A 130,000-nucleotide genomic window follows, 5' to 3' on the forward strand; every position below is an offset into this window, starting at 1 on the left:
CCTTTCCCTTAGGTAATCTTATCACTTTTTCTTAATCTCTTTTCTTCTGTTAACTCCCTATCATTTTTTTCTTTAATCATGTCTATTTTTTGCATGAAATTTTCCCTTGATAGCTTTAATTTTCTTGACAAGATCTCATCTTTCACCATCTATTTTTTCCCTTTTTCTTTGCATTGCTCATTTAGAAAACCCTCTTATTGCTCTTCTTTTCTGAAATTCTGCATTCAGTGAGGTCTATCTTTCCTTTTCCCCTTTATCTTTTGCTTCCGTCCTTTCCTCAGCTATTTGTACAGACTCGTCAAACAGCCATTTTGCTTTTCTCTTCTTTTTCTTTGAAATGATTTTTGTTGTTGTTGCTACCTCCTTTATAGTATTGTGAACCTCCGTCTATAGTTCTTCAGGCACTCTATCTACTAGATCTAATCCCTTAAATCTCTTCATTGATTCCACTTCATATTCATGGAAGGATGTTATTTTGGTCATACTTATATGTTCTGATGGCTTTCCCTGACTTTTACAAGAAGAAACTCTAGATCTAATTCAGAGTCAGCTCCAGGTCTTGTTTTAGTTCATGTATAGAGCTTCTTTACCTTTGGCTGCAAAGTATATAATCAATCTAATTTCTAGATTGGCCATCTGGTGATGTCCATGTGTAGAGTCACCTTTGGGGTTGTTGAAAAGAAAGTGTTTACTATGATAGTGAGTTAGCTTGACAAAATTCTTTAACTCTCAGCTGTAGACTCTCTCTCCCCCCAAAAAAATTTATTCCTGGCAGAGACTGGTCCCTAAAAAGAAGAGTCAAGCTCAGTTTCTCAAGCTGTTTGGCTTTTTGCACTTCAACTTGTGAGTTTCCAGTTCAAATTTGGTTCATTTTTATGGTCTTCCCCCAAAGAGGCAGAAGGTACTTAATATCCGCTATACATCAGGTATAGGATGTATTTATTTTCTTCACACAAAGGAAATGGAAAAAACCACAGAAGCATGCATTAAGAAAACTTAAATCTTAAGCTATGACATGATGACCATTCTAGTCTCCCAATTGAGACTTAAAGCACATACACATACACACAAAATGAAGCAATTTACAGGACTATTGAGCCAGCATTTCCCCTTTGACTTGCCCCTACAGGTCTCCCATAATGTCTAAACTAAGCTAAGCCAGAGCTTGGTCAGTCCAGGACCTTCTCCTGCTTCCAGGCAGCCCCAGGGAGGAACTAAATGCTCCAGAGCTGCCCAGTTACCAGGGTTACCTCCTAAGCTGGAAATGGCCATCTCCGGGTAAATCTTTGGTCACCTTAAATGAGGAAAGAAACAAAAAACAAAGGAGACACACAAAGGCACAAGCTTAGGCTTGTATGCGCAGGACATCCGTCCAGTACCAGGATTTGGGAGATAATATTTTTGTCTGGTAGGGTCTCCCTGACCACTCATGGGAGTTTTACATGCCACCCATTCTGAAGAGAGGAAGAACAAATGAAAACAGCCTGATATCTGCCCAGAAATGAATGAGTCAGCATCTTGCTGGGAGTGACTGGCAAGCAGAGAGAACTACTCCCTCTTGGCCTTTTCTCACCCACTTATGGGGCTGCCATTTTTTCCCCTAGCTCCTTCCTACCCGTATGACTCTCTCCTGACAGGTCTGTCCACTTTGGGAGATGACTGATGACAGCTGGTTAGGTTGGTTGTTCTTAAGAAAATGTCTTTCTGGTATTTGCTCATCTCTCCCCTGGCTGCATTATTCTGGGGCTTTCCCCTCCTTTCAGGAAACTGATCATTGAGAAAATCTATATCCTTGGTCCTCCCCCTCATCCCTGGCCTCCACCTCTCCAACTGGAGGCTGGGGCCCTGAACTCCAAACCTCTTTTTTTTTTTTTTTAAATTTTTATTTAATAATTACTTTTTATTGACAGAACCCATGCCAGGGTAATTTTTTTTACAACATTATCCCTTGCACTCGTTTCTGTTCCGATTTTTCCCCACCCTCCCTCCACCCCCTCCCCTAGATGGCAAGCAGTCCTATATATGTTGGATCAAACCTCCTTTTTAGGAGAGGGCTCAGGCCCCCCTGCCAAAGAACAGCCTTTCTTTTTTCATATTTGTAGCATCAGTACTTAGCCCAGTGCCTGACACACAGTAGGTGGTTAATAAATATTGATTGATCCCTTTATCAGAAATGCTCCGGATCGGAGGTTTTACTTTATTTTGTGATTTCAGTGAAAGAGTCCATTAGGCAGAGGGAGCTGAAATAGTCTTTTTGATAGTCTCAGACCCTTCCTGTGCTACATCCGATGATGTCTTTGTCTCAGTCTCTCAATCCTTACCCTTCTTTTTCATCACTTCTCCCCCTCCCTCTTTTTTATCTTCCCCCTCTTTTTATCCTCCCTTTTTTCTATTTCCTTCTTTTTTATATCTCCCCCCTCACTCTCCTTTCCTTTCCTTTCCTTTTCTTTTCCATTATTTATGTCTCCCCATCCCTCCCCTCCTTCTGTTATCTATTTTTTATATCTCCCCATTTTTCCCTCGTCTGCCATACCCGGTATCTTTCCAACACGGCAAGAAGCTGTCATCTCCCCAAAACTTCCCGAGCTGTCCTGGAACCCAGAGGGTGATTTTGGTACGAGCCATGCAGGGGGTCTTCTACTAACACCAGTATCATGGTCATTCACCTGGAGCTGGAAGATGTTCTGAGGCTCTTTAATCCAATATCCTTAGGTTACAAGTGACTGACCTAAGGTCTTCTGCTGATGATTTTCAGCAAGTGGCCCTCCCTCTCCAGGCTGCCAAGGCTGCCTTGTGCTCCAGCGGACAGTGGAAAGTCCAGAGCGCAGCTAAAAAGCCGCTAGTACTGCCCCATTCCATGTGTTTTTATAACTTTTACTAAGCTGTCGCCCTGCTCCCATTCCCTGAGAAAATTAAGGCAAACAAAAGCTCTGAAAATTCAAAAAAATATTAAAACAAATAAATACACACATAATTCAGCAAAATAAATTCCCATGTTGGCCATCTTAATTCATCACTTCTCTCCATCAGGAGATGGGTATTAGTGTTGATCAGAATTCTAAAGTCTTTCCAAGATGTTTTTCTCTATAACGTTGTAATTGTATAAATTACATTAAAAAATACATTACAATTATATAAATGTAGAACGAACAAGGAGGGGCCCTAGTTCTGTCTGCTGTCTGTGTTCTACATGAGTTCACAACTTCTGAAATCATCCATTTCATCATTTCTTACTGCACAACAACAGTCCATTATGTTCATATACCACAATTTGTTTAGCCATTCCCCTAAAGAGGACAGACAGTTTCATGAAAAGAGCGCTTATATTTTTGTAGTCAATTTGTTGAGCGTGTACTACATGTCAGACATACGAAATGTAGGGCTTCAAAAAAAGAGACAAATGGCAGCTCCTGCCTTCAAGGCATTACAATCTAACGGGGGAGACGGCTTTCTTTAATAGTTAGCGTTTTTTATAACCACTCAAGGATAATATAGGCTTAGTCGTAGCCAGCCAGGATATACACAGCTAAATAACTTTTTGGGAGCAGGCTTAGAGAATGGTGGCTCTTTTAGGCTTCGGTGGGCTAATGGATACTAAATCTAGCACCTATATTAGCTCCCAAGAGCAAGGGGACCACCATACTGCCCAAGGAGGGGCAAACTCCCACTTGAAAAAAATAGAACTCTGTTTTTGAAGTGGTAAGAATTGGGAACAAGCCCTTGATTGGCTTCTATACTGAGAGTCTGGATGAGATAAGGAGATCCACCCTCAAAAAAAATTTCCTTCCAGAATGGCAGGAGTTCTACATGAGTTCTCCCCCAACTAAAATTCCCTTGTGTTTCTTTTGTGTATATTGTATTTTCCCTCAGTCAAATGTAGGCTCTCTGAGAGCAGGGACTTTTATATTTTTTCCCTCAATATCCTCAGGCAATTCAAGAAGACTAGGAATTGCAGCTGCTACAATCTACATTAGTAGAGGGAGTTTCTTCATTAGAAATTTCCTATTCCTAGGAAATCAGTTCTTGTTGCAGCTCAGCTTTCTCTCCTGGTTCTAGCATAGGGATGGGTATAGTGGGCACTTAATATCTGTTGATCTCCAATTGACAAATAGTCAAAGGATATGAATGGACAGTTTTCGGGTGAAGAAATTAAAACCATCTATAGTCATATGAAAAAATGTTCTTAATCATTATTGATCAGAGAAATGCAAATTAAGACAACTCTGAGGTACCGGTTCATACCTCTCAGATTGGCTAAGATGATAGGAAAAGATGATAAATTTTGGAGGGGATGTGGGAAAACTGGGACACTGATGCATTGTTGGTAGAGTTGTAAACTGATCCAGCCATTCTGGAGAGCAATTTGAAACTATGCCCAAAGGGTTCTCAAACTGTGCACACCCTTTGATCCAGCAGTGTTACTACTTGGCTTATATCCTAAAGAGATCTTAAAGGAGGGAAAGGGACCCACATGTGCAAAAAAATGTTTGTGGCAGCCCCTTTTGTGTCAAGAAACTGGAAACTGGGTGGATGCCCATCGGCTGGGAAATGGCTGAATAAATTATGGCATAGGAAAGTAATGGAATATTATTGTTCTATAAAAAATGAGAAGCAGGATGATTTCAGAAAGGCTTGAAATGATCTATATGAACTGATGCTGAGTGAAGTGACCAGAACCAAGAGAACGTTGTACAGAATAACAAGCTCATGGGATGATCAAATGTGATGGACTTGGCTCTTCTCAACAATGAGGGGGTGGAACTTTGGATGGAAAACTGACTGAATCCAGAGAGAGAACTATGGAAACTGAATGAGGATCAACACATGCTATTTTCCCCTTTTTCCCCCCCTCGTGGTTTTTCCTTTTTTGAAGGATTTTTTCTCTCCTAACATGATTTATATGGAAATATGTAAAAAACTGAATGTATATGTATAATAATAAATGTTTTTACTTGTAATAAAGTTAACAATTAAAAAAACACGTCTGTTGAACTTAGACGAACAAATATAGTGAGACTAATCGGGCCATAAGGCGAGGTAAACGTAAAAGGCAAAAGATTAAAAACAAAGTCATTATCTCGTGGGAGAAAGCCTCCGAATTCTTTTCCCACAGGCACTCGGGAAGAACGTGGCTCAGAATTCGAACCAGAACTTTTAAAATAAGTATCTGCTGAATTATTTTTTTCCAGCTTCCAAACGAATATATTTACTAAGTTTTTAAGAAAGTCCCTCTCTGGGCGCCCGAAGAATTGGAAAGGAAACCCACGAAGTGAGGGGCAGCTCCGGGAGAGCTGAGTCCTCCGCGACCACAGAGAGCGCGGAGTCCGCGCTTGGCTTTCGGCTTGGCGGAGTCGCTTGTCTCTCTAGTTCCGGGGCGTGGACGTCGCTCTAGCTTGCTACCCGGGCCCGTCTCGTTGGCTCCGACCCTCATAGGACCAGATGTTATGTTGACCGGATTCTGTTTCAGTTTCCCCTCCTCCCCCCCGCCCCTCCTTGGGGCTGCCCCCGGGGTAGCCTGAAAGTATTTGCGACACTCCACGCTCACCGAACTCTGAGTCCCCAGGAACCCTGAAGGCCCGTAGAAGGAGGGCATTTTTTGGGGGGGTTACGGCGCGAATTTGAGTACTTTAAGACTAGGAGGAGGAGGGTAGCGATGCGAAATAAACAACTGCAGCTGCGCAGACCCAGCCGCAACTACTTCCTTCGGCCTTTCCCGGCGTCCTCGCGTCGCCAAGGCGACGGGGGCGGGGCCTGTGGAAGGCGCGGGAAGTCTGCGGAGCTAGTGTCCTCGCGGGCCCGGGCGACTCCCTCCCACTCTCCCCCCCTCCATTCCTCCCCTCATCACCGCCTGGGCCGACTCCTTGTCTCTGCAGTGGCGGCCCTCACGGTGCTTTCGGCTGGAGGACATCGGGCCCAGCATCGGCCTCAGACCCAGCTCCCAACCCTAGCCCTCGGTAGGAGAAGAGGGAGACCTCCCCCCACTCAGAGCCCCGCCTTCCCCCGAACCTCCCCTCAGATCTGTGCGGGGGGGAGGGGCACGTGCGCCTGCGCGGGCTTTGGCGCCTGCGCCCTGGGCCCGCCACACCGGGTGGACGACCGGAACGGGTGGCTTGTCCCCTCTGGACCCTGATTGGCCGTTGGCCAGAGAGCTTGGAGGAGGGGTGGGACGGCGGACCGGGTTCGAATTGTAGCGCGGGCCAGTGCTTTTTGTAGGAATTTAGAAATTTGGGGTGGTCTGCCCGGCAAAGACAGCCTGGTGTTTTGAGTTCACTTGGGGGCTGGAGTCCTGGGTTCAGATTTTACCTCCGTGTGACCCTGGATAAGTCACTTGTCCCTTTGGTGCCTCAGTTTCCCCATCTGTAAAATAAGGTGCAATTATGCAATACCTTAAAGTAGGCAAAAGGCTTCGTGCATTTTTGCCCGTTTGATTACTCAGAGCGCCCTGGCAGGGGGGGCTGACCCTGGTGCACAGATGACGGAGAGATGACCTCGCTGCCTGGGCCCTTGTCTTGGGGAGTGTGGTTACGCCCTCTCCGGGTCTCCGCCGCCCCCTCCCCCCGCCGTGTGGGGCTACTTCAGCTCGTTCCCCTTTTCCCGCGTCCCCTCCCTGTGGGGGGCTTCCAGTCCCCCTGCTCCCCTTTCCGCCCGGCTGTGCTTGTGTGTGGAATCGCTTGTTCTGTGTGCGAGGCTGCGCGGTGGGGGACGGACAGCCCGGGACGAGAGAGCTCAGTAGCATCAGGGGCTGGAGACGGGCCTCCGAGGGCCGAGGTGACCCCCCACCCCTTCCTTTCTGCAGGTCCCGGACGCCATGGCGAGCTCCCTGGGAGCGGCCGCGGGGAGGGGCGGCCGAGCGGATTTCAGCCAGAGAGGAAGCAGAGTGACCCTGGGGAGCAAGGCCAGGTAGGAGCAGTGAGTCTCCGGCCCCGGCCTCGCAGCCAAGGGTTGTGCCCATTAAGTAGATTGGAAAGTTTTGTGACCCGCCCTCCCCCATGGGAGCTGGGGTCCCCGCCTCCAATGAGTGGCCGCCCTCCTGACGGTTCCGCCTCGCTGTGCGCTGGCCTCTCCTTGTTTCCCCAGAGCAGCGGGAGGACTTTCTTCGGGCCCTGGCTCCCCCTGCGGTAGTCCGCCAGCGCCCGCCTGGCTCCCGAGGGGGCGCCCGGGGGTGGGAGCAGCCTGGCCCGAGCTGGCTTGGGACTCAGTCATTGTTTGGTCCAAGGGAGAGAAAGGCTCTGTATGAAAAAGCCCTGGCGGCCCCTGTTGTTGCTCAGTGTTTTTTCAGGCTTGTCCGACTCTTTGTGTCCCCACGGGGTTTTCTTGGCAGAGAGAGGGAGGAGGTCGCCATTTCTTCCTTCCGATCATTTTACGGAAACGGAGGCAGACAGGGTTAGGGACTTGTCCAGGCTGACACAGCCAGGAGGTGTCGGAGGCCGGATGGGGTCTCCCTGCCCCAGGCCCAGCACTTCACACCCGGGCTTCCTCCCGGGCACCCAGGTCCTCTAAGGGAGCGAGAAACCCAAGGGGAGGGGGCTCTCTCCTGCCTCGGGCAGCCTCTGCCACAGGCCCAGTTCCACTTCTGGGTTAGGGGCTTCCCAACAAACGAGGAGCCCAGGGCCCCCGGGGGAAGCTCCGGGGATTGCTCCGGCAGAAGCCAGGCTGATGGGCCCGGGGCTGCGCAGGGTGGGGGCCGGTCTGCAGCCCCCTCCAGCAGGAATTGCGGGGGACTCCTGGAGGTGAATTAACCCTATGATAGCGGAGGAGGGAGAGCGCCGCTCCCTGTAGGAGCTGGTCAGGCTGGGGATGGCACCCAGGGCAGGCAGAGACTCCAGGAAGCCGAGTCCCAACATAAGGGAGGGCTGGCGCTGTGCCGCTCTGGGCCGGTCCTCACCGGCCTTTGGGACAGGGGCCTGGCGGGCGCGCAGGGCTGGGCGTCGCCCGAGGCTGCCTTTGTGCCCGCCTCCCCCCTGCTTGGGGAGCTCCTGCGGACTTGGTTAGGAAATGAGGTGTTGGATGGCTTCAGCAGCCTGTACATTTAGTAAGCACCTGCTGTGTGCAAGGCACCGGGCTGGGGGCTGACATTTAGTGGGCACCTGCTGTGTGCAAGGCACCGGGCTGGGGGCTGGCATTTAGTGGGCGCCTGCTGTGTACAAAACACCGGGATGGGGGCTGGCATTTAGTGGGCGCCTGCTGTGTACAAAACACCGGGATGGGGGCTGGCATTTAGTGGGCGCCTGCTGTGTACAAAACACCGGGATGGGGGCTGACATTTAGTGGGCGCCTGCTGTGTGCAAGGCACTAGATTGGAGGCAGAAGTATGAAGAATGGAACACTTCCTGTTCTCAAGCAGCTAATTTTTTACCAGGAAAAATCCCTGTGCACTCACATGTATGTGCACATAAAGCTACACACATGTATCTGCAGGTACACACAAACACACACGTGTGTATGCGAACATATGTGTGGAGACAGAATCATGCAGGTGCTTGTGTGTGTCTAGAATCAGCTGAAGAAGCGGTTGCGGCTGTTTAACGGAGGGTCACTGGGAGGGGGCGGGGTAAAACAAGTTGAGAGTCAGGGGCAGTGAGGGGTCCTCGGAGAAGGGCGGCCCTTCCGGGCCTCGGGCCCAGCTGATGCAGAGGTTCGGCCATGGGTGGAGGAGCAGAGAGAGCTGGAGGAGGGTCCGGGGGCGGCTCTGTGCAGGCTGAGAGGCTGAGAGTGAGGAGGGAGATGAGCGTGGGGTGCTGGGGGGGAAGCACCCGGAACCAGGTGACTCTCCGGGGAGGAGGGTCTTGCACTGACGTGGGGGGTCCGGCAGAGCGGGATCTCGGGGACGTGTGTCTGAAATGTCCTGAGGGCAGTGATGAGGCGCCGGGAGTCCTGCAGAGATGATGGAGGGGCCCCTGGCAGAGCTTTTGGGAAGGACCAATGGGGAGGCTGGGAAGGGCCGATTGCACGGGTGGGGGGGATGGGGAGAGAGCAGGAGGTGGCCGGGGGGCTGGGTAGGCCGTGCGGGGGGGAGGGGAGGCTGCACAAGCTCGCTGGTCACCCCATTGTGCGTTGGAGGCGGGAGCTGGACGGGGACCAGAGAGAGGTCAAGGTCGATTGCAGGGAGGCTTTTTGAGGTTGCTCTGTCCTTCTCTCTGTCTGTCTCTGCTTCTGGACCTGTATTGGAAGTTTTCCCAGCATGACGAGCGCGGCCAGAATGAAAACGCCCCTTTGAGAGCTCAGGGTCCTCTTCTGGCCGTGACCTCCGAGCAGCACGTTCAGCAACCTCGCAGATTCCCTCATAAGATCGAGGGCCCGCCATTAAATGACAGGGACCGACCAGTGCGGAGTTAGGGCTGCACGAGGGACCGGGGCTCCGGGGTCTGCCGTGCTGATGGTGCTTCCCCCTCAGGTCCTCCAGCGCGCCCCAGGCTCCGAAGGGGCCCAGGAGCAGAGGGCCCTCCGGCCCTGGGCGGCCGACGCCGGGTCAGCTCGCCCGCGCCTGGAACCGCGGGGGCCGCTTAAGAGAACTGCGGGCCAGGTGAGGGGGGCCGGGCTGGCTGACGTCACTACGACCGAGGGACGGTTCGGGACCCTTTTTGCCCCAGTTAAAAGCTCGGCACCCATTGGCTTTCCCAGGGCCCATCCAGCCTAGCAAAGTAAACTGAGAAGCGCTAAGTGTCTGGGGCTGGACTTGAACCCAGGTCCTCCTGACTCCAGGGCCAGGGCTCTGTCCACTGGCCTTCAAGCTGCCCCAAGGCATGGAGGGCTCGAGGGGGAGCCGCCCGTCTGGGGGCTGGCCCACACTGCCAGGAGGCTACAGGGAGCCGGGGAGACACAGGGAAGGCCGGGTGGCTGTCCCTGCCTGGGCCCCGGGGCCGCGCTTTCCGTTCCAGGGCCAATCCCTGTCATGTTCTCTCTGCTTCCAGATGTCTGGCCAGAAAGTTCTTCCTTTTGTGGGCGCAGCGGACCTTCGGGAGAGTCTCCCCCTTCAGAGCCAGGTAGGAGAAATGGGGAGCCAGACATGTGGGGATGGGGCTCTGGCAGGGGGCCTCCGGGCATGAGGCGTCCCACCGGGAACTGCCCAGGTCCCTTCTGAGGCGGAAGGGCCGGGGGCAGAGAAACCTGCCTTCCAGCCCCGGCCCGCTCTCCCCGGCCGCTCTCCCCGGCCCGCTCTCCCCGGCCCGCCCCCAGCTCTCCTTTGCTGAGAAGAAGAATCAGTCGGACTCTTTCCTGGAACGTCTGCTTCCCTTTTGTTTGAGGCAGACCTCGCGGTGCGTCCTACACGGGCTAAATTGTGCACGATCGGAGCGCGAATCACATCTTGTGTGTGTTCTGCTTGTTGCGGCGGCTCTTTTAAGGGCCTTTTGTTGAGCAGAAACTTCTTTTCCAAAGTGAATTAACTTCCCCTTTGGGGAATCCTTTCCTGAAAAAACAATGAAAAAAGGCCTGTTCTGCCTCCTCCTGGCGGTGTCCCGGCTGTCCCTGCCCCGAGGGTTGGGGATTCCTCCGGAGAAGGGCCGTTCTGTGGCACGAGGTCACCCCCAGACCGAAAAGATGAGCTGCCGCGGGATCAGTGTCGGTTAATGGCGCGGACGCCTGCTGTGCCCGCTCGCGGCTCCCGCTGACCCCGGGAGGAGGCCGGTCCCACGGCCCCACCTTCCTGAGCTGCTGAGGAGGAACCGACCGTGGCTTCCGCGGGATCACCATCACTGAGGGTCACAGGCAGGATTCGAATCCAGGGCTCCTCTCCCGAGGGCTGACTGCAGTTCCTTAAACATGGGGTTACTTGTGTTTGTGTCGGGCTCCGGATCCGTGCGATCCATTTGTCTCAGCCTCTGTTTCCTCATCTCTAAAGTGGGGACGATGTAAGCTTTCTTCCCTTCCATACTGTCCTCAGAGGGCGCCGTCCTGCTGGGAACTCCCCCCGCGGATGCAGATTGCAGCCCCTCTCTCACCGAGGACTTTGGGAGCTGCTGGGGCGGGTCATCCCTGGTCTCTCCCTCCCTGCCCAGAGAAGCTGCTGCCCGGCCTAGACCCGACGGGGAGAGCGGGGCCCCGTGGGCCGGGCCGGGGGATGCCACGTGGGCCGCTCTCGCGGTCCCTGCGGCCCCAGGAAATCCCTGCCTCGGCCCGTGGCCCGTCGGCCTGTGCTCGCGCTGCCGGCGCCTCCCCAGGCCGTGTGAGCCGGACGGACGGCGGGCTCTGCCCTGATGGTCCGCTCTGCCCCTGCCCAGGAACCACTATGAGAGGAGGCTCCTGCAGAAGACCTTCGGGGAGTGGCGGGAGGAGTGGTGGCTGTGCCGGCGAGAGTGGAAGCTCCGGGTCCGAGCCGACTGCCACTACAGGTCAGGAGGTCACCTTCCTTGCCCCCTGTCCCTGTAGAGCTTCTGAAACCGTTCTTGTCCCCCCGGGGGGGGGGGCGGTGCTGTGTGGGACCGAAGCGAGGGGGCTGCCCCCGGGGGAGGAGGGGCTGGTCCGCCTTGTGACGCCCCTACGTGTGGCCCCCTCGCCAGCTTCCGTCCCACCTCGTCTACTTGTGCCCCTTTGGGGGCTGCCTTATCCGTCTCCCGACAGACCTCGGTGCTGCCTTGGGGAGGCCCTTGATCCTTTGGGGAGCGCCCCCCCTGCGGGCCGGGCGGCCAGGCTCGGGTCAGGGGCTGGAACGGGGCGGGAGCCCGGATTTGGGTCGGGGGCTGCTTGGCAAGCAGGGTGGGGGGCTCCGGGGGGAGGGGCGCGGAGGCGGCCGCAGCTTTCTGACAGACGCCTCTTGGTGATTAGGTACTCCTTGTACAATGTGACCTTCCAAGCCTGGCGCACGTACGTCCGGCGGCGCCGAGACCAGAGGCTCAAGCAGCGCAGAGCCGAGGCCCACGGTAAGGGCCGGAGCAGGCGCGGGCCTCCGAGGGCCAGGCGTGGGCCGGGGCGGGTCCCGGCCGGCAGTGAGGGGAGCTGGGCCCGGGGCTCTGCTCCCGGGAGGTTGGACAGGCCCGGGGCTCCCTTGTAGCCCAGATCAGAGCCCGTGAGAGGCGGCCGGGGTGTGACCGCTGATGCAGGAGTATTCCCCCCCAAACTCTCCGGACTTCAGGGGCCTTTTCCCTTTAAAATCTGCCTTCGCTTTCCAACGACCAACATGGCCTCCCTCTCTGACTCCGGAGGAACCAAACCGAACAAGCCCTTGGAGCGTGGGCGCGTGTCGGAGCAAAAGAGGCCCCCCTTTGGCAGCTCGCTCTGCTGGGAGCCACCCCCGGCCCGTTGCCGCCGTTCTGGGCGCGCTCGGGGAGGTTTAGGACTGGTCCCTGAGGCGCCTTGCCATGCGCTAGGAACGGGCAGCATCCACGGGCCCGGCAGAGCCGAGCCTCCCTGCCCCCGGGCCCAGTGCCCTGTGGCGCCCCCAGGGGTGCGGCTTGGGGAAGAAGTGGGGCCCAGGGGCTCTGGCTGGGCCCCCCAGGCCGGTCCTGTAGGTGACCGCTGCCACCCGGGCAGTCGTCCAGCCGCATCCTCAGGGCCTCTCTTCTCTTCCTTCCCCGTCCGGGGCTCAGCGGCCAGGCAGACCCTGCGGCCGGCCTGGAAGCACTGGCTCATCTACGTGGACGTCCGTCGCACCAAAAGGGAGATGCGCGCCGCGGCGCAGGGATTCCGGCAGCAGAGCCTCCTGCGGTGAGAGTCGCGCGCCCGCCGCAGCTTCCGGGGGGGGGAGGGGGTCTCTGGGAGCGGGGAAGGGTCCCCACCGTGTGTGTGTCTGTGCGGCAGCCTCGCCGGGCCCTCCCGGAGCCCCCTCCCTCCCCTTTCTCCGCGGCTCACGGGTCACCCTCGGGCCTTCCCTGTAACGCAGCGTGCCTTGGGGAGCGTGGCAGCGGCGGGTGCGGAGACGCCGGGAGGACCGCGCCATGGACGCCTTGGCCCTGCAGCACTGGAGCATCAGCCTGCAGTTCTGGGTGAGCCGCCCTCCGTGCCAGGAGGGGTCGGGGCAGCCACTGGCCACCTTCCCTTCCGTCTCGGCCCTCGGGCACCCACCAGCCTCCCCCCGGCCGCCTTCCCTTCCGTCCTCTCCTTTGTCTCCCCTCCTCCCTCATGGCTCGTTTCCCCAGAGCCCCCGAGGGGCCGTTCAGCATTCCAGGCCTGCGGGTTCCTGTGACCCCTGCGTGGTCCCGGGCACCGCGGGCAGCCAGAGCCAGTGTGGGGCATCGGCCCCGGGCCAGACGGTGGCGGGAGAGAAGGGACAGCGCTCTTCCCCCCGGGCCCAGGCTCTGGCGGCTCCCCTGGGCCACCCACAGCAGGGCAGGGCGCGGATGCCAGCCTGGTGCCCTTCTCCCCCAGCTCTCCCCCTCGGGGTCAGGCCGGTGCCCCTGTGCCACATCCCTCCTCACTCTCACCCTGCGGTCTCCCGGTAACAAGGGGCTGTCTCCCGGCCTTTCCTTCCTTGTCCGTCCCCAGCTCCTCCCCTGTGTTCTCCACCAGGTGGCGCTGTGGCTCCAGCATCCCCAGAGCCCTCAGACCCCCTGGGGTGAGCGGGCCTTAAAGCCCTGTGAGGTCAGGGAGCCCCCTGCCAGAGCCTGGCACGTAGTAGGTGCTTATTAACAGGAGACGCTCATGGTCTTGGCTTGTTCCTTGTCTCAGAGATCCAAGTGCCAGAGCCTCAGGCCCCCTCCCCCCCAACTTTCTGAGTCGGGGGCCGCAGTCCCCGGCCCGTGGGGGCCCAGACCGCCCTTCTCTGGGCCCTCTCCCCCCGCACTGATCTCTGGCCTCTCCCTTTGCTCCGGCTTTTCCCTCTGCTTCCAGGCTTGGTCTCAGTGGCAGCAGCAACTCCTGCGTGTCCAGATCATCCAGAGGAAGGAGACGGAGGCCGTCAGGCACTGCCAAGGCCGAGAACGGCACAGGGCCCTGAGAGCCTGGAGGAGCTACGTGCGGGGCCGCCGGGAGAAGCAGCACCGGGCCCGTGAGTGGGGGGCGCTGGGTCAGCCTGGCCCGGAGAACCGGGGCTCGGCCCGCGTGGCGGGGTGGTGGGCAGGGGCCCGCTCTGGGGCCATCCCCGATGATGAGGGGGCCCCTGTGGCCCCTGTGTGCACACGTACCCTCAGTATTATTGTTCCTCAGAGTACGTGAAGGGCAGGAAGGGGAAGGGTCTCCCGGCCAAACGGGGGTGACCGGTGCCTGGAGGTGATTGAGAGGCGCGTGGGAGCCTAGGAGGAAGGCCGTTCCTGGGGCGGGGGAGGGCGCCTGAGTGGCCGTGTCTGAGCAGACACGTGGCGGGGAGGCCGCGGGCGCCCCGTGCTCCTGCCCGATGCATCCTCTCCGCCGGCCCCGGCATAAAGAACTCCCCAAGGGGCGGAGACTAAGGAGAGCGGGCCCTAAATCCCAAGAGGAGTCAGCAAAGGGGTTTTAGCAGTTAAGGGAAGGACGAGTGCCCCGAGGACTCACAATTAACCAGGAGGAAGACGCCATTAAGGGGAGGACGTCATGGACTCCTCAGTTTGTAGGGAAGTGGCTGTGACAGGGGGTACCCCAGCAGGCGGCTGTTTGGCTACAGGCCCAGAAAGGTTCTTCCTGCCCCGTCAGCATTTCACTGCCCTGGCCCTAGTGTCGGTGTCCTGTCCTCGGGGAGGACCACAGAGACCCCCGTGAAAGAGCAGAACCGGATGTTTGCCCGTCGGGAGCCGTAACGGGCCCCTGCCAGCCTCCGGCTTCCAAGCCGCTGACACTTTCCCTTGCTGCGTGTCCAGGCGACCCTGATTAAGGCTTGGAGCGCGGGGGGCTCTTGGTCTCCCCCTCGTCCCCAGAGCCCGCCGGGCAGACAGAATCCTCATGTGTGCTTCTCTCTAGAGCTGGCCGGACAGTTCCGCTGCGCCACCGTGGTCCGGGCGGGCTTCTTGGTCTGGCGGGCGGCCTGGGAGCAGAGGAAGCGCCTCCGTGCGCATCAGGCGCAGATTGAGGCGCTGGCGGTCCGCACGGCCCTGCGGCACGCCTTCGAGCGCTGGAAACACTGTATCCTTCTGGCCCAGGCCACCCCAAGTCAGTGCCGCAGCCCCAACCCCTTCGCCCCGTGTCCCTGCGCTGCGCCCGTTGGGTGGTTGGGAGCCCCCCAGTGGAAGGCGGAGCTCGGGGGTGTTTTGGGCTTGTCGGGAGCCCAGGCCAGGCAGGCATCGGGCAGCAGTGTTGGGCACAAGGTTGCTGCCATGTCTCGGATTCAGCGTAAGGACTCGGTGCCCAGTGAAACCAGGCCCGGCAGTTCTGGCGCCCGTGAGCTCGGAGAACGCTCCATAAATTGGCGGCATCTTGTCATCCCCGGTGTCTGCTTCCCCCCTCTCTGCAGACACGAGCCCCAGGGAACCAAGTCACAGGGTGGAGGGGAGAGGGGAGGGGGGCGGGGGCCACTTCAGAAAAAGCGTCTTTAACCTCAGGACAGACATGCTGGTCTCTGCCGAGGAAGCCGCCTCCTGGGTCGCGGCAGAGGAGCATCATCGGCACCGGCTGATGGTAAGAGCTCTCCCTGCCGCCCTGGGCTCCTGGGGGGGCTGAGGACCCTCTCCTGGGCAGCCTTCCTCACTCTTGTCAGCGAGGGCAGGATTTGCAGCCTTTGAGCTGTCACTGGGGCGATGGGGGGGAGCGGGGGGGGGGGGGGGCCTTCCACCTTCAGGCCATTTCTCAATTGAAAAACACCAGAACTCTTTGCTGCTGCCGAACACTGTGTGCTTTAGTGGCCCAGCGAGGCCCCAGGACGGGGTGTGCTGTGCAGGGTGAGGGCGGAGGAACCCCGCGAGCCTCTCGGGCCGCTGCTTGACTCCAAGGAATGACTCTGGGGAGAGGGACGGGCTTGTGTTTGCAAAGGAAAGGGACATAAAGCTGCGCAGCAGCACGGCCGGGCCAAAAGCCTGGAACTGAGCATCAGCGCGGCCAGCTGGACGTGCTCAGGACGAAGGAAAACGCACCAGTTTCTGGCTTTTGTCTTTGCCTCCCCCACGCTTTCTGGGATGTCCTTGTCCCCCCCTCCCAGAGGCCCTGGACAAGACAGGCCAAAAACCCGTTCTTCCAAACTAACCCGGTCCCTTCTGGGCCTGGCACGTGGGGCGCGTCCGTGTGCGGCCCCTCCCCCTCTGGGACAGGGCGGCTCATCTTGGGCCCAGCAAGGTTACTGGCCTCGGCTTCTGCGTTCTTCGTTACTTTCTGGAAACCATTTTTAGGAACGATTCTCATTTTTAAATCCTGTGGCCCCAGGACGTTCAGTGGCCACCCTGCTCCTGCCTTCAGTACCCTTAGTTCCCATTTCATCCGCCTTTTGCCATCCCCTGGCTTGCTTCCTGCACTCCCTGGGCCGGGATTGGCCAGCTCAGAGAGTTCCACTTCGTGATCGGGAAAGCAGAACCCCGTGGCCTGGCCCCCGTCACCTGTCCTTCCTCCCCCTGTGCCTCCCACCTCCTGATGCTGTTCTTCATCTCATCCCCATCCCTCCATCTCCTGGGTCCTTGGCTGGGGGACCACCCCTCCTCCCCCCCCCCCCCGCTCTGTTCCCGAGCTTCCCTTCCTCGCACTCCGGCTCCTGCCTGGGCTCGTCCACTCCTGGTTGTGCCACGTGGATCTGATCCCACCCCAGCCTCCCCTCGCTCCTCCCTCGCTGATGCTCGAGTGCGCCGTCTGCAGGGATCCCCATAGGCCTCCCACGGACGGCAGAAAGCACCTTCCGACCTGATCTTTGCTCCGTTGTCACTTATTTGTTGTGCTGGATCTTCCCCGGGCCCCCTTCCATCTGCTTCCTGGCCCTTAGACGGGTGTTTGACATATTCCGTCAGCAGCAGCTGTTCCAAAATGAGCTTCCCTAGTGAGCCTCTCATCTCTCCCCCCCTCCATCTTCTCTCTTCTCTCCATCGCCTGCCTTGGTTTCCCTATTTGTAACCCCGAGGATAAGAACAACCCACAAGTTTGGATTGAGGATCCAGCGCATTGAGGAAAGCGGGGGTGAACATAGAGCATCATGGGATACGGCAAACACCCGTCTAAGGGGCCAGGAACCAGATGGAGCAACAACTGGGCAGCCTGGGCGGGAGAAGCTCATGTCTGCCCCAGCCCTTCATTTAGTCAGTGATTTATTCTGACAGCGCGCTGTAAATGCTAAGGATGGCTCCCGAGGCCTGCGGTGGGCTTTTGCCGGCTACATCGGATTCTGTTCTAACCCTGACCCTCCATGAAAGTTAAGGACATTGTTGGCCAGTGGAGAGTCCCCCCCAGCAGTACAATGGAAGGGCCAGAGCCCTCCCGCCCCAGTGGTTTGCTAAAGGCCCGGGCAGATTCCTCCGTCCCTTCCCCCGACTTCTCCGTGGTGTTCGTGCGCCCGCTTTATTTCACCTTCCGGCTGGTGTCGGGCGCCGGTTGCTGATGGAATCTTTGAAGAGGAAGTTCTTGTTTTCTCAGCCACATTTTGGGGTTTCTCCAGTCCGGCCTCCTTCCTGGTGACTCCAGCGGATTTCTGTTCCTTCCATGGCTTCCACCCCCGCAGTTTGCTCTTGGTGGGTTGGGAGCCCCCAGCCTCATTTCCCCCCAAGCCTTACAGTGGTTGTGGGCCGGGGTCAGGCTGAGCTGTGAAGCGGGGAGACTGACAAAGGGATTTGTATTCCTGCCGAGCACCGGCCAGAGAATGGTGCTCGTTGCTCTCTGAGATTTCTGGGATCTCCGGGTCTGGGGCCACGGGGTTCCCTGCTCCATCGAGTTTGGGGCTCTTTAAGGGCCTCAGTGAAGAAGCAGAGCGATCCATGCCATCATGAAGCGGGCCGCCATCTTGATTCCGTTCTCTCTCTTTTCCCTTTGAATTTCCCCTTCATACTGTTCCCAGGTGAATGGGCTCTCTAGTGGGTTTTTAGAGATGCCCCTTGGCCTGCCCTTTCCTGGGGCCTCCTTTTCCTGCCCCACTTCCCATCCTGGGTTTCAGCTAGTCACTTCCCCTAGCACGTGGCCCATCCTCCCCGGCCTCAGTTCCTCCAGTTGTTCCCGACACCTGACACACACTCCTCACCCTCCTGGCCTCCTTCGGCCCCTCGCCAGGCCCGCCTCAGCAGCTCTGGCCCCGAGACGGCCTTTCTTCCTTCTCCTTGGAGGGCCCATTGTCCCTTTCCTGTGTGGAGATTTAGAGCTGGGCAGCAGGTTAGCTTTCCTCCTGGCCGGCCCCCTTGTTCGACGGCTGAGGGGCTTCCTAAGGTTTCCAAGGATGTGTGGAGCCGGGACTCAGGCGCAGGGGCCGGCCCGGCATCACCAGCGGGGCTTGTCTGTGACTTAGGGGTTGTGTCTGAGTTCTATTTGTGTGGCGTGTCCTCCTCAGGCAGAGGCTAGCCTCCCTGTGCTGTGCCTCCAGTGTGAGCAGCCCCCCGTGAGGCACTGACCCGGGCCCCGAGCTGGAGTCTGACCAGGGGCCTCCTGGGGCAAAGGACTTGACCAGGCCTTGAGGCTCCACCCTGAGCCCGCTCGCTCTCCCTCTTTCCTCAGCTCAGCGGCTTCCGGGCCCTGAAGGAGAACGTGGCGAGGTCCCGACTGCACCGCTTGAGGAAGAACCTGGCTCACGGGCAGTACCAGGCCATGGTGAGGCTCCCCTGCCCGGCTGCCCTTGTGGGGCTCTCCTGCAGGCAGATCCGTACATGGTGATTTTCTGTGTTCTTAGTGTGACCCAGAAAGTTGGGGTTCCCCCTCCCCAAGGTGGCCGTCTGGAAAGCCAAGCCCCCCGAGGCAGCCCCCTCCACCGTAGCAGCTGGGGCTCGTCTGACCGAGTGGGCCTGGTTACTTCAGATGGCCACACTTAGCAGGGGGACAAGTTCTCCCGACGGGATTGTTCCTGGATGCCCAGAAGGAAGAAAATAGGCCCCGGGCCTGCAGGCCTTGGCTCAGTCCTTTTGCTGGGTCTTGTGAGAAGCCGAGGGCAGGATGTGGCAGAAGGAAGACCCTTCCATGGGAAGTCTGCTTTCTAAAGCCAAAGGGAATGGTCAAAGTGTAATGGCCTTGGTGCAGCCCAGGCCGTTTCTGGTGGGAAGGGTCCCCCTCTGTTGGCCCTTTGGGGAGGGGTCCGGAGCCTGGCTTCCCACACATCTTAGCCCAGGCCCCTTGATGCCTCAGCTTGCTCACCTGTAAGCTGGGGTGATCCCTGCCCTGGTGGCCTGCGGGCTGGAAGGAGTTAGGACCCCTTCTGTGTGAGCTTTTAAGCCCTGCTTGGCCCCGACAAGAGGGCCCCCTCCCCTCAAGCAGTCCGTCTTGCCCGTCTCCAGCTTCTGCAGAGGTTCTGGCACATCTGGTGTGCTCGAGTGGAACAGAGGGAGGATGCGAAGCAGCTGCCCCAGCTCCTGCGCGCCCTCAGCCACCACAGGTACTGCGGCCCTTCCGGGGGCCTCCCCTCCATCAGCCGGGGGGCCCGGCCGTGGCGCTCACTAGCCCGGCCTCGCGGGCTCCTCGTCAGGTCACTGTGGGGGTCGCTGCTTCTTGGCTCTGCTGGCTACAAGCAGCCGTCGGGCTTCTTACCAGGGGAGGTTCTCAGTGGGGCCTTGCTTTTGGGGGACTGTGGATTGGTGCCCTGGAGGAATTCCACCGTGGGAGAGAAGCAGACGTGCCAAGGGGTCCCCTGTGCCCATCAGGAGAGAGGCGTACTGGAGCGGGCACAGAGTGGGGCTGGCTCTCCACGTGGCCCTCCACGGCCTTGCTGGCTCCCATCCTCCAGGGTTTCTGGGGGCCTCCTGGGAACACTGGGGGGAGCATGGTGAGCCCCCCTTTCTGCTCACACTGCTGGGCAGGTGCTGGCCTGGAGGCAGTGTCGGGGATGGCTAGAGCACCCAAGACATAAGGCCGGATCCTACCTTAGATGCTGTGCTTTGCAACACCTGGAGAGTCACTCAGCCACTTTTGCCTTAGTTCATCTGCAAAGTGAGGGAGTCAGGCCAGTGACCTCTGAGGACTTTCCAGCCCTAAACTCTGTGTGTGTGTGTGTGTGTGTGTGTGTGTGTGTGTGTGTGTGTGTGGTCAGGAGGTGTCATTAGCTCTTTCTCTCTCTCTCTCTCTCTCTCTCTCTCTCTCTCTCTCTCTCTCTCTCTCTCTCCCTCTCTCCTTTTTTATTTTTTGCTGAAGCAATTGGGGTTAAGTGACTTGCTCAGGGTCACACAGCCAGGAAGTGTTAAGTGTCTGAGGCCAGATTTGAACTCAGGTCCTCTTGACTTCAGGGCTAGGGCTCTCTCCACCCCCACAGGATTTCTCACAGCCCAGTACTGGTCCATCACAATCCCAGACCACGGCGTGTCCAGCCATTCCCCAGTAGATGGGCATCCCCTTGATTTCCAATTCCTTGCTGCCACAGATGGCACAAATATGTCCTTTCCCCCTTCCTTTGATCTCTTTGGGATACAGAGCAGTAGAGGCAATGCCGGCTCGGAGCGTGTGCAGTTTTATGGCCCTTTGGGCCAAGTCCCCACTTGCTCTCCAGAATAAATCCCATCTGCTGACGCCTTTCTCTCAGATACTGGGAGGACCCCCTGCCCCATGGGCACATGGGCCACCCCGATACCTGCCCCCTTCATTTTTTGACCTCCCTAGGTGATATGTGCCATTCCCCCCTCCCCCCCCCTTGGCAGGAATAGGGGCAGCTGTTGATCTCATCTGTCAGTGATCCCTAATCAGAGCTGGGAGGGAGCTTTGAGATGGGAAGGCTTGGGGGCTGAGGCTCCTTTCCCCCTGCTGTGCAGCTGAGGATCACCCCCACCCCCATCCCAATTCTTCTGGCCTCCAGAAGCTCCTTTTGCCTTTCCCATTCCTTTCCTCCTAACACTGAAGCCGAGCGTGGTCCCCCTCTTCCTGTGGGCACATTAGCCCCTCTCAGTTGTGTTTTCTTAAGGGAAGTCGGATGTGTGTGGCGAGGCAGTGTCGGGACGCCCTCACTGGCTTGGTGTCTCTCACAAGGCCGATCCTGTCCCTGGATGACATTCGCTGGGCTCATGGTTAGGGGGGCGATTGAGCCTGGGAACCCGCAGTCCCAGTACATATCTACATTTCTTAGGGGCTCCCTTCTTGTTTTCCAGGGAAGTCCTGTTGCACAAGTGCCTCCGGCTGTGGTCCCGGAATGCCCAGGACATCCGACATGAGAAGGTAGGGAGTTGATGGAGATCCAGTGGGATCGTGGGCCAGCTGCTTCATGGCGCCCTGAAACCAACGTGGGGCGGGAGGGGGAAGGAGAGGGTCGGGGCTGCCGAAGGGCTCCGGGTTCCTGTCATCTTAGCCAATCTGAGAGGTGTACAGTGCTGTCTCAGAATTGTCTTAATTTGCATTTCTCCACTCAATCGTGATTTAGAGCATTTTTTCACATGATTAGAAATGGCTTTAATTTCTTCAACTGAAAATTGTTTGTCCATGTCTTTTGCCCATTTATCAATTGGGGAATGGCTTAAATTCTCATAAATTTGAGTCCGTTTTCTCTATGTTTTAGAAGTGAGACCTTTATCAGAAACATTAGCTGCAAATCCCCTCCCTCCCCCCCAAAAAAATTCTGCTTCTAATCTTGGCTGCATTGATTTTGTTTGTGCAAAATCTTTTTAATTTAATGTAATTGCATTTTCATGTCTCTAATTCTTCTTTGGCCATCAATTCCTCCTTTCTCCACAGTCTGAGAAGTAGACCATCCCTTGCTCTTCTAACTTGCTTAGAATGTCACTCTTAATGTTTAACTCACAAACCCAATCCGACCTTATCTTATGTGTTAGATGTTGCCAAGTGCCTAGTTTGTGCCGTGCTCTTTTCCAGTTTTCTCAGAAGTTTTTGCCAAAAAGTGAATTCTTATCCCAGAAGCTGGAATCTTTGGGTTTATCCAACACTATGTTACTGGTTGTTGACTCTTGTGTCTTGTTTTTTTTCCCTCTCTCTTTTTAATTTTTTCTAGCTGTTCTTTTGTTCTCTGATGTGTACTTTTTAAAAATTTTATTCTTCTTTTCCTTTCATCCTTACTCCCCCAAGCAGACTAGTTAAGCATGGATATATTTGATAGATATATACATACATCCACATATATACCCACACTCATATATATATATATATATATATATAAAATTTGTGTGTATGTACACGTATATGTGTGTATATACATATACACAAATGTGTACACATAGATCCACATTTATCCACTTGCACATATTTACATACGCACATAGAGTGACATGCATACATATCTACATATATTCAGATACACACACATACACATGCATTTACCCATATGTAAACATACATCTAAAGTAATAGTATGAGGGGGGCAGCTAGGTGGCGCAGTGAGTTCACATCTGCCCTCAGACACTTAACACTTCCTAGCTGTGTGACCCCGGGTGAGTCACTTAACTCCAGTTACCTCAGCCAAAAAAAAAAAAAAGTATGGCTGACACATAATATAGATTTCTCTCTTGATTGGATCTTTAAGTTTGACTTTGTCTAAGATCAATGATTACTAACTGTACTTTTTTTCCTAATAAATTTGACACCTGATCAAAGAGTAGTGTTTGTGTATCTTTCTTTTTTCCTATCCTTGCTAACCCTTCTACATTAATTCTGCTCCTTAACTCGCCTTGCTTCCTTATCTTTTCCCCACCCTTTGCTTTCCCCTCCACTCATTCCTCCCCTTTATTTCTTTATAGATTTTAGAGAGTGCTGTCCCCTGCATGGGATCTATGTTTTCTTGCCTATTTCATCCATTTCCGATGCAAGTAGGCTTTCAGAACTCTGAGCCCTCATTTTCCTCAGAGCCTCTGTGTCTGTTCTTCCTCTACACCTCATTTACATAAATCTTTCTTTTGAGCTATTATTACTGATAGTTAATTACTATTAATTATTGACTACTGTAATTACTGATATAATTACGGATGTCAGTTTCCTTAAAATTAATCTTGGATATTGGCTCTTATATGTTAAATTTTCTATTGAGTTTGGCTTTGGTTGGAAATCCTGAAAATCTGCAAGTTTGTTGAAAGTCCTTTTATTTTTTCATTCGATATTATGGATAATTTTGCTAGATAGGATATATTTAGCTGCGGGTCTAGTTCTTTTGCTAATATATATGATTCCAGGATCTCTGGTCTTTTATGGTGACTGCTGATAAATCCTGTGCAATTCTAATTGTAGCTCTTGCATATTTAAATTGTTTTTTTCTTGTTTCTTGCAAAATTTTTTCTTTCGACCTCAGGATTTCAAAATTTGACAATAATATTCCTATGTGTTTTCCACAAAGGATCTCTTTGAGCTAGCGATCAGTGGATTTTTTTCTGTTTCTGCTTTCCCCTCATATTCTGTCATCCCATGACAATTTATTATTTTTTGCATCATTGTGTCAAGGCTCTTTTTTCTGGTCACAGTTTTCAGGTACTGTTAATTATTCTTTTTTTTTTTTTTCATTTTGCTTTGAATTTTGTTTGTTTTTTTTTATTATTGTAGCTTTTTTTTTTATACAAGATATATGCATGGGTAATTTTTCAGTATCGACAATTGCAAAACCTTTTGTTTCAACTTTTCCCCTCCTTCCCCCAAACCTTTCCCCTAGATGGTATGTTAAATATGTTAAACGTGTAAGTTAAATACAAGATATGTATACATGTCCGAACAGTTATTTTACTGTACAAAACTCGTAATTATTCTTATAGCTTATCTTGATCTGTTGTTTTTCTAAAAAGATGTTTCACATTCAGTTCTGGTTTTTTTTCAGTCTTTATAATAAGGTTATTTCTTTATCTCTCATAACTTCACCAGCTTCTTGCTCAATTCTAATTTTCAAAGTTATTTTCATCTTTAAGATTGTTGGATTTCTTATTGGCTAACATTTTTTTTCATAATCTTGTTTTTCTTGGATGGTTTTTATATTTTTAAAAAAAAATTTCCTCAATGTCTCATTTTTTTGAGGGGTGGGGGTGGCATTTGGGGTTAAATGACTTACCCAGGGTCACACAGCTAGTAAGTGTTAAGTGTCTGAGGTAGGATCTGAACTCAGATCCTCCAGATTGCAGGGCTGGTGCTCTATCCACTGCGCCATTTAGCTGCCCCTCCCACTTAAAATTTTTTTTTTAATTTTTTGAATTCTATGATTTTTATTTTATGTATTGTGTGATTCTTTTCTGAATTCTTTCATAAATTCTCTTTGGGCCGGGAGCCATTTCATGTTAGTCTTTGGAGTAGAAGAAGCTCTTTTCACTTCTATGTCCTCCTCTGAAGATGACCCCTGACTTTCCCTATTCCCATACTAATTTTCTTTTATTATTATTATTATAGCTTTTTATTTACAAGTTACATGCATGGGTAATTTTTTCAGCATTGACAATTGCCAAACCTTTTGTTCCAACTTTTCCCCTCCCTCCCCCTCTCCCCTCCCCCAGATGGCAGGTTGACTAATACATGTTAAATATGTTAAAGTATACATTAAATACAATATACGTATACATATTCTCCCATACTAATTTTCAATGGTTGGGTTCTTTCTTCATTTAAAAATTTTTTTAGTAGTGTAAGCTCCTCTAAACATGGTGGGGAGAAGAATGGCACCTCTAGCTTCACTCCAGCTCCCCCCTCTAACTTGGAACCCCCCCTTTCCTGCAAGTGTCCGCAGCCAGCATCCCTGCCCCCGCCTCTGCCCTCCCAGCGTATTGGCTCCTTCTCATCCAGGGCCTTGTCCCTACAATGGAGCTGGGCCTGGTGCTCCCGATCAGCCGAGCTTCCCTCAGTCCTCCTGCACTCAGACCCCGACCCCACACCCGTGGTTCCTGCTGAGGCTTCGGGCAACCCGGCCAGCCCCAGGGATCCCCACTTGGCGTTTCTGGGGAACTGGCCCAGAGGAGTTCTCACTTCACACGCGTTGCTCCCTGGCCTGGGTCTTTCAGGGTCTTCTCGGGTTGGACCTGGAGGACCCCTGTTCTGCCCTAAGTCGGTTTGATTTTTCACCAGTCCCAGTTTGCCCCGAGGCATAAATGTGTTCCAGGGGAAGCCTGGAGAGCTTGGAACTTAGTGATCCATTCCTACAGCTTCCCAGAGTCCTCCCCGAGCTCTTGTGCCCCGTGCTCCCAACCCAGGCCCCTGATGGACTGCTCTTTCTCAGCCGGCACCAAATGGTTCTGGGAGCGCCGCTTCCTCTTGGGTCTGGCTCACTGGGGCAGATTTTTCACTAATTCCCTTGAAGTTCTCGACCTTTTGTTCTTCCAGGTGAATGTTGTCCCCTTTTCTAACTAAAGTAATTTCTTGGCAGTTTGCTCGGGGTAGCACTGAGTAAGGAGGGCACTTTGGCAGAATTAGCTCGGCCTACCCACGAACCCTTGTTGTTATTCCAATTGTTTAGATCTGACTTTATGAAAGAATAAAAAAAAAATGAGAAGCGATGGACAGATGCCAGTGAAAGTGATCCATCTGTTGGAAAGCTCTTGGTTGGGGGCCCCGCCCACCTTGGATCCCGACCTCTGCCAAGCGCGGGCTCCTGCAGCCTTTGGCGGGTTTATTTTGGGGGCCTCCTGCTGACCCTTCAGTGACTCCCTTGGATAAGCCTGGTTCTACTCAATCTCTATTGGCCCCTGTCCGAGGGCTCCTGGAGGTCACACTGATGGCATCTGTTTGGCCCCAGGGCCGTGTTGTCCCCGGCTCCTCCAGGCCCTGGAATTCTCCCCCCTGGGCAGCTTCAGACCTGGCTCCCTCTTCTTCCCCTGCAGCTTCCAGAAGACGGCTTCCCCTCGGGGCCCCCGGGCCTCCCCTCGGAGCCTCCGGGCCTCTCCTTGGGGCCCCCAGGCTTCCTCTCAGAGCCCCTGGGCCTCTCCCTGGGGCCCCCAGGCTTCCTCTCAGAACCCCTGGGCCTTTCCCGGGGCTCCCCGGCCTCCCCTTTGAACCCCCAAGCCTCTCCCCGGGGTCCTGGGGTCCCCGGGCCTCCCTTCGGAGCCCTTGGGCCTCTCCCTGGGGCTCCTGGACCTTCCCTTGGGGCCCCCTGGCCTCCCTTGGGGCTGAAGGGGGCTCTTGGATGAGGGTGTCGTGGCCCCTCGACAGTCTTGGGTCGGGCTCTCGGCTCAGTGCCCTTGGTCCCCGCCTCCAGTGCGCGAGGCCTTGGGCAGAGCTGCAGTAAGTGCAGACGGGCCTCTGGAGGCTTCCCCCACCTCAGCAGAATCACAGGATGCGAGAACTTGTCGCCATCTCAAAGATCTTGGCGCCGAGTCAGGGCCAGAGGCTGCTGAGGTGCCCCCAGAGGCCTGGCATCCCCACCGCGGCTGCTCAGAGGCCCAGGAGGCTGGGGGCACCCCGAGGCCGCCTTTCCCTGAACCCCTGCTCCAGGTCAGGGCAAGTTGAAAAGCGTTATTAAGCACTCTGGGTGCTAGAGCTGGGCTAGACGGGCAAAAGCAGCGCCTTTCCCTCTGCTGCCCACGTGCCCCAGGCTGGCACCATTCGTGGAGGCTGGGCACTGGTCAGGAACCAGGCTAGGCGCGCCTGCGGGGCAGCTTGCAGGGGAATCTGCCCTTTCCACATGCATTTTGGATGCGAGGGTGGGTACTTTTGGCCCCGAGTCCTTGGGTTCTGTGGTAGAGAGAGGTACTGGGTCTAACCCCATAGGTCACGTGTGGCCCCCTGGGCTCCTCCAAGAGGAGGAAGGTGGGTTTCCCCATGAGGGGCAGCACGGGCCCTGGCCTCCCCCTGAGCCGCCCCCTCCTCCTGCCTCGGCCTTCCCTTCCTCCCCAAGGGCTGTTCCTGCAAGTCCTCCTGGGTCTCGGGCTTCTTCCCGTTTGTTTGCAGCCCTCTCACAGCATTCATGACCCCCCCCCCTCCCCAGGAGCCGGCCCTTGCTCAGGGGGCACCCCCTTGGGCATGATGAGGTGCCCACCGTGGGCAAGGCCCTGGGGCTCCAGGGACAAAGAAACCCCATCGTCCCCGTCACAGGGAGCTTCCAGTTCATGTGGGAGAAGAGACACCCGGAAGCACTTGTAGAATAAAGTGGAGAAACGGAGGCAGCTGGAGAGGGAGGGCCGGGCTCGGGGAAGCTCCTGAAGGATTCCGCCTGGCAGAGGACGGAGAGGGGCATTGCGGGCACCAGGGCAGCCCGCGCACAGGTCTTGAGGCAGGAGATGATGTCTCTGGGTGGGAGGTCCCTGAGGCCGGGGGGCGGCTCATGGAGGGTTGTATTGACGGGGGCGGGGGTGCCATGGGGCGCCTTCAGACCCACATTGGAGAAGGGCAGGGCCGGGAGCGAGGCAGCCTCCTGGGCAGCAGGGGACGGTCACCTTGCTGGGAGAGGGCCCCCGGCGGGGGAGGGAAGATGCCAGTTAGTGAAGGATGGCAGGAGGGGGGTGGGAGGGGACCGACTTCTGCTTTGGAGGGAGAGACTGGGGCTGGCGCAGGAGCACCCGGGCCGAGATCTCTCCCCTCCAGGTCACCCCCCCATCGCCCTTCCTGCCCGCGTGTGGCTGAGGGGCATTTTCCATGTCTCTCCTCCTGTCTGTGATTTGGGCGGGGATTCCCACGGCGCTTGGTGATGGGCAGTTCTGGGTAACTTTCCTTCTCTTCCCTTTCTCTCGCGGCCCCTGCTTTTGCTCAGGCGCAGTCCGCCAAGGCCGAACACTTCTATCGGACCAGAAGCCTGTCCGTCCTCTTTGGAGCCTGGAAAAGCTTCAGCTGCCAGCGGCGGGCACAGCGGGCATGGGGGGCAGAGGCTGCGAGCTTTCACAGGTAGGTGAACTCGAGTGGGCACCAAGGTTCACGGCTTGCCAGCTGCAGAGAGGGCAGTCATCGGTGCCCTCGGGCCCTTTGTGGTAGAGGAGGGTCCGAAGCGTGCTGGAGGAGGGCTCACTTTTCTGGAAGCTTCCTCCGCAGCCGCCATCTCTAGCGCTTTAGCTTTGGATCAGTTGGCGGCTCCCAGAAGGTGCCGTGGCATTGCCCGGCACTGTAGGGGGGCAGGGTCCCCATCTTGGACCTCTGTGTGCCCCAGTGAGTCTAGCCCAGGGCCCCGCTCACCTCGGGAATGTGCGCCCTGAAAGTCTGGGGGCTCCTGCCGTGGGCTGGGCCCGGGGAGCAGGCCGGTCCAGGCTGCCGAGGCGCCTTCCCTTTATGGGAATGAGCGTGCCGGCCAGAGCGGGACCGGGGGAGCAGCAGGGAGCATGGCGTCGACCCCCTGCCAGCTCTGCCCTCGCTTTGGAGACGTGGGCGAGACTGACGGCTGAGGAGCCCTCAGGGACGTTTCCCAGCAAGTTTGCCGGCCCCAAAACTCGGGCTTTCCCGGCTTTTCTCTTAAAACTGCGTGGCTCTGGTGCCGGCACGGGGTGGAGCCCTGGGATGCTCGTCTCGGGCTGGTAGAGCTCTGTAGGGTACAGGAATCGAGGAAGGGCCCGAGGGCATCGATGATTGCCCTCTCTGCAGCGTGAGCCCCGTGCCAGGCACTGGACCAGCGTCTCTTCGGGGGCTTGGGAGTCTGATCAGACAGGACTCGGGCTTTCGGAGGCCCGGGAGATGAGGCTGGGGGGGGGGCAGTGATTGGCGCCTGGCAGAGAGGATGCTCGAGAAGCGGCAGTCAAGGCCCGTCGTGGCCACGGACTGCGGAGGATTCGGACGCGCGCCGAGGGGCTTGGCCCTGAGGAGCCAGGGGAGAGTCGGGTCCTGTGGGGGATGGGCCAGGGAGGGTGACTGCTGCCCCTGGGACTTCTGGGATGTCACAGAGCACAGGACGGGGCTGCCAGGCATCCCTTTGAACCTCGGGGAGCAGCCCCGTCCCCGGAGGCCGACCTCTGCCACCCTTTGTTTTTAGAACTTATGTGTCTTTGCAATTCCCTCCCTTCCGCCACCCTCACTGCCAAGCAAGCGACCTGAAAAGTCCGGCCTTCAGGTGGAGGCCCACCTCGGCCTCGCCACTCGGCCAGCCCCCGGGCTGGGGACTCCGGCCGGATCTCTCAGGTCGTCCAAAGTTACGTTCTCTCCTGCTGCGGGTCCTGCTTTTGTCTATGGGCCGGGCACGACAGCCCTGGGAGGTGGGCGCTGTCATACCCCCATTTTACAGAGGAGGAAACTGAGACAGACTTGTCCAGGATCACACAGCCGGGACTGCAGCAGCAGCCAACAGCTTAGCCTGAGCCGTTTGGGGCCATTGTGGGTCTGAGTCCCTTCCTGGGATTTAGATTCCTCTTGTTAGTTCTCTGTCTGTCTCTGTCTCCTCTCTTCTCTCTCTGTCTCTTTGTCTCTGTTTCCTTTCTTCTCTCTCTCTCTCTCCTTCTCTGTCTCCTTTCTTCTCTGTGTCTTGTCTCTTTCTGTCTTTTCTTCTCTCTCTCTGTCTCTATCTCTATCTTTTTCTCTCTGTCTGTCTCTATTGCTTCAGAAAAAATTGGTTTGCTGTTCACAGTCACAGCTACCGCAGCAAATGTCGGGCCTGGATTGTTTTCCTCCTTAAAATATTTTCTGAAAAGACTTCTCAGGTCCCAATTCTCCCCCTCCTTTTCCCCACCTTTGAGAAAGGAAGAAACACACCCATTATACATATGAAGTTGTGCAAAAGCTATTTTCATATCAGCATGTTGAAACAAAAGAAATCCAAGAAAAGCAAAGTGAGAAGGCCCGCTCCGGCGTGCCCTCCGAGCCCCCCGCTCCGGCGTGCCCTCCGAGCCCCCCTCTCCAGCGTGCCCTCCGAGCTCCTCGCTCGTGTCTCTTTAGTTGTCCTGGGGTCATCGTCTTGGTCGGGGCAGCCGAGTCATTCCCAGGCTCTCGCCATCACGGTAGACTGGCCCGGTTCCGCTCGCTTGGATTTGGCTCATACAAGCTGTCCCAGGGTTTCCCGCAGGCCTCCGGCACCGTGTCTAGAGCAGTAGTCTTCCACCAGAGCTTGTTCAGCCATCCCCGGGGGTGACAACCTTTTCAGGCCCCGGGTTTCCAGCCCCCATCTTGTGACCCTCTTACCACCTTAGGCCAGGGCTCTGTCCTGAGCTGACCACATCTGGAGCATCATGACCAACTCCAGGGACCCCATCTTGGGCAAGACATGGACAAGCCCTTACCCGGCTGAGGGGGGCAGCCAGGATGGCAGGGGAGCTTAAACTGGGCCACATAGGGATCACCACAGGGAACGTTTTGCTCAGAAAAGGGAACATTTCTTGGCGAAATCACGGTGCATACATGTCTAACCGGCCGCCAAATGAGGAGACTGCACCCAAAAGGCAGGAATTGGACTGACCGAAGTTGGAGGGGGGCAGGTTTTGGCTTCCTAACAATTAGAGGCATCCGGGCGTAGAGCAGGGCGGGTAGTGGGCGCCCCGCTGCTGGAAGGCTCTGGTTGAAGGCTGGAATGTAGGGAATTAGTCCAGCATTGTAAGAAACAGATGTTACTGTGGAGAAGCTTGGGAAGTCTTCTGTGAATGAATCCAAAGTCTCTAATGCGACCAGGGAAACAGTAGGCGCACTGACTACAAAGTGGAAACAGTAGCACCACAGATTGGACCTGAAATGGTGCCCAAACAACCTCAAAGAAAAATGTAAGAAAGCCCTTCCCCTGCTGTTTTAAGGGGGTGACGTACTGCAAATAATGTCAGGCATTTTTGATATGTTGATTAATTTTGCTGACTTGCATTAGGAGAAGGGGAAAGGGAGATGCTGGCAAAAAATGAAATATATCAGTACAGTTTTCTTTAAAAAAAAATTAAAATGGGGCAGCTAGGTGGCGCAGTGGAAAGAGCACCAGCCCTGAAAGGCAGGAGGACCTGAGTTCAAATGTGGCCTCATATAATTACAACCACTGTCTAGCTGTGTGACCCTGGGCAAGTCACTTAACCTCAACTGCCTCAGCAAAAAGAAAAAAAATCTAAAACAAAACTTATGAAAAAAACACTTTCAAAATCAGTTCAAAATAAAGTAAAACAAATGTGTGTGTATATACATACATACATACACACACACACACACACACACACACACACACACACACACATCTGTTTAAAGCCAACAAAGCAAACTAAACCTAGAGATTTTTAAAAAGCCTATAAATTGATCCAAAATAGTTAATATTTTCATTGGATTTGGCTTCCTGACTTGAACAGATGTCATTGAGAAAATACTGGGAGTAGAGGCTCCGAGTTTGAATTCTGACACTGACATTTTCTAGCAGAGTGTGGAGAGTGAAATTTCAGAGTCGTTTTGTTTGGATTTGATTTGATTCTCTTGTTATTTGTGGTTTAATTTCTTTTGTTTTCACTTCTTTTGGGAGTAATTCATTTTCATGTCCTTTGACCCTTTACCTACTGGAAAAAGACTGTTGGTCTTAATATATTTTCAGTGGAGTTCTTATATATTTTGGCTCTTAGAGATAGCTTCCCCCAGTTGAACACTTCCCTTGCTTGTCAAGTTGCATTAATTTTGTTCATGCCAACGATTTTCAATTTCCAATTCCACTGGTTCCAATGGTCGATTCTTCTCTTTTCTAAGACTTTATCCCTTGATTTGGGGAAGAATTCAAACCCGATCTAAAACAGAGAAGGGTCCTCTCATACCCTTTGAAATGTTTTATGACAGCTTCTTTCATTTTCCAGTCTCTTTGATTTTTATCGTGTAAGATATTCATCCATACCTAATTTCTGTTCGACTACTTTTCAGTTTATCCAGCATCTCTTGTTAAGTCAGGTGTGCTTTTGTATTTTAGGGTTTATTAATAACTGAGTTATTTTTATTCTTTATTCTTCCTTACCCTAGACTTCCATCGATCTGCTTCTCTATTTTTTAGCCATTAACAAGTGGTTTTGAGGATTTACTTCCCAATTTGTGGTCTGGAAGTACCGTCTCCTCATTATTTCTGTCTTTTGAAAGTTCATTATTTCTCTTGGCATTTAGGCCCTTTGTTCCTTTATGTGATTTCTACTGTTATTTTATCTACCTTCCTAAAGTATCCTTATTATATATTAATTAGTAAAACACCAAATCTGGAAATTAATTTCTGCAGCATTGTCATTTTTATTATGTTAGCATGGCCCAGCCATGAGCACTGAATTTTCTTCCAGTTATTTAAACTTCAGGAAGGATCTTGTAATTGCGCTGAGTATGTTTTAATAACATGATTCCCAATTATCCTCAGGACCATTGTAGTTATTTTGAGTGGATCATCCCTTTCTTTTATTTCCTCTTGGATTTTGTTCTTACTCTGTAGAAATGCTCTTGATTTTTGTGAGCGTCTTAGTCCATTGTTTAAAATTCACAAACAACTTAAAATAAAAACCATGTGTTGAATTTAGAATTCAGATAGTAGGTGCTTTTGCTGAAGTTGGTCCTACTTTGGGGGTCAGGCATGGTTATCCTAAAGCTAGAAAAACAAAAACAAAACAAAACAAAACAAAACAAAAACAGAAGAAAAGAAAATGGCTACCTCCTCTTTGTTGTTTACATTTTTCTTTCTTTCTTTTCTTTCTTTTTTTTTTTTTTAAGGCATTTAGGATTAAGTAACTTGCCCAGGAACTTACAATTAGTTTAAGTGTCTGAAGCCAAATTCCCTGTGTTGTCAAAACTTCTTTCTTTCTTTCTTTCTTTTTTTTTTTTTTAACAGTTTTTTCATTTTATTTTTTAAATAATAGCTTTTTCTTTTCCAAATCCACGCAAACATAGTTTTCAACATTCACCCTTGCAAAACCTTGTGTTCCAAATTTTTCTCCCTCTCTTCCCCTGGACAAGAAGTATCCAATATATATTAAACTTGTTCAGTTCTTCTAAACCTATTTCCACATTTATTACACTTCACAAGAAAAATTCAGATCAAAAAGAGTCTTCTAAATTTCTTTTAGTATGTGTGTGTGTGTGTGTGTGTGTGTGTGTGTGTGTGTATAGTGTATGTATATTTAGTAATATTTTATTTTTCCAGATACACACAAAGAGAGTTTTCAGCATTCACTTTTGCAAAACCTTGTTCCAATTTTTTTTCCTGTCCTCCCCTTCCCTCCTCCCCAAGACAGCAAGCGATCTGATATAGTATTCTTCTAAATATATTTCCACATTTGTCATCCTGTGCAAAAAAAAAAAAAAAATCAAAAGAAAAGAAAAAACTTATAAAAGGGGGAGGGAGGCAAACAAACAACAAAAAGAATGAAAACTCTATGTTATGATCTGCACTCAGTCCCCACAGTCTCTCTCTGGGGCAGACGGCTCTCTCTGTCCCGAGTCTATTGGGACTGGCCTGAATCATCTCTTTGTTGAAGAGAGCCACGTCCATCAGAATTGATCATCGTATAGTCTCGTTGTTGTCGTGTGCAGTGATCTCCCGGTTCTGCTCCTTTCCCTCAGCGTCAGTTCCTGTCAGTCTCTCCAGGCCTCTCTGAAACCCTCCTGCTGGTTGTTTCTTACAGAACAATGATATTCCATCACATTCATATACCATAAGTTATCCAGCCGTTCCCCCGCTGACGGCATCCCCTCAGTTCCCCCACAAATGTGTTTGCTCGTGAGGTCCCTTTCGCTTTCTCATGGGGATCATCCGTTTTATGACTTCTCTGGGATACAGACATTAGGTTGTCTATATTTCTTAAGAAGCTTTGGGAAGTGTCTTTGGGGCTTGAAGCCAGATGGACGGCAGCATCACGCTCGGGTTCGGGGATGGCCGGGCCTTCGGAGCCTTGAGCCTGGCTGGTCAGAGCAGGGAAGGAGCTGTCGGGGGCCGGAGATCAGCCAGTCCTGCCCCTATTTCCTAGATGAGTCGCCTGAAGTCCTTGTCCAGGAGGGGCCCAGGTCTCCTGCTTCTCTCCCATCCTCCATCCCTCGGCTCGTAGCGAGATGTTTTCTTGTCCTACACGACTCGCCAGATGCATCCAGGGAAACCGCTGGAAGCGCGTCCTGCTTCCCTTCCCCAGTGTCTCTGGTGAGACTGCCCCGCGGCCCCTCCTGGGCTGCCCAGGATTGTAGTTGGGGCAAGGAGGGCCGGAGGGGCCGATGGGGCCAGATGCTGGCGGCCGCCCCGCTGGGGCTCCCAGGGGCCAGTGCATTCTGTGTCCCGGGGCTCAGTGGCTGGGCGATGGTCAGTCGAGTTTCTGAGGTAGCGTTGGCCCCTTCTGGCCTTATGTGAACCTAATAGAGTATCTCCCTGAAGGGCTCCCAGCCCCTGAGGGTCCTACTGAGCGCTCCCCTCCAGCAGGCCGGGAGGCCCTTCTCACCGGTCTCATCGGTCCCAGAGGGGGAGACCCCCCCGGGAGCTTGGCTAGCTGGGACCCTGGGGCCGGTCCCTTGACCTCTCTGGCTCTCAGAGGCATCTGGCCCCCAACCTCCTCTTTGGTGGAGGAGAAAGTGGAGCCCCACAGAGGGAGGCTGGGGATCCCTGAGGTCTGTCCTCCCGCAGGCAGGGCAGAGTCCACTTGTTGGCGGTGACTGGTTTTCTAGATGTCCTGAAAGGTTCGTGACCTGGCAGAAAGAGCTCCTTTGGGTGAAGGGGCTGGGGGAGAGACTGGGGGGGGCAGATGTGACCGAGGGCTCCGGTGGCAGAACCTCGGGACAGGAAGCTGAGCAACCCCATCCTCCGTGCCTTCCCTAAGACCTAGTGTTTGGTTTGGGGCACCAAGGGACAGGGAGTGCTGAAAGGGGGCCCTGGGGGTGACTGGAAAGGAGCCAGGGGAGGCTGGAGGTCAGGAACCCCCGATCCCAGTGAGAAGAAGGGGCTGGGCTCCCTCCTCTGACTCGGCTGGAAGTGGGTCCCCGGGATGCTGGGGTCTCCCGGAGAGTCTTCCCCCTCCCTCACCCCTGGCGGGGTGCGGCCCACAGCTGGCGAGGGCTCCGACCTAAAGTGCCTGGGTGAACTTCGGCCCTTTTCGCCCTTCTTCTTTGTCCCAGGGAATCGGTGACGAGATGGGCCTTTGATACGTGGTGGCAGAAGATGTGCCTTCAGCGAGAAGTGCGATTGTCCCAGAGAATGGTAGGTAGCCTCCTGTGGCAGGGGCAGTAGGCCCAGCTTGCCCATCGGCCCCTGCCGCACCCACACTGCCCTCTGTGCCCGGGGGAAGGGGGCACCACACTGTTCTCTGTGCCAGGCCAAGGAGGTTCCCACATTGCCCTCTGTGCCAGGAGGAGGGTGGGCACTCATTGCCCTCTGTGCCGGCAGATGCCCACAGTGCCCTCTGTGCCAGCGGGTGCCCAGTGCCCTCTGAGGCTGTGTGGCAGAGCAGAGTGCGGCCCTGCTGCTGAGCTGGAGCCGAATCGCCTTCCGGCCTTCTCTCTTTAGCTCGTTCGCATGCCCGCTCAGCAGGTAGGGAGGCTGGGCTTCCCTCACCCTGCAGGGCCACCTGGAGAGTGTGGTCCAGACCACACTCAGAGGACGTGGGCCTGGGGCCAGGATTTGAACTCGGGTCCCCCAGCTCCCCCTGCAGCTCCGTCTGAGCACCCGGGATGTGCTGGGGACGAAGGAGACGTGGCTGGAGCTGCCATGGGGTCGGGCTGGGAGACGGACCATTGGGCAGGGGCCGGAAGGAGAGCTGCAGGCCCTGCCCTCAAGGTGCTCTTGGGCAGACCCCCAGTGCCTCCCTCTGCTAGTGGGGCAAATGAGGGCGCTGGACCGGGGGCTCTGAGGGCTGTTGGTCTCTCCCAGCCTGGGGTCCCAAGGCCTCCCTGGGCCTCTGTTTCTTTTCCTGCCTGGTCTGGGCCCAGGGTGGGGGTGGGGGGTGTTAGTTGGGGTGGGGGGCCCAGCAGGGCTCGGGCTGGCTTTCCCTCCTTGGGGCCCCCTCACTTGCCCCGGGTCCCTCTCCGTGCCAGGCCATCCTCCACGCCGAGCGGCGGGTGCTCCGGAGCGTCTGGTTCACGTGGCGCCGGCGGGCGGCCGAGCTTTCCATGGAGAGGAGGGGCCAGGCCGCGGCTTGTGCCCATCACCGCCTCGGGCAGCTGCGGAAGGCGTTCCGGATCTGGAAGGAGAACCTTCGCACCCTCCAAGACCAGCAAGTACCTCTCGGTCCCTTGGGCAGCCTGGGCCAACGAGCCTTCCGGGGCTGGGGAGCTGGGGCTGCTGGGACGGCCCTCGGGGGTCAGAGTCAGCTTAAAGCTCACGAGGGAGAATGGACGTGGGGCGAAAGCCCCAAACCAGTGACCAGGCCCGAGGCGGGGCCAGAGCAGGAAGGACCGAGGACGGGGGAGCTGGTGCCCGCGGGCGCCCCCCTTTGGAGGAGGTCAGGGAGCGAGCCGGTGCCCAGGAGGTGGGGAGCGCCCGACCCCGCCAAGGGCTGCCTGAGGAAGGGGCTCGGCCCCGAGGGCAGAGTTGGGGCCTGGGAGCACAGCCGGAGCAGGCCGGAATGCCAGGGAGGGGGAATGTGGCTCCTCCGCAGGGAGGCTGGGGCAGCCCCGGGCTTGGTACCGGGCCAGGTCCTCCTGACTCTCCGAGAGTCTGAGAGGCAAACAACCTCTTTGGAGCCCCCAGGCTCGGCCCATCCCCCCCCTCCTGCCCTGTGGCAGCCGACACAGAAGCGGCCTTCAGGCCAGAGGTCCCGGGTAACCTCTGCGTGGCATTCAAAGCCCTGCCCAGACCCGGCCCGATCTGCGGCTGCCTCCCCGCCCTCCCTCCCAATCTCCCTGTTCTGGCTTTCTCCTGCTCTGTCTCCCGACCCTGGCACTGACCCCTCGCCTCTGGTCTTGACTCCTCGACACTGGCCTTCTCCTGTCCTACTGAGAGTGACGTCTGTCAGGCTTTCGAGGTCCCGGCAACCCAAAGCCGGGCCCTGCAGGACCCCCAGACTCTGTCTGGCGCCATGAGGGGCACAGCCAAGGAGGGAGGGCACAAGGTGAGCCGGTGGTCTGTGCCCAGGCTGCCAGTTCGAGCTAAGGTCTGCCCCGTTTCCCTCCGGCAGGCGCACCGGGGCGCTGAGAGCGGAAGCGTTCCACGCGGGGCTGCTGCTGCGCCTGTCCTGGAGCAGGTGGCGGGAGGTGAGAAGGGCCCGGCTTGGGGGGGGGGCACCTGAGGGCCACGCCCGCGGCTGCCGGGCCCCTCCCACTCACGGCCCCTCTCCTCCCCGCGTCCCTCTAGTACGTCGCCAGGCAGAATGCCAAGTGGGAGAAGGCGGTCCGCGCCCATCGCCACTACCGCCGGACGCTGCTGCGCAAGGCCTTGGCCGCGTGGATGGTAGGGGCTTTCCTCCCTCTGGCTCTGGGGCCCCTGCCACGGGCCTGCCCTCCGCCAGGCAGCTGGAGCAGGCGGGGGGTGAGGGCTCAGTGGAGCTCGGGTCCTGCCGCCCGCTTCCTCTCAAGCGCCCTCTCTTTGCGGCCCCATGTCACATGATGGCGATACCGACCCGGTAACTCTGGGCACCTGTGTTCTGATGACAGAGATGCTGTGCCCACGAGCCCTATCTGGGGCACACTGAAGGGCAGGGATGCCTGCAGCCAGAAATGGAGATGAGGCAGGAGGGCGGAGGGCCTGCCAGGCCCAGGAGATTGGGCAGAGGAACCCTGAGGGGCCTGCACTGTGGCTGGGGGGCTCCCCTTTGTGCTGCCTCCCCCGGAGCATTCTGCCCCTCCCAGGGGCTTCCCACCAGTCAGGGCCTCCACAGACCCTCGGGCAGAGACGAGCCTTTATCCCAGGCTCCCAGATGCGTCCCAGGAAGAGAAGGGTGTTCATGAGGCGGGTGGGCCCCGGGGCCTCCTTCAGCCACAGCGCAGGAGCGGGCTTGGAGCAGTGAGGCTGGGGAGGGGCGGGCACCCGGGCTCCAGGTGGTGAAGGCCGGGCTTCTTTTCACAGACTTACCAGGAAAGGGTCAAAGTGGTCCTGGGCCAGGTGGCAGAGAGAGAAGAGCGGCACCAGCGGGAGCACCTGCGGTAGGTCCTGGCCCTTCCCTGGGAGCTCTGGGAGAATGGCTTGTGGCCCCCCAGCGCCCGCACTGCTGACCCCACGCTGGGTTCAGGAGCACTCAAGCAGCCCAGAGTCCGGCGTGGGGAGAAGCGGCCGCTCAGGGACCAGCACCTGCTGGGGTCTGGCCGAGCGGCAGAGGTCCCTGCTAATGTCGGGGCAGGGGGCTGTGGACCCTCATCCCCATGTGGCTGGAGCTGCCTCTCTGGCTTTTTAATACGTCACTGTCCCAGAGCGCCCCAAAACAGGCTTGGGGGGGCCAGGCCGAGGGGGTTAGGGGACCAGGCTGGGAAGGGGTGGAGGGCCAGGCGGAGGTGGTTGCTAGGACCAGGAGGAGGGGGAGGGCCAGGCCTATTGAGCTGCTCTCTGTCTTGCCCTCAGGTGGGCATTGGCCCTTTGGAGGGAAAATGCCTTGGCCCGGAGAGAGGAGGCCCAGAAGATCCTGTGGGCCGAGGAGCACTACAGGAGGACCATCCTGCGGAAGGTGTGCTGGCCGGGGGCAGCGGGGAGGCCGGGGGCAGCGGGGAAGCCGGGGTGCCCTCACCCTGCTTGTGTGTTTGTAAAACCAGCGGTGTTACTGGGTCAAAGGCTATGAGCGGTGCATGCGCTGAGTCGCCCGAAGGCTCTGGAGGCTGCTGGGAGCTGGGCCCCGAAGCTGTGGCACTGCCCTGGTTTCCCCCATCCCACCAGCTTGGCCCAGGTAATGGCACGGCGGGGCACCTCAGAGTTGTTTCCATTTGCATTTCACTCATTATCGGGTTCGAGGGTCTGGAAGATGCCCCTTCCTCCCTGCGATCCCTTGGTCAGTTACCGGCCGCTCTTAGCTCTGACTCAGAGTCCTGCGGACCTTGGAAACGGGCCTTTCTCGGAGAACTTGCTGCAAAGATCCCCCCTAATTTCCTGCTTCTCTTGTAATTTAACTGCGTTTTTTCTCTGCCTTTTCTGCACCCAGTCTCCCTTCTCGCCTCCTCAGAACCTTCCTCAGGGTTCTCTTCCTTGTCCAGCTGCTCATGCCCCCATTTTGAGCTCTCCGGGGTGGGAGATGCCAGCCATCCCTTGTTTCTGCCAGGTGGATTTTCGGTTTTCCTGGCAGTTTTTGTCCCAGGGAGTTCTTGCCCCCAGTGGGCGGGACATTTGGGTGATTCTGGGTACATCTTAACCCTGTGTGCCTCAGTTTCCCCATCTGTAAAGCAGCTGGAGAAGAAAATGACAACAAGCCATGGAGAGTCTGGCCATTGCTGGAACGGTGCTCCCCGTTCAGAAGGCGGTGGGGGTCCGCCCTCCCTTGGAACCATCCTGGGGAGGCTGCAGGTGCCCTGGCCTCTGTGCACTTGTTCCGGGGTCTCCGGCATCTCTCGCTGCCCCCAGGCTTCCTCCTCTGAGCCTTTACTTGGGCCCTGGAAGGTTCCTGCTGCTGCCCACAGACCTCTCTGCTGTCCTCCGCCTCCCTGTCCCTTGGTCTTGGCCTTCAGCCCCACAGCCTCCCCAGAGCCCTGCGACCGTCACAGCCGGTGCCCTTTGCTCCATCCTCATCCTTGCCCTCCCAGTGGTCCCTTCGGCCTGGGTGGCCCAGAGCTACTGAAGCTCACGACATGTCCAGAAGACCCTCCCCGCCATGTGGGACCCACATCCTGGCACCTCAGAGACCCTTTTCCCTCTCCCTGTCCAGTCAGCTGCCGGACTTTGTCATTTGTCCTTCCACATCTGGCCTCCATCCCCCTCTCCCCGGGACCCGGACTGCTGCAGCCTGTCCCAGTTAAGACTCTGTTCCTCAGAAGCTCAAGTCCCTGCCATGTACAGCCCAGAATTGGGGCTAGCTTCGGCACCTTGGAGTTCAGCTTCCCTTATGTCTCTGGCTCAGAATCGGGCTAGCCTCGGTATCTCAGGGCTCAGCTTTCCTTATGTCTCTGGTTCAGAATCGGGCTAGCCTAGGTATCTCAGGGCTCAGCTTCTGTTGTGTCTCTGGTTCAGAATTGGGCTAGCCTCGGCACCTTGGGGTTCAGCTTCCCTTATGTCTCTGGCTTAGAATTGGGCTAGCCTCAGCACCTTGGGGTTCAGCTTCCCTTATGTCTCTGGCTTAGAATCGGGCTAGCCTCAGCACCTTGGGGTTCGGCTTCCCTTATGTCTCTGGCTCAGAATCGGGCTAGCCTCAGCACCTTGGGGCTCGGCTTCCCTTATGTCTCTGGCTCAGAATCGGGCTAGCCTCAGCACCTTGGGGCTCAGCTTCCCTTATGTCTCTGGCTCAGAATCAGGCTAGCCTAGGTATCTCAGGGCTCAGCTTCTGTTGTGTCTCTGGTTCAGAATTGGGCTAGCCTCGGCACCTTGGGGTTCAGCTTTCCTTATGTCTCTGGCTTAGAATCGGGCTAGCCTCAGCACCTTGGGGTTCAGCTTCCCTTATGTCTCTGGTTCAGAATCGGGCTAGCCTAGGTATCTCAGGGCTCAGCTTCTGTTGTGTCTCTGGTTCAGAATTGGGCTAGCCTCGGCACCTTGGGGCTCAGCTTCCTTGTGTCTTTCCACAGCGGGCTGTGAAGTCCCTAAGAGCCCGGGACGTCTCAGGTTTTCCTTCTGTATTCCCCGCGCTTGGCAGAGTCCTTGACCCTGTGGGATGAAAGCTTTGGCCAATGTGCCTCCGACCCCTGGCCGCCATTTTGGGCCCCTTGGCGTAGTCTGCAGCCTGCTTGCCCACATGCATCCTGGTCACACTCTCTCGCCTCCTTGCCTTTGCCCGGGCTGCCCGCCGTGCCCAGAAAGCTCCCCGTCGCTGCCCTCCTGGGCCCATCTGCTCGCGCCTTTCTCCTCGACCTCTGGCTCTGGAACCCTCCGAGGGCAAGGCTGTGTTTGTGCCCCCAGGGATCAGCCCCTGGCTAGGGCACCAGTGCGTGGGGGGATGGGTTTGCCAGCCTCCACCGGCCGCCTTCCTGTCCCGCAGGTGTTCGTCCGTTGGAGGGACACGGCGTTCCTGAGGGCCCACACGCGGCAGCAGGAGGCCACGGCCCTCAGCGAGGCCAGGAGGCAGCTGGGGCGAGGTGAGGGGCCGGGAGGGGTCTGCTGGGGTGGCGGGAGGGGGGCGGGCGCGGCCCCCGAGGGCGGCTCCGTCTCCTGGGCCCCTGGGCCGCGCGGGGCCCTCCCTCCCTCACCTGCCTCTGGCCGCTCCAGGTCGCCTTCGAGTCTTGTTTCAGCGCTGGCGGGAACGGGCCCGGGGCGCTTCCCAGCAGAGGCTCCGGCTGCAGCGGGCCGCCCGGCACCACGGCGCGAGGCTGCTCAGGGCCGCCTGGGCCCGCTGGAGGGCGTACCACGCCCAGTGCGTCCGCAAGAAGGTGAGCGGCTGCTGGGGCGGCCCCCGGGCTCCGGGCAGGGCCAGCGCTCCCTCCGGCTGCCCGAGCCCTTGGGGGGCCCCTGCCCGGAGCCAGCCCCTGTCGCTCTCCCCGCAGCTCCTGCAGAGACTGGCCGCCCGGCTGGAAGCTCGGAGACTTTGCCGCAGCTGCTTCTCCACGTGGAAGCACCAGGTGCGACGCCTGCGCCCTCGCCCCTAACCACGGGCCTCCGAGCCCCTGCCAGGGGGGGGTCCCGGGCGCCAGCGCCCACGGGAGAGAGCTTGGGGCCGGCGCCCCTGCCTCGCTGGCCTGGGGCCTCCCGCTGGCAGCCCCTTCTCAGCGTGCGGCCGGGCTCTCGGGGGTCTCCTTGCCTCTGCCCCCCTCCCCCCTCCTCCCCGGCCTGCGGCTGGCAGTCTGACCCTTGGCCTTGGCCCGCAGCTCGGGGAGAGGCGGCAGGAGCAGCAGGCCACGGTTCGAGCCCTCTGGTTCTGGTCCTTCACGCTGCAGGGAAAGGTGGGTGTCCCCCCCGCCCACTCCCTCCCCTCCCCCTCCCTCTCCCCAAGACAGCAAGACTCTGAGGTGGGTCGGACCCGGGGCTCCCCATTCGTCGTGTTGTGCGAGAACCGTCAGACCCCAGGGAGCAACTCTGAGGTAGAGGGGAGTCGCCGGGGCCCCCGCCCGTCCCACAGCTCCCGCTCTTCCCCAAGTCTCCTGGAAGTGCCCCCCACACCTGGGTAACCAGGGCCCCCCCTCAGCGCCCCCCCTCGGGCCCTTCGCGCTGCGCTCAGGCGGCCGCCCCTCTCCAAGGTCTGGGACGCGTGGCTGGGGTTCGTGCTGGAGCGGAGGAGGAAGAAGGCCCGGCTGGAGCGCGCGGTGCTGGCCTACCACGGCGGCCTGGTTCACGAGGGCGTCACGCGCCTCCTGAGGTTCACGGCCGGCATGAAGAGCTTCCGCGGGCGCCTCCACGCCCGGCAGCAGGCCCAGGTGACTGGCAGGGCGCCCGCTTGGCTGGGGGGGGGCCGGGCGTGGGGGATCGCTAAGGGCTCGCCCTGCGAGGGGCCCCCGGGGCCCGCTCTAGCCTCAGGGCCCCGTGTGTGTCCTGCAGGTGGCCTTCAACCTGCAGCGGGTGGTCCGGCGCTGCGCCACGCGCTGGAAGCACAAAGCCTTGGCCAAGGACTCTCGGGGGGCCGCTTCCCGGAAGAGGGTGACCTTCGAGGTCCCCCCCGCCGCTGCCCCCCCCGGTGCTGCCGGGGAAGCTGCCCCGGACGCGGAGCGGTCAGAAGCTCCCCGGGGGCCCCGCAAGTATTGGGGCTGGCCCCTGCAGTTGGCTTCTGGAGACCCCCAGCTCCCTGACCTGTAAGTGCCGTGTGCCCTCCCCCACCCAGAGCATTTGTCTCCTGCCTGAGCACCCCCAGGGCACGGGGGCCCCCCCTCTCCTGGCCAGGTGCCCGCCATGTGCCGGGCAGGTGCCGTTGGTACCCTGTGAGCTGGCTCCAGCGTGGCCCCCCTCCCCCCCGCCCTCCACACGGTGACCTTGGCCCTGTCCCAGCCGCCCCCGAGTTCAGACAGGACAAGTCTTCGTGCATTAAGTCCGGGCGGGCGCTGCCAAGCGGGGAAGGTTGAACGTGGCTTTTCCCCCATTATTTCCCCTTTGCCCCTTCCCGCTTTGGGAGCCCCTGACCCTCCAGGGTCCGGCCCCCACGGGCCTGGGGACTCTGCAGCTGCCACGGCTGCCTACTGTGCACCGGCGTGGCACCGAGGGCCGCTCACGGTCTAACGGGGGAGCAGGTGGGCAAAGGGAGGGGGCTTCCTGGAGAAGGCGGGGATGGAAGGCAGAGGGGACAGGCCCTGGAGAGGAGGAGGAGCCGCTCCCTTTGGACAGGATCGTGCCGCCGGCGGCCCACCCAGGGCCAGCAAGCTCGGGCCAGGGGCCGCCGGGTGATCTCTCCGTCCGTCTCCCCCCAGGAACGCCATGCGGGCTGTGAGAAAGCCGCCCCGTTGTCCCAGCTTCCTCCTGGACTCTCTGGAGAGGGACGGCTTGGCTGGGCGCCTGGAGTCTGGGTGCAGGTGCGGACACTGAGCCCCCTCGGGGGGGGGGGGAGGCTCTCCCTCTGGGCACCCGGGGCAGGGCAGGGCAGAAGGGTCAGTGCAGCCTGGCTGCCCACGGTGCCTGCTGGGCTTCCCTCTCCACGCCTGCATCTCACTCGGGGCCGCGTTGGCCCCTGCCGCCCTCAGCGTGGCCAGGCCGGGGGCGCGGGGGGCCGGGGAGAGCAGCCTTCACCTCAGATCCCCGCAGACGGCCCGGGCGTGCAGGAGAGAGCGGCACTGTCGCCCGGGGTGCGCTGTCTGGGATTTAGCTTCTGACCGGCCGGTTGAATCCATTCCCGCTGACCTCCCTGGCGGAGGTCAAGGGTTATCAGTCCATCAACAAGCATTGATGGGCAGCCATGTGGCCCAGGGGATAGATTGCCAGCCTTGATTGCCAGGTCTTCAGGAAGACCTGAATTCAAATGTGGCCCTGGGCAAGCCCCAGTTATCTCAAAAAACAACAAAAACCAAGCATTTATTAAGCACCAGCTGTGTGCCAGGTCTCAACCCCTCAATCTGTGAAATGGGAATTAGCAGCGCTTGCTTCTCAGGTGTCGCGGAGCCCTTTGTGCCCCTCTCGGCGCCGCCGCCGCCCTTGTCACTCCCCAGGAGGCCTCAGGAAGCCCTTGGGTTTTGTTTCCGCTTTGGGACGACACGGAGGGAAGTGGGAGCCGAGAGCCTGCTCTTCCCGCCTCCTATCGGGCTCTGGCCGGAGGATCAACTTCCATTTTCTGCCTCCCCTATTTTAAAAACAGATTTTTATTTATTTTAAAAATATTCCCTAATTACGTGTAAAAAAAGAGTTGAGTTCCTTAAAAGTCAAGTTGGCGAGCGGTTTGAGCGCGAGCAAAAGCTTTCCGTAGGTGCCACGTTGCAAAAGAAAACCACATGGGAAACCGAGGGAGGTCAGAAGCTGACAAGGGCTTGAAGGGCCCTCCGACTGCCCGGTTCCCTCGGCAGCACTGGCCGTCATGGCCGCCTCGGGGCTGTCTGGGGTCACTGTCCCGCTCTCGTCCCGGAGCCATTCCCGGCCCTCACTCACGCGGGTTCTCCTGGCTCTGTCCCTTCACTTTGCCTCAGTTGTTCCGAGTCGTCCTGGATTTTTTCGGAAATCTGCCCGCCCCTCATACTGCCCAGCCAGGTCCCATCCCCCGTCGGTGGGCGTCCCCTCAGGGTCCCGTTCTTTACCACCCCCGTAATGGATCCTTCGCCCTCGTCTTTGACCTCTCTGGGTCACGGCCCAGCGGTGCCGTTCCCGGGTCAGGAGGCGTCTCCTTGGAGGGAGGGAACCATAAGCTGGAAGGTGTCACGTGGGGGCCTGCCCTGGTGAGGAGGGGAGAGGCTTTCTCTGCCTGGTCCCGGGCTCATGCTTCCCCAGGAGCGCTGGGGGAGGGGGAGGGCTGCGACTCCCCCCCCCCCATGGGCACTGCCTCGAGCCCAGTGTGGTTGGTCCCCAAGTGGAGGGGCCGCCCTGAGAAGCGCCGGGGCCCCTTTCTCCGGGGTTTCCAAGCAAGTTACGCTGGGGACTCCTTCGGGTAAGGGCGGCCGCCCTGGCGCTCAGTCTGCTTTCTGTGATAGTCTGTGGCTGACTGGCTGTCCCTGTCTCAGGCCCCTGCTCTCTGCCCCGCCCGGCCCCTCCGCCTCTCTGCTGGCAGCGGGACCCGGCGGCAGGACCTGCACGGAGGCTCCTGCCCGTGGGCCCCTCCACGCTGAGGCTGCCCCGCCGCCCCCCTGCTCCGTGGAAGGTGACCCAGACCCTCGGGACAGGGTGAGTTGTGGGAGGCTCCCTTTGTCCTCTGGATGGGCTGGGCCCCGAGCGCGCACTTTTCCGAAAGAAAGAACCAGCCACGGGCGGATGCTGGGGAGTAATTACACAGGAGCCGTGAGGGTTCGTTGCTCCCCCGAGAGCGGCTGTGGCCCTTCGGCCATCCCCGTCCTGGGCCTCCCTTCGACCATCCCCGTCCTGGGCCTCCCTTCGACCATCCCCGTCCTGGGCCTCCCTTGGGCCATCCCCGTCCTGGGCCTCTCTTCGGCCTCTTCCCCTTCTCCCCCGGCCCGCGGCCACTGCTTGGGTCCATGCAGTCACCGGCCGAGGGCTCCCGGACTGGCCAGTTGTGCGTCCCCAGGTGGACGTGGTGTGGAGGGACGTGGCCTGTCCGTGGCCTCTCATGGGAAGGAGGCAGGTCGGGGCCCCGGGCCTCGGGAACAGACTGTTGATGCCGGTTTGTCAGGGCCGGAGGCGGGGGCTCTCGGCTGCTCCCGGACACCCTGCCCCCGGCCCGGCCGGCCCCAGCGCGCAGGGAGGGAGTCACCCCGTTGCTTTCCTTGCAGCGCGCCGTTGCCGTGGCTCCCTCCGAGCCGGGCGCTCAGGAGCCTGCGACCGCTCTCGCCACGACCGGCCGCGTCCAGCCTGGCGGCGCCCAGCTTCCCCTGGAGGCCTCGCTGGGGAGCAAGGGGAAGCCCGGCCCGGGAGCCGCAGGTAGGCGGTGCTCTGGGACACGACGGAGGCCCGGGGCTGGGGGAGCGGGGAGCGGCGGCCACGGGCCTCCCCTGGCCTGGTTCCTCACGCGGGAACCCCCGGGACACCCGGGCTGCACGGACCTGGAGGCAGAGAGGCCGGACCTGGGCGGGAGGGTCCCAGCGCAGCCTCCTCACAGGCCCTCCCAGATCTGCCCGAGGGGGCACTGGGACCCTCAGCCCCCTCCCCCTCCCACAAGGCTGTGGCGCCAGCCGAGGGGCCCGACTATGGAAGGGCTGTCAGTGCGGGGGAGGGGACGAGGTTCGGCACCTGCTGCCCCCACCACGGCGTGCGCGCTCCTCGCCAGCTGGAGGGTTTCTGGGGCTGGATTTGCACTCGGGCGCCACAGGTTCAGCTTGTCCCTGACAAGCCCTGGTGGGCCCCGCGTCCTGGATCCCGGTTCTCTGGTCAGGCTCCGAGCCCTGAGAAGGGCCGGGGATCCTGGTAGCCGGGAATGAACGCGGGGCTCCCGGCCGGCTCAGCACCTCCCTCTCCTCCTCAGGGGCCGACGCGGGGAGAAGGGCGCTGGGCATCCTGGGAGACGGCGGAGAGCTTGAGGCTGAGCTCGAGGAGATCCAGGAGAAGCTGCTCAGTTACTGGGCCAAGAAGCAGAGCCTCAGGTGGGCCCCCGGTAGCCGCCGCTGCCCCTCCCCCTTGGCTGCGCCCCCGTAGCCCTCCCGCCCTCCCCCCTCCGCTTGGCCAAGGACACACGGGCTCTGCCCAGACCAGCCCGCAGCCTCTGGCACGTCCTGGCCGGACCCTCCGCGCCATCCTGGGATGGGTTTCTCTTCCTGCCCGGGCGGGTTTGTCACTGCTTTTGAGGATTTGTCCTGGGGCCTGATGACGCCCTGGGGTTTTCCACGGGACGGGATCACTGGCAAACACGAGTTGTAGCTCCTCTTCCCCTTCCTTTCTCTCGTTTGTGCTCACGTTTCCTCGACAGAAAATGAGTGAGGAGGAGGAGGGCGGCCTGGCTTCTCTCCCGTACTTAGAACGCTTGCAGAGCGCCCACTGCCGGGATGCTCTGGGGACATTAAAAAAGGTCCTTCTGGGCTTGTGCTTGGCAGGATTTTAGCATAAAAGGAGCTCGTACTTGGTCAAAGGCTTTTTCTCCATCTGTTGAGAGGATCCTGAGGTTTGGGACCTTTTGGCTCATGCTAGGATTAATTTGATTGTTTTCCCAACTATCCTTGCCGTCCCTTTCAGTCAGGACAAAAGGTTTATTTGGTGATAATTTGGCAAGATTTGGGGGTCAGTATTCATTCCCGATATTGGCCGGTCTGCTGTGGTTAAGATAATAGGGCTCTCGTTGGTCCCCCAAAAGGATTCTGGGAGGGGTTTCCTTCCCAGTTTTCAAGACTACTTTGTAGAGAATGGGCAGCTCCCCCAGGTGCCATCCCTTGCCAGCGCTGCCCCCAGAGTCCCCTCATGCTCCCGTACCCCCCGGCGCACTTGCCCCATTTCGGATTTGCCGTCATCCGCGGTGGCGGCTGGGGCTCGGCAGGGTCTCCCTCCCAGCTGCCTCTGGAAGCCCAGAGATGAGGGGGGTCGGGTTTGGATGCAGCCACTCCTCCCCCCCCCCCCCCGCCCCGATCCCATGTGCTCATCTGGAAAGTGGGCATCGGACTCCCGCCTCTCAGTACGGGTTCTCTGGGCTGAATCCCCTTGGGAGCTGAGAGCAGCAGGGGGAGGCCTGTGAGAACTCAGAGCTGTCCCCCGCAGGCCCCGACTGCTTTCTGGGAGATGCAGAGCACCCCCTCCTCCATGGGGGCTGGATTCTTGGGGGACAGAAGGAGTCCCCGAGTCCTTGGAGAGGAAGGCTTTCCTTTCCCAGGCTCTGCATCTCTCTCTCTCTGGTGGCCGCCAGGTCCTGGCAGAGACAGGCGAGCAGCCTCAGGGAGTGGCTGGAGCTGAGCGTGGGGGACCCCCGGCCCGAGGAGGCGGCGGCAGGACTGCAGGTTCGGCTGGAGCTTCAGCAGGTACGCTCGGACCCGGGCCGGGGCCAGCAGAGGGGAGAGGGCGGCGGGACCTGGGGGCCGGGGCCCAGCTCCTCCTCTTCCTCTTTGCAGGCGGAGGAGCAGATCGGCCGCCTGACGGAGGAGCTGCGAGCCCAGCGGCAGCAGGTGCAGGGCTACCTGGCCCGCATCCGGCTCCTGAGGGCCACCATCTTGTAGCTCCAGGGGCCCGCGCTCTCCCTTTCCCCTCCCCGCCTGCGGACGGACAGACACACCCCATTTGTCGCACTGGCCAGATCTGGGGGGACGGTGAAAGAGAGGGGCCCACAGCGAGCTGTTTGCAATGTAATCTTTTTTATTGGAAAATGTTTGCAATTAAATGAGCGCCTGTTCCCCGGTCTCGGCTGACGTACAAAAATACTGTGCTACTGATACAGTGGAAGAGTCAATGGATTCTCCTGGCAGGAGAAATTCACAGCATCCCCAAGCCCCCTCCCCAGTACAGAGTGACGGCACCCCTTCCCCCAAGAGCGGCGACCTTCCTGACCCCCCACTCCCAGGGTGGCCTCTGGGCCCTTTTCAAGTAGCAAACAGCTGCTCCCCGGAGCCGCCGGCTGGGGGCAGGGGGCGTCACTCCCACCGACTCGAGTGGGCTTGGAGAAACCCTGCCCGTCTGCACTAAGCGCTGGGGTGGGCCGCGTTCTCCTGGCCGGGCCGCCTGGGCTCCCTTGGACACCCGCTCGCTCGTGGTTCGGCCGCCCTCCCTTCGCTGTCCTAAGGCCAAGAAGGCCGCTGCTTTAGAGGCCGGGGCGGGGTTCTCGTGCACAGCCGCCCGTCTCCCAGGCACACAAACGTTGGCAACAGAGAAGTTCCCAGGAGTCAGTGCAAGGGAAGATTGGCCCCCCCCCCAACATTTCCAAAAAAAGTAAATTTAAAGAAACAAAACAAACAACAATCGGCCCCAGGGGCGGCTCAAGGAGCTGACTCTTGGTCCACAGTCAATGCCGAAGCATCTCACCCCGTGCACCAGCAAGCAGCCTCTCCCGGGGCCCGGGGGGGGGAAGGGGGAGATCTGGGTTCCCGGAGGATGTGGGGGAGCAGGGATTAAGGCCTGAAAAGATCCAGGAGATTGTGGGAGGCTTCATTGGGAGGAGGCTAAGACACGGGCCGCAGCCCACGATGGTCACTAACGGAAAGAGAATGAAAACGTCGACCGCCTTCGAAAGAAAACCGTCACCCACGGAACCGACGCGGGCCAGACCCAGCACTGCCGGTCCCGGACATCGGCGCAGAACCCAGAAATCCACCCGAGCTCCCGGGCCCGCCCGGCCGTGGGGCAGAGAGCAGGGCTAAGGCTGCCTCCCTGCCTCCTCAGAGGCTGGAGTTGGGGGCGCCCCGAGCCTGTCCACGCGCAGCCAGGCCCCCGGAGCTCCCCACGGCTGGGCTCGGGCGGCTCCCGGCGCAGTCCGAAGCCTCGGCCTTCCCGCGGACCTACAGGGTCTCCCGGGTCGCATCCGCCTGGGGCGGAGGGGCCGGCCTAGAGGGAGCCCAGGGCCTCCCCAAAGCGGATCTTCTGGCCCGGCTTCAGGTGGAAGTTGAAGTCCTTGGGGGCCTCGAAGATGAGGACGATGGTGGAGCCCAGGTTGAACTCCCCCAGGTGCTCCCCCTTCCTCATGGGGATGCCCTCCTTGTTGCTGTGCGTGACGAAGCTGAAGTCATTGTAGGAGCCCTTGCTGTACCTGGGGCTGTTGGTGTGGAGGTCCTGGAGGGGGACAAGGAGCGGGTCACGGGGTCGCCAAGGTGTGGGACCCTGCCCCCATTTCCTCCTCAGGACCCACTGAGATGCTATTTGTCAAGTGCTTTCCGAACCCCGGCGCTGCCCTTTATCCCCGCCCCCGCCCTCGGCTTTTCTCCCTCTCCGGCTCCTCCTTCCCAGTGCCCGCGGCTTTCCTGAATTAATATCGTTTGATGTGGGTGAGCTTGGGATCCACCGGGATCCACCCCTCACTCCCTAACTACTGCTTACTCCTTTTTATGAGAGCAGAAGGTACCTGGGGGTCTGACCGTGACCTGCCAATGGGGCCGGGCGCTCCCCGCTCCCCCCTCCCCGCACCCTTCACCAAGCCTGGCTCTCGCCACCACGATCTGTGGGGCCCCCCCGTCCTGCCCGGACCTTCCCACACGCTATCCTACGGTTCCGACAAAGGCCCGCCCTGCGGAGCTGGAACGCCCAGGCCCCACCTTCCGCCTCCCGGCCGCCCCCCAGGACCCCCTCTGGACCAGCCGAGACCAGGCCTCGAGGCAGACCCAGTGCCCGCGGCCCCTCCCCCCCCAGAGCGCGGCTCCGGCCGACTCACCCTGTCGAAGTAGATGCGGATGGAGCCCACGTTGGTGGCCCCCACGGCGGTGAGGGAGAAGAAGCCGTGCTTCCAGTCCCCCGTCAGGACCACCCTCTCGTTGTGGCAGAAGAGCTCCTTGATCCAGCGCGCGACGCCGGGATTCACCGACATCAGGGAGCCTGGGGGGGAGGGGGAGGGTGGGCGCTGCGGCCTCCGGCCCGTTGTTGCCGTGTCCCCAGGAGGAGGCCCCCCCCCCCGGGGCAGAGCCCGCCCTACCTGGGAAATGGCGCCGGTGGGCCACCCTCCAGTCGGTGGGCGAGTGGAAGCAGTGGTAGTCGCCGGGGGCCAGGTAGATGACACAGTGGTAGAGCTCGTTGCCCTCCTTGGTGACCAGCTGGTTCTGGAAGGAGCCGCGCGCCGTGGCTGTGCCAGCTGAAAGGACGACGGAGCGTCAGGCCCCAGGTGGGCACTGCCCAGGAGGCCCCGGGCCCGCTCCGACTTCCGCTGTGTGGCCGAGCCAGCACGGCCGTGGCCCCCAGAGCCCCCCCGGACCGGTCTGCATGTCCTGGCAGGTCAGAACTCATGCCCAAAGAGCCAACCTGGGCCCAAAGTCCCAGCTGAGAGCCGAGAGCTGAGCCGGGGCTTCCCCGTAAAGATGCCCGACGCCCCCGACTGACTTCTGGTGGCTCAGTGAATCGCGTCAAGCCTGGAGTCAAATGCAGCCTCGGCCACTCCCCAGCCCTGCTTTTCTCAGTTTCCTCATCTGTCAAATGGGCTGAAGAAGGAAAGGGCCACCCCCTCCAGCATTTCTACTGAGAAACCCCCAGTGGGGTCACAGGGAAACAGCTGGAAAACGACTGGATTGCAGCTCCAGGAGGGGGCAGGAGTCGGCATTCGATGCCACCGGGCTCCCTGCTATCCCCTTCCCTAGCACCTGGCTGGCGCGTAACGGAGCAGCCGGGGCCAGACCCGGGGGCCAATGACGGGCTCTGCTCCGCGGCCCTTCTGGGCCCCTCTCGGCCTCATCTGCAGCCTGAGCTCCCTAAGGAGGAGCCGGCCCCGGGGGCCCAACAGCCCTCAGAGGAGCGCTCTCAGCAGCCCCTTTTACAGCTGAAATGGGGGCAGACGGGCGGGGGAGCTGCGGGGGGCACCAGCGATGCCTTATGGGAGGCTGGATCTGAATCCAGGCCCCCCCCGACCCAAGGCCTCCTTGCCCTGCCCCAGAAGGCCCCGGCTGACTCACCCTGGCCCCCGTTGCCATTACTGCCGCCAAGGTTGCCACTGCTGTTGCCGCCGCCATTGTTGCTGCCGTTGCCGCCGCCGTTGCCGTTCCTGTTCCTGCTGAAGGGCAGGTCGTCCGCGGGGGCCCGCGGGCCCAGGAAGGACTCCAGGGAGTAGGTGACCCCCTTCACCTGCTCCACCTCGCAGTTCTGAACTTGGCCGAAGTTGAGGATCTTGCCGTCAGACGGGCTGATCTGGATGGAACCAGCTCGGTGACCCCGGATGGCCTTGACCTCGGCCCTCTCCGCCCCCGAGCCGACTTCTGAGCTCCCCGGGGAGGCCCCCCTCCCCCCCGTCCCTGGGGCCCCCGCGCCCCCGGCCTCACCACGCTGTGCAGGCCGCACACGGGCCGGGCCTGCGGCTTCAGCTTGCGGCTGAAGAACTCGCTCAGGTTCCTGTAGTGGTCCAGGTCCTCCACGGCCGCCTCCTTCATGTTCACCCCGAAGGTCCAGATGTACAGGCTGTACACAGGCTTCCGCAGCCAGGTGGGCAGCTCCACCTGGTTCAGCCGCCCCCAGGCTCGCGACAGCAGCCGCGTGGGCACAGACTTGTACAGGGCCACCTGCAATCACACCAGCGGGCGGCGGGGCCGGGGTCAGTTGCGGGGCAGCCGCAGGCCCCCTCCCCGGCCCCCCCCCCCCCCGACTTTCAGTCTGATGTCTAAGCGCGGGGACGGCCCCACCTCCCCAAGTTTTGTGATGTGGATACAGCAGGATCTCTGCGTGGCCTCTGGAAAATGGGCTCAGACCCAGGGACCTCCTGGGTCTCTCCAAGATGTGAGGACAGAGGTTGGAGCCGGAGCCCAAGGACCGAGAGCCCGAAGGAAGAGCCGAGCCCGCGGCCCCTCGACATCTACGCCCTTGCTCGGAGGTCTCCCCACTAAGCCCCGCCGGGCTCGGGGGCAACGTCTGATTCTGAGGAGGCGCCGAGCGCAGGGTCGGCCCCGGGACGGCGCTCTGGGAGGGCCATTTCCCTCAGAGGTGCCAGAGGAGGCGGGTCCTCCACGCCGGGGTCCTCGTCTCCCCCCTCGGTCCCGAAGCCTTTGCCACGTGTCCCAGTGACCCCGGGCCCGTTTCCGGTCTCGTCCAGCGGGAAAGGGAACGAGAGGAAGGACCCACGTGCTACGTCCCCGGCCCCGCGGGCGGGGCCCAGGAGCAGCAAGGAAGGAGAAGGAAGAGCCCGGACACCGGCCCCACAGTCTCGTCTGCTACCGAGGGTCCCGGCGGCCGGGGGAGGGAGGAGGCAGGTCACAAGGGGAGGGGCCCCGGCCACGGAGGGTCGCGTGGCTTTGGCGGCTGCTCTGGGCTGGCGCTGTCCCGGTCCCCTGGGGGACGCGCACACACTCCTGCCCCTCCCCCGCCCGGCCCCCACTTACCCTGCTCACGGGCCTCCATCCTACCCTGCTCAGAGGCTTAAGGGCACCGAAAGGCAGCAGGTAATAGAGGATTGTGAGAGGCCAGGAGCGGAGTTTCAGAGCCGGCCTAGACATGCAGCTGAGCTGGCCCAACCTCCGCCTCAGGGCCAGCTGGGGGAACTGCAACCTGTGGATCACATACAGGGACACAGATGAAGGCGCCGCCCGCGGGCTGCTCCGGAGCCAGGCCCGAGTGGGGAGGGGGCCTCCGAGAGGGACTGCCCCGCCCCCCTGTGCCCCCTGCCCTCGGGGCGGCCCAGCCGGAGCATCCAGCTTTCCCTTGGAAAACCGCTGCAGGCTCACGGCCCCTGACAACGAGGCCCCGCCCAAGCCCCATCGGCAGCGGGGAAGGCGCAGGTACGGAGCTCCAAGCACAAAGGGGTTAGTTACCCCAGCCGCTCCCTCCCCCTCCAGGAGCCCGTGGCCTCCCTTCCTGACCCCGGGCTATCCAGCCTGTGGGGGGGCTGCTGGCCTGCGCCGCCCCCCCCCCAAGGCGCCCGGTACAGTCCCTGGCGCTGCCGGCCGGAAGCAAGCCCGCTTCTCTGAGCTCCGTGTCCTCCGCAGGGAGTCATCCCCAGAGATTAGGGCTGGGCTGCTCCTCTCCCCGGACTGTGGGGCAGCCGGGGCCGTGCAGCTTTAAAACGCGCCCGGGGCCCGAAGTCTGGCCCGGGACGAGCAGGGGCTCCCGGAGGCCCCGCGGCTGCGAGGGGAGAGCGCCCCGGGCCTCCCCGCTCTGCCCTCGGGCGCCGCATCTATCAGGGATGAGGGACCGGCCGGGAGCTTCTGAGAGAACCCCAGGAAACGAGGCTCCGCTTCCCGCGGGGAGCCCGGGCTCGCCGACTCAGGGATTGGACCGGCTCCAAGAAGGAAAATCGGTCCGGGGCTGACTGCAGAGTCAGCAGAGGGAAGGCTGCCCCAGCCCCCCCTTCCCCGGGGCCTTCCCCGGCTGCCGCGGATCTGGGGGACGCCTGGCAGCTCCGAGGCTCCCGCGGCCTCCTCCCTCCCCCCTCTCACTGCGGAGGATAACGGACCAATCCCTGCAGAGCCGCATCCTGGCAACCTGCTCCCGAGCCCCCCTTCCCACAGCTCCGCATTCTTCCCCTTCTGGGCTCCTTTCCCAGGGCACAAGGTTGGGGAGGGGGAGAGGGAAGGGTCCCCTCCGAGGCGGAGAAGGGGCGGCCCGGGAGCTCTAAGGGCTTGGCGGCCGCCCCCCGCCCCCCTGCCCCCTCTCCCCGTGCAGAAACACCCGACGGTACCTGAACCGGGCTCTCCTACTGGGTGCGCCCCCGGCCAGGGCCAGCGGGCCGAGCCCCTCCGGCCGTGGGGGCCGCTGCTCCCCGGTCCCCGCGCGCGGCCTCCGGACATGAATTTTAACTTTGTGGAGGTTGTAGCAAGAGGGAGGAGGGTTAGATAAAGCTCGCGAGCATCTCACCATTTCCCCTTGTGCAGCTCTGCTCCCTGCAAGGTGCTGGACTGACACATCATCGGACGGAGGGCTAAGTCTCTCCCTCCTCGCCTCTGCGCCTTCTTCTCCCCTCCCCCAGCAGGGGAGGGAGAGCTCGCTGGCCACGGCTCCTAATGCCCCCGCTCCATTGGGCAGATCGCCGGCGACTCGGCTGCGAGGCTCCCGGCTAGTGCAAACAGACAGGCACCGGGTGACACGTCCGCCCCTCGCGGAGCCGCCCGCCGCGCCCCGTGCCCCCGCGGAGCCCCGGACGCTCTCCCCGGAGCCGAGCGGGGCCAGCCGGGGAAGGGGGAGGGGGCGCGGGAGGAGGGGAGGGCGGTGATTCCGCCCGGATCCTGCACTGCAGCTCGAGCTGTTCTGGGAGGCTGAGCAGGGGACCCCCCCCCCCCGATCTCTGCGGGGCTCACAGCGGGCCTAGGAGAGATCGGGGGGGCGGGCGAAAGGGGTCCGGTGTAGCTGACACAAGCAGGGGTAAAGGCAAGAAGGCCAGAGGAACTTGCTGACAGAGGGAGCTGTCCAGCAGCGGCCTGCATGGCTAGGAAAGGTAGTGAGCTCCCTGTCACAGACGAGACTCCGGGGTGCCGAGTTCAGGGCCCGCCTCGGACCCTCGGTGACCCTGGAAAAGCCACTTGGGCCCCTTCTGTAACCTGAGAACCTCCCCCCCTCCCCAGGCCGCCGCTGCGACAGAGTAGGGGCTAAGGCGGGTCTCCTCGCTCCCCCAAGACGATCCACAAAGGGCTGGGGGGGGGAGGCCGCAGGGGGAGAGCTCCCAGAGCGGAGGCTTCTCTTCCTTCCCTCCCAGAGTCCTCGCCCGGAGCTAGGCCGGCCGAGCTCCCCCACCAGGGGCGGGCCTCGAGGGCCAAGGCCACAAGCCAGGGGCTCCCCGGCAGCTCTGACAGCCCTTAGCTCTGCGCCTGCCAGCTTAAGGCTTATGGGACGCCCCCTCCCCCAGCGCGCTCCCCCTTCGGGGACCTCGTCGCCTCCCTAATCCTGGGCACTGGGTCAATAACAGCTTTGGCTTTCCCTGGATGGAGCTCCCCCTCCCCCTCGCATCCAGCAGCGGGAGTGGGGGGAGCCCCGGGGGAAGGCACTGCCCCCGAGGGGACGCCAGCCCGGCCCCCAGGAAGCTTCTGGGCTCTCAGAGCACCAGCCTCGGTCCCCGGGGGAAGTGCAGGGAGGAAGGCCTGGGCCCCCAGCCGTGGCTGCCCCCGGGCCCCTTTCCCAGTGGATCTGGCCAGCCCGGGCTCTCCCCGCTCCACCAGCGGTTCTTGCAGGGAGGGCCCCTCCTTGGGGCGAGGTCCCACTGACACTCTCCTGGCGGGACCTGCCGTACCCACACTACGCGGCCCGACACGGCGCCCTGGGAGTCCGGAGGGACGGAGACCGGGGCTCTCCCCAGGGACCCCACGCCGGCCTCCGGGCAGGGCCAACCCTCCCACCAGGCAAAGGGGCCAAGTCTGCCGGGACCCTCCCGCTGCCCTGGGGGGGACAGGCTGTCCAGGTGCCCGTTCAGGCGGAGGAGGAACCGAGGCCGGCCTCGGGTAAGGGGCAGACTGGGCTGGGCCCCGGGGCTCTGGGTACAGGAGGTGCATCCTGTCCCTGGTGATTCCCTCGGGCGAGGCAGAAAAAGCAGCTGGGGGGGCCCTTGGGGGCCGCATGGCCCCTCTTTTCCCACGGGCCGGAGTCTCCAGTTTAAAGAAGCAAAACAGGGAGCGAGCGAGAGCTCCAGGCCCTGGGCTCCCAGGGGACGGCAGGGGACAGTGAGGCTGGCTGAGGGACTCCCAGCGGGGGGAGGAACTCCAGGGGAGCCTTCCTGGGGGAAGGGAGAAATCCCCAAGAGCCAAAGCGCTGCCCTTCCACTGACCCCTCCCCCCTGTCATGGGGGGCTTCCCTGGGGGCCTCAGGAGACTTCAGGCCTGAGGATCCACAGGATGAAACATTCAGAACCAGCAGCCAGGCCTTGCTCCCAGCTCAAGGACCAGAAGGTGGGAGCCCTTGAGGTCCCCCCTCCCCCCTCGGGGCAGGCTGCTGCTTTTTCTGGCCCACACACAGGAAACCCCTCCTGCTTCTGGTCCCAAACAAGCTGCCTCCCAGGCGGGTCCCCGGGGTGCTCTGAGGGGGCCGGGAAACGGGCCTGCCCGAACATGGCCAACAAGCCCGGGCCCGGGGAGCCGCCAAGCCATCCCTCCTCCGCGGCTGGGTCACCCCCACCCTGACCCCCTCACCTGGCTGGCAGCCCCCAAACCCCGGCCCCCGTGCCTGGAAGGGAGCGCGGCCGCCACCAGGAAGTCTGTCGGGAGGAGCCCCGATGTCCGAGTCAGAAGAGCTCGCGGGACTCCGGCCAAGGGCCTCGGCGGGGGCCGGCTTTAGAGGGGGCGAGCCTCCCGGGGGCGGGCGCGCGCTGGGGGGCTGGGGGGGCCATGAGGCTCTGGGTGGCGGGCTCTCCTCCGCTGGGGAGTGGAACATTCCAACTGATGACCGGGAGAGGCCGGCCGGGGAGAAGGCGGGGAGGGGGTGGGGCTGGCACCTGCCCCTGAATCTCTGCCCCAAAGCCAGGTAAAGCGAGCCGCAGGTGGAGGAAGGGCCGGGCCTCCGGAGGACCAGCCCCAGGTGCTCTAGGGGCCCGCCCCGCCCCCCTGGCTCTCCCACTCCAATCCCGGACTCACCAAAGCAGCGGGTGAAAGGGGAAAGGCCGGGGGGGCACGCAGGGCTGGGGAAGCTTCCTTTTTAAGTCTCCCAGAACCTTAGCCTGCTCCTGCCGTCACTTGGGGAGGTGGGAGGAGGGCCGGAGCCACCTGATAACTGCCCATCCACTAACTAGCAAGGTGGGGGTGGGGGGTCGGGGGGGGGGGGTCGCACAAAGGAAGTGGTCCTGAAGCCAGGGGCACGGCACTACCCACGCTGGGGGAGAAGCCCCTGGACCCCCAGCCCCCACTGCTCCCCACAGCTTGGGGGAGGGGCCAGGCCCCTGCCCCCCACCCAGAACCAGCCCCAGGCGCTACCCGCCCAGCTTCCGGAGGACGAGGCGGGGAGGGAGAGAGGGGAGGGGAAGGCCAGAAGCATGCAGGACAGCCCTCGGGGAAGGGATTGCCGGTCCCAGAGCAGGGGAAATCCCAGGCCACACGGGCCACACTTGGAGCCGCCGGCGGCAGAGGAGACCCGGCCTGTCCCCCCCGATTGCAGGCGGAGGTCGCGGAGGTCCCGTAGGCCCCGGATCCCAGCCCTCTCCCCCGCCAGGGTTTCCCAGCCCCAAAAGCCATCCCCATTCTCAAGTGGACAAAGCAGCGCCCCCCTCCCACTCTCCGCCAGGAGGGGGCCCAGAGGCCGTCCCGGCAGCTGCTCACTCTCACGGGCAGGGCGGGCGGCGCGGGTCCCTTTCCCAGCTCCGGCCGGGGGCGAACCCCCTCTGGTCCTCAGCTTGCAGCCCTTCGGGCCGGATGGGCTCCCCCCACTCCCAGCCTCGCCTCTTTCCTCTTTAAGGGGCGGAGCCCAGGGCGGGCAGATGAGGGAAAGTGAGGAGGGGACTGGCCCTGACGTCACCGCCCAGCACCTCCCGGGCACTTCCAGGGAAGGCCGGCTCTGGCCCAAGGGAGGGAGCGGGAACCCCACCCAGAGGCTCGGCGCAGGGAGGCCGGCGGCTCTCAGCAACCCATTTCGCAGGAGACAAAACTGAGGGTTTCACAGGCCAGCAGAGGCCTGAGCTAGAGCCCTTCTCCTTCTAGAGAAGGAAGCTGAGGCGCCTCGGGGAAGGGGGCCCCCCGGTGGGCCCCACTGAGAGGCAGGGCCCTTGCAGGAAGGAGGAAGGAAAGGGCAGGAGGCCGCCCTCAGTGGCCACGGGCGCTCCGGCCCAGAAAGGGGAAGGCGATTCTCCAAGGTCACACAGCGAGCGGTCACTCCAGGCCCTTAATGGCGCCCCGCACCCCACAGTTCTCCCCGGGAGTTACCTCCTTGGGGGTTACCACCTTATAACTCCCCCCTCACAAAAAAAGACCTGGAAAAAGTGATTTCAATACCTCCTTTCTTAGTGACCAACAAACAGACGCAGGTGATGGAAGGGCCTCAACCAGTCAGAGCACTGGGCAGTGCCCAGGGAGGGGCAGCAGCCAGGGAGGGGGCAGTGCCCAGGGAGGGGCAGCAGCCAGGGAGGGGGCAGTGCCCAGGGAGGGGCAGCAGCCAGGGAGGGGGCAGTGCCCAGGGAGGGGGCAGTGCCCAGGGAGGGGCAGCAGCCAGGGAAGGGGCACCACTCACGATCACACCCATTTGCCAGCCCTCCCTGAGTGACCGCAGTGGACTGCAGGGATTGACCTGGGGAGGAGCTGGGTTCAAAGCCTGCCGGGCACACTTTCTAGTGGAACACTTGGGGACCTCTCATCTGTAAAAGGAGGGGACTGGACGCCCAGCTGGGATCCCTAGGGGCAGGCCCGGCCCTCATCCTGGCCTGGGCTCCGAGGGGCTGGCTACGGGCCCGGCCATTTCTGTAACTGGCAGTCTAACCCCCCCGCCCTCTCCCCTCCCTGCCCCCGGCTTCCTCTCCAGGGGGAGCGGTGAACTAGGCCAGACTTCCTGGAAAATAATTTGTGCCCGGAAAGTCACTAAATCGCCCCCGGCCTCTGACCCAGCATCCCGCCACCAGCCCACCCCCGTGCAGAGAGGCGCCCAAAGACTGACGGCCACTCTTCTCACGGTGGAAGGAAACCCCAACGGAGGGGACGCCATCACGGGGGCGCCGCGGGTGACCGCGAAAGAGCCTTCCTATGACGGCAGAAATGATAAAAAGGCTCCTTTTGAGAGAACCCTGGAAGACCCAGATGCAGAGAAGGCCCAGGGATCCTGACCAGAGTTAGAGCTGCGAGGGGACGTACCCAACTCAGAGCCGGGGACAGCGGCGGGCTTCCAGGGGAGGAGACGGGGAGAGAAAATCAATGGATGTTCATTGATCACAAACAAAAAAGGAAGTCACACTCAAAATGAAAATGAACTGAGTAGCGGGCTGTCCCATCCTCCAAGGGCCTGCTCAAGCACCACTTCCTCCTCCAGGAAGTCTTCCCAAACCACACTGCCCTAAGTCATTGTTTTTTTGGTTCGATTTTAGTTTCGGCTCTGAACTCTCTCCTGCCCGCCCGCCGAGAAAGCAAGAACAAAAATCATTACAGAGACAGGCAGGCAAGCAGAGTCCTGCACTCGCCGCGCCCCGAACCCCTCGGCTCCCTGTCTGTGAGCGGCGCGTGCTGGGCCCGGTCCTCTGGAACCATACTCGGTCACCTGTTCCCCCTTTGTCTTTCTAAGCCAGCCCCCAACTGATGCACATCAGGGTCCGATTCTTTGTTGCCATGGAAACAGCTGCTCTCAATATTTACGTGGAGTCTCAGACTGGCCGAGGGAAAGACAGTGATAAATGTTGGAGGGGAAAACTGGGCCACTGATGCATTGTTGGTGGAGTTGTGAGCGGATGCAACCACTCTGGAGAACAGTATGGAACTCTGCCCAAAAGGCCGTCAGACTGCACACCCTTGACCCAGCAGTGTTTCTACTGGGCTTACACCCCAAAGAGATCTTAAAGGAGGGAAAGGGACCCACCTGTGCAAAAACTGTTTGTGGCAGCCCCGTCTGTAGTGGCAAAGAAATGGAAAAGGAGTGGATGCCCATCAGTTGGGGAGTGGCTGAACAAGCTGTGGCACATGAAGGTAACAGGATATTAATGTTCTATAAAAAATGACGAACAAGCTGATTTTAGAAAGGCCTGGAGAGATTTACATGGACTGAGCGAAACAAGCAGAACCAGGATGCTCTGTTCACAGGAACGGCCAGGATGTGCCATGATTGACTAGGAAAGACTCGGTTCTTCTCAGCGGTTCGGTGATCCAAGGCAATCCCAAGGGACTTTGGATGGAAACCACCATCCGCATCCAGAGAAGGATCTAACGAGACTGAATGTAAATCAGCACGTACCATTTCACTTCTTTTTTTGTTTTTTTAATCTCTCCCATCATTCTTCCCTCTTGCTTTGACTTTTCTCTCCCAACATGATTCATAAAGCAATGTGTGTTAAGAAAATAAAAAATAAAAAAAGAAACTTATGTACACACGGGTCTTTTCCCTCTTTCTTTGATCTCTTTAGGATACAGACTAGAAGTGACGATATAGCTGGATTAAAAGGTGTAAACAGTATAATAGCTTGCTGGGCTATATATAGTCACATGTGGTTGTTTGCAATCATTTTTCAGTCATGTCTGACTCTGTGGCCCCATTTGGGGTTTTCCTGGCAGAGGTATTGGCGTGACTGGCCATTTCCTTCTCCAGCCCATTTTGCAGATAAAGAAACAGGCAAACCTGATGAAGGGACTCGCTCAGGATCCCAGAGCCAAGAACTGCCTGACGAGGGTCTTCCTGCCTGTGCCACCTGGCTTTTTCTAAGTCCCAACCGAAATTCCAGCTCCTACAGGAAGCTTCCAGGACTGACCCCTGGTTAATATTATAATATTTCCTGTCTCTCCCGTCTACAGCTCCCAGTTTGTCCCATTAGACCGCAGGTGCCTGGAGGGTAGCACAGTGCTGGCGCAGAGCATGTACCGGATGTTTAGGGACTAACGGCAGCCACCATTCCCAGAGTCACGAGGGAAGGACAACACGGACGGGTCACCTAGGCTCGGGGACACCTAGAGACAAGGAAGGGCCAGTGACTACAAGACCAGAAGCCTGGAGTTGGGGTGTGGAATATTCACGGCACACGCGGCCAAAGGATCCCGACTTCTGGGGCTGAGAACACCCACAGAGAGGGTCCTGCTCCCCCACGTACTCTGTCCCCTCTGTCGATCAAGGCACCCAGACGAGAGAAGTGGTTTTATAACATAGATTAGTTTTAGATTATCTGTTAGCAGAGGAAGGAACGGTCTGTGGGAAACAAAACCTGTCCAGCTGTTGTATGCAAATTGATGACAAAGGACAAGTGGTAAAAGAAATTACTAAGGGCATTCACAGGAGAGTTCATGTGCCTGTACAAGTTTGGAAATCTCCCTTCACAAATGGCTGGTGGTCTCGGTTTGATGGTGGCTGGTGGAAACCGCTCTCATGGTACAGACATTGCCATCAGGGGTAGTATTCTGTTCCCGCTATGTTCACCCTGTATGATTACATTAGTAACAAGAATAGTTCGGCGGAGATCACTGTCGCGAATCTTACATACAGAGGATGCCATTAAAACGATGATTTTACAGAAAGAGGGATGGGAGGCAGTAGCAGGGGATGATCCAGATGAGGAGATTAACAAGCAATGTGTAGAGATGTTGATCGAATTTAACTACAATGTTAGTTCTTCATGAGGAAATACACATACACGCGTGCGTGCGCGCACACACACATATATTTATGAATAACAGAGGGGATTGTGTGAGAAAAAGGTGAAGAACTTACAGATCAAGCACATATTGATCAAGGACTGTTAGCTAAAGCCTTAAAGGCCTCAGTTTAGGAAGTAGGTGATTTCAGATAAGGCCTAGACAACATTCCACTGTCCAAAAGAGGATCCGTGGTGAGGAAGCATGCCATTTTAGCTAAGGTCTGGACTATGTTCCATTGTTCAAGGAAGGACACTGGTGGGAAAGCTATACATCTACTGCATTCCACCGACCAAATAGAGGAATAGACTTATGTGACCAATCACACCAGATAGAGGGGGGGATTCTGGAGGTTCTTTGGCTCACAGACCAGGATGGGGTCCACTTCTCGAGATTCTAATACTATGCGTGATCTCTGTAGTGGTCACTTTGGGTAGGTCTTTTTTCCCCAAACATTCACCACATAACCTCTTTTGGCCAGTGGAATGTCGTCCAGGCCTTATCTAAAATCACATACTTCCTAAACTGAGGCCTTTAAGGCTTTAGCTAACAGTGTCTGATCAATATGTGCTTGATCTGTAAGTTCTTCACCTTTTTCCCACACACCCTTGAGTGGATAGACTCTGGATGAGTGATAGGCCCTTGAGGAGACCCTTGAGTCAATTCTTGAGTCCATAGACTCTGAAGGGATGCTCGTCTCTGGATGCTCTGAAAAGTCTCGTCAAGTATTCAAAATGGGAGTGATGTGGGAAAGATTCCTATCTTTGATTCCCAAATCTCTCAAGTTAATGCAATTATCCTTTGACTCACAAATCCTTTGAATTCCAATAAAAGATCCGGATCTGTCCCACTCCAATCAGAGCCAACTCTGGGGCTACACCCAAAAGCCCCTCAAGCAAAATCTCCCATTATAAAAGGGCCACACTGGGAACCCCCTCTTCGCAGAGATCCTAAACATGCTAGGCATGTGAGGACCACATACCATGTCCAGTGCCTTTCTTATCTCTACCTTCACCTATACTTTAACCTTGCTTACCCAATAACAAACCTCTTTTATCAATCTAGCGCTCGGGTCAATAAATGCTTTTATGGGGACTCGCCCTACTACTAGACCTCATTTACCGCCGTAACCTTGCGCCGAATCCAAGGGGGTTGCAGGAGACTTCTGACTCCCTGTACCCCAAACCTGCCACTAGACCTCAACTAAACCCTAATTTCATTTAGGTTCCCCCAAATCTAGACCTCAACAGGAAGGCTTGGCCAAGTCTCCCACTGCCAAAAATGATTATTGTGTATGGGAGGGTGCTCCCAGGGCTAATGAGTATGTCCAAATCTGTACATAAAATAAGATTTCTGTGTGGGTCTGCTTTGTATTCTGTGTTCTATGTTAAAAGCTGAGTGAGAGTTAAGGAGTCCCTCTTGCCTGGTTTGGAAAAGATCTTTAACTGTATATAGAAAGATTAAGAGAAAACTTAAGTGTGTATGGATGAGAAGAGCATAGACTGAAAGGGATTAGAGAGTTTGAGAACTTTGGGGGGGAAATGGAAAAGCAGTGTGCTACCACTTAAAAAAAAAATGAATGAATGAAATGAAAAATGACATTTCTGTGGACCCAGAATTGGCCAATTTGTGTCTGCAGAAATAACTGTTATACAACTGTTTAAACAAACAAAAAAACATTTTAACAGATTGTGGGATTTTTGAGATTAAGTTGTAAATTACTTGGCCCTAGAAGCTAAATTGAGCAGGTCAAGTCTGTTTTTAAGTAGGCCTAATTTATAAGATTAAAAATCTTTTGAGAGAAACCGCCCCAGGGGGAAAAAGCCAAAAACCAAACTGCTTCCTCTCTGGATTTTCCAAGCTTTTCCGGGTTGGGGAATCTAGCTTGGCTAGGGAGGTGGCCCTGACAGACCTGAATTCTTCTGCGGTTTGCACTTCTGTCCCCAAGGCCTTTGACATATGACCCTTCCCCAGCATTTCTGGCATAGAAAGTGAGACAGCCCAAGGCCACAGATCTGTAGCCAGACACCTAGGTGCAAATTTTTCCCAACCTCCTTGCCCCAGGGTCTTAAGAGGCAGTCAATTTCTTAAAGTCTTTCCGTGGGATTAGAAAGGGCAGTTTTCTGCTCCCATTCAGTTTTGGGATGGTGTGGAATTCTGATTCTGAAATTATAGGCGATAATTACTACTAATTCTAAAATTATGAACTTGTTTATTCTGGTCTAAGAACTTGGAAATGTGTGCATTCATACTGATGTATTTGTTACTAGAAATTTATATCTGTATTTGATTTGATTTTAAGTTTAAAATTTTGGTTCTCTAAGAACTTACCTAAAGAAATCACATGTCATAGAATTCTCAATCCCTCTATTTTTGTCCGCCTGCATTTTTGATTTCTTCACAGGCTAATAGTACACTATTTCAAAGTCTAATTCTTTCTGTACAGCAAAATAACTGTATGGATATGTATACTTATATTGTATTTAATTTACACTTTAAATATTTAACATGTAGCAGTCAACCTGCCATGGGGGGGGAGGGAGGAGAAAAAGTGGAACAAAAGGTTTGGCAATTGTTAATGCTGTAAAATTACCCATGCATATAACTTGTAAATAAAAAGCTAAGAAAGAAAGAAAGAAAGAAAGAAGAAAGAAAGGAAAGAAAGAAAGAAAGAAAGAAAGAAGAAAGAAAGAAAGAAAGAAAGAAAGAAAGAAAGAAAGAAAGGAAGGAAGGAAGAAGGAAGGAAGGAAGAAGGAAGGAAGGAAGGAAGGAAGGAAGGAAGGAGGAAGGAAGGAAGGAAGGAAGGAAGGAAGGAAAGAAAGAAAGAAGAAAGAAAGAAGAAAGAAAGAAAGAAAGAAAGAAAGAAAGAAAGAAAGAAAGAAAGAAAGAAAGAAAGAAAGAAAGGAAAGAAAGAAAGAAAGAAAGAAAGAAAGAAAAGAAAAGAAAAGAAAAGAAAAGAAAAGAAAAGAAAAGAAAAGAAAAGAAAAGAAAAGAAAAGAAAAGAAATCACATGTCAGGGGCAGCTAGATAGCGAAGTGGATGGAGCACCAGCCCTGAAATCAGGAGGATCTGGATTCAAATCTTGCCTCAGACCCTTAACACTTCCTAGCTTGGTGATCCTGGGCAAGTCACTTAATCCAATTGCATCAGCCAAAAAAAAAAACAAAAAAAAACCAAAAAAAAAACCACATGTTTGTATCTCCTAATTAGATGAAATATATTTAAGCTACTATGTTGTTTGCTAAATTGTATATTGGGTCATTTGTAAAACTTATATGAGCTGTGCTTTAACATTCTGTCGGCCCAGCTGGATATGTGGCATAAATTTTGTGAAATTTGATCCAAGGCTATTTAGAATATTAATCTTAAGGTTTCTAAAAGCAAGAAAACATAGCGTATGAATATGTGTAATTGCAGAACAAATTGGATCTGAAAGGTGTGTAACATGTCTAAAAATAAATAAGAAGTATTGAGGAGGTGTCCTCCAGAGAGAGAGGGAGTCTGGCTCTAGAATATTTAGATTAGGCTTTAATGAAATGACACCAGTGGGGAAACAGAGTTGGGGGATGGGCGGAAGCTTTCCCCTAAACTCTGCTGCTAGGAGGGGTTAGTGGAATGACATTGGAACAAATTACCTAAGTATGAATTGGTAGAGATAATTCATTCTGATAAAGAAACACAGTTTACTTTTAAGGTTTTGTAAGAAAGAATGGGGAAGGATTGCAAATTGAGTAGCAATTCCATAGGGAATCTGCCCTCATCTGGGCAAGTGGAAAGAATGAATCAGGTTCTTTTATTTTTTTCCTGAGGCCATTGGGGTGAAGTGACTTGCTCAGGGTCACACAGCCAGGAAGTGTTAAGTGTCTGAGGTCACATTTGAATTCAGGTTCTCCGGACTTCAGGGGCTGGTGCTCTGTCCACTGCGCCACCTACCTGCCCCATGAATCAGATTCTTAAGAAATTGATGACTAAATTGACATTAGAGACTAGATGGTCTTGGACCAAATGTTTGCTTATTGCTTTATTAAAGAATTAGAACTGTCTCACCAAGTGATCTGGGACTCTGCTCAGATGAGACTGGCTTATACCGGAGGTGTCCTCATCCCTTTTTAGCCCTTAGGAAACAAGGATTACTGACTCAGGGGATACCTTTGGAGTTTGCAGTTTGCAGACGAGTGAGCACTTACTAAATCCTAGAAGAAGCAGAGTGGGAAGGACTTTCCCAGATTTGACAATGACTGAGACTGCAGTCCGAAAGCTGAAGAACACGAGGCTTACAGGACCTAAAGGAACTTCAAGAATGAATGGTCCAATGTATACATATATTGTATTTAATTTATACTTTAACATATTTAACATGTACCGGTCAACCTGCCATCTGGGGTAAGGGGTGGGGGGAAGGAGGGGAACAGTTGGAACAAAAGGTTTGGCAGTTGTCCATGCTGAAAATTACCCATGCATATATCTTGTAAATAAAAAGCTATTAAAAAAAAAAAAAAAAGAACAAATGGTCCATTAAGGACAATTTATAAGCTCTAAAAGCAACTTTGCAATTAGGAATGTTTTGGTGGGAGATGGAAATGTTTGCGCCTAGAGGAATTTTACCAATATTCGTGCTGTACTTGTTACTTATATCCCCCAAAATAAACAAATAAATAAGCTTAGAGGGATTTCTCAATTGGAAGAAGTTGAATTATCTTTTTTTTTAATAAAGAACTTATTAATGTTAACTCTAATGTTTTATTCGGGATATTCTATATTCTGTATGAGTTTTAATTGGTTGTATAGAATCACCTTAAAGTTGGACCCATCCTTTAAAGGGACTCTGAGAATAATAGCTTTTGTCTTTGTCCCTTTGAATATGTTTTTATTATGGACAATATGTAATTTAGAATTTTTCTATGTATTGGGCATTTTAAAAGCAAAATGACTCGTGTAATGTTGAACTTAAAACCATCTACTTAGATAGGAAAAATAAGCTGTGAACCTTCTAGGATGAATCTCTTACTGTTATCAATGTAAGGACATAGTCAATACTTCCAGTGAGCCACTGTCTGAAAGGAATATGCCACAAGCTACTCAGAAGAAATTGTTACAGGTGGAAGTTAGTATCTGAGAATGGATTAGAAGGACGATCTTGGCCTCTGCTTAAGGTAAGATCCTTCTGACTCAATTTCCCAGTGGTGTTCTTTTGGATAAGAACCCACCTGATTATTCCTGAGTTTGATTTAAGGTGGAATTGTTAAAATTAGGACAGTTATGTGAAATAAAACTGAGTTAAGGATGCTTTAATCTGTATCCCGTACATGCACTCAAGTTAAGGCCTGAAGGGCCTATTTTGATGCTAATGGCAAGTTTTTATAATCAGGACAAATGATCGGTAGAAGCCATGAGCACCATTCAAAAAAAACCATGTGATCATTATATCCTAAAGTAAGTGAGTACTGACCTAATCAGCTACCTGTTGCTAGCATGTTTGTCGATTTTAACGTCTCTGTTGTTGCTGCTTTTTGTGGCAGGCATCTTTATTTGTGAAAAATTACGGGGGCCATAACTGGTTGGGATGATAGATGGCCCTGCTACCTGAGCCCAAAAAGAAAACTCCCATCAGGAAAGAGATGTCTATGGAAAGCTATCCTCACAGCACTTGGTGAGGCCCTCCGATTCCCAATCTGTATTATCCAAGATGATGAGAATGAAGGGCAAGAAAGGGACAAAATTGGGTGATTTCAAAGTTAATATTCCCATCAGAAAAGACTACATTTCCAGGAGAAAATACTGATAATAGCATACTAGCAATGGCCTTGGTAAAAGATATAATCATTGTAGTACGGTTATATAGAAAGACATCAGAAAATGAGCACATGTTCTGGTTCAAACTTGGACCTCCCCTTTTAACATCTCTTGGCGGTCTTGGTTTGAAGGAGCCTGTTGGAGACAGGTTTTATGGTTTTTCCCGATACCCTCAGTAGAGTTACGTTTCCCCATATGATGTCACTTATTACCAATGTGGGTCAGAAAACTGCAAAATCATTAAGATAGAAGGTACAGTCATGGGGCTGGCGCGATCGATGGTGCTCAAGAGATAAGGGGGAAGTGGAACCTAGAAGTATAGGGAAGACTCTGAAGATGAAGTCCATCAGGCACTTGGAGAAATGTATAAACTTTGGGGTGAGAAGCTTTCAACTGATGAAAGGGAGGGGGGAATTGAATGAAGTGAGCTGGGACAGTTGTCTCACAAGATGGAGACAGGGTTCTAAAGACCCAGGGAGGGACGGCTGGGCCCCAGGGCCAAGTTTCTTTCTCCAGAGATCACGTGGCTTACAAGGAGTGGGACTTTTTCTTTGGGAGACTAAGTTGGGGCTACCTCCCACAGAAGGTAATTCAATAATCCTAAAGATGTGGCTGGGGGAAAGTTTTTCCTCTTTTATGCCTTAGAATGTGAGGTCATTTGTCCTGGCTGATCAGGGCAGGGATCCAGTCTATAGGGGATGTAATAATTCTGGTCTGTTAACTGAACCAGGCTCTCCTTGCTTAACTGCTTGTAGGGAAGGAGACGCCCTTTCTCGAGAGATCCTAATAAAAGTCTTTTCTGTTTTTGCCTTGAGAAATCTCCTTAATTTATTTGAGCCAGTGGTCTTGTCCCTCACTCCACTGTTCCCAGCATGAAATTCTGGGTGGCTGTTTCTTTGGCACCGGACAGCCAAGACCAAGAAGAGACTTCGGACCCTTGTGCTTGTGGGATTGAGCGGGAGTGGAAAGGCTCCTTGTGGGCCCCACCAAGAGCACTTTCTCTCTCCAGGCCCCCTCAGATAGGGCAGCTCCACTTGTTCTGGGAAGGGGGCAATGGAACACACAGCAAGGACGTCAGACGCCAAAGCAGCTACACCATTACTCTGAAACCCTCAGGGAACTCTGCTTCCTGTGTGATCACAAACCAGAGAAGGGCCTTCCTCTCCCCAGGGACACAGAGTGAGCCGCAGGGAGAAGTAGGGCCAGGCCCCAGGTTCTTCCCAACCCTGCTGACCTGCTCCTCATCACTTCCTACACGTTCTTATGCTCTGACAAAAGGCTTACACTATGCTAGGTGTAAGCAGGGACTGGAGAGGATGGCTCAGGGAATGGCCACATTAAAAATGATGAAGATCACAGGAAAAGCAGAAGCAGGGAGAGGAAGGCGCATCTGGCAGAGAGCCAGAAACAGCTATCAGAATCAGAGAGAGAGGTAGGGGCTGGAGTCCAAAGTGCCAAAGTGACAGCTGGAGCTACAAAGCTCCCAAAAGGCAGGGAAAAGGGAAAGAAAGAAGAAAGCAAAGGAAAATCCTGACATGGAGCTGGAAGGAAAAAGGAAATGAGAAGAGCCACGGAAGAAACAGTAGTCAGAAAGGGAGACGCAAGAGCTGGCCAGGCTGTCCATTAGGGCAAAATAAAACCTTCCCTTGTTCAGCGCCCGACCCCAAAACTGAATGAAGTTTGTGCTGCGCCTCCCACCGAGCACGGACTGAGCTGCCTCCCACAAGTGGAGAAAGTCTTGGAGGTCACCGCAGAAAGAAGTGATCCAAAAGGGTTCAAAGCATAAGAAGAGGGACCTGAGGCGGAGGAAGGGAAACTCGACCCTGGTCAGGAGGCTGGAGAGTCCAAGAGTGTTGCATGCAGGACAACGGACAAGGGCTTGAACAAGAATGACTGAGGAGAGGCCAGGAGGCTGTCGGGCAGGAGACCAGCCCCTCAAAGGCCAGCCCTACTCAGCAGCACGGAAGCCGTTATGTGCTGACTAGTTACAACAGACTTTTGGTGCCAGGGCTTATCCAAGTCAATGGCCATCTCCCCCCTCCCCCCAGCTGAGGTGTGTGTGTGTGGGGAACCGACGAGACGACCATGTCAGAGGAGAGAAGGAGGGCACATACAGGAGATGCTAGGCAGGCAAAATCAATGTTCTGGGCACAGGTGAGAGAGACAGAGCAGCGGAGGATGAGACCGAGCGGGGATTCCTGGAGGAGACAAGCGGCTCCAGGGAGAGGCGAGACATGCACTCCTGGCTGCCCCCGTGGCCATCTCGGCGGCCTCCTCGAGGCAAAGGGCGCCCACCCCCCCAAACTCCCCGCTTCCATTCCCTGAGCCCCCCGCTTCCATTCCCCTCTCACACCAAGGATCTTGTTCGGCCCCGGACGTCCCCACGAAGGGGAGGCGTGACTCTACAAAATAGGAAGTCCTTCACAATGACTCCACCAGCTTTCAGAGAGCTCGTCCTGAAGGCCGGCAGAGAAGCACATAACTGGACGACGAAAATCACGAAGAATGGCTCTCAGACTTTACCTCCATTTAAGAAAAAGAGATCAGCTTCCCACGAGAGGATAAAAGCGGGGAGACAAATTCCATGACTGAAAACATCTTTAACCTAAAACACTTCAAAGCTCATTAGTTTTGTTTTGTGTAGGCAGATTTTGGGGAATTAGGGTCACATGAGCAGGAAATGGGGGTGTCCACCCCATTTCAGCCTCCACATAGGCATGGGTATCCAAGAGCCCAATAACTAAAGGAACCCGGAATCTTCTAGGCCTTAATTTATATTTATCCACATCACAAAACTACCTCCCAACGGAGCTCAAACATCAGACTGAGAAGCCTCGGGGCTGCAGCGGCCGAGATCCCAGGGAGGCCGGAGCCACAAGCCCTGAGTGACTCCAGCTCACTAGAGAGCCCCAGACGAGACTGACCTTGTCTCCTAATGAAGCCGGCCACACGTGTGTCGGCCCCAGAAGGAGCCTGCAACTGTGGTCGTTGGCCTTCTGGACAGCGGAGCCTCCCTGAGACATCCCAACGAGGACAAAGGAGAGGAGAGAAAGTGTTCAAGAAAGAGAGAACAGGCAGACATCGGCCAGTTTCCTACCTCCCATTCTCCGGCAAGCCTGGGTGGGACCTCCAGTCCCAGCCTCTCCAGTTCTCGATCCCTGTAGTTCTCGTACTGACGGTAGCCGGCGTACCCGCCGCCCGTGGCCACCAGGAAATAGAATGGGCGCAGGCGGAAAAGGGCCCGGGGAGTGGCCGTGTGGAACATCCTTGCATCTGTAACAAAAGCCAGATGAGCTGTGAGCTGGGATGGCGTGGCTTCGGAAAATGGTTAGCCCGAGGGATCGTGATCAGAGCCCAGACAGAAGTAGATCTCCATTTATCGGCTCGACGAAACGCTTCTCTGAATGCCACGAGACGCCACCTAAAGACCCTGCTGGGCTTCTAGGGGGTCAGCGGCACTGACGATGCCCTTGGCAGCTTTCTAAAGGGCAGAAGCGGAAGATACGAAGCTTTTCTGGTCACAAAAGGCCTTTCCTCTCCTAAGGTCAGTGGCTCAAGTTGACTCAATTCCCACCAAACAAATTTAGGGTTTCATCTTGTCCAGTTTCTGGCCAAATTCTGCACCTGAACGAAGTTTAGAATGGGACCGAGTAGGTCCCTGTGGCTCCCTGCCCCCAATTAGGTTCTCAAACCCCAAAACCCCATTCAATGAATGCCAAGAGAAGACCAACAGCAGAGAACGTTCTTTTTCAATAAATCTCAAGGGAGAGTTCTACACAGTCCTCGCTAACGCTGCCTCAGACGCCTGCCCTGAGCACAAAGATGGCTCCAGAAAGCGGCACGCGTGCAATGCAGACCCCGCTGTGTGCGACTGCTGGGCCTCTCCTCAAGCTGTACAAAAACTCCACAAGATCCACTTGGGAGGAGATGGGGGGAGGAGAGAGCTAGGCTACAATCACCGGGGGGGGTAGTCTGGAACCCACTCACATCTACGAGACCACAGAGCAGTCCCCACCATTAAGCCTCAAGAAGGGATCTTCCCGGGCTCTTTTGTTTTCTTTCCTTCTGAAATCTTGGAGGGAGAATACCCTCTGATTGCACCATTGAGGTGACTGCTTTCTCTACCCATGTTCAATTTCGATTCCTGTTCTGTACTCCCATTTTATCCCACTCGGTATATATTTCTCTCCCATTTATCCTTCTCTCTCTATACCTTTACAACCTCTAATCCAGCCGAGGAAATGAAAGGAAGCAGGATACAAAGAGCTTTTTCCAATTATTCTCAAGAACTCTTAAGTCAACTCCCTGGCAGGGAGAGGCCCTACAGGAAAACACTGATCTTCCCTTAAAAAATTCAGTTCCCTCCTTTTCACAACCAAGCATAAGAAAGGAATTCTTTACCCAAAACCCAAAAACTAAGAGAGAAGTTTGGATTGTATATAATCTAAAAAGCTTTTGCACCACCAAATTTAAGATCTCTCTCTATATAACAGAAGGGGAAATGGTTGACTAGGGGAAAAAAGTGTATTCAACATCTTTGATAAAGAAACCTTTACTGTCTAAACTATATAGACAATAGAAACCTGTGAGATCAAAAGTCATTCCCCAGTAGGTAATTGATCAAAGGAAGAAAGAGCATTTCCAACAAAAAGATCTGTGAATTATAAGCAAACACATGAAAGAATGTTCCAAGTCACTGATCATCAGAGAAAAGCAAATCAAAACAGCCTTAACCTTTCAATCCATACCCAGCAAATTAAGAAAGAGGGCAAAAAAGGGACAAAGACAGGCCCACTAATCTGCAGTCGGTGAAGCTGGGAATTGGAAATGGGAATACATCTATTATTTCAGAAAGCAACTGAGAATCAGGCAGATAAAGTGGCTAAAAAGTCCGTACCATTTGATAAAGCAATTCTACTCTAACCATCTCCTGCAAGTAGGTCACTGACAAAAGGAAAAGCTCCATGTACACCAAAATCAGAAACACCGTGCTGTATATGGAGCCTGTCTCAGGAACAATACTTTCTGTGACAACTAAGGGATGGGAAACAGAGATCGACTGCGGGATAGCTAAATGAATGTAATGGGATATTCCTGGGCTACAAAAATATGAAGAATATGATAAATACAGAGAAACTTGGAGAGGCTTATATGAATTACACCAAGTGAGGGAAGCCCAGAAAACATCAAAGTAAATGGAAAAACAACAACAACAAAAAGTGAATATTACAAAATTACTATAAACTAACAGGACCCCAAAGACATAAGAAGACGTCCCTTTCCCCCAATTGCTTCTACAGAGGGAATGACAAAAATCATAAAGAACAGCTCTCAGACCTTAGCTCCATTTAAGAAAAACAGATCAGCTTCCGCGAGAGGATAAAAGGAGGGAGACTGCCTTGGGAAGGGCAAATTCCATAACTGAAAACACCTTTAACCTACTCTACAGGGAGAACACTGAAGTGATTCTTTCTTTCAGAGATATCAAAGTGATATTAAAAAAACCATTTGGTTCAACTTCAGCTTCTTCTGTTGGGCCCAAACACACGTCTCATACAAGTGACCCTTCCTCCAACCTCTCGGATGGCACTGGGGCACGACCTCCTTCCCTGATCGGGGAAGGTTTTTCAGACTATCTGCAGCCCACACTACACCTCTCTGCAGCCGCTGGCTTGGCTACTGGTTCAGCTGAAACTGGAGCACACACTGGTCTGTCCTTGGGCCTGGCCCTTCTCCTCAGCTTTTCCTCCACAGCCAGGCTCCTGACCCACCCCACCATGGGAGGCCCTGAGCCAGACATCAGAGGAGACCTCAATTTGTCAGCAGAAAGGGAAGAGGCCGTCCTCATGACTGCCACTTGGCACTTTTGCTTTTAGGTGTCCATGTCCCAATACCCAACAAAGAACACTTGGCAGACTAGGGGAGGTGACGCTTCAGAGAGCCATGTTGGCAGCCATACGTTTTAGGAGAGGCTCACAAAGTTATTTAATAAATTATCAAACTGCAGGGCATCCCTTGGTTATATGAGAGAACGTAACTGACAGCAGCTGGCCGTTGATCACGAGCCTCCAAGGGCCCGGGGGGTTCTAGCTGTGTGGACATCAGCAGAATCTGCCAACCAAAGCAAAAGAAGAGATCTGCTACTCACCAAGACGAAACGTGTGGACAGGTAGCTGCTTCGAGGACAGAAGAAAGCGGCTCAGGTAAGGATTTCTCCCCTGATGGAGGCTACAAGTGGACAGAAAAGCACAATAAATATGTGGTTTTACAGAAGAGTGAATATTTCATTCAGCCAACATGACCAATTGCCCACTTGGTGCCAGGAACTGGAAGGGATCCAAAGGAAGGGAAGATGGACCCCCTCAATCCCCAAGAATGTAGAGTTCAGGAGGGGTTCTTAGGCTAGCCTGGGTCCCTGCCTCTGGGCCTCAGTTTCCTTCTCTGCAATAGGAGAGGGTTAGACCACAACATGTATACAAAGAGAATAAATGACAGGGGCAGCTCAATGACGCAACGGATAGAGCCCAGCCCTAGAGTCAGGAGGATCTAAGTTCAAATCTGGCCTCAGACACTTAACACTTACTAGCTGTGTGATACAGGCCAAGTCACTTAACTCCAACTGCCTCAAAAAAAAAAAAAGACAGACTGTTGAAATGCAGTACAGAGGCTGAAAGCGCTAGAGGAGTTTGGAAAAAGAAAAACAAATTTTGTTTCTGACTGGGGAGGCTAGGGGAGGGAAACGTATGTTAGGGGTCTTAAAAAAGAAAGCTTTCTACCGGCTGGGACTGATGTGAGACCACCCTAACCTCAGCACAGAGTTGGGCTGCACATCTGGATAAAACAGAGTTTGTCAGTGGGGTTGGAACACAGGATATGAATAGTCACAGAAGAAGAGAAGAGCTGGGGAGAAAGAAGACTAGATCAAACGTGGAGGACGTTGGATATCAAGTGAAGAAGAATGGTCCTCACTCATCAGGGCACAGAAAACTGAAGACCTAGTAGGAGACGGGGAAAGTAAAACCGAGAAAGACTACAGCACAATTAGGAGTAAAAAGAGTTTAAACTAAACTAGGTTGATGGCTATGGAAACAACATAGTAGACTGGCCAAGATTTCTATTTCAGTCCCCAAAAAAGGGCAAAGGTTACCGTCCTGGAAAATGTCAACCAAGAAAATCTGATCATAGATTCCTGCTCCTTTAGAGCTGATTTTTTTTTTTTTTAATGGGGAACAGGGTCCAAACCTATGATTCCATGGTAGGAGAGTGCTTCCAGCACAGAAATTCATTCCATTAGTAGAGATCAGCCCCTTGTTGGTGACTTACAGTATTAGATTTGTCTGGAAAAACCCAAGTTTTGCTGTTATGTGTCAAAAGCAGGATTCGGGTCTCCCGAGGGATTCTTAAGCTTCCAAACTCTCAACATTTCAGTGACCACCTAGGCTTCAATTTGACAGGTCTCAACATGCTCTCACAGCTGACATGAAGAGAAAAAAGCAAACCATTTGCCTACCAATGCCATTTATGTCTAGTTGGGAAAGAGTAGTTTGTCAAACCATATTCCACAGGGTGATTTTTTTCTTCTCACATCTGAAGTTTAAAACATTTCTAACATTGGTTCTTTTCCTCTCTAGCTCTAAAGCAGGTGAAGAAAGAAATAACTGAAATAGGAATCAACGAGTCCAAGCTCTATCAATAACATCTGGAGTGACTCTGAGCAAGTTACTTCTTCCCTCTTTTGCAAAATGAAAGAGTCAAATGGGATGCTAAGGTTCCTTTCAATACTAATGATCTACATTTTAAAGCCCCTCCCGATTCTGAATTCTGTGTTATATTAGGAAATATACTGATGAATGGGAAACACCCGTAAATCCAGGATGATGAAGTGCCTTAAGTTCTTGCCATATTAAAAGACTAGTTTGGAAAAGCCTCAAGGCAGATGGGATAACTGGGTTCAAGTGCTTAAAGGCCTGTCATGGAGAAGAGAAATTAGCTTTATCCTTGACTCCAGAAGACAATCACTGAAGACAATGGGTAGAAGTTGCAAAAAAGCAAATATAGGGGAAAACTTATTGAACCAATATAGCAAATTCCAAGCTAAATGAACTGGAGGTCAGGTCTACTGAAGGAGTCTGGCTTGGACCTGAAAAGGAACCTCTCCTCCCGTAGATATGATGATTGGTCATCATGGAAGGGAGAACTGTATCTAATCAGCTGCAAAGTCTTGTCATTCCCACCTCCTCCCCCCTGTCGGCTTCCTACCTCTCATCTCCTCCTTCCCTCCCAACCATCCTTCCCACCCAGGAGCCAAAGCAAATCTCTTCCTAAAGCAGGGGTCTGACCAGGTCATTCCCTTGCTCAACAAGCTCCACTATCTCCCTGTCGCCTCTCCACTATCTTTCTGTCACCTCTCGGATAAAGCGCAGATGCCTTTGCTCCATCCTGACCATCCTTCCCATCGGTATGTCCCTCGATTGCTAAACTCCTTCCACATGACTCTACTTCACATACTCCACAGTCTGGCAAACTGGGCTTTCTTGTCATTCCTCATATTTCATCTCTCCTGATCTATGTCTTTGGGTTTCTTTCCCAGCATTTCTTGAAAATTTATGTTTTTCTGAATTCCAAATCCTGAGAGGAAAACAATCCATCAAGAATTAGAGGCAGAATTAGAATTCTCTTGTGAGAATTAGAGGTTAACAATCAACAAAGAGACGTTAGTGGATCAAAGGAACCTACTGACATCAAGCTGAAAGCAGGAGCAAGACATGCTGACATGCAGAGTCAAAGGAGAAGGTCAACTTCTCCAGGAACTGGGACAGAACACAAAGGAAAGCAGCAGTCCTGGTCTAATGGGATAGTTGGGCTTTTAAGTGCTTTCACGTGGTCCTAACTCCAACTAAGAATGAATCATTTGAGAAAATAAATAGGAATTAATTTATGTGCATAGTGGACTTTATCCTGATGGCCTAAGAAAAAAGCAAACTAAGTCCTAAAATGGGCGATTTCACCTGATTCCATGTGGTACGGTTTAATCTTGTCGGGAGCTCTAAATGCCACATTATTTGAAGACCAATTATGGTCGCTGGCATTTTCCAATGTTTCAATATTCACTTTTGACTACAGTTTTTTGTCAATACTACCAAACTTAATAATTCTTATTGGCAAAACAATTTTTAGATATCCATAATAATGAGTAAAGAATATGAAGAATGGTGAAAGTATTTTAAGAAAAATAAAAGAAATCATTTAGTCATTGATGGATGTTTTAAATCACTATTACGGAGATCTGCTATGGAGGTTCACGATAATAATAAACTGCATTTATTGTCATATTTTTAGCAGAAAACTTTTGAAACTTGTAGTACAGCTTATCTCAGAAAAATAATTCATTATTATAACCATCCACTTTAATTTTTAAAAAAATTTAAGTAAAATATTTTTCCACTCATGGAAAACCTTCTGGGTTTCATGATCTCCAAATCCTCACCCTTCGACAAGATAAAATCACTCCTTTTTCACTCCGTTGTGTCCCCCTCTCCTCTCTTCACCTTTTTAATGTCTTTGTGGTCTTCCTCCATTAGTTTATGAGCTCTGAGGAAAGCAACTGACATAGCTTTCTTTGTCACCCTAATATTTAGTATAATGCCAGATACAGAATAGGTGGTTCATAAATGTTTACCGACTACTGACTGAGAAATATAAAAAAATTATGACTTTGGGAATTCCCTGAAATTTAGATTCCCTAATTCCAAGGATTATTATTGTCGGGGATTTGGAAACGCTACTTTGTACAAACTATTTCCTACTCCCGAGACAAATTCTTTCCTTCTTTTGCCTCACAGAATCCCAATTCTTTCAAATCTCAGCTCAAATATCCCTGCTTATAAGAGGCCTTTCCTGATTCCCTTGCTGGGAGTACTCCTCACTTCCTCCATATTTTATTTTGAATATATTTTGTATATTTTTACATGCTCCCTCTCCAAGAAAATGTAAGCTTCTTAAGGCTAGGAACTGGTTTGTATTTGTCTTTGTATCCAAGGCCCTAGAACATAGTAGAGGCTTAATGAATAACTGCTGATCAATTAATTCTGAAATTCTCTGATCATTCACCTTATTTCCAAGGGCCTCGCTACGCTAAGTTTATTAACAAGGTTTCCCTCGTAGTGAAATTCTGAAATTGTACACATTTACTTCTAGCAACATCCCTGTTCTACATGCTTAACTTCTATCAAAGGAAAGAAATAAAATATGGCGAAGCCACCAAAGTTTGAATTTTTTTTTCTGGCTAAATATTACACCTTCACTAGTCTGCCTTCGCTGCACTGTATCAAAGTGAGTCCTCTTGGCCTGAAAATGGCATTCAACTGTGAGCTTCTGCACATTCGACCAAGCTGCAAAGGCTCCCAACAGTCAGACTGAGTAAACCAATTTCTCTCAGTCTCTCAGATGATTCTTTTTTTTTTTTTTTTTATTTTCAACATTTTTTACTTTGAAAATCTCATTTCCAAAATATATAAAGAACGTAATAGCATTTAACGATTAAGAAATGTTTTAAATTAACATATTGTGAAAAGATAAGTACTGGCAATTCTTTTATTTTTTAAAATAAAACCTTTTATTTTCAAAACACATGCACAGATAGTTTTCAGCATTCACTCTTACAAAACTTTGTGTTCCAATTTTTTTCTCCTTCCCTTCCCCCGACTCTCTCCTCTAGATAGCAAGTAATCCAACTAAACATGTGCAATTCCATACATATTTCCATAATTATCATGCTGCACAAGAAAAATCAGATCAAAAAGGAAAAAATTCGAGCAAGAAAACAAGATGCAAGCAAACAATGACAAAAAAAAATGAAAATGCTATGTTATGGTCCATACTCAGTCCCCACAGTCTTCTGTGGGACTCTCTCCATCCTAAGACCACTGGAACTGGCCCATCAGGTGACTCTAAGAACATTTATAAATGAAACAGAAGAACAACCAAGAACTGTGAAAGTGGTAGGCGATCAGCCAGGCTGGACTCGACTCTCTGGGCCCAGAACAACTCAGTCTATGGGAATATCACACCATCAAACGTAAAGGTCGTGGCATTCACTGCAGCTCAGCAGCACCTCTGCTCTCAGCCTCATTTTAAAGAGGGCATTAAGGTCCATCATCACTTCACTCTTCCTCCTCCTTCCAGTTTTGTCTTGCCTTTGCCTCCTGCCACTCTACTGTGAGTTCTTTGAGGACAGAAGTTGGCTTTCCTTTTTGGATCCCTAGGGCTTAGAGTAGTGCCTGGCACACAGTAGGCATTTAATAAATGCTTATGGATTTACTGACTCGATGCTCTACATGAAGAAATGGAAATGGTGCTCATGAAAATGGGAAAAATTATTATACATGACCTAAAAATACATACAAAGGAGGAAGCCATTTTAAAGACATTCAGATCATTTTTTTTTTCATTCCTCTAAAAGCTGAAAAGATATCTAAAAGAAAAGGGAAAGAGATCCTCCAAAATGTCCAAGAAGACACCAGCAATCACCAAACAAAAGGCCTTCTTTCCTGTTTCTATAAAATTTTTCTGAGTGGTTTTTATACACACAAGGAGGTAATCTGGAACCCTTAATGAAAACATTTAAATCTTTTTAACAGATCACCTCCATTCATCACAACACTACTGACGGCAAGATATAGGGACTCTGAGCACCAACGGCTGCTTGTTGTGGTGGTTGTTTTTAATTACAAAACTGCATTTGACTCAATAAACCAAGCAGCCTTAAAGATTCTCCCTTAAAAAAGGTGAGGAGTGTTCTCTGGCATACAGGTGAATTACAGAGATTCCTGGGTAAACAGAACCACAGACCACAGTATCCAAAGATTATCTGTCAGTGTTCAGAATGCCTGATAAAGATGTGTGTGTTTGAGACAGAGAGAAGAGATAGAGAGAGGGAGAGGAAGAAAGAGGAGGAAAGACAGAGAGAGAGAGAGATGAATAGATTTGTTCAGGATCACAATGCTAGTAAATGGTGGAAATAGTAGAACCAAAACACAAAATCAAGTTTTCTAGCAGACCAATTAATAAGTATTTATTAAGAAATTATATTTCATGCTAGGAGCAGAAAGAACAAAGAAAAGCTACAAGCACTGTGCCTATGAGGACCACGGGCAGACCAAAAATAGAGTTAATCATAATAAGAAAGACTGAGAAGTGCAGAAAGGATTCAGACAAAGCAAAGAGAAATCTGAGGAGGGAAAGATCGCTTTCATGGGAGAATGTTCCTGCCCTTTGAATAAAAGATTAGCAAGAAGAAAACTCCTACTAATAGCCTGATACATTAGTAATTCCTTCATTAATTATTTAAGAGTGACGTATGGCTTTTAAGGACTACAGCAAGATTGTTTTTGGTTGATCGACACCATTGTCAGGAAACATTGTGGAAGACAAGAGAATTGTGTACAATGCAGTCACGGTACTGAATGGTGAAACAGGTCATGCAACTATGCCCAAAGAGCTATCAAACTGTGCATACTCTTGGATCCAGCAATGTCTTCCCAAAGAGATCATAAAAAGGAAAAAAGAACCCACATGTACAAAAATGTTTGCGGCGGCCCTTTTCGTAGTGGCAAGGAACTGGAAACTGAGGGGATGCTCGTTGGAGAGTGACTGAATAAATTATGGCATGTGATTATGGAAGATTATTGTTCTGTAAGAAATGATCCGGAGGATGATTTTAGAGAGGCCTGGGGGGACTTAGAGGAATCGATGCTGGGTGAAGTGGACGGGACCAAGAGAACATCGTTCACAGCACAATAAGATTATATGATAATCAATTGTGAAGGACATGGCTCTTTTCAATAATTGAGATAATTGAGGCCAGTTCCAATGATTTTGTGATGGAGAGAGCCGTCTGTACCCAGAGAAAAAACTATGGAGCCCGAATGTGGATCACAACATAGTATTTTCACCATTTTTGTTGTTGTTTGGTTTTTTTCTCTCTCCTTTTTTTCCTTTTTGATCTGATTTTTCTTCTGCAGCGTGATAAATGTGGAAATAGAAGAATTACACGTTTAACTTATATCAGATTGTTCACTATTTTGGGGAGGAGAAGGGAGAACACAAGGTTTTGCAAAGATGAATGTTGAAAACTATCTTTGCATGTATTTGGGCAATAAAAAAGCCATTATTAAGAAAAAATAGGTCATATAAAAATAACTTCTGAGAGTGGTCGGTGCCCTTAGAGCTGGCATGATGCTACTTTACGACTCCAGGTAAGGCCTGCCATCTAGTCATTCCTGGGGACTTCTGGCACATAGATTGCCATTTAAATGAACACTGAAGATGCTGTATTGGCTACATATCCACTCTGCTCCATTTATTTACATCTGCAGTTTCTCTTTCTTTCTTCTGAAGGCAATCAGGGATAAGTGACTTGACCAGGGTCATATAACCTATTTCCTGAGGCCAAATTTGAACTTAGGACCCCACTCTCCAGAGCCAGTGATCTACCCTTTGTGCCACCTAGTCGCCCTTACATGTGCAATTTCAAAACATTTTTTCCTAATGAAATATTTGGAATCTTATCGGGTTAGAGAGACTCTTTTTCAATTCTTCTACTATTCTCTAAGCCTTTGTCTACAGGCTGAGGCAAGGGAAGGCCAGGTACCTGAAGCTTCGTCCAATGACCAAAGGGCACAATTATTATAAAAAAAGGGGAGGAACCCTGTCTTAGAGACTTGCCTGACAGCAAGAGGCTGTTGGGCAATGAGCTTTTATAACGCGCCTGGCACTGTGCTAAGGGCTGGGCAGTCACAGAAAAGCAAAACCATCGTTTCTCTTTTCCGGAAGCTCATGTTCTAATGAGGGAATGTACAATAAAGATGTACACAATGTCACTGGAAAATAAACTCAAAGGGAAGGGTCTAGGGATGGGAGAAACCGAGCAAGGCTTTCTGCGGAAGGTAGGATTTGAGCTAAATCTTGAGGAAGGAGAAGCCAGGAGGGGATTGGAGAGGGGAGGCGTAAGGCTGAGGACTAACTAAGCAGCCGTGCTTCCAGCACGAGACAGAGTCCGAGAAGAGAAGGGACGGATGGGAGATGCTGTGAAGGCAGAAACCAGACTGGACCAATAGACCGGCAGGTCTGTGGGTACCAGGAAAGACCAGTAGATAACTGGAGACCAAAGACCCAAGCCACGTGGGAGATGACAGATGGGCAATCGAGGCTGCACCTCGGAGGGGTCGGCCTTGAGACAGAAAGCTCACCATTTTGTTCTGAAACCAGGTGCAGAGACCAGAAGAGGCCTAAGGGATGCGAGATGGAGAGGGGAAAAAAAGAAGCTCCCCAATGATAGCTTCGATTTCTCTGGGGGAGGATGAGGCAGGGCCGTGTTCTGCTGGGAGCGCATGGGGGAGGCCTTAGGAATGAGAAGAATACTGCGGTGGGTGGCACAGAGCAGGGAGGGCCCAGCCGAGAAGTGACAGATGTGGGAGGGAGTCAGGCAGGGGTTTCGTGATTTTCTCCACCTCTGCATCAGTTAACATGAACAGGAGGGGAGAAAGCAGGAATTGAAAGTAATTCCAATTTGGCAAGAGGTGACCAAGACAGGGCAAGAGTTTCCAATACATTGTACAGAGTGGAGCTCAATAGCCAGGGGTCAAGAAATGAAAAAGAAGGCAGGGTGATAGTCTAGGAAAGAACTGCTTTGTGACGCTCAACCTAATTGTAATGGTTTTTTTCCTTGCCTACTCAACGGGTGGGAGAAAAGGGAATTCAGTTCAGAATCCAAAAGCGAAAATAAAATTAAAATTAAAATGGAAATTTCTTCCCATTTAGGGGAAAAGAGAAAATAGGTTCATATAAATCACTGACATTCTTCTATGCAGGATGACTCAAGCTTTAGTACAGTTTGTTTTAACAGCTTAAAACTGCGTTAAGACTTAGGGTCACCTCGTATTATCAACAAAAGTCAAGAAGAATTCAGGGAGTGCTGAGGGCTGCATATGTCCATCTGGGAGTCGTCTCCATAGAGAAGATGATTGATCTCAGGAGACTTGCTGAGATCATCCAGAGGAACGAGAGGAGAGGACACTGCACAGAGTCTTGGGAAAAGATACAGGGAGGAGGCTGAATGAGCAGAGATGTGGAAACAAAAGAGGGGAGACTGGCCAGGAGCAGGGCAGCAGGGGCATTCAGCCATCACCGCAACGGAGCCCCCTCCCCACGAGGCGTCACTTCCCATCTCCCGGTGGTGGCCACTCTGCCCTAGAAGTCACCGACTCGCTTATATCTCAAACCTTCTGGCACTCACTGAAGCCCAGCTCCCTCCTGCTAACACGCCTTCCCTGCCTGTCCTCCGGGTCCCGCCTCCTGGCCCCCCAAGGTGGGAGAGTCCTTGCTCCTCTTGAGCAACTCTGGTCCTTTCTCTTACCCACTCGCACTCAGCAGCTCCTCCTTTAAGATCCACACTCTCAAAACCTGATGGCCGTCCCCAATCGGCTCCCAGAATATTCTTGTTCTTTTCTCAGTGAGCTCAAGACCTGGCTCAGACTTTCTTTCCATCACACCTTCTGTTCTCACAGCATGAGACGTCAACAGCCATCGGAGGTACCGCCAATCCTCCTGGTTCCCGAGTGGGCTACGTTTCCTGCACCACCAGAGCTGCACAAGATGGGCATCCCCTCGATTCTGGCAAAATTCCCGAGTGTTCTCCCTTCCACGAGCTCTGAAACGCCGTTATCTGACCATGATCTTCAAACATCCCATCTTTCCCTAGGCTTCTTCTTCAAACTCCCCAATTTTTTTTGACTAGGAGATTCTTTGTCTCACTCACTACCTAGCCTTAATCACTGACTGGGTACGGCCTCAGTCAGTCTAAGGCCGAGGCATGGCCACTGCATCCAGGACCTTTCAGAGGCGATCGCTTTTGCTGGCTTTTCAGAATTTTCTTAGTAAATCAAATTATCTACCACGGCAATAATTCTCTTTCCTCTTTGCCTACGGCCCTGCCTTCAACGTCTTTTCCTCCTCTTGTTGTCACAGCTCATATAAATCAGACTAAGTTAAAACAGGAGAAGGGATGATGGACATCCTTACCAGAAAGGCCTCTGACTTTTCTCTATGCCATTATATGTTTGGTTTAAGAGCAATATTGTCAAAAAAAAAAAAAAAAAGAATCATTTATCTCTATGCTTGTGTGTGTGTGTGTGTGTGTGTGTGTGTGTGTGTATAAAATAAAAATGGAGGATGGATTACATCAAAAGCCTTTTGCAACATTTATTAATATACTGATGTGATTTTTCACTATTTCAGGCAGTCAATAAATCAAGTGCTTGCTACGTGTCAAGCACTAGCCTAAGCACTACCTATAATAAAGGAAAGTAAGACAGCTCCTGTTAGGAGAGTTGCCACTCTGAAGGAGGAGACCCCGTGCCAAAAAACGATGTCCAAACTGTATCTAGGGTCGATGTGAAATCATCAGGATAAATGAGAGAAAATCAATAGCGAGAAAGTGATGGAATTAAGGAGACGCTTCCTCTAGAAAGCAGGATTTTAGCTGGGATTGGAGGAAGCCGGGAATCACAGAGGAGAAGGGCAGCACTGCAGGCACGGGGGACGGCCAGTGAAAGTGCCAGGAGCCGGGAGATGGAACAGCAGGAAGGCGGGTCCACAAGAGAGATGGGAAAGAGGATGTACAGCAGGGTCAAGCGCATGAAGGGCTCTGAATGCCAGAAGACTTTATATTTGATCCTGGATATTTGAGGAAGGGGAGTCATAGAGCTGTACTTTAAGATCATCTTGAGGACAGCTCGTTAGTGTAGTGGACAGAGCACCAGCCCTGAAGTCAGGAGGACCTGAGTTCAAATCTAGCCTCAGACACTTCCTGGCTATGTGACCTTGGGCAAGTCACTTAACCCCAATTGCCTCAGGAAAAAAAAAGATCACCTCGACAGCTGAGAAGGGAGGAAGGCCTGCACCTGGGTGACAGCAGTGTCACAGGAGAGACAGGACGAACACAAGAGATTTTACCTCGGCAAAAAGCACGGGTCTTGGAAACAGAATGGGAATAAGAGCGAGGCAGCGGAGATGACGCCAAGACTGCAAGTCTGGGACAGCCGAAGGATGGGGGCATGGGCCAGGCCTGGAGTCATGAAGACTCATCTTTTGTGAGACCCTTCCTAGCTGTGTGACCCTGGGCAAGTCCTTAACCCACCTGGTCTCAGTTTCCTCATCTGTAAGCTGGAGAAAGAACTGGCCCCCCACTGCAATAGCATTGCAAAAAAAAAAAAAATCCAACGGGGGTCTCGAAAGGTCTTACTGAAATGACTGAACAATCAACAAGCAGACTTAAGAAGCTTAGCAGCCAATAGCTGATACCATGGGAGCAAACGAGATCAGTGAGTGAAATGACAGAGAGGAAGAGAAGGGGACCCGGGCCAGAGCCGGGGACCCCACAGTTAACGGCCAGAATCGAACCCAATATCTAAACAATTTTAGATACGCGCAGCTCCACTTTAGGTACTTTTGTCATTTGGTGGAGGCGGGTCCTGAAAAGAGGCAGCTGGCTGGGCCCAACGGGGCCCAGCACCGGGCCTGGCGCCCAGAAGAGCCCCGGACGCCTCCTGACTGTGTCTCCCTCTCTCTCAGGAGCAGAAGCCTCAGTTTCCTCATCTGTGGGAAGGAAATGAGGTGGTGGGGACAGCAGTAACAGGTAATGCTTCACAGGACAAACGCGCTATTTGTGAAGCCCTTAGCACGGTGTCCGGCACACAGCAAGAGCACAAGAAACGAGTCCATTAACATGTGAACAAGTGCAATGGGGCCTGAGCCTGGGTCAAGCTCCAGTCCTGCTTTCCTGAAGAGTGTCACTTCCAGGCTTTCTGAAAGCCGCTTGCTCACACGTGTGTCCCTGACTGAGTGACCGGGGGCAGAGTGGCCCGGCTGCTTCCCAGCTCTGGGACCCGGGACAGCTCCACGTTGGCCTTCAGCTCCTTCCTTTGTGGGATGGGGGAGGGCCAGAGTCGGTGAGCCTCGAGGCCGCCCTCAAGCTTTGCTTCTTCTGCACAAGGGCCTTTCTGGGTGCGAGGACCTGGGGAGGTGTCAGGAGGACCCCGGGGGAGGTGTCGGGAGGACCCTGGGGAGGCGTCGGGAGGACCCCGGGGAGCGTCAGGAGGACCCTGGGGGAGGTGTCGGGAGGACCCTTTCCTGTCTCTTGGGCTTCTTGTGCTCCCATGGGGTGCGTGGCCTTTGGCAGCCCCTACAAGCCTCCCTCCACTGGGGCATTCGCATCCTGCTCTTTCAGCGGGGGCGGGGAGGCCGGTGGGCAGCTGGTGTTCTCTGGGCGACCTTGTTCCCCCCGCTCCGAGGTCACCCGCTCATGGGCATTGTTGGGGGCCCCCATGTGGGGGAGTGGCTCAGCTTTGGGCCCAGAATCCCGCCCTGTTCCCGGGGAGCTCGGGGTGCGGGCCCAGGGCTTCCTGCTTCCCTTCCGCAGGCCCCCGTGGGAGGAGCGCGGCCCCGTTAGACCCCGGGTTCTGAGCGCTGTCGGTGGCTCGGCCCAGGTCCCTCAGCCTCCCTGCGCCTGCGTTCCCTCCCGTCCAAGGGGCTGCTCCCTGAGCGGTGCTGGCTCCCAGGGCTCCGGCCCGAGACCCTTCTGGTGCCCAGGGGTTTGCACCTCGAGGGACGGCTCTGGCCGTCTTTGTGTCCCAGAGCTTATGCCTGGCACACAGTAGGTGCTTAATCTGTGCTCATCCACTGGCTGACCGTGGTGGGCCCCGTGGCCCTGAACGACCCTGCCCGAAGAAGTGCGGCGGGTTTGGAGCAGAAAGGGAGCATGTCCTGAGAGACATGGTGTTCAGGAGACCTAGAGGAGCCCAGAAACCCTCCTGAACACCATGTCTCTCAGGACATGCTCCCTTTCTGCTCCAAACCCGCCGCACTTCTTCGGGCAGGGTCGCTCAGGGCCACGGGGCCCACCACGGTCAGCCAGCGCCAAGTTGCCCTGATTCTACGTCAGCTTCTCTCCGCACAGGTCCTGGGCCCGTCAGTGTCCTGGGTCTGGCTCCTGGCTGCCCGATGGCGATCCCCAAAGCCTTGGTGACTGTCGCCGTCCTGCCCTTCAGAATCTGGAGCCCCCCTCGCTTTCAGGCCTGATTTCATGCGATTTCCCCCTCTCCCCGAGAGCCTGCTCCATTCTGCACCTCGGCCATCTTTATCTGAAGGCCTTACTTCCTGCTTTCCTTCCAGACTCAGCTCAGGCAGCACTTTTGCAAGGGGCTTCCCCGCAAGGTTAATCCGTGTCTCTCTTTAAAGATGGATGCCCCCTTTTGTCTCAGCCCAGAACGTCTGGAGGACTCATGCTCCCTCATTTTCCAGTTCTGTCTGGGCTTTCTTGCCAAAGATCCTGGAGGGGCTGGCCATTCCCTTCTCCAGCTCAGTTTACAGATGAAGAAACTGAGGCAGCCGGGTGCAGGGACTGGGCTGGGGTCCCACAGCCCCTGAGCGTCTCTGCTGCACCGTCCAGCTCCGTGGGGCCGGGGGCAGAGCATGGACTTGCCGGGGGCCGCAGGGCCAGGGTTCCTCCGTCTCCCTCCTCTCGCTGCGGGCCCCAGTCTGGCCTCTGTCCGTGGGTCCCAGCCGGTGCCCGAGCCGCAACTGAGGGGGATGGGAACCCCAGCTCAGCTTTTAGGGGAAGGTTCCAGAAAGGGGCCTGGACACCTGAAGGTCAGAATGAGGGGAAGGCCTCCCTGGCCCCCAGGACAAGCTTAGGCCTGACCCCTGGGGGCAGGCGGTCCGGCCCAAACTGGATTTAGGGGGTCCCTGAATCCTCACCCACGTTGTCTGCACCTGACCCCTCCCCCCCAGCTCCTGCCAACCTCCACCCGCCTGCACATCTGCCCCAGCCTCAGTCAGCCGGTGGACGAGCACCGATTAAGCGCCTACTGTGTGCCAGGCATAAGCTCTGGGACACAAAGACGGCCAGAGCCGTCCCTCGAGGTGCAAACCCCTGGGCACCGGAAGGGTCTCGGGCTGGAGCCCTGGGAGCCAGCACCGCTCAGGGAGCAGCCCTTTGGACGGGAGGGAACGCAGGCGCAGGGAGGCTGAGGGACCTGGGCCGAGCCACCGACAGCGCTCAGAACCCAGAGTCTAACGGGGCCGCGCTCCTCCCACGGGGGCCTGTGGAAGGGAAGCAGGAAGCCCTGGGCCCGCACCCCGAGCTCCCCGGGAACAGAGCGGGATTCCGGGCCCAAAGCCGAGCCGCTCCCCCACACGGGGCCCCCAACAACGCCCATGAGCGGGGGACCTCGGAGCGGGGGGAACGAGGTCACACAGAGAACACCAGCTGCCCACCGGCCTCCCCACCCCCGCTGAAAGAGCAGGATGCGAATGCCCCAGTGGAGGGAGGCTTGTAGGGGCTGCCAAAGGCCACGCACCCCACGGGAGACCAAGAAGCCCAAGAGACAGGAAAGGGTCCTCCCGACGCCTCCCCAGGGTCCTCCCGACACCTCCCCCGGGGTCCTCCCGACGCCTCCCCCGGGGTCCTCCCGACGCCTCCCCCGGGGTCCTCCCGACGCCTCCCCCGGGGTCCTCCCGACGCCTCCCCCGGGGTCCTCCCGACGCCTCCCCCGGGGTCCTCCCGACGCCTCCCCCGGGGTCCTCCCGACGCTTCCCAGGGGTCCTCCCGACACCTCCCCCGGGGTCCTCCCGACACCTCCCCCGGGCTCCTCCCGACACCTCCCCCGGGCTCCTCCCGACGCCTCCCCCGGGCTCCTCCCGACGCTTCCCAGGGGTCCTCCCGACACCTCCCCCGGGGTCCTCCCGACGCCTCCCCCGGGGTCCTCCCGACGCCTCCCCCGGGCTCCTCCCGACACCTCCCCCGGGCTCCTCCCGACACCTCCCCCGGGCTCCTCCCGACGCCTCCCCCGGGCTCCTCCCTACGCTTCCCCAGGTCCTCGCACCCAGAAAGGCCCTTGTGCAGAAGAAGCAAAGCTCGAGGGCGGCCTCGGGGCTCACCGACTCTGGCCCTCCCCCGTCCCACAAAGGAAGGCGCTGAAGGCCAAAGTGCACCTGTCCAGGTCCCAGAGCTGGGAAGCAGCCGGGCCACTCTGCCCCCGGTCACTCAGTCAGGGACACACGTGTGAATGTGGCGGGTGCCGGGCCTGGGACTGAGCGGCTTTCAGAAAGCTCCCATTTCACTGAGAGGAAAACTCAGGCTGAGAGAGGGTACGCGAGCTAGAGGGGATCTAGAGGAGGAAACTGAGGCAGCTCAGAGAGGTCCGAGCCTCCCCCGAGGTCACACAGCACACGGGGGATGGAGGGGTCGGGCCCCTGGGCCTCCTCACCCCGCCCCCTATATGTTACAGATGGGTAAACTGAGGCAGCCCAGAGAGGTCCGAGGTTCCTCTGAGGTCACACAGCACACGGGGGATGAGGGAGTCAGGCCCTTGGGGCTTAGCCCACCCCCTCTATGTCACAGATAAGTAAACTGAGGCGGCTCAGACAAGACTGAGCCTTCCCCGAGGTCACACAGCACACAGGGCTTGGGGACTCAGGCCCCTGGGGCTTCTCACCCACCTCCTCCCTGTCAGAGACGCGGAAACTGAGGCAGCGAGGCCGCTCGGGCCTCCGGAGGCTCGCGCTCCAACCCCCCCAGCCTCCGTCAGTGGGCCTCCAACCCCAGAGTCCCGACCCCGGGCCCACCTGCTTGTCCTTGGGGCTGCCCAGAGGCCCAAGACAGCCTGCACTCGCCTCACGGACGCCGCCATCTTGTTCCCTCCCCCCACAGCTGGACGCCGGCCTGTCGTCACGCGGCGCGACGGGACGCGCTGTGACGTCACGAGGCGGTGCTCTCTCCGCGGCCAATGAGACTGTGCTTCTCGAGGGGGCGGGGCGGGGGCGGGGCACTCGGAGGCTGCACGTGTGGACTCTCGGGGCGGGGCCGGGAGAGGGGGCGGGACTTCCCCGGCAGCCCCGGGAGGAGGAGTTTCCTCCGCCAGATCTCTGGCCACGTGCGTTTGGTAGTGGCAGCTCCGGAGGGGCAGGAGCCGGGTCACGCCTCCCGACTCCCCGCAGCGGCGCTGGGTGTGCAGGAGGAGCTCAATAAATGCTCCTGCCCTGCCCCCAAACTACTTTTGTAGGTTGTACAGATGTATAGTTACACGCTGTCCAGATGTGTATTTCTTCATTCTCCAAATGTCCTAGTCTCCCCCTTTTAGAATGGACCCTCAATAGCGGACAGGTCTAACTCTGGGCTGGCACATAGTAGGTGCTTAATTAATGCTGGCTGATGGATCAGAACCAATCTCAGAACCGCAGGGACCTCAGTGGCCATCTGGCCCTGATAGAGCAAGGACTGGCCAGAGTGGGGAGAGAAGCCTTTTTTCTAGTTGAGGGGAACCCCGCAAGCTCCCTTTCACCCAGAAAGACAATGGCCTCTCTACTGGGAGGTGGACAGCATCTCTGAAAGGGACATGGAACTGTTTTATATAAAGGAAAAGCTTCCATTTCCTCATCCGTAAAAAGAGCTGGAGAAGAAAATGACTGAGAAACCGCTCCAGTCCCTGCCAAGAAAACTCCTCGGACAAGGAGTCAGACGTGAAGGAAGGAAGGAAGGCAACGCTCGTTTTGCTTTGCATCTGGCTCATTTTAAATGGTGCTTCTTAAATTCGGAATAATTTTTTAATACCTGACAAATGATCCCTCGGCCTCCTCTTAAAAATCTTGGCTAATAAGGCACAAAAAATGGATGTACATGTATAACTAAAAATTATTTAATGTATAACTGGGGGCCGAAGGGGGGGGAATAAATAAATAAAGTTTTAAAAAAAGGAATTTGGAAACAAGAACGAGGTATCTCTTCCAAGAGGCAACCCTTTAGACCCTTGAAGGCAGCAATCATCTTTTTCTAGACTTTTCTTTATTCCCAGCCAAACATTCCTAGTGCCTTCATTTTGATGCAAGAGCAGGGAGCGATTTAAGGACCTCAGTGTCTGCACATAGTAGGATCTTAATGAATTCTTGTTGATTGACTGAACGGTTCAACTTCTATTTGAAGCACGAAGCTTGAAACCTTGGAATCTCCAAACATCCCAAACACAGAACATCAAATGTTGGGTGAAAGACTTTGGGGGACAGGCAGCTCCCTCCTGTCTCTCCAATTTTTAAAGAGTGTTCATTTAATAATCATTTCAATAATAACATATTATTATTCCATTTCAATCAATAATATATTATATTATTCAGTTAATAATCATTGGCTCACAGCAAAATCAGATTCCCTGGATTTTCAACATGTGGAATCCCAGAGTTTCAGAGCTAACGTGAGCCTGAACAAGAATCCTGTCTCTAGCTTCTCATCTACCCTCTGCCTGGAGACCTTCTGTAATGTTCTCTTCTCTAAATTATAATGTTCTCTGGGAACAGGTTTCTTAGGGGGCTTCTGGAGGCAGCCTTAGTTTCAGTTCAGAGTCATCACCCCAAATGCAGCCAGGAATTAAAGGTCCAAATCCTTTATTGTCTCTTCCAACATCTTATCACCTTCACTTGGGGCTCGGCTAGTTTTCCGGAGGCCTTCCAGATCTTGGTTTCAGTGTTTTCCACAGGATAGTCTGCCACTTCTTCTCTGTCTCCCTTTTTTCTGCCCGACTGAATCCTGGCTTCTCAATCTCCCAGAGTGCTCCTTGGCCCTGGGAGCTTCTTGCTTATATGCTGCACATGAGTACAACCAATCATTATATCACTAGGAAACCATTATTTGTTGTAGGATTAAATCAGTGCTAAACTAGATTTAACAAGGTGACTTAGCACCTTGTAAGAACTGTAACAACCTTCAGTAAAGCGGAATAGACTCCCTCTATCGTGGAGTGGAGACCACTCCAATACTTAGAAGAGCGTCTGCCTCCCGTAACTTCCCCCCATTGCTCCTGGGTCTGCCATTCCTAACTCAGTCCATTCCCCTCCTTTCCAATTTTCTTACACCTAATGCCTCCTGCATGTATTCTTTGATCCAATGACATCAAACTCCAATCGTTCCTCAGACAAGACGATCCTGACTCCGGGCACTTTCACTGGCCATCCCTGGGCCGATCGTCTTCATCTCCCCCACCTCCATCTCCATCTCCCGGCTTCCTTCAAGTCCTGGCTAAAATCCCGCCTTTTACAGAAAGCCCAAACCCTCTTAATTCTACCCCCTTCCCCCTGTTGATTATTTCCTATTTATCTTGTCTGTAGCATGATTGTATGTAGCTGTTTACATGGTGTCTCCGCCATTAGACTGTAAACTCTGTGAGAGACTGTCTTTTGCCGTTATTTGTATCCCTGGCGCTTAGTTCGGTGCCTGGAGCACAGCATACGACGGATAAGTGGTGATTGCTTGATGGAGCAAGCAGAATGAGCGTAACTCCCCTTCCACCTGACAGTCCCGGAGCACTTGAAAACAGCTTCCCTGAATCTTGTTCTCTCCAGGATTGAGAGGCATCTTCAGTTCCCTCAACTCTCTTCGTCTTAAATGGCTTTGGGGTCTTTTGGCTGCCCCTCTCTGGACAAGCTCAATTGATTCCGATTTCTAATCTGTGGTACCGCTCAATATTCCAAAGAAAGTCTGACTGACTAACCCGTACATCAGCTGACTGACAGAATAGGCAACTCCCCACATCCTAGTCCCTCACCTTGGCACAGAAGGGAAGTACATTTTCCCGTCACTTCTCGAAGAGTCAAGCCTACTTATTCCATTATATTCAGGCTCTCCTTTTGGTTTATAAGACCATAAATTTAAAGTTGGACGGAACCTCGGGGCCACCCCACTCCACCAAGTACTCACCCAGCTTCTGCCTGGAAATTTCAAAGGCGGTTACTCCTCCCCTCTCCCCGCCCCCGCCACATATCCGAAGGCAGCCCATTCTATTCTGGACAGCTCTCGGTGTTGGACAATTTTCCCCCTGAGCTTCAGTTGGTCTTTTTACAGCTTCCAGCCATTGTTTTCTGCTATGTCCGGAGATGTCAACTCAGCAAGGGTTTACTATGTGCCAGGTTGGCAGCTAGAAAATGGGATGGATAGACTGCAGAGCCCAGACTCAGGAAGATCCCATCTTCCTAAGTTCAAGTCTGACTTCAGACACTTGTGAGCAACTCTCTCAACCCTGTTTGCCTCAGTTTCCCCAACTGCAAAATGAGCAGGAGAAGGGAATGGCAAACTACTCTGGTATCTTTGTCAAGAAAATCCCAAACGGGGTCACTAAGAGTGAGATACGACTGAAAAATAACGATAACATATAATGGATACTGACCTAAGTGCTGGATGTCCTTCTTCCGTCCTTCTCGCTCTTGGTTCCAGACAACAGTGACTCATAGCAACACCACAACTAACAAACACCTCCCTTTCTCTTTGAAACTAATGACTGCTAAAGAAAAAATTGCATTCTTGGTAAGTGGGTTAGTCATGATGGCTGTTGGGGACCCTTCCAACTCTGTGAATTATTTCATTGTATCATTGTCTAATATCTACACTTTCATCTTCATCATAAGAGGAGCAGAAAATACTTTATGAAAAACTTTGTTAAAACCTAAAATAGGGCTGATCCTCCTCTATAGTCTCTCTTATTCATTTCCTATTTCTCCTGCTTATAGCTTATTTGTACGTATTGGTTAGCTTGTTATCTCTCCCAGTAGAGTATAAGGGGTTTATTAGTATAAAATATAAGTATGCCTTTACCATATTTTATCATGTATAGGACCACCTGCCATTTAGGGGAGGGGGTGAGGGGAAGGAGGGGAAAAGTTGGAACAGAAGTTTTGGCAAGGGTCAGTGTTGAAAAATTACCCATGCATATGTTTTGTCAATAAAAAGCTATAAAATAACAACAACAACAAAAACTAAAAAAAGTATAAGTATACTATATAAGTAAAAAGAATATAAATATCGAGGGGAGGTATTCTCTTTTCTCTCTTTTTCTATCCCCAGTGCTTAGGACAGTGTCTGTAAATGCTTATTGACTGACTGACTGACATAACAGTCCTCCAGATACTTGATACGGTCCCTCCTTAGCCCTCTCTGCTCTAGGTTAAATATCCAGCCAGTTCCTTTAACCTTAACTCCAATGATACAGACTCAAGGCCCTTCGCAGTTCTGATTGCCTTCCTCTAGACGCCCTCCTGATGATCAGTAGCCATGGTGCTCAGAGCTGAACACTAAATTGAGTCTGACTAGGGCCATCTACAGAGGGACCATGATCCCCTAGTCCTAGAAACTCTGCCTCTGTTAATGTCGTCCAAAATCCCATTCACTTTTGGCTGTCCCACCATCTGCTGGTCCACATTGAGCTTGCAGTCCATCCAAACCCTCTGATCGTTTTTAGAACCCTTGTCGCTCTGTCTCCCGAGCTTATGGTCATAATTAGTTTTTGGTCTCCAAGTATTTTACGTAATCCCTATTCAATTTTCTCTTATTAGATTAGCCCAGAACCCTTGTCAAGGCTCCTAGTGTCGAGTCTCTGTGTTAGCCTCCCAGCCCAGCTCTTTGTCATCTGTGAATGTGAGGAGCACACCGCCCACGTACCACACCTTGTTTGCCGTTCCTTGATGGACGGGCACCTTCCTTGTTGAGCTATCATTAATTCCAGAAAGAAGGCAGACACTGCCTGATGTTGCAATGAGTCACCAAGAGCAAGAAGGACACAATAAGGCACGTGTGCGAGTTGGGACACGCTCGAGGTGAGATGGTCAAGCCGATGACTGACTAGAAGATGAAGCAGACCAGGGCTAGAAAAACATTTATTCCCCGGATTAGTCACAGCCTTCTCATGGCTGGACAAGTTGGATTCTAAAGGAAGAACCAAGGCTGAGAAGGAACAGAAGAGCCGGCCCATTCTGGGACTAAGGGACAGAGGGGCTGAGGGCGGTCAGGGAATCTGAGGGGCACCTTCCCAAAGCTCGACTAGGGAAAAGAAGAGGTTCGAGAGACCAGAGCTGCCATGTGGGGAGGATGGGCTACGGCCACTGGCAATGAGATTGCAGAGATGTGGAATTCTTACGTCGCTCCACTTGTTGCCTCCTCTGCACAGAGCAAGACTGGATGACGTGGACTTGATGTCCGGTCAGTCCATCAAGTCAAGCAGCATTTATTAAAGTGCCTGCTATGTGCCAGGCACTAGACTCGGACTCAGTAAAAAGTAGGTAGACAACAGCATGTTTGATGGGAAGACTATTGGCTTGGGAGTCAGACAGCTTGGATTCAAATCCCACCTTTGACCCTTATTATCTGTGTGATCTTGGGCAAGTTGTTCTTTCCCTGAACCTTGGTTTCTTCATCTGTAACATGGGGGTGGGAGGTGGTACGCAAATGAAGAAACTCCAGCTGGACCTTTTCTTCTTTTTTCTTTTCTTTGACATGGCAATTGGGGTTGAGTGACTTGCTCAGGATCTCACAGCCTAGTAGGTCTTATGTGTCTGAGACCAGATTTGAACTCAGATCCTCAGGACTTCATGGTCAGTGCTCTACCTACTGTTCCATCTAGGAATCTCCAAATAAAAGTTGGGGGGAAGAGAAGTATCAGACTGACCACCAAATGAAGGTCTACAGAGTCCTCTAGTTCTAGATCTAGGATAAAAGAAGAAGGAAGAGAAGATGAGGAAGAAGGGAAGAGACTTTTCAATGATAAGCACTGAAGATACAAAGACAAGAAACACTAAACACTATATAAGTGCTGTCTAATATACTAGTGGTAATAAAAGTGATAATAGTGGTGGTGGTAGTAGCTATATAATGGTAGTAGTGGTAGTTATAGTAATGGAAATTTACTCTATTTACTATACTACTATACTAGTAATCTACCATTACTATGGTAGAAATGGTTATGATGGTGGTGGTACTAATAGTATAGTAGTTGTAGTAGTTGGTAGTAGTAGGAGTAGTAGTAGTGTAGTAGTATAGTAGTAGTAGTAGTATGGTACTAAAAGTGATAGTAGTGGTGGTGGTAGTAGTTATATGATGGTAGTAGAGATAGAAATGGTAGTAGATGGTAGAAACGGTTATGGTGGATAGTACTAATAGTATAGTAATAGTAGAAGTAGTAGTAGTAGTTGTTGTTGTTGTTGTTATCGTTGTTGTTGTAATAGTAATAGTAGTAGTAAAGTTGATAATAATTATGGTGGTACATGATACTAGTAATAATGGTAGAAATGGTTATGGTGGTGATGGTACTAATAGTGTAGTAATAGTAGTAGTAATAGTAATAGTAGTAATTGTAGTGGTGGTGGTGGTAGTATTAGTAGTAATAGTAATATCAATACTAAAAGACTGGAGAGGGATCAGTGTTATGTTCAAGAAAAAGTGCAGAGAAAAGTAAAATCTATGAACTTAAAACACTATGTAGCCAGTGACCTTGATTTTACTTCCCGAGAAAATTCTAGAAAATCTCATTAAAGAAACTGTTGCCAAATATCTGGCCCAATCCTGCCTCTGACCCCGAGCACTTCCCAGCTGTGGGACTCTGGGCAAGTCACTTAAACCTAGTTTCCTGGCAAAAATGAACAAGCCGACAAATATGTCTAGAAAAGGAAGCAGTGACCACTTTAGAGTCAGTCCGGCTCAGTCTGGAAAAGGCCACTGCAATCTGGTCATGCTCTCTTTGTTCCAGGGTCACTAAGTTAGTAGAGGAGGAGAGTAGCTGAGCTACATTTAACCGACACTCGCTGGGGTCTGGCTTCTGGAAGAGAAGATGGAGAAATGTACCCAGGATGGTAATGTAACTGGCTAGAGACAGAAGTGTTTGGAGGCAGGATGCTAAGCGGAGTCATCGGTGGCTCAGGTTTAACTGCCCTGGAGTCTCCGGGGAGGATTTCAGGGATGGCTCCATTTCCCAGCTTTCTCAAGGACTTGGACAGAGGCATCTACAGCATATCAAGGCTCTGCCGCTGTCCAAAGTCCTGCTGCTTTCAGCCTCCCCACAAGCCTTCTCTGGAGGATCATGAGGAAGGATGCAATCTTTGGCTTGAGCGCCATCTTCTCTCAGGGTTCCTGAAGGGCTTTCCTGATTCCTCTCTACAGCCATCATTCGCTCAAGCCCCCACCAACAATGTTACACCTATGATTAGGGGCCAGTGACAAGGTCCTTCTCCTCAAGGCCCATTTAATCACTCAACCAACAATTGATTTTTTCCCCCTGAAGTTTGAGGGTTAAGTGACTTGCCCAGGAAGTGTTAAGTGTCTGAGACCAGATTTAACTTAGGTCCTAAAAAAAATTTCAAAGCAAAAAAAAAAGAAAAGAATTGTACATATTTTACCTATACCAGATTAAAAATTGCCCATGCATATTATTTTGCAAATAAAAAGCTTTAATAAAAAAATTTCAAAACTCAGGTCCTCCTGACTTCAGGGCTGGTGCTCTATCCACTGCGCTACCTAACTGCCTCCCCCCTCCCCCAAATTGACTTTTACAAAGAGATACATATTTCAAAACTACAGCAAGAACAAGCGTTTTCCCCAATACCTTCTAAGCATGTTCTTCCCTGCCCCACCTTGGTTTCCAAGGCAGCAGCTCAGCTTCTACATGGCTGGGGGAGGAGCAATTGCATGAGGTGTTCAAGGGGACTGGTCCCTCTGGAGTGAAGGCTTGCTGAGCCCTTTTCAGGGCTGGTCACCCATCTTTGGGGTCCACCTACCACTCACCTCTTGGAAATCTGATTGGTATAGTACTAAATAATTAGATTAATTTAGGGAGTATCGTCATCTTTATCATGTTCGCTCAGCCTATCCAAGAGCACTTAATATTTTTCCAATTATTTAAGTCTGACTTTATTTGTGTGGAAACTTTTTTGTAAATTCGCTGATATAATTCCTGACTTTCCTTTGGTAGGTAGATTCCCAAATATTTTGTGCTATCAACAGTTATTTTGAATGGAATTTCTCTTTGTATCTCTTGCTGTTGGATTTTGTTGGTGGTATATAAAAATGCTGAGGATTTCTGGGGATTTATTTTGTATCCTGCTACTTTGCTAAAATTATGAATTATTTCTAATAGCGTTTTAGTAGAATCTCTGGGGTTCTCTAGGTATATCATCATATCATCTGCAAAGAGTACCACTCACCTCTTGCCTGAGACTTCAAGAAGCTGTGTACATGCAGCAGCCACAGCCAGGAAAAGCGGTCTCAGTGGAGGGCTTTAAAGAGCTTGAGGGGAAGCAAGAGTCCGCAAACCCGTTGATGAGTTAGGGGATGAGCACCCCAAGAAGGGAAGACTTCCCCCGGCAGAACGGGTGGATGAGAACAGTTTGTTCCCACGGCCTTGAAAGTGGCTGAAGCACTGAGAGCTCAAGCAGGAAGTAAAAGGCAGGTCATCCAAGTCATCTATTGCATCCTGGGACATCACCAGTCATCTTACCAGTCTTGCTGCTAAATCTGGATGCCTGGAAGAGAGAGTGAGGCGGACGACTCCCGGCAACACTGCCTCCTAGATCCAATTAACCTGCATGACACCCGTGATGTCATTACCCTCCTTGAAAACAAAGAATGACGGAGAACATCCCATCGTGGGTCCCACCGAGTCCACATCCACAGGTAGACTTGACGAGTTCTTGTCTCAGCCACGGCTGGCCTAAGTGCTTAAAGTTACCCTCTGCTCCTTGGAGAGCCAGACCTGGGCTGGATGCCTCCCTAGCCCTAACACAGCCTGAATCCTGTACCAATTTAAGTCCTTAAAGGAATGAATGTAATCTCTTAAAGGGTCATTCTAGACACCCACTTTTAGGAAAAGGGTAACTGGACGGCAGAGTGGAAAGATTGCCAGGTCAGGAAGACTATTTTCTTGAATTCAAATCTGGCCATAGGCACTCACTAGCTGGGGAAGTCACTTAAACCTGTCTACCTCAGTTTCCTCATTTGTAAAATGAACCACAGAAGGAAATGGCAAACAGCTCCAGTATCTTTACAAAAAAAAACCAAATGGAGTTACAAAGAGTCAGACATGAGTGAAAAATGACTTGCCGACAAATTTTAGGAAACCAAAACAAAGTGAATCTAGACCTTACAAAATGTTCATATGACACAAAGCTGGGAAGGAAAGCTAGCACACAGGATGGCATCACTGGAATCCTAAAAGATCTTGACAGATTCTAGCAACTGGATAAATTATTTAACAAGGTGAAATTCAATAGGGATAAGTGGAAAGTTATACTTGTGTTCAAAAAATCAGTTTCATTCTCACAAGAAGGGAGAATAATGATTAGAAAGCAGCTTGAAAAAGAGTCAGGGGTCTTAGTAGATTGCAAGTTGGACATGAATGAATATTGTGAATTTGTCAGCCCTAAAGAAAGCACTAATGTGATCTGGTACTGCATTGAGAAAGGAAACAAAGTGATGATAGCCCTGCCGAACTTGGTCTTCTTTAGGCCATATTAGTAGTGCCATGTCCAGTGTGGGATGCCATAGCTTAGGAGGGACACTGGTGACTGGGGATCATTCAGAAGAGTATAACCAGAAGGAAATGCCTTGAGACTGTATCACATGAGGATTAAATAAGCGAATTGGAGATTTGATTACAAAAGAGACAAGAGAGAGAAAACATAACTGCATTCAAGTACTTCAAAGGCTATTATATGGAAGAAGGATTAGCCTTGTTCAGCTTGTTCTTGGCTCCAAGAGACAGAATTAGATGCCAAAATGGGAGTTACAAGGAGACTCCTTCAGAACTGAGTCAAATTCATAAAAACAAAAGCCAAATGAACAGACAGTTTTAAGACAAAGAAATCAAAGCTATCTATAGTCATATAAAAATGTTCTAAATCCAGAGTGATTAGAGAAACTAGAGAAATGTAAATTAAAATAACTCTGAGATATCATCCTATACCTATCAGATTGGTTAATGTGACAGAAAAGGAAAATGACAAATGTTGGAGGGGATGTGGGAAAATTAGGACACTAATACATTGTTGGTGGAACTGTGAATTGATTCAGCCATTCTAGAAAATAATTTGAAACTCTGCCCAAAGGGCTAAAACTGGGCATTGATCCAGCAATATCATTGCCGGGTCTATATCCCAAAAACCTTAAAAAAAAGAAAAGGATGTATTTATATAAAAATATTTATAACAGCAGTGGTGACAGGAACCGGAGATTGAGGGGACGCCCATCGATTGGGGAACGGCCAAACGAGTCAGGGTCTATGATTGTGATGGAAAATTAATGTGCTGTAAAAAATGACAAAGGAGATGTTTCAGAAAAACTGGAAGACTCATATGAACGGATGCAAAGTGAAGTGAACAGAACCAGGAGACATTGTTGACCATCACAACAATATTGTAAAGATTATCGGTTGTTGGGGCAGCTAGGGGGTGCAGTGGATAGAGTACCAGCCTTGAAGTCAGGAAGACGCAAGTTCAAATCTGACCTCAGACACTTACCACTTCCTGGCTGTGTGACTCTGTGTAATATTCTTCTCTAAAATGTAACCTTCTCTTGTTGGGCTTTCCTTGGGATCTTTGGAGGCAGCCTTCCTTTAAGTTCAGTAATCACCCCAAAGGCAGCCAGGGGTTAAAGTCCAAATCCTTTACGTCTCTTTCAAAGTCTTGTCTCCTTCATCTCAGCCAATCTGAGTTGTCTTAATTTGCATTTCTCTGATCAACAGTGATTTAGAGCATTTTTTTTTTTCAAAAATAAAATTGGGTCGGCCTGAGAGGTGTAGAAATCTTCAAGCAGAGACCAAATGATCATTTTGTCAACATATGCTAGAAGCGATTGTTTTTGGATATGTGAAATTCCTTCCAATTCTACAGTTTTTATTATTAATGAAAAAACATGATTCTTTTAAACTCACCAGGGAAGTTTTCATAGACTCATGTTTTATACTAATTGTTCTTAGCATTTAGTAAATACCTTTTGTACAAGCTAATTAACTCTGACTGGTTTGTTTTGTTGACCAGAAACACGCAAGAATGAAGCCTCAAGAGTTAAAGAGCACCAGAAGTCCCAGGCTCTATGGGTTCCCCTAAAACTCAAAGAGTAAGTAGGAAGCCCCCATCTTGGGACTGCAAAGCATGAGTGGAGTGAAGGGTAGGAGATGGCGCCATAGACGGGCTACAGATGTAAGTGAATTAGGATTGTCCAAATTTCAAAGTAATTTCCAAATGTCTTTAGAGTAACATTTACCTCCAGTGCCATTTAATTCAGATACAAGGGCATCTTCCTTTGTCCGAGTACATGGAATCTTGGACTCCATTCAAAGGCCCACTGCCTTCCATACAGTTAATCTTCAGAAAGATAATGAAGTTCCGGAATTCTAGAACCAGCTTCCTCTCTCAGGATCTGGCTGAGATTAATAAACCCATTCTCTCGGGGCTCTTCAAAGGTTTTCGGCACACCTAATCTGAGAAAACCAAAGCAGATATTTTCTGAGTGCTTGTTATGTACAATTACAAATTACCCCGATTACTAAGTGCTCTGTATGGTGCAAACCAATCAACAAGAATTTATGCGTGAGGCACTTTAATAGCTAATGCAAAAACCAAAAGTAAAACTCTTCTTGCCCATAGGGAGGTTACATATCTAACAAAGAACCGTTCCTCCTTGGGATCAGCTTGAGATAGTGCATCTTCTTATGGCCGTCACCAGCTCCCAGAATCCTTAGAGGCCCTCTTCTCGATAGTCAGTGGACTCGTCAGGAGCCGCAATCTCTAAGCTAACTGGCAAAGCCCAGCACTGAGATCAGACGTGCACGGCACTCATGCAGGAACAACATTTCCTTCTATAATTCTCATCAGTGGACTACTATTTCCGATATTATTTATAATTGGCCTGATCACAGCACTAACTAAAACTAACCAACTAAAAAAATCTGGTAACAAAAGGAATTTGGGTAAGTTAACTAGAAATGATTCCACAGGCGTATTCTGTCCTAATAAAACGAATCTCTCACTGAGACAAATGATGGATGTATTCCAAAAGTCTGAAGTGTTCCAAATCCCGGGAGAGGATTACCTACTTAGGAGAAAAATCAACAGGGTTTAGAAGAAAGTACATCAGGGGCTCCGATATCATATACACGAATTTTTTGAACACCGTTGTCTCTATAGGAGGGAATCCAAACATCTAAGCCATAGTGATGTTTATTAACTTGGTCACAGAAAGAATCGGTTTGCCTAGGACTCAGTGGAGGGTTAAAACATAGCTGGAATCGCCCTAAATGCCTATGGACATGGTTCCAAGTCAGGGAAATAGAGGAATCAAACAATCCATAGGATTGACAAAAAAGACATAAGTAATTAACAAAATTCACTGACATTTAACCTTGTATAACATTTATCGTTCATTATTGGCTTCGCGTAATGTAATCAATAATTAACACCTAATCATAAAAAACTTACTGAAATATTAAATGTTAAATGTAGGAACATATAAAGGTCAATAAGTCAGATTTGACCTAAAGAAAAGTATATGATCATGATATAGTATAAAATAAAGCCTGAAGAAGCCTGAGAGAAGTGGGAGCATCACTTCCATCAGTTCCTCCCTCAAACTACCCCACGGCTCCTGGTTGTTGACCCTATTCCTCCTGCTCAGCTCCCTGGACCCCCTGCAGAAGCTGGACCCCTGCATGGACCCAGGATTCCCTTTCTATAACTCCTCTCCAGAACCAGCCCTTCAGCTCAGGCTACAAGGCAATCTACTGTACCTTTGGACGGCCCTAATTGCTGGAAGCACTCTGTACAAGAGCTGTCCTAGAGAAATCCAGGAAGTTTTATATGGACTGATGGAGAGGGAAGTGAGCAGATCCAGAATAGTTTATGCAATTATAACTTATAAAAGCAAATAACTTAGAAAACTTAGGATGCTGGTCAAAAACAATGGTCAGGGCAACTGGGGGGTGCAGTGGATAGAGCCCCAGCCCTGAAGTCAGGAGGACCTGAGTTCAAATCTGACCCCAGACACTTCCTAGTGGTGTGACCCTGGGCAAGTCACTTAACCCCAATTGCCTCAGCAAAAATAAATAAATAAATAGAAAACAAACAAAAAAAAAAAAAACGACCAACCACAATTCTAGAGGATTAATGAAGAATCATGATCTAAAAGAAATAAGAGACTCACAGTCTCTTACTAGAGTCATATCAAGTCATATATTGAGTCACACATATACATTAATGTTATTAATAGACACATATTTATTAATATTAATATATCATTCTATGTGTATGGACATATTAGACATGGATGATGTAGGAATTGCGAGGCAGATGGGTAGTGCAATGGAAAGAGTGCTAGGTCTAGAGTCAAGAAGACCTCAAATCCAGCCTCAGACACTTGCTAGCTGGGTGACCCTGGGCAAGTCACTCCACCCTATTTGCCTCAGTTTCCTCTTATATAAAATGTACTGGAGAAGGAAGGACTAAACAACAAAAATATGGGAATTTATTTTGCTTGATCGTGCTTGTAATAGGAATCTTGCTTTTCTTACTTTCTAAATTGGGGAAGAAAACAGCTGGAGTTCCAGCTCCCAGCTGGAGGGAGCAGTGGGTAGAACCCCATGCCTCAAAGTCAGGAAGACCTGAGTTCAAATTCAACTTCAGTTACATATTGATTGTGTGACCTTTGGAAAGTCATTTTAATTTCCATTTACCTCAGTTTTCTCAACTGTAAAATGAGGTAATAACAACAAAAATCTTGCAGGATTATGAGGATCAATGAGATAGTATTTGTAAAACACTTAGCGGACTGCCTAGCTATATAAATAGATATTCTTTTCCCTTAATGCAAATCTGAAAATAAAATAAAACCTAACATTAAAGAAATCCCTCAGATCTCTCAGTTTTTGAACCTCCCCTACTATCTTTAGCAATCAATTTTATATGCAAAAATCATGGTGGGGAGGGAACTTATAAATTGAATCCTTGCTGAATGAATAAAATAATGACTCACAGAATTTTACAAATATTTTAGAGAAATGATTATTCAAAACTAATTGATTTGGGGAGATTCAAAGTTTTCTTTTCCTTTTCTATTTTCAAGATCTTAGTCGTTGAAGGTCAATTTAAACTTCTCCTCTATCTGACCCAATCCAGCCCTAGAAGGACTCTCTAATCGTAGGTGAACTCCATTCACTCAAGCTTGGATGAACACAGATCCCAAGGTAGATCCCCGAGGAGACAAGGTTTCCCTGTCCAAGGGTGACATGAAAGCATCTCTCACTCTCATTTTAATGTAGCTCACCTCCTATCGTGTTATCCAATGGGTGTTGATGGCCATCCCTCAGGAACACCTGAAGGGTATATAAACTGTGAGCCATGTTTGTCTCTGGTCTAACAAAGAGCCAGTCAGATGACCATTCTTTTACTAACAACATGCTGGCATTATTAATAAAAATGATTAAAACTATTTCTAGAAAACTATATCTCTCAAACCTTTTCAATTGGCCACATATTATCTCATCTTATTTTCATTATCACTCCCAGAATAGGGAGCTATCGTTAGCCCCATTTTATAAATGAGGAAACTGAGGCTGGTGGAAGTTAAATGTTTGCTCAGGGTCACACAATTATGGAGAATCAGAGGTACGACTGGAACTCAAATCTTTCTCACTCCAAGCCCAAAACATTACATACGGTGGCACCTAGTAGATGGTATGGAGGAATAATGAATGAATGAACAACCGTGAGCCGGTCCCTCCAGTGGCAGAGAGGGGAATCTGGGATCTCAAAGCTAGAAAGCGGAAGAACATTAGCTTCATATTTTCAAGGAAGCATTGAGACCAATGACTTGGAACTGCAAGGAGAAAAGTGGAACAGAATTAACCTTAATCCTCGGTCTTTCTTCCGTGTAATCCCTAATGTGTACCTCTTTCATGGTCCCCATCGATACAATGGAGAGCTGGAGATACAACTGTTTCCCTGAGTTTGTAGATTCCGCCTTCGTTTTTTTATTGTCCAGGGGCAAAACCTAGGGAACGACCACGCTCTTCTCTGGAATTCAGGACCTAGAAATATATCCCATACTTATCCTGTGTCCGGCCATCACAGGACCTGTCTGACGTACAAAGGGCTTCTCCAGGGCAGGACTGAAGTATGATGGGAGCTTCTACATTCAAGTCCATTCAGACGATATACAAAACCAAGAGGAGTTATTGAAGCCGGAATAGGAATATGTAATTCCGTACTGACTATGAAATATAACTTCCTGGAGAGAGGGGATGGATGAGAAGTACAGGAGCCCATTTTCAGATACGGCCAACTTGGGTTTGAGCTAATTAGTTCTATCAATAAAAAGTTATTTAAAAAAATGAACTAATTAGTTGTGCTCAACTGTTACAAGGGAAGACTTCCATTGGGATGATGGGAGAAGTTCGCAGTCAGTGACAACTCCTAGCACAGAGTAAGAGCTTTATCAGTGGTTGTGGACTGATTGATTGCCAGTGGGTCCAGGTGGAGAGTTCTTCCCCCACCCAAAGTAGTATTTTAGGTTTTCTATTTACATGCAAAGACAGTTTTCAACATTCGCCTTTATAAGATTTGAGTTCCAGTTTTTTCTCCTTTCCCCTTGCCATCCGCCGCCCAAGATGGCAAGCAATCTGCTATAGATTTGAAATCTACAATCACATGAAATGTATTTCCATCTTAGTCATGTTTTGAAAGAAGAATCAGAACAAAAAGGAAAAACTAGGAGGAAAGAAGACCCAAAAGATGAAGGGGAATGCGTCGATCTGCAGTCAGACTTCTTCGTTTTTTCTCTGGGTATGGAGAGAATTTTCCGTCATGAGTCTTTGGAAATTGTCTTAGATCATTGTATTGCTGAGAAGAGCTAAGCTGTTAACGTTGATCGCCACGCAATGTTGCTGTAACTGTGCCCAACGTTCTCCTGGTTCATGGAAGTCTTAGCGAGTTTTTCCGAAATCTGCCTGCTCGGCATTTCTTATAGAACAATAGTATTCCACTCACATACCCAAATGTATTCAGTCGTTCTTCAATTGACGGCTATCTCCCCGATTTCCAATTCCTTCCCCCCACAAAAAGAGTGGCTATGAATGCGTTTGTACGTGTGGATCCTTCTTCTTCTTTATGATCTCTTTGGAATAGAAACCCAGTAGTACTAGTTGGAACAGAAGGTTTTGCAATTATTAATGCTGAAAAATTACCCGTGCATATATCTTGTAAATAAAAAGCTAGAATAATAATAATAATAATAAAAGAACAAAGGGTGAGGGGTAGCTATGTAGTTCAGTGGATAGAGAATCAGCTCTGAAGTCAGGAGGATCTGATTTCAAATCTGGTCTCAGACACTTAACAGTGTGACCCTGGGCAAGTCACTTAACCCCAAATGCCTCAGCAAAACCAAACCAAACAAAAAGAACAAATGGCGATTTGGAAGTCCAGGTTGGAGACAAAATCAAAAGGAAAGGAGTGTTTCAGTTGTGTCTGATCCTTTGTGGTTTTCTTGACATAAATCCTCTGAGATTTACCATTTCCTTCTCCAGCTTATTTTACACAGGGGGCAAACGGGGATAAGTGACTTATCCAGGATGTCCTTGTTCTCCTCTTACCTGTTCCACTATACTTCCTCCCTCTCCTGTGCTAGCCTATCATACATGTCACACCCTAACTATGGGTGTTCCTCAAGGTTCCATTCTGCCTTTACTTCCCCCGATCCATTCTCTCCATCGATAAACTAACCAATTCCCATGGATTTGACTCCTACCTCTATGCAGGACACCCAGTAATATATGTGTATGTAACTCATCTGTCCCCCATCCTGGAGTCCCAAATCGCCCCTGGACTGTTGGCCATTTCCTAACGGCATCTCAGATCCAACAAATCCAAAGCAGGTTTATTTTCTTTTCCCTAAAACTTTTCTTCCAAACTTTTTTATTCCTGCTGGACGTCCCACCATTTCTCCGGTATCTCTGGTTCATAACCTTGTCATTTCCCTCTACTTCTCTCCAGGCTCCTACATATCCAAGCGATCGCCCCCTCCGGCCGTATCTCTCTCATCTCTATCCCTATTCTCCAATCACACAGCTAACCCCCTTTGTTCCTTTCCTTCTCACCTCCCGCCAAGATCACTGGAACAGCCTCCAAATTGGCCTCCCTGCCTCCAGTGTCTTCTCACTCCAGTCCATCCCACACTCGGCTGCCAAGCTAATTTTCCTTAAGTATGGCTCAAGTCAGGATCTCCTATTCCGCTGACCTGGTAGCTCCATGTTGTCTCAAGAGTAAAATACAAACGACCCTTCTGGCTTGGAAAGCCTCACGTGGCCTAGTCTCCCCCTCCCTTTCCAGCCTCACTCGACGTTGCTCCCTTTCCCAAACTCTGGGATCTCTCCTGGGGGGTTTCTTTCTGGTCTCCACATTGGGGTTTTCCTTCTTGGTCCTGGCCCTTCTCCAGGCCTGGGAGGCTCTCCCTCTCTTTGGCTTTCATTGGCTCCCTCCAGTCCTTCAAGACCCTGCTCCAGCACAGCTTTCTGAGCACCCCCCCTTTATCCATTCCCCCTCCTTCTGCCAAGATCTTCACTCCCGAGTCCCTTGGCTCCTTTTGCTTAATCTGTACTGATTCTCTTCATATTTTTTTTCCTGCGTCGTTCTTCCCATTAGAACGTAAGCTCCTTGATTGTTTCCTTCATTGTGGGCTGGCATAGGCCTGGCACTATGGTACTTAATTAATCAATTAGTGGTTGTTGATTGACACTATTCCCCCCACTTTACAAGTGAGTTCAGACCATCCACTCCCAGCATCAGTCACTCAGCCAGGAGCTTCACAGGCTCATGTACCAAGGTCTCGGAGGAGCCTCGGGCAACATCTAGTCCAATGCCCTCATTTTACAGAGAACCCCCCAGGGGGTTTGAGGGACTTGTCCGAAGCCAGTTTAGGAGGTTTATCAGAGGCGGGATTCAAACTCAAGCCCTTGGAGCCAGTTGTCAAGACCAGGATTCAAAGCAAGCCCTTGTGGCTCCAAGTCTGCCCAGTCTACACTTGCGGCTTCTAAACCACATAATGCCCCTTTGCCACATCAAAAGCTGGCACCGCTGACTGGCACCAGGAGTCAGGCTGACTTCTGGCCTCTAAGTATTGCAGGAAAACAGGGCGCGCCCCCGGGTCTCGCTCAAGACGCCCGACGTCAACCCACAATCAACATGTTCAAAGCAAGATTTAATTGGCCTTGTAACCACCACATTCAAGGCTCTGTTTGGGGATGCCAAAAAACCCACAAAAACAAAAAAACAAACCCAGACCTGTTCAAGACTTTAAGGGATGAGGAGCCAAAGGTGAGTCACAGGTTATGGTGGAATAAGATTGGAAAATGCTTATTGACTACTATTTAAAAGACCCCAAGGAGCCCTCAGTTGGTCAATAAGCATTTTAAGTACCTACTATGTGTCAGGAAATGTGCAAAATGCAAGGGATACAAAAGTCCAAAGGCAGTACTCTTCCTGAAGGAGCTTTCTGTCTAATGGGGAGACAACATACATTTAATTAATAATATTCATAGTTAACTTGTTTATATATAATGCCTACTATGTGCCAGGCAGTGTGCCAAACGCAAGGGATACAAAAGGCCAAAGGCAGTACTCTTCCTGAAGGAGCTTTCTGTCTAATGGGGAGACAACATACATTTAATTAATAATATTCATAGTTAACTTGTTTATATATAATGCCTACTATGTGTCAGGAAATGTGCAAAATGCAAGGGATACAAAAGTCCAAAGGCAGTACTCTTCCTGAAGGAGCTTTCTGTCTAATGGGGAGACAACATACATTTAATTAATAATATTCATAGTTAACTTGTTTATATATAATGCCTACTATGTGCCAGGCAGTGTGCCAAACGCAAGGGATACAAAAGGCCAAAGGCAGTACTCTTCCTGAAGGAGCTTTCTGTCTAATGGGGAGACAACATACATTTAATTAATAATATTCATAGTTAACTTGTTTATATATAATGCCTACTATGTGCCAGGCAGTGTGCCAAATGCAAGGGATACAAAAGGCCAAAGGCAGTACTCTTCCTGAAGGAGCTTTCTGTCTAATGGGGAGACAACATACATTTAATTAATAATATTCATAGTTAACTTGTTTATATATAATGCCTACTATGTGCCAGGCAGTGTGCCAAATGCAAGGGATACAAAAGGCCAAAGGCAGTACTCTTCCTGAAGGAGCTTTCTGTCTAATGGGGAGACAACATACATTTAATTAATAATAATCATAGTTAACTTGTTTATATATAGTGCCTACTATGTGCCAGGCAGTGTGCCAAATGCAAGGGATACAAAAGGCCAAAGGCAGTGCTCTTCCTGAAGGAGCTTTCTGTCTAATGGGGAGACAACATACATTTAATTAATAATAATCATAGTTAACTTGTTTATATATAATGCCTACTATGTGCCAGGCAGTGTGCCAAATGCAAGGGATACAAAAGGCCAAAGGCAGTTTTCTTCCTGAAGGAGCTTTCTGTCTAATGGGGAGACAACACACATTTAATTAATAATAATCATAATTAACTTGTTTATATATAGTGCCTACTATGTGCCAGGCAGTGTGCCAAATGCAAGGGATACAAAAGGCCAAAGGCAGTACTTGCTCTGAAGGAGCTCTCGGTCTAATGGGAGAGACAACTTGCAAACAATTCCATCTACACAAGCTACAGACGGGATAAAATGGAGGGAACCAGTCACAGGAAGGTAGTAGAATTAAGGGTGAGCAGGAAGACGACATCTCTGTGGAGGCTCGATGTGCTGTCAGGGACAGGAGTCACACTAGATGCTGGAGAAAGACTGTCCACCACCATTTGGCAGCCCCAAGTCAGCACTTACCCTTGCCCTTCCTTTCTCCCTACTGGTCAGTTTCTGCCTCTCGGCCCCTCTGCCTCCACTGTCCATCTGTTCACATTTCCCTCCTGGTCCGGGATCTCATCATTTCCAGTGCAGTATATGATGCTCCTGCCTCAGTTCCACCCCACCCCCACCCCATCCTCCAGTCAAGTCTGAAGCTGAGGCTCCATATTATTCCTGTATCCGAAAGTTTCACTGGCTGCCTGTGGCCGCTGGGGTGAATCACAAGACCTGGGAGGTGGTGTTCCAATTCCTTCACCGACTATTCCCATTAATTTCTTCCCACAATCTCTTTTCTAACTAAGATGACTTGCTCGCTTCAGCTTGTCTACAACGGTCTCTATTTCCCACCTCCACGCCTTTGCATAAGTGGTTTCCCTGTTTGAAATCTCATCTCTGGCTCTCAAAATTCCCAATTCCTTTTATATTTTTTAATTAAAAAAATTTATACCTTTTTATTTACAAGTTATATGCATGGGTAATTTTTCAGCACTGACAATTGCAAGTCCTTTTGTTCCAACTTTTCCCCTCCTTCCCCCCACCCCCTCCCCCAGATGGCAGGTTGACCAATACATGTAAAATAGATTAAAGCGTAAGTTAAATACAATATAAGTATAATGTCCAAATTTTGCTGAATAAAAAGAATCGGACTTTGAAATAGTGTACAATTAGCCTTTGAAGGAAGTCAAAGTTCATTACTGCTCCATTGGAACTGATTTGGTTCATCTCATTGCTGAGGATGGCCAGGTCCATCAGAATTGATCATCATATAGTCTTGTTGTTGAAGTATATAATGATCTTCTGGTCCTGCTCATTTCCCTCAGCATCAGTTCATGTAAGTCTCTCCAGGCCTTTCTGAAATCATCCTGCCCAGCTCCCTTTGAAACAGAACTTTAATGCCATTTCCTGATCCCTCAGTTTTTTCTTCTTGAAATTTCTTTGCATATACTTTATATATATATATATATATATATATATATTTTTTTTTTTTCCTCCTAAGTAGAATATAAACTCTCTGAGGGCAGGTATAGCATTGTCTTGAATTTTAAAATAAAATTTAAATTGAAAATAAAATTTTATTTTACCTGCCGCTAGGTGGCAGAACAAACCCTAGCAGATAAAGGTATACAAACCAATTCTTGACTCCAAATTGAAGGGCCTCTACTTGTTACTAATAAAGCTTTTGGGGAAGGGATATGGGCAGACCGGAGATTTCATCAGTACTGATTATGACATCATCAGTAAGGGGCAACACTGGGAATGGGCTGGGCCAACAGAGAAGAAGAATTATTGTAAGTCCTAAGCAAAAAGTCAAGATGAAGGTTAGGGGTTAGAGTGATTGGATATACCTGACAGAGAAAATCACAGAAGTACAGAAATTAACAGAAACTCAGTGTATATATATTATATATAAAGATATATATATATGCTATATATATAATATATACTATTATTTATAATAAAATATAATACATAATATATATATAATATATATATATATATATATATATATATATATATATATATATATATATAAGAATATAAATAACTCGGTAGCCACTGAATCCAACCCATATCCAAAAAGGTATTCCCATGATAATGTACCTGACAAAGGATCCTCCAGCTTCATGAATGAAGCTCACCAAGGAGGGGAAACCTACTATTTTTCAAAGTAGCCCAAGATCCTAAAATTCATTTCCATATCACACTGCTGACCTTTGAGATCAACTAATTCATTACAAGGTTTGGCACATAGTAGGAACTTAATAGATATTTAGTAATTGATTGGTTGATTTTTAATGCAGTCCAGGATAAGATTACCTATATCGGTTTCCATATCACATTTCTGACCTATTAAAATCAATTAACTCATCAATGACAGTGCCTTGCACTGGGATGCACTTGGGATGACATTGAATAAGTAGATTATTTAGGTAAAATTGTTGTTTTTATCATATTGGCTTTTTCTACCCATGAACAATTGATATTTCTCCAAATGTTAAATCTGACTGTGTAAAGAATATTTTATAATTATGTTCACATAGTTCCTGGGTCTGTTTTGGCAAGTATCTTTCAGCTATTTTATCCTATCTACAATTTGAATTATTATCTCTTTTTGCAGGGTTTTGGTGGTGAATGTAAAAATGCTGATGATTCATGTGGGTTTATTTTATATTCTATTGCTATTGCTAGGATTACTTTAAAAATATTGAATAACATTTATGCTGCACAATATAGTTTCCCTGTTTATTTCTTTTAATTAAACCTATTTTAGTTTTAACTTTGAGATCATGATTGCTAATCCTACTTTTTAAAAAAAAAACATCAGCTGAAGCATAAGTAGGAACTTAATAAATGTTTTTTGAACAGCTTTGGCTTCTTTTAAGTCCCAATTAAAGTCCTACCTCCTATCATTATATACTTCAACAACAATACTATATGATGATCAATTCTGATGGACATAGCCCTCTTCAACAATGGGATGAACCAAATCAGTTCCCATGGAGCAGTAATGAACTGAACCAGCTCCACTCAGGGAAAGAACTCTGGGAGATGACTAGGAACCACTACATAGAATTCCCAATCCCTCTATTTTTGCCCACCTGCATTTTTTATTTCCTTCACAGGCTAATTGTACACTATTTCAGAGTCTGATTCTTTTTGTACAGCAAAATAACTGTATGCGCATGTATGCTTATTTTGTATTTAATTTATACTTTAACATATTTAACATGCATTGGTCAATGGGAGAGGGGGTGAGGGGAAGGAGGGGAAAATTGGAATGAAAGGTTTGGCAATTGTCAATGCTGTAAAATTACCCTTCATATAATTTCTAAATAAAAAGCTATTTTTAAAAAATCCTATCTCCTACAGAAAGCCTTCCCTAACCCCTCTTAATTCCAGTGCTTTCCCTCTCAATTAGTACCTATTTATCTTGCATTGCTTTGCATTATTGCTGTGTATTCTATGTCCAATATCTGCCAAATTTCTTTCCAGCTTTTCCAACAATTTTTAAAAACCCAGTTCCATATTTGTCATGTTATATAAGAAAAATTACCCTAAAAGTTAAAAAAAAAAACATCAAAAAGGAAAAAGCAAACCAAAAAAAGGTACAAATTCTAGGCTTCAATCTACATTCAGGCTCCATAGTTTTCTCTCTGGATGTGGATGCCATTTTCCATCCCAAATCTTTGGGAATTGTCTTGAATCATCATGCTGAAGAGAAGAGACAAATCCATCATATTTGATCATCAATAATCTTGATGCTGTGTACAATGTTCTCTTGGTTCTGCTCACTTCACTCACCATCAGTTCATGTAAGTCTTTCCAGGATTTTCTGAAATTACACTGCTGGTCATTTCTTATAGAACAATAATATTCCTACATTCATCTACCTTAACTGTTCAGTCATTCCCCAATTTATGGTTATCGACTCATTTTTCCAATTCCTTGCCACTATAAAAAGAATTGTTGCACACACTTTGCACGTATGGGTCCTTTTTCCTCTTTTAAGATCGATCTCTGGGATACCGACTCAGTAGGGAGACCCCTGGACGAAAGGGTACGCACAGTTTTATAGTCCTTTGGGCATAATTCCAAATTGCTCTACACAAAGGTTGGATCAGTTCATAGCTCCACTAACTATACATTAGTGTCCCAGTTTTCGCACATCCCCTTCAGCACTTATTATTACCTTGTCATTTCAGCCATTCTGAAAGGTGTGAGGAGGTACTTCAGAATTGTCTTAATTTGCATTTCTCTAATCAATAGTGATTTAGAGCATTTTTTATATGACTATAGATGGCTTTAATTTCTGTATTTGAACAGTGTCTAAACATATCCTTTGACTGTTTATAAATTGCAGAATGACTTGCATTCTTAAAAATTTGAGTCAGTTTTCCACATATTTTAGAAATGAAGCCTGTAAAAGTTGTTTCCAGTTTTCTGCTTTCCCAGTCTTGATTGTCTTGGCTTAGTTCACGCAAAATCTCTTCAATTTAATGTAATCAAAATAATCCTTTTTACATTTCACAATGTTCTCTAGTTCTTTGGCAATAAATTCCTCCTTTCTCCCCAGATCTGACAGGTAGAGTACCCCTTACTTTACTAACTTGCTTATAGTATCACCCTTTATGTCTAAATCATGAACTTGTTTTGACCTTATCTTGGTATAGGGTGTTTCTCGACAAATTTAACAAATAACGAATTCTTATCCCCAAAACTTAAATCTTTATATTTCTCTTTCTTTTTTTTTTTCCTGAGGCATCTTTTATATGGCACATTAAGATTTATAAAACATTTTACAGGTATCGTCTCACCTGACCCTTCCAATAGCCCCTTTTTTTCTTGAGACAATTGGGGTTAAGTGACTTGCCCAAGGTCATACAGCTAGGAAGTATTAAGGTTCTGAGACCAGATTTGAACTCAGGTCCTCCTGACTTCAGGGTTGGTGCTCTATCCATTGTACCAGCTAGCTGCCCCAAATCTTTATATTTGTCAAACAAAAAGTTTCTATAATTCTTTACTACTTTGTATTGTATGTCCACTCTGTCCCACTGATTTACTTACTTCTTAACCAGTACCAGATAGTTTTGATATTTACCACCTTATAATAAGTTATTTCTTCCACATCATGCGGTTTGGGGGTGCAGCACCTCAGCAATATGTAAAGTCTCCACAAAAAAATTTAGCCCTCCCTTCATACTAGAAAAGAAGCCCGAATATTTTCTTTTTCTTTTACGATGGGGTGTGTACATGATATTATTGTTACAATTTGGACCAAGGATTTGGTCATAAGCTCTGTGTCATCTGCTGGCCTTCACATATCATCTGTGATCTCCACAAATTTCCCAAAAAATTTCCATTATTTTATGCCAACAAATACATCCAAACCATGGTGCTCAAACTCCTGACCCTTGGTGCTTCCAAATTGATTTTATTTTTTTAACTCAATAAAAATTTAAAAATAATTTGATTGGGATAACATTGAATAAGTAGATTATTTAGGTAAAATTGTCATTTTTATGATATTGGCTTTTTCTGCTCATGAACAATTGATATTTCTCCAAATGTTAAATCTGATTTTGTATAGAGTGTTTTGTAATTATGTTTGCATAGTTTCTGGGTCTGTTTTGGCAAGTATCTTTCAGCTATTTTATCCTGTCTACAATTAATTTGAATGACTATCTTTTTTTCAGAGTTTTGTTGGTGAATGTAAAAATGCTGATGATTCATGTAGGTTTATTTTACATCCTATTGCTATTGCTAAGGTTACTTTGAAAATATTGAATAATATTTGTGCTGCACAGTATAGTTTCCCTGTTTATTTCTTTTAATTAAGCCTATTTTAGTTTTAACTCTGAGATCTTGATTGCTAACCCTGCTTTTTTACAAACATCAGCTGAAGCATAATAAATTCTACTTCAGCCCTTTGAACTATGTGTAGCTCTCATTTTAAATTGTATTTCTTGTAAACAACATATTGTTTGATTCTGATTTTGTAATCCATTCTGCTAATCATTTCCATTCTTTAGATTAAATCTTCCCATTCACATGCAAAGTTATAATTATTAGTTGTGTATTTTCCTTCATCCATAAGTTTCCTCAATATTTATCCTGTGTGCCCTCTTTACCCTATCCCTCCTTGCTGCATAGCAATTTTAAAAATTATTATAGCTTTTATTGACAAAACATTTATATGGGTAATTTTTCAGTATTGACCCTTGTAAAGCCTTCTGTTCCAACTTTTCCCCTCCTTCCCCCCATCCTCTCCCCTAGACGGCAGGTAGTCCCATACATGTTAAATATGTTAAAGTATATGTTAAATGCACTATATGTAGACATATTTATATAGTTATCTTGCTGCACAAGAGAAATCGGATCTAGAAAGAGGAAAAAACTTGAGAAGGAAAACAAAAATGAAAGGAAACAATAACAGAAAGCGTGGAAATGCTGTGTTGGGGTCCACTTAGTTCCCACAATCCTCTCTGTCTGGGTGTAACTGATTTTCTTCCTTACTGAACAATTGGAACTGGTTTGAATCATCTCATTGTTGAAGAGATCCACATCCATCAGAATTGATCCTCATATAGTATTGTTGTTGAAATGTATAATGATCTCCTGGTTCTGCTCATTTCCCTCAGCATCAGTTCATGTCAGTCTCTCCAGGCCTCTCTGAATCATCCTGTTGGTCATTTCTTACAGAACGATAATATTCCATAACATTCATGTACCACAATTTATTCAGCCACTCTCCAATTGATGGGCATCCACTCAGTTTCCAGTTTCTGGTCACTATAAAGAGACTGCCACAAACAGTTTTGCCCATGTGTGTTCCTTTCCCTCCATTAAGATCTCTTTGGGATATAGGCCCAGTAGTAACACTGCTGGATCAAAGGGGATGCACAGTTTGATAACTCTTTGAGCATAGTTCCAGATTGCTCTCCACAATGGTTGAATCTGTTCACAGTTCCACCAACAATGCATCAGTGTCCCAGGTTTCCCACATTTCTCCCTCCCCCAACATTCATCAATATGTTTTCCTGTCACTTTAGCAATCTGAGAGGTGTGTAGTGGTACCTCAGACTTGTCTTAATTTGCATTTCTCTGATCACTAGTGATTTAGAGCATCTTTTCATATGACTAGAAATAGTTTCCATTTCTTCATCTGAAAATTTTCTGTTCATATCCTTTGACCATTTATCAATTGGAGAATGGCTTGATTTCTTATAAATTTGAGTCAATTCTCAAGTCAATTGGAAATGAGGCTTTTATCAGAACCTTTGAATGTAAAAATGTTTTCTATATATCAATTTATTTCTAACCACTACCATGGTTTTCTAGTCCTAAATCAAACCACCCCTCTAGGAGTCTCTCCCCTAACCTCTTTCCATCCTCCATCTTAATCTACCTATCCTCTAAGCATCTTTTCCTTATTCTAACCCCTTGACCTCTTCTTTCTTTATAAATTAAAAGTGTTTCTATTTCAAAGTCTGATTCTTTTTGTACAGCAAAATAACTGTATAAATATGTAAACATGTATTATATTTAACATATACTTTAACATATTTAACATGTATTGGTCAACCTGCCATCTGGGGGAAGGGAGGGGAGGAAGGAGGGGAAAAATTGGAACAAAAGGTTTGGTAATTGTCAACGCTGTAAAATTACCCATGCATATAACTTGTAAATAAAAAGCTATAATAAAAAATAATAAATTAAAAGTGTTTTATACCTTTCTAGACATGTACATTTCCCATACCAATGACAGTTAGGTTCCAGCACTACCAGCCTTCCACCTCCACTTGCTGCTTCTTTATCAGTTCTTCCATTCATGACTCATTTGTATTAGAAAATTGCTCCTTTTTTTAAACCTCTCCTTACAAAGTTTTATTTTTTTTAGAATCAATCCATCATACTCAGCTTAACACAAGCCTTTTTTTTCAAATTACTCAAGTAATGACAATTGTTTTAAGAGTACTGATAATTTTTACATATATGTAGTAAACAGTTTGATCTCATAGAGTCCCTTTAGTCTTTAATATTTATCTTACATATCTCCTGCATTTTATATGTTGAATTTTCCATTGAGTTCTGTTTTTTTTTTTTTTGGTCACAAATACCTGAAAGTCTTTCAATTTATTAAATGTCTATTTTTTTATTCAGGATTATACTCAACTTTGCTGGATAAAATTATTTTTGGTTGCAACCCCAATCTTTTGCTCTTTGAAATCTAACGTTCCGTTATGGAATATTATTGTTCTGTAAGAAATGACCAGCAGAATGAATACAGAGAGGACTGGCGAGACTTACATGAACTGATGCTAAGTGAAATGAGCAGAACCAGGAGATCATTATATACCTCAACAGCGATACTGTTTGAGGATGTATTCTGATGGAAGTGGATCTCTTCGATAAAGAGAGCTAATTCAGTTTCAATCGATCAAGGATGGACAGAAGCAGCTACACCCAAAGAAAGAACACTGGGAAATGAATATAAACTGCTTACATTTTTGTTTTTCTTCCCGGGTTATTTGTACCTTCTGAATCCAATTCTCCCTGTGCAACAAGAGAACTGTTTAGTTCTGCACACATATTTTGTATCTAGGATATACTGTAACCTATTTGACATGTATAGGACTGCTTGCCATCTGGGGGAGGGGGTGGAGGGAGGGAGGGGAAAAATCGAAACAGAAATGAGTGCAAGGGATAATGCTGTAAAAAATTACCCTGGCACGGGTTCTGTCAATAAAAAGTTATTTAAAAATTAAAAAAAAGAAATTAAAAAAAAAAAGAAAAGAAATCTAATGTTCCAAGACATGCATTTGATGTAGAAGCTTCTACATCTTATATGATCCTGATTATAGCTCTGACATTTAAATTGCTTTTTTCTCCTTATTGCTGGTTTTCCTTAACCTGGGAGCTTTGAAACTCGGCTATGATATTCCTGTAAGTCTTCATCCTGAGATCTCTTTCAGATGATCAGTCGATTTTTTCTACTTCTACTTTACCCTTTTGATCTAGAACTTCAGGATAATTTTCCTTAATAATTTTTTGTAATATTGTATCAAGACTTGTTTTTTTTAAATTGTAACTGTCAGCCTAACAATTCCTATTTCTTGATATGCTCTCTAGATCAATTTTTTAAATAAGAGCTTTCACATTCCTTTCTATTTTTTCTTTCTCAATATTATTTTGTTACTTCTTTTTTTTCCCCTGAGGCAATTGGGGTTAAATGACTTGCCCAGGGTCACACAGCTAGACAGTGTCTGAGATCAGATTTGAACTCGGGTCCTCCTGACTTCAGGGCTGGTGCTCTATCCACTGCGCCACCTAGCTGCCCCCATTTTGTTACTTCTTGATGTCTTATAACATCATTGGCTTCCTTTTCTCCCAAATCTAGTTTTCAGATTTTTTTCTTAAGCTTTTGGATTTCTTTTTTTTAATTGGTTGACTTTCTTTTCATAAGTTTCTTGATTTACTTCAATCACTCTAATTTTTTTCCCCTAATTTTTTCTTCCATCCCTTTTATTTGATTTTTTAATCTTTTCTAAGTTCTTCCATGGACTTTTTTTGGGCTTGTGAACATTTGACATTTCTCCTTAAAGTAAGAGTGGTTTTTTAACTTCACAGATCTCTCCACATGTTACCTGTCTATGGTTAGGTTGTTTCTTCTTTGCTTACTCATTTTATTTTGCTTTGTTTTTAGCTGATTATTGTTGTAATCAGATTCTAGTTACAAAGTGTTATTTTCTGAGTTCTCCCTGAGGGGTCCAACATCGGGTATTCCTGTCACCCCTAAACTATGGCTAGAGCCGTCAACTACATGCAACTGCTCTTGCTCCCTGTGGTCCTACTTATGGTAGCAAATTTCAGCTCTGCTCTCTTCTTTTGAGTCAAATCTAAGGACTCAGTTCTCCAGCAAGTGCCCAAAGCCAACAGGACCCTCCACTTTTCTGCTATATATTTACCCAGCAAGTGCTCACTGCCTCTCACCCATAGCTGCAGCTCAGAACCACATCTGGCTAACACAGCCGGACCTGGCACCCCGATGCAGCAGAAGTTCCATCAGTCGTCCTCTTCTCGGTGGTTTGACCCCATACTGTCCGTGAGGTGAAAGTTACTGAAGTCGAGGCAAGCTCAGGGACCCTGCTGCCCCCTCAGCTAGCTGTTTGTTGGTTCAGCAGAGTCTGCCTGGGGATATTTGTACTTCTCTTAGGCCAGAATTCTATTCTTGGAGGTCAGGTATCTCCAGACATCCTCTCCTGTTGTCTTAGGAGGACAATTGTTTCACCCCAACTTTTACTTATTTCTTCCCCTCTACATTAACTAGTTGGCAATGTTCTGGAGAACTTAAAATTTTCTGACCCACTCATTATGCAAAGATAAGGTCTTTGGAAGAGGAGGAGGGCAAGGTCTTTACCATCTGATAAAATCTAGAAAGTCTTTATGGAAGAGGTGAAATATGAGATGGGCTTTAAAGGTTGAGTCATGACACCTGTGTTTCCATTTGACAGGTAAAGAAACAGAGCCTTAAACTCAGGTCTCCTGACTTGATAGTCCCTCAATACAGTCAACATGCAGTCAGTCAATAAATGAGCATTTATTAAGCACCTACGATTTGCCAAGTACTATGTTAAGTTATTGTTCTTGTTCGTTCTTTGTTTTTGAAGAATGCCAGTGACATCATAATGTTGGAGTCAGGGTACAGTGTTTGACTGGATGAACAGACTAATGCAGGTTTGGAAGGCTGTATCCCAGATTGAGCACAAGTGGTCCATTAGAACATTTATGATATATGTGACCTTGGATTTGCACAGCCCAGCTCCTTCTTTGATTCAGGTATTATGTTAAGGGGTCAGCATTCAAAGAAAAGTAAAAATATAGCCCCTGCCTTCAAGGAGCTCTCATTCTAATGGGGAAGACCACACACAATAATTTACACAATTATTTACAAATAAGCTAACTACAAGAATAAATTTGAGGGCACTCCAGGAATAGAGACCAGAATGGGAATAGGCATGAAGGGGGAGTACAAAGGACTGTCCCGCCATTTAACATCTTGGACAAAACATCTCTCTTCATTCAGTATCATTGCCATACTCAAAGAAAAGTGGAGTTAAACTTTCTGAAAATAGGAAAGCAGGAAACTCATATACCCTTTATCTGCAACAATGTAAATGAAAAGATCAAATTGATCAACATGAAACTTGCTGTTATTTTTGCAGAGGTGGGAATCTTTAGGTATGAAACATTGCATACACGTGAGAGTCATTTATCTGTAGTTTAGTAGAGTTGCCTTTTTTCTTTCTTTTAAAAAAAATTTTATGCCTTAAGGGATGGCTTTCTAAATAGAGGATATTGGAACTATGGAATGATATAAAAAAGTTATAAATAAAAATTATTTTAAAAGAAAAGGAACTATTAGGCTGAAGGAAACAAAACCTGGGAAGACACACAAAATACCCACAACAGTGGGAATGAAGTTCTTTCTCAATTCCTGAAGTGGCATTTATTAAGTGCCTGGCACATAGTAGGCTCTAAAGTTCTCTCAGGATATATTTCACAATTGAATAATCCTCACTGGGTCTGCATCTCAAAAGAAATCATAAAAGAGGTAAAAGGACCCACGTGTGCAAAAATGTTTATAGCGATCCTTTTGTAGTGGCAAGAACCTGGAAACTGAGCGGAAGTCCATCAGTTGGAGAATGGCTGAATAAATTGTGGTATATGAATATTATGGAATATTATTGTTCTATAAGAAATGATCAGCAGGAAGATTTCAGAGTGGCCTGGGGAGACTGACAGGAACAGATGCTGAGGGAAGTGACCAGAACCAAGAGAACATTGTATATAGTGACAAGATTATGTGATGATTCAAGGCAATTTCAATAGCTCCATGATGGAAAAAGCAATATGCATCCAGAGGGAGGACTGTGAAGAGTGAATATGGATCACAGCATAGTATTTTCACATTTTTGTTGTTGCTGTTCATTTGTTTTTTTTCTATTTTTTCCCCTTTTGACTTGAGTTTTTTTGCATAAATGTGGAAATATATTACTTGCTGTCTGGTGGAAGAGGGAGAAAAATTTGAAATCTTTGCATATATTTTGAAAAATAAAAAGCTATTACTTTTTAAAAAAATCCATTGATGTAGAGGGCCAGAACTCTGAAAAGGTATACTTAAGACTCGGTTTGATTAATGAAATAATGGTTCTCTAGCTAATGATGGAATCATTCTAGTTAAGTACATATACTTAATATGCTGTGGTGATATAATGCTACTATAGTTACCACTTTGCACAGTAATGGCTTCAGGTGCACATGCTTAGTGTGGTTGCACATGGTCAGCGTGATATAGTAATGAAATCATATTGGAGTATTTGAAGGAAGTCTCAGGCACAGAAGATTCTCTCTCAGCCACAGACACAAGAAAAGACGCCAGACTCCATCTTTGACCAGCCACATGGCAGCTCTCCTGCCTCCTTCACTCCTCCATTGAGACGAAGGACTCAGGTAATCCTGAGGTCCTCCAGAGACGTAGTCCGGACTTTACACATTGAGACATGTTTTTAAATGCATGTAAGAGAACAAAAGGAGTTCTAAAGGAAGTAACAAATGAGTAGGATGAAACTAATGTACAGAATTTACTTTTTAAAAAGTTTAAAGTAGCAAATATATAATGGGAATTCATATGGAACCCATTTTTAGATTCCCATTCTGCTGTATGTTTGAGAATGCTTTTTTTTTTTGGTGCTTAAAACATCGATATTCAGAAAAAATAAATAAAAAGTCCTCCCTCATCAACACTTTATACTACATTTTAATCTTTTAGAGCCCCCAAATCAATAGTGGCTTCAACTGCTGATTCTGTAAAGACAAGTACAACGTTTTTCTTAATCGAATTTATCGACCCCTATATAATCCTTTAAGATTGCTAATTTATGTGCTTGGTAAACTGAGCAGGAGTCAGGAGTGATTTTTCTTCCTTGATGCCATTTAGAAGAGTGTATGCACTTGTGAGCTGGGGCAAGAAAAGGGGGGTGACATGGTGACATGAAGGCCTATGTGTCAAAGACAGGAACAAGAATCTTTTTTTGTTTTGCAGAGGTGGGTGACTAAGGGTATGGCATGTTACATATAATGTTAAGCTTTTTCCATACACTGATCACTTGTGTTGAACTGGTTTTCCTTTACTTCTTCTTTTATTAGAAGAGGATTCTAATAAAAAGGAAGGAAGAAAACACACATTAGGAAATATGGATAATGTAAAGACAAAACAAACTCAAAACAAACACAAAATAGATTTTTAGTTGATTCTCTAGGGTTCTCCATACCATCATATCATCCACAAGAAGTGATAATTTTGCTTCTTCATCGACTCTTCTTATTCCTTGGATTTCTTTTTCTTGTCTTACGGCTATAACTAGCATTTCTATACAATATTGAATAATAGTGGTGAAAATGAGCACCCTTGCTTGACCCCTGATCTTATTGGGAAGACTTCTAATTTATCCTCATTGATTTTAAATAGATAGTGCCTATCATTTTAAGAGATTCCATTTATCCCTAGTGTTTTTATTATATTTTGTGAAAAAGTTTTTTCTGCAACTATTGAAATCATTTTTGTTGGTTTTGTTATTGACATGGTTAATTATGCTGATAGTTTTCCTAATATTACAAAATCCCTGTATTCCTGGTATAAATTCGACATGGTCATGGTGTATAATTTTTGTGATAAATTGCTAGAATCTCTTTGCTAGTAAAAACTGATTTTTTTAAAAAGCGGAGTCAAGAATTCTTTTTTTTTTTTTTTTTTACTGTAGTAATTTTCAAAGGGTATTAGTAAAGCACAGAACTATCATTTCAAGTTTTGTCAGGGACAGACCCTTGAGCAACAGTGAAAGACAAATGGAAACAAAAGAGCTTTCTAGTAAACAGAAGTGGACTCGATAGCAAACTTCTTATTGACCTTTCTTCTGAGAGAATTTTGGGGAAGGGGCTGGAATCTGAACTCCAGACCTAGTTTTATCACTTACATTAGCCATATGATCTTGGGCAAGTCCCATGAGTCTGTTTTTCTCTTAGTAAAATGGAGGGATGAGATTAATGATCCCAAAGATACCCTCCAGAGCGGCTTAATTCTAGGATTCTTAAGTTAAGAGAAGATGAAGCTGGAAGGGACAGGAAGCAAGGAGACCTTTATTTCGGGCATAAACTCAAACCTCTTTTTATCTTGTGGCACAAAACATACACCGAACATTTACAAAAACCAAATGACAGATTTTCTTCTGCCCAGAGTGAGCGGTCGCTTGCTGCGTTTGGAATGGAGAGAGGGGATTTCCTAGGGACAGGCAGAAGGACATGCTGATTCCATATGGACTGTACCCTGTCCACTGAATAAGGCAGAAAAGGGAAGAGACATGGACAGAGAGAGAGATGCTGCAGGCTTTAACCCCTTGAACCCCTGTGTAAACCGAGTCACAACAGGACTCCCAGGAAGGCACATGTCTGCATAAACTCTTGTCCGAATCCTATTACCTCCTGGATAAAACACAAAACAATACACGTTATGACTGTAAGAATGTAAAGGGAAACATCAAAACTGAAACAACATCTTGAAGCAATAATGGCCAAGCTTAGTCCCACTGAAGAGATATAAGAAAATGCCATCCCCGTGACTTTTTTGTTTTTTTGCTGAGGCAATTGGAGTTAAGTGACTTGTCCAAGGTCACACAGCCAGGAAGTGTTAAGTGTCTGAGACCAGATTGGAACTCAGGTCCTCCTGACTTCAGGGCTGGTGCTCTACCCACTGCACCCCCCCCCAGCTACCCCCATCCCATGCTTTTTAAAAACTAATTTTTTTTAAATCAACAAAAATGGCGTGTTTGAAACAGTACCCTTTGCAACCCAGCATCCCTTCCCCACTCTACTACTTAAGCAGCCATCTTCTGCTTTATTTCCCTCCTCGTACACAGTCCAGTCATCCAGGCTTTCTTGCTGCTTTTTACACACAGTACTCACCTCCAGCCTCTAGATTTTTTTTTAATTTTATTTTATTTAATAATAACTTTATATTGACAAAATCCATGCCAGGGTAATTTTTTACAACATGATGATGTTGTTGCACTCGCTTCTGTTTTGATTTTTCCCCTCCCTCCCTCCACCCCCTCCCCTAGATGGCAAGCAGTCCTATATATGTTAGATATGTTGCAGTATATCCTAGATACAATATATGTTTGCAGAACCGAACAGTTCTCTTGTTGCACAGGGAGAATTGGATTCAGAAGGTAAAAATAACTCGGGAAGAAAATCAAAAATGCAAATAGTTCATATTTGTTTCCCAGTGTTCTTTCTTTGTGTGTAGCTGCTTCTATCCATCATTTATCCATTGAAGCTCAGTTAGGTCTCTTTGTCAAAGAGATCCACTTTCATCAGAATACATCCTCATACAGTATCATTGTTGAGGTTCTGCTCATTTCACTCAGCATCAGTTCATGTAAGTCTCGCCAGTTCTCTCTGTATTCATCCTGCTGGTCATTCCTTACAGAACAATAATATTCCATAACATTCATATACCACAATTTACTCAACCATTCTCCAATTGATGGGCATCCATTCATTTTCCAGTTTTTAGCCACTACAAACAGGGCTGCTACAAACATTTTGGCACATACAGGTCCCTTTCCCTTCTTTAGTATCTCTTTGGGGTATAAGCCCAGTAGAAACACTGCTGGATCAAAGGGTATGCACAATTTGATAACTTTTTGGGCATAATTCCAGATTGCTCTCCAGAATGGCTGGATTCATTCACGACTCCACCAACAATGCATCAGTGTCCCCGTTTTCCCGCATCCCCTCCAACATTCATCATTATTTTTTCCTGTCATCTTAGCCAATCTGACAGGTGTGTAGTGGTATCTCAGAGTTGTCTTAATTTGCATTTCTCTGATCAATAGTGATTTGGAACACTCTTTCATATGAGTGGTAATAGTTTCAATTTCATCCTCTGAAAATTGTTTGTTCATATCCTTTGACCATTTATTAATTGGAGAATGGCTTGGTTTCTTATAAATTAGAGTCAGTTCTCTATATATTTTGGAAATGAGGCCTTTATCAGAACCTTTAACTGTGAAGATGTTTTCCCAGTTTGTTGCTTCCCTTCTAATCTTGTTTGCATTCGTTCTGTTTGTACAAAGGCTTTTTAATTTGATGTAATCAAAATTTTCTATTTTGTGATCAGTAATGGTCTCTAGTTCATCTTTGGTCACAAATTTCTTTCTCCTCCACAAGTCTGAGAGATAAACTATCCTATGTTCCTCCAATTTATTTATAATCTCGTTCTTTATGCCTAGATCATGGACCCATTTTGATCTTATCTTGGTATATGGTGTTAAGTGTGGGGCCATGCCTAATTTCTGCCATACTAATTTCCAGTTTTCTCAGCAGTTTTTATCAAATAATGAATTCTTATCCCAAAAGTTAGGATCTTTGGGTTTGTCAAACACTAGATCGCTAGAGTTGACTATTCTGTCTTGTGAAGCTAACCTTTTCCACTGATCCACTAATCTATTTCTTAGCCAATACCAAATGGTTTTGGTGACTGCTGCTTTAAAATATAATTTTAGATCAGGTACAGCTACAGCCTCTAGATTTTTGCTGCGATTTTGCTCCCAGGACGGGAAGATGCATCATTCTCAGGTTCTCTTTTAAGAGTCCCTAGTTTTCATCAACTCAACAAGTATTTATTAAGTGCTCATTATTTTCCAGGCTTAGTGTTAAGCACTAAGGATTCAAAGAAAAGAAAACCTTAAAGGTTTGCAAGTTAAATGTAAGCTTAAAAAGCTTAAATTTCTTTTTTTGCTGAGGCAAGTGGAGTTAAGGGATTTGCCCAGGCTCACACAGCCAGGAAGTGTTAAGTATCTGAGACCAGATTTGAACTCAGGTCCTCCTGACTTCAGGGCTGGTGCTTTAACCACTGCACCACCAGCTGTCCCAGAGCTTACATTTCTAATGGGGACATTCCCATGTAAATAGAGACAGCCACCATAAACAGGACAACCCGAACAAAGAGACAGCCCGGGAGACTGACTGAGAAGGATCACTCAGGGAGGCAGGAGAGAAAAGTCAAGCTGGAGAGAGTGATGGGCAGTGTCCAGGCTGCAGGGAGGTCAAGGAGAGGATGGAGAAAAGGCTTTTGCCCAGATCCCTGGGAGCTTTGAAGAGGAAGAGGCAGAAGAGGGATGAATGATGAGGTCAGAGGCTGGATCATTAAGAAGAGAGGAAGAAGAGTGAGCTGTCCATGGTAAGTGGCCTGGAGGTTAGCCCTAAAAGGGAAGAGAAACGTAAGACGGTATGGGGAGGAAGATGGTGGATGAAGTGAGGGGTTTTTGGAGAACAGGGGAGACCCAGGGATGGTTTGTGAGCAGCAGGAAAGCAGCAATGGTACGGCCCCAGAAAGTGGCAGGGGGGTGGGGGTGGGGAGCATCAGAAAGTAGGTAAGGCATCTGGGGTGGAGTTTTAGAAGTGGGGTGGCAGGGCTTCTCGTCTCCCCAAGCGTCCCTCCCAATTACCTGCTATTGATTGGGCATATACAGGCGCATCTCCCTAAACTAGACTGAGGACAGGCAACGTTTTCACTTTTACCTTTGAATTTCCAGTGCTTCGCACACAGTAAGAGCTTAATAAATACATTTGATCTAGTCTAACTCACCCCTAGAATGGGGATGTCCTAAACTGAATGCTGTTTTCCCCTAGAGCCCTCCCTTCCCTATTACTGTAGAGGATGGCCCTCTTCTCCTAATTCCCTCAGGCTCCCAATCGTGGACTCCTCGCTATCTCTCACCTTACCCCCCCCCAATATTCAAGCTTTTATTAGGGCTTCTGGATTTCACCCCCAATCTCCTCTCTGTCTCCTAACCCTCTCCCCCGTGGACCACAGCAATAGCTGGGGGGGCATAAGGGGCTGCCTATTTCAGGCCTCTCCCCTCTGGTTTATCCTCCATTCAGCCCCAGTGACATACAGATCTAATGTGTCTCTGCTACCACAACTGCCGCTTCAATGAACTCCCAGGGCTCTCCCTTGCCACCGGAATCAGACAAAACCTTCCACTAGGCATTCAAAGCCCTTCCTGCCTTTCCAGTCTTCTCACATCTCACTCTCCAACTTACACTGGTCCCTGCCAGCGGCCTCGTGGCTCTCACAGGTAAACTCTCTCTCCGTGGTGGGCATTTCCTCTGGCTGTCTCCCATGGTGCCTCTTCTACCTCCTGACTTCCTTTAAATCCCAACTAGAACACTGACTTCTCCAGGAAGCCTTTCCTCGCAACTCTTTATCCAGTGCTTTTCCTCAATTACTTCCCATTTCTCCTCTCTCTCGCTTGTTGGTAGGTATTTGTTTGCTTGTCTTCCTCATTTAAAGGCAGTGATTGTGGTTTGGCTTGTATCTCTAGTACTTGGCACACAGTAGGTGCTTAATAAATATTTATTGACTAAAAGAGGCTTGACTCTGGCATCAGAGGACTTAGATTCAAATCCTTCCTTTAAAACCTCCTAGATAACAAGTGTGAAATTGGGTATCTCTAATCTGGTTTCCTCTTCAATAAGAGGAGCTTGGGCTCTTTCCCATCAAGATCCAAGGCTGAACCCTCTACTTTCTCCATCATCTTTCTTCGCTTCTCTGACCCTGCTCCCATGTTAGTTAAGGTCTCAGCTGCAGATACTTGTTTCCACTCCTGGAAGAAGTTCCAAGAAGACTGGACAAGATCGTAATTTCTGGATCCTTCTGACTTGGGGCCACAAGTTTATTGACAAGCTCAAGCCACCTGTTTAGCCAAGGCTGACTCTTTGGGACAGGCAACGTTTTCACTTTTACCTTTGAATTCCCAGTGCTTCACACACAGTAAGAGCTTAATAAATACGTTTGATCTAGTCTAACTCACCCCTAGAATGGGGTGTCCAGCTGATTACATCTTGGTTAATGAAGTTCTGGGCAACATTCATTTCTAATTCTGATGGGGATAAAGGTAGAAGAAGCACTTCAATAGCTAGGGAGCTTTTATTCTCTTTCACAAACTTTCTCAAGACTACTGGTTTTAAAATAGCAATTTTACTTTGTTTTCCAGTGACATTTTCCTTTTAGTAACTTTTTACTATTTCCTAATTAAGAGAAAAGGTGTTTTTTTTTTTTTTTTTTTGAACAGAGGGGCAGCTTGGTGTAGTGCAGGGGTTCTTAATCATTTTCCTGTTACGAACATTTTCTCCATTTCCCCCCCCCCCCCCACACACACACACATACACTTTGGTGGGCTGGTGAGCCCCGCTCAGAATGTTTCAAAATGCGTAATGATTTGCCAGGAAACCAATCATTTTCAAAGATAGTTCAATGTGAGAGCTCTTGGCCATACATCCAATACCGTAAGATTGGCAAAGTTGACAAGGAAAATGACAAATACTGGAGATGCATTAATACACCTTGGCTGGTGCTGTGAACTAATCCGTTCTAATGAGCCATTTGGAGCTAGATCCAAAAAGCTACAAAGGGCGACTGATTATCTTTTGATCCAGCTACACCAGCACCAGCTTTGTATCCCAAGAGACCAAAGAAGGGGGAAAAGAGCCGACAAGGACAAAAATATTTAGAGGAGCAATTTTTTTTTTTTAACTAGTGGCGACAAAGAGTTAGAAATTAAGGGGGCGACCTGTTGTTGGGAAATGTTTGAATAAATCACGGTAACATGAATGTACTGGAATATACTGTGTGAAATGGAGGAGAGGGCTTCAGAGAAACCTGAGAAGACTTGGACGGACGGAAACAGAGTGAAGTGAGCAGGAGCAGGAGGATGATTTACTCCGTAACAGCAATATTCTAAAGACACTTTCAGAGACTTGGGGACACCCATCAACACAAGGAGCAGCCAGAGGACTCGTGAGGAAGCACACTTTTTCTCCAGAAATTATGGACATAAGGGTCCCCTATCAGCATCCCAGGCGACCCCTGGTGTAAGGGTTGGAGGAGTCAGGAGCAGGGCAAACGAGACCCCCGGAAGTGGTTTCTATGAATAAGCAGGGACCACCTTGTGGGCGGGAATTCTGGTTGCATCAAGAGCACATCGTTAATGGGAGGCATCTCCTTCTCTGACTGGCTGTGTGTGACCTCACAGACCCTATTTAAGTGGTGGGACGAGGAAGCAGGTCCTCTTTGACTGGGAGTCAGCAGGGGGTCAGCTAGGGGCAGAATGTGAACACGTGAATAAAAGATCTTGCCCATGGCTGTTCTTGGGCGTGCATTTCAATCATCGTTCTATGACATGATGGCCGGAGATCTCTGAAGCCCTCAGATGGGGCTAAACTTGGTAGAACTGGTCCAAATGCCGCAAAGGACAATGACTGGAGACTTCTCTGAGGGCCTGGGAAGGAGGAGAGCCTGGCAGTAGTGAGGAGAGGGGCGTTCACACCCTAGCAATGAGCTAGTGCTCCCGCTTTCCTTCCCACCGAAGCCACAGCAAGTATCATGGACAAGGAACCAGCCTCACAGCTGGAGTCCCACCCACCCAGTTCCCTCCTCACCAGTGACCACTTCCACTATTCCTTACTCATTTTTTAAAATGGAGACAAAGTAAAATAAGCAGAGTCAGCAGCATACTGATGTCTGAACAGCAGCCCTTTGTGTAGTGGCGAGAAACAAAACTGGGAAGATGCCCATCAGTGGGAGAATGGCTGAATAAGTGATGGTGTATGAATGTGATGGAATATTATTGCTCTGTAAGAAATGACCAGCAGGAGGATTTCAGAGAGGCTGGAGAGACTGACAGGAACTGATGCCGAAGGAAGTGAGAACTAGGAGATTGTTATACACTTCAACAAGACTATATGAGGATCTATTCTGATGGACGTGATTCTTTTCAACAATGATTGGGACCAGTTCCAATGACCTTGTGCTGAAGAGCGCCATATGTACCCAGAGAGAGACTGTGGGAACAGTGTGGAGCACAACATAGCGTTCTCACTCTTTTAGTTGTTTGCTTGCATATTTTTTTTGTCTTTTTGATCTGATTTTTCTTGTGCAGCAAGAGAATTGCATAAATGTGCATACATATATTGGATGTAACATTTATTTACCATGTTTAACATATACTGGATTACTTGCCATCTAGGGAAAGGGGTGGGGGAAGGAGAGAGAATTTGGAACACAAGGTTTTGCAAAGATCACTGTTGAAAATTTATCCATGCAAACGTTTTAAAAACAAAAAGCTTTAATGAAATTTGAAGAAAGGGACCATAGAGTTCTAGCTACCAGAGGGATCTGACATAAAAAAGGAAGGAAGGAAGGAAAAGAGGGAGGAAGGGAGGGAGAAAGGAAGGAAGGAAGAAAGGAAGGAAGGGGTATAGGAAAGGAAAGAAGGACGGAGAAAAAAGGGACATGTATTCATGAAGTACCTACTGTGTATCAAACATCACGGCAGGGATGCAA

At 50.7% G+C, this 130,000-nt stretch overlaps 2 protein-coding genes across 7 annotated transcripts; one reads left to right on the forward strand and one right to left on the reverse strand.

Moving 5' to 3' along the window:
• Window positions 1-5,860: 5,860 nt before the first annotated feature.
• Window positions 5,861-48,017, forward strand: SFI1 (SFI1 centrin binding protein). Its single transcript, XM_051973171.1, has 33 exons — window positions 5,861-5,954; window positions 6,797-6,900; window positions 9,395-9,523; window positions 9,912-9,983; window positions 11,220-11,330; window positions 11,764-11,858; window positions 12,525-12,642; window positions 12,818-12,920; window positions 13,765-13,921; window positions 14,806-14,967; window positions 15,389-15,459; window positions 18,454-18,546; window positions 19,224-19,321; window positions 21,018-21,084; window positions 27,521-27,651; window positions 34,753-34,834; window positions 35,668-35,846; window positions 36,750-36,825; window positions 36,926-37,021; window positions 37,637-37,713; window positions 38,126-38,228; window positions 40,674-40,770; window positions 40,901-41,061; window positions 41,176-41,250; window positions 41,497-41,571; window positions 41,866-42,042; window positions 42,164-42,414; window positions 43,024-43,125; window positions 44,755-44,914; window positions 45,478-45,625; window positions 46,167-46,284; window positions 47,532-47,643; window positions 47,734-48,017. Exons 2-33 carry the CDS (start codon window positions 6,809-6,811, stop codon window positions 47,836-47,838), a joined length of 3,693 nt encoding a protein of 1,230 aa, XP_051829131.1. The 5' UTR covers window positions 5,861-5,954; window positions 6,797-6,808; the 3' UTR covers window positions 47,839-48,017.
• PISD (phosphatidylserine decarboxylase) lies at window positions 47,955-89,007 on the reverse strand. 6 transcript variants are annotated; one of them, XM_051973165.1, is made up of 8 exons: window positions 88,930-89,007; window positions 73,394-73,473; window positions 70,343-70,518; window positions 51,565-51,801; window positions 51,202-51,433; window positions 50,235-50,390; window positions 49,977-50,137; window positions 47,955-49,381 (listed from the first exon to the last, which is right to left on the reverse strand). In XM_051973165.1, exons 1-8 carry the CDS (start codon window positions 88,992-88,994, stop codon window positions 49,157-49,159), a joined length of 1,332 nt encoding a protein of 443 aa, XP_051829125.1. In that variant the 5' UTR covers window positions 88,995-89,007; the 3' UTR covers window positions 47,955-49,156. The 6 variants fall into 6 exon arrangements, with proteins under 6 accessions (XP_051829125.1, XP_051829130.1, XP_051829129.1 ...); XM_051973170.1 differs by lacking the exons at window positions 73,394-73,473; window positions 88,930-89,007 and adding exons at window positions 52,615-52,780; window positions 54,086-54,284 and having other exon boundaries at window positions 70,343-70,426; XM_051973169.1 differs by lacking the exons at window positions 70,343-70,518; window positions 73,394-73,473; window positions 88,930-89,007 and adding exons at window positions 52,615-52,780; window positions 54,086-54,284; window positions 58,981-60,146.
• Between the last annotated feature and the right edge of the window lie 40,993 nt (window positions 89,008-130,000).

The sequence above is a fragment of the Antechinus flavipes genome, chromosome 1 (assembly GCF_016432865.1).
Source record: "Antechinus flavipes isolate AdamAnt ecotype Samford, QLD, Australia chromosome 1, AdamAnt_v2, whole genome shotgun sequence".
Taxonomy (NCBI): domain Eukaryota; kingdom Metazoa; phylum Chordata; class Mammalia; order Dasyuromorphia; family Dasyuridae; genus Antechinus; species Antechinus flavipes.

What these genes read in the sequence shown, in the direction of transcription:
- SFI1 (XM_051973171.1), top strand. Translation starts at nt 6,809, where the DNA reads ATGGCGAGCTCCCTGGGAGCGGCCGCGGGGAGGGGCGGCCGAGCGGAT. An exon ending in CGAGCCGACTGCCACTACAG is followed by an intron (nt 11,331 to 11,763) that starts GTCAGGAGGTCA and finishes CTTGGTGATTAG; the next exon opens with GTACTCCTTGTACAATGTGA. An exon ending in GAGGCTGCGAGCTTTCACAG is followed by an intron (nt 27,652 to 34,752) that starts GTAGGTGAACTC and finishes TCTTTGTCCCAG; the next exon opens with GGAATCGGTGACGAGATGGG.
- PISD (XM_051973165.1), bottom strand. Translation starts at nt 88,994, where the DNA reads ATGGCGGCGTCCGTGAGGCGAGTGCAGGCTGTCTTGGGCCTCTGGGCA. An exon ending in GCAGCCCCAAGGACAAGCAG is followed by an intron (nt 73,474 to 88,929) that starts GTGGGCCCGGGG and finishes GTCCACTTGTAG; the next exon opens with CCTCCATCAGGGGAGAAATC. An exon ending in GGCTTGCCGGAGAATGGGAG is followed by an intron (nt 51,802 to 70,342) that starts GTAGGAAACTGG and finishes GTGTGATTGCAG; the next exon opens with GTGGCCCTGTACAAGTCTGT.